We start from the raw sequence: 124,448 nt of genomic DNA on the forward strand, positions 1-124,448 counted from the left end.
TCGGCATTTCGAACCTCATACTCTAAACCCTTTGGTCGCGAGGCAAGCTGCATCCGAGCTGCATGGTGTCAGCCTCCTGCTGACATGACCGGCCGAAAACAAGGGTGAAAAACCACAACCAGCACCACCGTTCAACCCACATCTGTATCGATCATGTTGCGTCCCGATGTCGGCTTTCCATTGCCCGGGTTCGAGGGTAATTTTGTATAATTTATACCAATTTCGCTTATAATTTTCATTTCTGAACTTCACTTTTTTTCGTATCGACAATCGCTCGGCAGGATTGGCTGCGGTCAGTTCGTACACGGTTTCGCTTCGGCCTGGTCGTGTTTCGGATTCGCACCGATCTTTCGGCGGTCAGCGTGAACCGTCGGCCATGGAATCGGTTTGGCCGTGAGTTCAAAGGTACTGCCAGTGTGCGCCCACTTCGCCAGCGTCGGCCGGTGGAAAATGGACAGACTAATGCGTAATGGCTGCGGACAGTGCCACAGACACGTGAAGGTCTGTTTTCGCCTTTCGCCAATGGCCAATTGCATCTAGGCTTCATTCTGTGGCGTCGAAGCGATAGAGGGAACCACAGAAGGGAGTCGAACTGTGAGGAAAACACCACACACAACAAGAAGCGATCGCGATCGCGCAACTCTCAAACGTGTCATGTTTTTCTTTTTTTGAAACTCTTTTTGTTTTCAACAATTCTACGCAAACCTGGAAAATATTGCATCGATTGCTTTAGTTTTGAGTCTTCGCTTTGCGCACTTTTTCATTCCGGCAAAGATTGTTACTTTAAAATAAAAATAAAACCACATCGAGAAAGAAAATACCAAAACTCAATCAGCAGAGCCTGAGCAGAGTTCTTATTGTACGCATCTTCTTTACCAAACATCCATGGAAGTCACCCTGGTAAGAAGCGTCCCGATTAAGATCTGAACTGCTTACAAACCAACGGCTTGAAGACACAATTCGGTAACGATCGACTCATGTGCAGCTTGATGGCGATCGAGTGTTAATCGTAAATACATTTCGCAACGCGCCCATGTTTCGCCTGGTGGCCGCAGGGAACACCAACGGAACGCAGATGCTCAACACAAAGAAAAAAGTGTTTACATCGTAAGTTAAACGATCGAGCAGGATGCGAAAAGGATATTGGAACAGTACGTCTTCCGATGTGGCGTTTTTGATAAAGTGGAATGGATAATCGCGAACGAAGCGTTGAAAGCCCGCTGGAGATCTTTCCTTGTTTTTTTCGGGGCCATGATTATCATAGAGAGCTTATAATGGATAAATCACATTGACTGGGCCCATTATTGAATGTGATTTAATATCATGAAGACATCATGAAGAGGTTGCCCAAAAAATATCCAAATCTGGCGGAATTTCTTGATGTTGGAACAGAACAAAGACGTCTCTAGATCTGTACTTAATACTAATCGTTAACCAAAGGTATAACTATTCTGCTATCGCTCTAAGTCCTCTAGAGTCTGTAGTGCTAAACAAAAAGATTTTTTAATCTTTATATTGGGAAGGTCACAAACGTTAAGCGCACATGATTATTAAGTAAATCAATTACTAACATATTATATCTCTGGTTTGTTGCACAAAATTCAGAATTGTTACCGACGTTGAATATAATGAACGGTTATCTATACATGAAATGGCAATATTGAAATAGCAAACAGTCGCATTGTTCAATATTTGTTCATTCCCCCTCGTCTTAACCGTTTCGGTCATATTGCTTTAAATTTCATTTGTTGTGTACGTCTACAATCTTCACCCTAACGTGCTCTGTACGGCCATATGCAAAACGCCCCAATAAGCAAACCACAAAAGGTTCCCGCAAAAGGGAGAGGTTTTAGGGAAAACAAGCAAACCATGTTTTTGCAAAGAAAAAAAAATGAGAGAAATAAAGGGAAATGGTTCCCCACAATCGCCACATGTGACGGTTTCATGCATGCGAAAGAAAGAACAAAGCATTAGGGAAGCACATGACATTTGAATAAAAGTTACTAAACAGTCTGCTACTGGTACACTTGTTCGGACATTGATTGGTTTCATGTAAAAAGTATCCTTTTCGAAAACTATATATATTTACCTTGAGCACATAAGCCAACGCAATTGTAACGATGTCTCAATCTGTTTGGGTGTACTAATTAGATGTCTATTTTAACAAAATCAATGAAGGATGACTTTCCGCTAGACGTCTATTACATTTATCACGACGCTCGGCCTTCCCGCAGCCTGACAGCTCCTCGGCTACACATCTATTATGCATCATTTTCGCACAATTTTGCATAAAAAGCGTTTTCCATGCCTGCTACGTCCAGTCTGGGTCACCTCTTTTTCACCCGAAGGGCGGAAGTGAAGGTGTTGCATAGAAGTGTAATGATAGAATGCAAATAGTGCTTAGCAGACGTGGCACGTGGCCCCGATTGCACCACGAAGAGATAACCACAACCTGTCACTGAGCCTATCGACTATCGATCGATCGGTTTGCCGGTACTGTTCGCTGTTCGGCGGTTCCCTGACACGTCACGCACCGGTGCCAGTGTAGCCGATCACGAGAGCAGCAATTGTCGCCTGAAGGTGGACGATAATATTTGGACAATTATTGCTCCCCGGCTGGATGGCAAATTAAAAACCCCAAAATACCTGTAAGAAAACAAATACGAGTGAAAGGAAACCAGAACACACACTTTCCATTCTCGGTTCGATCTGATAAGGGCCGGAAAAATGGCAAAACCCATCTCCGATAATAGTACTAATAACAATAATCAACGAAGGCCGCGTTCACGGTGCGCTCGAGATTGTATCGTGCAATTTGCGAATTAACATTTAATTGATGAAAAAAGTGAAATTCACCTAACCGAAATGGAAGGGACACCGGGAGAAAGAATGAAACTGAGCACGCAACTAATAATCGGTGACGGTTTTGCTTCCCGTGTTACGCGGTGAAGATGGTTCGGTGGACTCGGCTTACCGACGGCAAAATATCGGCCCTGGTTCCACTTTTTTGCATACGGCGGGATACCTTTCACACACAGACATTGCTCGCAGGGACAACTGTTGGAGAGTAATTTCTTTCGACGGCCGGACTGGGATGAAATCGCACCCAGCGTCCGTTGGATGCAATTAGAACACGCGGAACGTGATCTGCTGTGCGAGGAGAGATAAAGATAAGAGACAGAGAGTGGGCGAAGGAGGCACAGGGGCCGAGAAAGGGGGATTTGTGGTCAGGATAATTGATGGGTAGGATTGATAAATGCTGAATGAGCTTTGGTTCGAGCGGTATCATATAATTTGCGAATAAAGGCCAGCAGAAGAAAATTTCCACTCCATCCATCCCCAGATGGTAGGACGAATTCGGCAAATGATGCGCGATGTTTACGAGTTTGAATTTATGAACGGAAATAAAATTTTGAAAGAATAATACCCACAAGACACGTCATCTCAACATCCTAATGACGATCAAAACTAATGACAAACTTGTTTTTTTTTGCGGACGTTGCAGTTGCATTTGGAGCCGCGGGAAGACACCCGGAATATCGCCGGGCAATCAAAATGTGCCGGCACTTAAGAAAAAGCCGTCTAGCGCCTCAATTCCCGAGAAATCAAGATCACCTATTAAAGCGTGATTTCATCCAGCGATTCAGGGAAGCAAAGTTGTGCGACGGCGTTAATCAAATAGAGTGAAGGAATCCGGGAACTTGGAAGACTTCGATCACCAACCGAGGCGTGGTAAGGTTTGATTTTTGCTTCTTCACTCCCAGTACGCCTTCGGTGCCGTTTCCTACGGAGGCATGCTACAAGACACATCGCACACGAAAGTATCAATTAGAAGTGTTTTATATTTCCGAGTTCGATAAAATCCTCCAACCTTTTCGCGTTTCCTTTGCGCTGGGTATACCCTAGGATGGAAGTCGTCCAATGTCGATGTTCAGTGCGTATTACACGACTTTTGCGTGTATATTTTTGGCGGTTTTGCAACAAGGAAGTTGACTCCCGGTCTCTCCTGGTGCCGAGGAAGAGGTACGGAAGACCCAAAACGTTGAACATCGCATCGCTAGAAATGCCCCCGGCCAGATCGGACCAAATCCCGGTGAGCCGTCGTTCTTTATGATGATGAATGAATCCAGCAATTAGGGAGAATGTGTTTCGGTTCCTACGCCCGTTTTACTGGCAGAATGTCGGGCATACATTCTGGAAGGCTTTCGGTATCTTTGGTGGACATACAATTCGGGGAAAATGAAAGTAGCATGAGCTCGCTGCCAAAGATTACCTTGTTTCGGTAAGCAAAACGCGCACAGCGCTGTACCTGGGACTTCCCGACGAGAGGCTTGCGTTTGTAGTAGCGTTTTGCATTTTGTCATGATCACTCGTTGCGGTGCGATGATCTTCCTGGAATCTTGTTGACGTCCGAAAAAACAACCGTGGGTCCAACATCCCTTGCGGGTATCTTCCATTTCCGGTGAACGATTTTTGCTCCCATAGAAACCTTGCTGACACGCGGTACACTCCGGGCTCCAGGCTGGTACACCGTAAGTGACAAGTGACCCCGCCAGTGGCCCCATCGCTGACTGGTTAAATGCGACACGTCGAAAATGACCCGTCCGCAATGGAGCCGACGGTTTGTGGAGAGACACCAACAAACACGCCGGGTGCCCTCCATAGCCCGTCTAATTGTAGTTCCGGGAACAAACGGAGGATGGAAATGGAACTCGCAGCCACCTTCGGGGGCAATTACGTGCGTATCTCACCTACCGACCGTCAGGCGATCGAGGTTGTGCTGTTTGTGTTTTGCGGCCATGTCTGTGGCCATGTGTCCTTTCCAGGCTCCAGAACGCAGCGGGCACCAAACATGCTGCACACGGAGACAAGTTTTACCGTTTTTTTTTGTCGATGGGCAGCTTAATATTCAAATGACAAACGACGACACGTCACGTCCCGCGGACATCCACGCGGTGCCATCTAATGGTCCGTTGAGGATACAGTGGGCCTTTTTTTCTCTCCGTGATGCCAATATCCGTTATAAGTAATTAGTTTGCTGCGAGCTGAAGTTAGCATCGTGAAGGTTGCATCGATTGCAACGACGTTGGTCAAATGGCCAGGCAGGTCGAGATGGGCACACGGGCTCTCCTTCAAGGAGACTGGCAGTTCGAAACGGGGGTAGACACTCACCATCCACAGTGTTTTTCCACCACTTTTTTCGTTCGAGCCTGTATGTGTGTGTGTGTGTGTGTGTGTGTGTGAGGGGGTTGTTGCTTTTTCTTCCTTTGCTTCTTGCACCTCTCGATCACTTGTGCACGGGTTGCTTTGAATGATAATTGTTATCGATAATTGGGCAGCAATTTCCACTTCACTTCTCTGTCAGTGTTTCTCATATTTTTCTGCCCGGTGTGTATGTATGTTTTGTTTCATTTTACAGAGTGTGTAAATGAGGTTTGTGTTTCTTCTCCTCCAGCTGGCAGCACCACCGCTCCCATCACTCCAGTAACGTTCTGCTACTAGTTGCAAGGTTCCCGCTTCTAACAGGTGCCACAGCCAGAGTCTACCATCGTACACACCAAAGTAAGTATTCCAATTGGTTGCTACGTTTAGCTACGAAGAGCTGTCAATAGCTCTCTCCACTGGGTACCAGAACGTGAAACATGAAAACTAGCTGCATCATTTTTTTCACCCTGAAGTTCCTTAGTTTTTCCACACATTTTTTGCTTTCTTTCCGTTCAACTCACTTCGGCTCTTGGGTGCGTATCGTTTGCTGCATTCCGCGCAGGGCAATTTCGAAAGATGCGTTTGCTGCCACACTTTGACGAGCTGTATGTCAAACGGGGGACGATTTTTCAAACCGGCGTCATAAATGGGAAAATAATTGTACGAAGGTTAAAAATAACACCGAACCGCTCATGCTGGGCTTTGGGAAATAGAAGACTTTGTGAAGGAGATGTGGAAGAGAAGAAAGATAAATAAATATAACGCGCACAGGTGGTTGCAAGGACTTCTTGCATGGGCGATCCTACGGACTAATAAGAATAGAAGTTAGGTGGTCTACATACATATTAGAGATAGAGTATGTTTGGCTCAATAGCTTTGGCAGAAAGCAGCCAATTCTTATGACAATTTTATGCAGATTGCGGTGAAGCAGAGAACAACGATAAGAAAGAGCCCCCGTTGTACATTTGGTGGGACTAAAAATAAAGCATTTATTATGAGTTGCTGTCACAAACTAATCCAATTGAAGCTCTTGAATAGTAACGGATGTAATACACCAACAGAACAGGTCCTTGCCAACTGTAGTAACTCGTCCGAAACATTAGAAGCTTGCTCGAGAAACCATAAAAAATAATCATTCCTAATCAATCTGATACCTTCCCACAAAGAATTGCCCTTAACCTAAAAAAATATGCCCTCTTTCTACACGAAATCCATACAATTTCCACCAGTCGCGAACGCTTCTTAGTAATGAAAGCAATAATTACCGATGGGAAACGTAATGCATGGCACAACCGATGCGATGGATGGAAAATTGTACAAATCAAACTTTACTGCATAATGCAATGGCACCCACGCAGGGATAAAGTGCCTCGATGATGCACCACGCGTACGGCACTCCAGGGAATGGCTTCATCCATTTGTGCGAACACCAATCGAACTCATTGGGAAAAATCGTACCGCCCGACAGACGAATGAAGAAATCTTGGCGCATAAGTTACATTTTTCCACCGTTGCATCATTTATTGTGGCCGTTGCTTCGCGAAACTATAAAGATGGAACCCTCCCGGACCGACCGACTGGCCGAACCCTAAAGTGACCACTCTGACATACGGCCAGCGCATCGGAGAGGAGACATAAATCCATCAAACGTGCTGGTAGGGGAAGGAAGGCTGGGAGAGAGGGACAAACGGGTGGCCTTGGTGGGTGCTCCCGCACCATAGCCATAGTTTCCGGTGTGTAATTTTTCCGCGCACTGCGTGATTTATTGAAACAGGTCCAGCGTCTAGGGCAGCAGAATGGAGTAGGTTTCGGTTTTGTTACCGAGGTTCGCTTACATTCTTTAGATTTCCCACCGTCTTGTGCGTTGTGTTTCCGAGCTCCACCATAACACAAAAACCATGGATCAAATGTTATGCATTTCGGGAAGCCTTAGACCACGGTTCCGCGGCTGAAAGGACTGGTGGCTGAGGTGGATATGTGGTACCCCTTATGCCCCGGTACGTCAGATGAGACAACGTTCCCGGGGTGGATAAAATGTGTTATTGATTTATGCATCAGATCGACCGGGGCCAAGCATGGCGTCGATCCAGCCGGAGAGTGGCTCGGTTGCCGGAACGGGGAACGAGGGCCCCGGATGCAATGGGTGGAAACAGAGTTATTTTTCATTCGTGTCGTAAAATTTGCATATTCATAAATTTTGCAACTCTCGCCCGCTAAAATAGATGGAGCATTCACGATGGGTCTGCCGTGCGTCCTGCCCTGGGTTCCCATTGCATTGGGAATGAAGGAGAAACGACCACGGCAGCAGTTACAATTCGAACGCGTCGGTACTGTGCAAAGCGTGGTGAGAAAATGGAAGGAAGTGCAGAGGAGTTTAGTTGTGATGTTTGCTTTCAGTATGGCGTACGATTGTTCAGCCTTTTGTGGATGTGATGCACTTTTTCTAATGGTAGCATACAAATGCGGTGGTCAGACAGCACGTGGAATATAAATTGTTGTTATTTATTTGATTTTTAATCTTGTATTAGCAGCAAAAGTAGAAGGAAGTTTTTTTTTTTAGAAAATATTAACGATTGTAATAAGGTTAAATTAATACAAAGAATAACAATTGATTATCTTTTTAAAGCTTAATAAATAATACATATACATCATTTAATAATATCATAGAAATGATAAATTTTACATTCATGTTTAAAGGCTCTGCAAGGCATAGTAAAATAACTAGCGTCAGTTCTTTTAAATTTCATGAACTAGATTGATTTCAATTTCTTCGTGGAATTTAAATGGCACCAAATCCTATTTCTTACTAGTGTACCGTAGCAGCATGCATTCTAGTACACGATCACAAATTAGGCAAACATGGCTTACCATCGTGCCAAACAGACAGCCAAGTAATCAAACAAACAAACACCACCACCAATACCACCCGGTTCTTATTGAATCATTAGCCCATTATCAAATCACCTCCAAATTACAGTGTTTTATTGAAAAGTACGGTAATTTGATCTTATTTTCACTTAATAATCGCGCCTAATTTGTAACACCCCCCCGTCCGTACCGTAAACCTCCCGGCTCCCGGTTCGTGGTGTGAAGTTCGGCCCATTCGGAAGTGAAAAATCCGGTGCCTGTATCGAAACCGAGTGCTTCCACTTGTCTTTCCCAAAGCGTGATCCGATGCCCCTATAATAGGACCAGCCAGCCAGCCAATTCATTCCACTAGCAAAAGCTGCTGCCCGATGTTCACCCGATTGTGTTACAGCCCGCAAGGAACGTATAATAGTTTGTTTGTAAGCAAACGCGTACAAACAACCTGTTCCACTGGCTGGTCGTGGTGGGTCACCGCGAATTTTGTCGTGAGCCAGCTACTTGGCTTTGAGCCCAAAATAATCATCATCATCAGCAGCGGCAGTCGGAGCGGCAACAGCATCAAGTGTTTCGACCCGTTAGCAATACCAACATGCGCCAGATCGTCAACGTCATTATTTTTATTATTTTATAATAACAATAATCATTATGATCATCAATATCATAAAGAGTCATTATGTACTTAGCACATATTTAAAGCACAATCGCAGGCTCTAGCATACCACTGCAAGGGCAAGGTGGAAAGAGGTTTCCACCACGATCGATAGTAGTTGTGGATCGATCGGATCGGTTCACACTGCACCTCGCTCAACACTCCACCCTTTATGCACAGCAGGATCGAACGCGTCAAAGACCTCTCACCCGGTACTGCGAAAACAAAACCTTGCACTCCCAGACACGCTCGATCTATCCGAAAATCGAACACCCTTTACCGCCAGGCGAAAGCCTCAATCGAGCGCTCGATCGTAGCCCTTTGATAAGGTCGCCATAAATCAAAGCTCACGGGTCCAACCCACTGGTGAGCGAAACCTAGTCTGCCTCGATGCCTCGCCAAAGGAAGCTTGTTCCGAAACCAGAAAACTCGCATCGCTCGCTACTCCTTTGGGGATGCAACCTTCCAGGACACCGGCCACCAGATTGATTGATTGATATTGATTCGAAGTTTTTAATGAAAAATTCTTCCTCAACCGGCGTGCAGTGTGCTGCGGCCAGCTTCCCTGAAAGGAATCCCCGACTAATATAGTGTTTTTCGTATAAAACTATAATATATTTTATTGATGGTCGAACCGTAAATCAGGCCGGACCTGTCAGAATTTCTAATTGCAATGCACGCCACGGATGATTCACGTCCACGGGCGGATGGTTTTCGGTTTCGCTGGGTGACAAGTCGGTCCAGGTGGAGAAGGAAGAAGGAGGGTATATTGGCAAATAACATTTGTCTTGTTTTGTGATTGATTTCTCAACAGTGATTGAATTTTACCGGGGATCTGTCCTTGCAATTCGGGGCTGAGAATCAAGAACCCATGAACTGAGTTATTCTCTTTGAGGTGTGGATGAGTCTATGGTAGGTAATGCGAAAAATGTGGAAGAATGCAATTTAATGAACAACTTATCTACGATCAACAAGGGACGAAAGTTTCGAGAACTCTCTTCGACCAAACAATCTACAGTGTTGAACACTTAAAATTTTAATTATCTCATCATTTGAGATAATCATTGATACGTAGACAAAACCATCCAATAATGATGATCGACATTGATTAGCTTCTGAAAAGAAGGTTTTAGAATCCGCAAGAAACACAGGATAATTATGTCTTGAGCATTACACCATTCACTAGCAAAAGGGCTAATCGTATTGCTTTCTATCTTTTAACTCATTTTTTCTTGTTGGAAAGTTGAACTTAATTTAATATACTGTGCAAAAAAGTTAAAATAACCCTTCACATTATTCACATCACATTTTTATATTGCGGTGCGAACTCTTAAATTATGAAGTAAGTTCCAACGAAAAAATGTGTCTCTGTGTCATGGCATTTTCATTACGACAGAATTTTCATCCGATGCTGGCCCATTCCATTCACCCTTGGTCTCCTTTATTCTCAAATAATGCATAAATAAAACGAGGAGACGCTTGTCAATCGAGTCAATTGGGTATGGAAACGTAATTATGAAAATCGCAATGAACCGTTCGCAGCGTGGAACGCTTGCAGTGAAACAGGTGTCCTCCACCATGTTGTGGAGGCAATTTGCAATTACATCTGTATTTTTCCATCCGTTTTTTTGTGCCTTTTTTCCTATCCACACTATGTTGCCATACTTGACTTTTAAACCTTTTTTTTTACTGTTCTGTGTCGCTTTTCCCGATTTACACAGTTCGACAGATTGGCGAACGGCAGCGAGGGCTGAAAGATGATTTGTGTGCAACAATGCAACTGTGCATCGTGTTTTATGTTTTGTTCGCACACGCATACGACAAACGCAGGCGTACGAAGCGCTCACCTGAGATGCATTTGCGTGCGTACCACACGGACGACACCGGTTTGTTGGTTGCCTTTTTCGATAATTTAATTTAATTTAACTGCATTAACTGCAATAAGAGCCACATTTACTGTGATTGCGCAATTAGCCGTGCATTATCAGGCACGCGCGGTGATGCATTTGCATGCCATCCTTCTCCCATTGCGGCAGAATGCCAACGCGAGGTTCTTGCTGTGTGAGTGTGTCTCGTGTTTAGTGAAATGGTTTATCATTTTATTGAGACTACTGAATTGAGCGCTGAAACGGTGATGGCACTTGTAAATAATGGAGGCCACCTTTGCACAGCTCTGCTAGCACGGGCTACATTTCAATTGTAGCAACGTTTGCCTCATCCCCGGCGATTCTTTCCGTGTTTCCTGTGCGGTGGTGCTATGAATAACTAAGTGGAACGGAATTAAACTGCGTCTTCGCGACGATCGTCTGGCGAACGCCATGCTTAATGCTGGAGCAATTATTAAACGACAAGGAAACTCTCACTCACTCATTCACGCACCCGTTGGCCCGTCTTGGGTGACTTGCTTGGCCAACCTCTCCGCCCTTGCCCGAAAGGGGTTTTGTTTTGCCTCCTACGGTACGGCATCGAAATTGATTTGTTCCGACACGTTTAGCGGTTGTTACTTTCTCGCCTCACTTCATCACGCTTTTCCCACCTGTACCCGCACCTTTGTACCGACAAATCAAAAGCGAGCAATTTAACGCTGGTTGGAATTCAATTAATTACAACACTTGTTCCTTCTGCGCTGGTGAGCTCTTCGTGGAAAGTACGTGGAATCGTGGTGGAGGCATTCTTAAAGAATTAATGATGTGCTTGCGAGAACAGTGAGAGTATTTATGCAATACTTCAATGCTTGAAAAGCGAAAGCACCCAACAAGATGACTAAATAAAGGTAATGATGATATCCACTATTTAAAAAAAAAAAACGAATCGAGAATTATCAATAAATGATGAGTAATATATATTGGAAAAATCAACATAAAGTCAAAATAAGTCGTTTTTAAACATTAATCTTTATCATTAATCATTAATATTGCTGTACATAAGATTTCAATAGGTATTGATAACAGCATCAATCCAATAATTAAATGTTTTTTTTATCAACCTAGTAGTACATACCAGCCGCCGTCAACTTTAGTCGCCACTGTCTAAAAGAACTTCGTGAAGAACGGATTATTCGGTTTCTTTCCCATATTAATCCTATCCTACTACAGCCTCGGAATGTTGAAAGATTGGTTTAAATGGGATTTAAATCCAATTTAACTCTATTAAATAGCGTGTTTTTAAACCATTTTCCATACCTTATAGGAACTTAAACGATCGACAGAGAATTGCGAAACCCCATTGCACAATTGAATGCAATTTAAAGAAATATATCAAACTCAATATATTACCATTTACAACGTCTCAAATGAATTCCGCGTGATTATATGATCATAATCTCAAAACTATCACCACTGGCACATTAGTGAAAGTGTTACAAAATGCTGCTTTTTATCGTTTATCCTCCATCGTACCGCATATTTCGTCCAACATTTGAACGCATTCTACTGCAGCTGCATTACTAAACCTCATTGCGTTTGCAGATTTCAAACTATCTTTCCGATTGGTAACAAAAAATCCCCTTACACATCTCGAGCCCTCCAGGTCCTTTCCTTTCCCCTCTATTGTTCTTATAGCCCCACAGACGGCCAAACATGCAAAACTCTTCCGAAACTCGTACATCACGGAAACAAGAAACGGCCAACGACGAGGACGGTTTCGTGCAATAGTCGACCTCATAAACCACTGCAGTACATGACCGACCACCCGCTCACTTGCTGGTGCACGACCCATTAGACAGGATATATTGTGTGCATGGCGTGGAATGCATACACGCTCCCCAATCCTCAAACTTCTGCACGGAACCGGTGTCCCCGGAAGGCGGTTTTGGCGAAGAAAAACGCGTGCATATGCATTTTCATGTTCGTCCTCCGCGGAAGGATGCAACGAAGACGAAGTTGATGGAAGGAATTGAAGCAAAACAGCGAGAAAGCGAGAGAAGGAAAGATGGTTTGCGTTTGCAGAATGCATAAATTCGTACGAACTCGTAATGCCGACGGTTTGAGGCGTTTGTGAGCCGTTTCGATTTTCTTGCCCTGCGGGCCAAATCCCAACGCCCTGCCCCATGCACAAGGCGCGCGATCCTTTTTAAGGCGAAGGATTTACGCTGTCTGTCCATTGCGGTCGGTTCGGCGCGTATCTGTCCATTTCACTGAAAGCTGCATACGTCAGAGGGGTTGAACGGGTGGCGGCCATGGGGGGGAAGGAGGCATTAAAAATACATAAATTTCGCCCCGTTGCCCGGGCTGTGCAGCTTGGTGCAGTTTTTCTTCCCGTCTGGTGGGACACGGGATGACGGCGATAGAGGCCGCGTCTTGTCAAGTCCGGGTTGGATCCATCCGTCCGTCCGTCCGTTTGGGACTGAGACTTTTCTTCGGTGTGATTCCGGTTTTTCTTACGGCACGGATACGTACGCTTTGATGGGGGCTTATCTGAGTGAGGCTTCGTTAGTGTGTGGTGACCCTAGGAGTTGCTCATGTCCAGTTGTGTTAGTTTTCAACGAGTTGTTTTGAGTTTTGTTAAATAATTGTGTGTTTTTGTTCTTTTATAATTGTTTTGTTAATTTACTCTTACAGGTATTTAAATTGTGCTTTAAAAACTGAAATTTACTTATGCAATTGGATGACTGGCTGTGTTACCTACATAACTTTAGTGCTTACGATCATAGAACTCTTTTTCAAGAATTGTGTAATACTCACCGTCCTCTCCGTCACTAAACGTAAAATATCCGCAGCTACTTTTCAATTCACCTACCCAGTTTGTCTCGATGGTACTTGATAAAATATTATGCACCATCCGTTCTGTCATGGTTTGGTGAGTTCTGGCAGTACCCCCGGTTGAGTGGAAAAAGCAAAGGCAACACCAACAACACCGACAAAAAAGAAGAACACGCAACTCTTTCCCCCCCTCCCGAGTGGCCCTGATGGTCTGGGTGGGTGGGAAGACAACGTGCTTCCAGGGGGTTCGTTGAGGTTTCGTAAAAACAGCACCGGAATATAAATCAAGCCGTTTGCGTCCGTTCGGGCAGGCCGTGGCCGTTTGGTTGAAAAATTCAAAAAGACATCGATCGCCCATGGAAGATGCCCTCCTTTTGCCGTTTGGGGTTTTGAAGTTGATGCAGTAAAACACACATGCATACAAAATTGAATGCTCGAACCTCGTCGTGAAAATCATCGAGAGCGGGATCATTCATAGCAATGCAGTGGAGTTGGTAGAACAAGAACGCACCCCGTTCGAGGGTTGTTACCACAGAGCCAAAGCCTTAATCCATCGACCAAGAAACGCTGACAACGCGGGTAAGTTATTCATCGCTTCCAAGACGGTGCGGTGTGTCTTCTTCGTGGTCGTGGTCGTGGTGGTTTTTGTCCCTTTTTTATGTCGAGGTACGAGTTCGATTTTAAAATGGCTGCTGCAGGCGAACAAACGAAAAACAACAACAGCTCAAAAGACTTCTCGAACTCTCCCACGCCATGCCGACCCCGTGAAGGCACAGCACGATGCATCCGTTCCCTGGCTCGAATTGGCCAACTGTGGTGGTGGTGATGGAAGCAATGAAACAAAAAAAAAGATATCGTAACGCAACGCAACGTGGCAAATGGCGGCAAATTCATCATGCTTCGAGCTGTTTCGGAGTTTGTTCGTGTTTTCTCGTGTGGAATATGGAATATCGGACCGAGTTGGGTCGCGTCGTCGTTATTCCTTCCACCTTCTGGTCGAGCTGTCTGCTGATGTATGCGAGCACGAGTGTTTCATCTTCTTCTCGAATGTTTGTTCGCTTTTCTGTATGTTTCAACCACCCAAAGCACGGTGTAGTTGCATCGGGCCCGGCTGGGTGCAGTTGTGATTGGTTGGAGGCTGCACGAATGCTCGTGGCGTGTGGGGGAGCATCGAGATGTCGATTCCGGCCGTGCGGGGGCCCGCTTTTTTTGCCCGCTTTAACTGCGTTTCTGGTCGCGTCGGTGGAGGCGATACTGGTGGTTATGTTCAGTTTGGTCGCTTTAAAATGGCGTGTTGAAGGAATTCGTGAGGTTTCCGCTTCGTTGTTGTCTTTTTGTGGGGTTTTTAAGGGGGATCAGCATGCTTTTTTTGCTATGGAAAAAGATCATTGTAAAATATATGTATTTTTAACTCTAGATTTGATGACAAGAAAAGCAATTACAGGTTTTCGAAGAGCTAATAGTTACATGTTAATTTACTTATGCTCTTGAAATAGAGTTGATGTTTATATTCAGAGTTACTTTACAAAAACTTCTTTTAAAGTTTAATATTCTAAATGGCTCATTAAATTCAAGAAGACGTGCGGTGCATATTTATCTTTTATTTGTAAAAATCACAATCACATATATTTTTAACCGAACTTCAGAACAAATCTTCACGCAATATTTTTAGCTCAACGGAAAGTTTTCTAGCCACAGTCCTTTATTTTAAATTTCAAATACAAAATCATTGTAATTCCCCTCACACGTCCACCTGTTTTGCCATTCTTTCCTGATGACCCTCATTAGTGCATCTATGTATAATTGAGCCAACTCATCGAACCGGGCAAGCATCCTACTCATCCGACCCGCACAGCGAAGGGAGCATAACAAAGACTTGTGACCTCTCAAATAATGAGAGACCTCGACAATTCACGGAGAATCACGATTTTCCACCCAACGCTTCGAAACCCTACCAGAGTCGTGCAAAATCCGCAAAGTTGGGATCATTAAAACTAATAAAAATTAAAATGCAATGCTAAAAATACTGACGGGGACAGCCAGAAGATGGGCAATGAGAGGGCAGCACGGCACCACCGTACCGCGCCAAGGTAGCAACGGAAACGGATAAATAATTTAAAATAAACCTATAATTGTGCAAGGTCGTTTGTACCACGCTCCGGTACCACGGACAGACAGCGATGCACTTGCACGAATTGCAGTATGCCTCGCCGTTGCATGCGAAAGTAGTAAAAGAGGGAGAAGCAGAGAGAAGAAAAACCGGGCCGAACGGGCGGCCAATGGGACAGGTCGTGTCTTGTGCGCTTGGTGATGATACCCGTGTCCACGTTTCTGTGATTGATTTGGCCAAACCGACGTGAAGGATCGGTACTCGTTGTCATGTGTCACGGATTAATGTACGAACCGTTCCATAATTGATGTGACGGCATCGTCTGCAGCTCTACTAATGGATGAAATGATGCGAAGAAACAAGTAATTCCATCCACTAATATCCACACATCAGACGATCATTATATTCCTGAATATCGCCACATTCATGTTACCGCACAGCGAAACTGCGCTCCACACAGGAATAAACCCCATAATCTTAGCCTCTAGCTACGATACGCTAAGCTGGCTATCGAAGCACAGTTCGCGCCATTTTTCATTATTTGACAGATTGCAAAAGTCTTCGGTCAGACCTTCAGACGAGCGTTCGAGCGGGGTGGGATTACTAAGAAAAACCAAAAACAAGGCAAGGAAAATCTCCCATTCCAGGAACACGCATCAGGATGCAAGAGAAATAATGCTTATTCTTATTCGGTGTCTAGTTGGGAAGACATTCGGTTTCATCTGCTGGCTTGTAAGATCGCACTTAATCATGCACTGTCGACCAACGCTCAATATCGGACAAGTTGCCGTGGTATCGCCGTACGCAGGCAGGAAAGCTCCACATTGCACTCTGGCTGTTTGGTTTTCTTCAGATGGCTCGAAGTTCCTCGAATTGGCGTGTGTTTTTTCCGACTCCACGCTTGCAAACGCACGAGATGTGTGTTTGGCGGTGAATTAATCGTTACCGGGTCTTTCGTATGCATTTGGGTCGCTGGAGCAGTGTTACATGTTCCTGGAGTTGTGTGCTTTTATTTTTTTCTTTTCTGTGTTCACCAAACTTACTGTGGAAAAGACAAAACTCCAAAACTTTGGGCAGCTTGGTCGTTCACTCCTTCCTCCCGTGCAATGGATCCTGGTCCTTTTTCCATGTAGTGGACGTGTGGTGAAGTTTTCGGGGCTGCTTTCAAGTGTTCTGCCGTTTGTAAGCTGAAAGCGTATCATTATCGTGTGCAGGCAGAAAAGAACCGGGGGCCCGGGCACGGAGGGTGATCATTTTTGGGGTAACTCCACACCACTCACACACGCACACCAGAGGCTGGGAAAAACGAACCCGATTTTCGTCCCGTTTGTGTTGTGGCGTAAAGGAGGTGCGGGACCCGGAACCCGGTGCCAAAGAGGGAAGACAGTAGACGATCATTCATTTTGCACTGACGTGTTGGTGGAGTGGAGTAGTTGCAATAAAAATGCATCCCCTGACAGACGGCCCGAGTGGTTGAGCAAACGATCGACATGCGAAGCAATGCTGCTTTTGGTCATCTGTCTCGCCAAGTGTTTGCGAAACAGTGTTGCATTAGAAGCACCATCTGAGGATGGCAACGGAACCCATCCAGAACGGCACAGACACACACACACACGCGCACGCATTTATGTTGACCTTGAGAGACGGAAGAGAAGAAAGCTATAATTTAATTGCAATTAATAATCGGTTAGCCAGTTATGAGGAACTGGTCCGGATTGGTGTTTTCTCCGTGTGCTGCCAGAAGGTGCAGCGATGGAAGCGACATGCACACTATGGAAATTGTGATCGATATGCCATTTTGTTTGCCGAGCTTCGTTTGCAATTTTAAACATTATAATTTTCACATGGTTTTTGGTTTTGTTTTTGTTTTGTTATTGTTTCTTAAAGAAAAGAAGTAAAGCACGAAATGCTAAAGGATATTGAATCCAGTTTTTTCCTTGATTTTTATTTAAAACCTTAACCGTAACCAATACTGGTCAAACTAATGAATGCTAACAAATCAATCGGAAAATTCTCGGGATTTATTTTTATAATTTTAACAATGTTCTCCTAATATTGGTTTTTTGTTTCTATTTATGTTTTACTTTAAACACAAAATCAGTTTTAAAAAGTCATTGTTTCGTACCCCGATATATTTACCACTAGTTTTATTTATTTAAGTACATTAAGATGAACTTTTCTGTTGTATGTCTAAAAAATAAATATGATTTAACAATTTTATTTGCCAAATAGCAAACAAACTTTCCACTGGTTTGCCTTAATGCTAAAATTCCAATAACCATGTCTTTTTTAACAGTTTTTGTTTGAGTCTTACAGCGTTGTGGAGCAAAACATCAATTAATAGTATTTCAGTCATTTAATGTACGCAATTCCTGGAACCAGTAACGGTTGAAGACTACCATTTTAATTAATTTAAAAAAAGTGTCAAGAGTTATGTTTTCAGAGCTTGAAGAGGATTTCCTGTACAATTTATTTTTCTTTGCCTTCCGATCTTATTCTCAATAAAAACAAGTTAAGATCCATTCTCCGGCACTTTTTCTCAACGATTCATCTTGTGTGCAACGAAGCTTCACGCTTTAAGAAGCAAAACCCAATATATTCTCACGCTTAGTTTATTTGTGTATGCAGTTCTTGGTTCAACTGTACGCATTTCCTTCAGAGTTCCTTCCCATCGCAACTATTTCTCTGTCTGTTGCTTCTTATTGTACCATTCCCTGCCCAGGTCTGATCTGCAAACCGATTGGCAAGCGAACGAGTTTCAGTTTCGTCCGTTTCGGACCCACAGCCAGACGAATGGCTGTATATATTCTTACTTAGCTTGTTCACACACTTACACTTCTGGGTGCGTTTTACGGCCGGAATTGTGAGTCAACAACAGATCGAACACTTTCCGGTTGGTTCTGTCCGTGCTGTCAATGGCTGACTGTGTGTGAACCAAGCGTGGTTTTTGGCGAGACGTGTCCATTCGTCCGACGTGCCGGTCAATGTCAGTTCTCCGTTGTTGTCGGTGCAACCCAACCGAACCTTTCGACCAATCAATCCCTGTGCATCATGGCCAGGACGGCAATGATACCTCGGGTGGTGCACCAGTTTGCCAGACAGCTTAAGTGTCTGCTCGCCCGGTGGTGAAACTTCCGATCGCCGATCGGGTGCAAAGCACCCCGAGCTGAAGGTCAAGCTGGAGTTGATGTCTTTGCTGCGGTGTTCGCCAAACTCCTGGCCAAACTCCTCGGGAGGAGAAAAGTCCATTGTAACGATCTCTCTTATCTAGTCCACTGTTGGCACAATGCCGCATCGCCGTGTCTCTCATTAGCGGTAAGCAAATAAAAAGTAATCCAATCCACCATTTAAACGGTCTGTAAACATTGTCACGCTCATACGCGACACAAAACCCATCAGTTGGCGTGTAATGGAAGGCCCCGGACAAACACTCGCTATGACAGTGAAATTATTATCCATCATTGATGAACTATAAATCCCCACTCCATCCAGCACTGGCCGGCACTCTTTCTACACTCCGCTCTACCCCAACCACCTGAGGAGTAACGACAACGTCAACACCCCGGTACAAGCGACTAATTCCGGGTTTTATCCGGATTTTACGCTTACCCTTTTTCACCCGCTTCCGATGTGTGTAAGTGACCGCCAAACGATGGCCGCTCATTGCTTAATCACAGCATGTTTGTTTACATCGATTTATCACCAACCGAAAGATAGATTATCATCGCTTAAGTGCCTTAATTTCACTTTAATCACCCGCTAATTTAATTGTCCAATTTATTGCCTTCGCTTCGGTGGCTTCGGGTGGTGGCTTGTCCCTTCGTCATGCCCGCCCTGTGCCCGTGCCACGTAACTAGCAGGTATGGTATGAGAATTATAATTTTTTCAACACGTGGTAAATTAAAGATGTAAATTGAATTTGCTACTTCCAGTTTCATCTGATTCTTTTGCTTGTCAATTAGTGTAGGTCATATTGAGAGCTCATTAGAACCATATTTTCTATAATATTATTTAAATAGAACCTTGTAATGACAGGTTCGAATATTAATAAATTAGTTCAACCATTTACATGTTTAGAATATGCCACAAAGAAATTTAATGAACTTCTTTACCTCACTTTTGCGAAAACGCTAATGATAAACAATTTTGTCCTTCGATAAAATAAATGACAGTCGACCATTGTGGTGTATCACAAAAGTTTGCTAGCGCCTGCTAGGTGTCGCTAGCAGTACAACTGCAGCCACGCCTACCTTTTTCTCGCGGGCATAAAACATGCATGACAGAGAAAACGACACATGTGCGAGCAGGACAGCACGTGTGCAATGGCTAAGAGGGAGCAGGAAAGACACTGAAGAAACGTACAGCATGAGACAATTCTCGACGTTCGAGCGAGCGAGCGAAATTTGGAGAGAGATTCCATTCCGTATGAGTGCAAGCAGGAAAGACAAACGGGTTAGAGTGAGCACTAAGAATTTTTACATGGCCCGAGTCCAAAACTTCGCTTTGGGTTAGAGTGAGCACTAAGAATTTTTACATGGCCCGAGTCCAAAACTTCTCTTTGGAATAATGAATACAGAGTCCATATTGAAATATTTCATCCAATTGATACGTTTCAGCGAAAAACGTGGAAATTGTAACTTATCAGAGAAGGGGGTAAGAATTTTCCTGCAACAAATATTATCTCATGCAGCTTTATAACTATTTATCATTTCTTTGACAATCAACGCGTTCTTATCATGTCAACACGTTAATGTCATTATTCGCTAGCTGAGGTCTAACCGAATAAAACGAATAGACGAATATGACAAAAGAAGAAAGCATCTGCACGTCGCCTAGAAATAGACCATACTGCGCCACCATACCGGAACCGAACTGGCCACAGTCGGTGGGTCACCGGGCTGACGAGGCGCGTGCGACGATACCGGCCAAAGCAAAAACCCACCGAGGGCAAATGAAATCGAAACTTTAATTTAATGTTAATGATACACTCCGGAAACGAGGGCAAAGAGGGAAGGGAGTCTTGCAGGGCGCTGAAGGGGACGCGGGACTTGCTCAGACAGTTTAAAATATATTAATTAGAGAAGCGCAAATAAATGTGATTATTGTGATTGTTGTGACTGCGATGGTTTGGGTTTTGGGTTAGAGACAAAGAATGGCGCACAGCGCACAAACAGATGGCGAGGGAGCTGTGGTTGTAGGTGTAGTTCATTCTTAGCGCACACAGGTGACGTGGAGTAGGGTTTTTCTTTTGGCCGCGCGTTTTTCTCCTACACGATCGGGATGGGTGAAATGACTGACCGACGAAACCGAACTTCAGTACAATGGAAAGACGCGTTCGTTTGCGTTTATGGTCGGTGGGTTTCGGTTGAAGATGATTACTCGTGTGGGGTCAGTTTTGGGTTTTTTTTTGTTGGTTTGTTTGTTTGTTTGTGTTTGAACGTTTGATGGTTTGATGACCTGTTTCTGGTGGTTTGTTTTGTTCGCTGTGCGAAAAGAAAAGGATTATTGTTTACTGGTTTTTCGTGGGCTTTACTTTTCCCACACCATTTAACTGTGAGAAGATGCGTTTGCTTGCTTATCATGGGAATCTTGTGGTAGCCGTTAACTTTCTTCAACAAAAATACACAATCAATGTCAATGATGGAGGAAAAAAAATGGAAAATAACGAGTTTCCACGAATTGTGCATCAGAAGCTTAAAAATTGTTTTAATCAAACAAATATTCAAAAGTTTTTCTAAGTTCAAAATATTACCTCAAATCAATCGATACTGCCATATTTTTTCTTACCATAAACCCACCATCTCATTGTATTAGTTCCAGTGAAACCTAAAAGTGCGCAAGTATGCACCCTGCGAGCAGTGCAATGCGCACTCATAAAGCGTCAAAGCCCGATGGGCCAGCGTCGCTTTATCACAGCGATACGATCACCGATCGCTTATCACAAGATGCCTGTTCATTGTTGTGTTTTGCTTCAGTTTTTCCTCCGCCTTATCCGTTTATTAATTGAACGGTCATGTAATTGGTATTGACGGCTAGCGTGCGCTCGGCTCAGGTGAGGTAACGCGTATAAATGGAGAAGCAAAGGGAACTGCTTTACTCTTCTATCTCGCAAACAGGGAGACTGATGACTGTGAGGAAGCATGATCGACCGATCGAACGACTCCATCTTGTAGCTCCTGCCCTTTCGACCCTGTTGGGGAGTGGCACAAAATGTGCTGGATTCCTCTCTGTGTGCCGGTAGTAGAGCAGGGCGGAAGGGAATCTCATCTCCACGATATCGGATTCTTGACTGCGAATAAACCGATAAGGTAACACTTTGTACTGGAGATCGAAGCATCGTATAAAATTCCTAGGAATTCGAACCGGATTTTGCAACAACTCTAATGATGGTTTACTCCTGTACCAGTAACAGGGGTGCATTTCCTTTAGTTTGGATGAGTAGTGTCTTGGTTTAAAATGAAATAAGAAAAGAGTTTTAATAAAGTTGGAAAGAACTTGAACAATTTTTACACAAAAACATTGTAAAAAATATATTTTATAATCAAACCATCCCTTGGAAATGCATTAATTACATATCATCGTGGAATTTTGTTCATACAAAGAGGTACTCAACATAATTTGTTCGAAGCTCTAGGTGTCTAAAATGTCTAGTTAAAACTTCAAGCCAAAAACCAACAAATTATGAAGGTGTAAACCAAAATGTATTTTCTTGGCCATTCCAGTAGATTTCGATTCGATTGATTTGATAGTTTAGACAAGAAGTTATAATTAGAAATTTTTAATTGTTGTACATCGACATTCTTGGAACGAAACCAAACTGGTAATTTTAAGACGCACATAAGACCTAATAGATCATGGAGTCAAGAATCTCATTAAATTGCTCTTACTTACACCATTTATTTTGAATTCAACAACATTATTCAACACCATTTATTTTGAATGCGCATACAGTACCAGCTTTAGGCGCCCTAATGGACACTTATTTGGAACATAAACATACAGCCATCATGAAATTAGCCACCGAACCACGAGAGCCCCTTGACGTTGGTACAAATCAACAAAGCAAACACCAACAACCGATGGCCAATAAATCAATCAAGTACTTCATAGCTCATAATCTGCAATTGTTGCGTTTGAAACACCCTTGAGAAAAATCAATCAAACACCACACGCACGCAGTTGACGCCTCGTCCATTCTCGCAAGGCACCAAGCTTCCTTTCGAGCAGCGACAAAAGCGCGCCCTGCTTTTTGTCCTGCTGGTGTCGAAAATCCTCTTGTGTGAAAAAGATTTGAACAATAGATGTGTGGGTTGAAGATTGCAGCAAAATGTGAGCATCTCGCTTCCTCCATCCCGGAGCAACAACCCAATCCCCTCGGAGTTCCCCCTGTTCGTGTGTACGGGCAGATCGGAACCCATGCCAGTACGACTGCAAAGAGAACGTTCTCCACCACGAACCGAACCGTTGTGCGTTCTGAAGATGTAATAGAACAATAAACCACTTAATATTTTTTGGAGAGCAGTTGGTCGAGTGGTTGGCCGTACCGTGGAAGACGTTTCCGGTTTTGTTTTTGTTTCGTGGTGCTGTTACTTTGTGTTCTCCTGCACAGCATTTTTATTTTTTTTGCTGTTCGTATGCTTTTGTGTTGCTGTTGAACATTTCATCCGATTCATTCTATTCACCGTTTACTTCCTATTCGAATTTTCTGCACCCGGTTGGCCGCCTCATGGCGTACTATCCGTTTAGCTATCCGGCCCCAACCATGGCCAGTAGCCAACATCGAGCTAATACCCACGCACACACACACACACACACATGTGAGACGAAAAAAGAAACGAGTAATGAAAAACGCGCCACCGTAAATGCTGCGCGGGATTGAAAATTCATCCGAAGCTAGACGAACCACCAGCCTTTGTGGTACGATCTATCGCACGGAGCCAACGGAAGGCAACTGCTCAGGTGGAATGCTACGAGCGTGGCGAGATGGGAAGTAATGGCAAATGGAATGCTGCCTGGTGGTGGTGGTGGTGGTGGTGGTGGTGGTGATGGTGAAAAAAGGCGAGCATTGTTTCCACCCCAAACGCAAGAGTTTTCCGCTCATTGGGGCTCCCACGGACCGGAGACGTTCTTTACGTTCTCCGTTTCCGCTGTCGAGCGCTCGAGAGAATGGTGTGCTGCAGTGCACCAACTCCAACTTGCTTCTATTCAAGTGGAATTCTCTGTAGAAAAAGGTGTGCATTTTTAGACTGATTTTTTTACTCTGCATCAGGCCTTATCAAAACATACTCTGTAGTCTTTTGTTTGAAAGTTCCACAACAATTTCTAAGAAATGTTAATTTTATACAATGTAATCAAAACAAAAATATCTGCTGGAATGCACAGGGTTGTTAATGTGTAGGTATAAATTTGGCATCCATGTTTAAAAACCATCTCTTAAGAACAAATAGGGCTTAAGATAGATTCTATGGTAAGTATCTAGTGACGCAATAATTGGCCTCTCTCGAATCCAGATCTCTGATTAAACGTAATATTCATGAGACGAAGGCTTGCTAGGCGCAAACCAAACCACAAATAACTATACAGTAGAAGCTAGAAACTCCAAGGTGGTTAAATGGTTAAGTCAGTATCGTAATCCTACAATTCCTCAATGGACTATTCAGACATTAACTCATAATAAACCGAGATACGAACAAAATATTAAAAAATAGACACAACAGCCCTAGAATATAAAGTAAATAAATAATAGATTTTAGTTACTCAAGGCTTTGGTCTCCATTTTCGGTAGCAGAATAGTAATGTATTGAAAGACTTCAATCTAACTTACAAGAGCTCATAATGCCACTAGCGAAAAGTTATCATATTTGATTGCTTGAAGTACGCTAGCTTTAAGAGAATTTCAACGGCCGTCTAACAACTTCTCACTCAAACACGTTTCTTTTTGCTTGAATATAACATCCTGTAAACGACACGACACATGAAAAAAAACATTCAAAACTCACGCAACATACACGGAAAGCGTTCGAATGGGATTATTTGATGTCTGATTCATTCTCCATTTGCTACAACTTCGCTTCTTTATCTTTCCAACTGTTCCATCAGAACTTTGTCCATCACACGGGACGGGAGTGTAAGAAAACAGTTCACAAAAAGAGGCATCAAACATCAAATTATACATCTCCTAACTGTCGACGGCGACGGCGACGAATCCGCCATTGGCCTCCGGAAGGGATTTCGTGCAGCTAATCGCTCGTTCTCTCACAGACGTCCTGAAAACGAACCATGTATGCATAACCATGCCATGGTGGATTCCGAAATGCGTCTGAATCTGGCCACCGCAGCACTTCCACTGGATTATGAATTTTAAATCCATTTTTTGTTCTTTTGTTCGAAACGGTCCAAAGTTTTGACGTTTCGCTGTGTTACTCGTGTTACTCGAAGGGATGTTGTGCTTTAAGCTGTTATCTTCGCTGTACATGCCGCTTCGTGTTAGTCATTGTTCCATCCTTTTGTACAGTTTCATTAACGATACAAAAACCCACAGGAAGTGGATTAGCACTTATATGGGGATAAAGTTTGGAGCTCAGCAAATGCATTAGACAAACTGCAAACTGGAAGACTGGAAAGATGATTGCAATACGTACGGCTGTCAAACGCTGTAAAGCAGACGCCTTAATTGCTTATCGAAACTTAAAAATGATTTCGTTGGTTGGAACTGTTTCCGAGCGATGTTGCCTTACGACCAATGTTCGGTCATTGTCCTATGGCAGGCAAGAAAAGGGAATGAATTTTCCTACGGAACTTTTCCCGTCCCGGTTTCTGCTGTTCCATCTGTTCCATCAACACCGAACCTTTTCTTTCACAACAGAATGCTGTGCGTATTTCGGTCGGTTTATTGTATCGGTATCGAAATTCCCGCATTCAAGCAACAATCCCCATGCTCCGCAATAGGTACACAATCAAAAACAAACAGCTCGCAGCACAACAATTTTGTACGCCTTTTCCAAAAAGCACGAAGAACATAACCAAACCGACATACGGACGAACGCAAAACTACAACAAAAAAACGCTCGAAATCAAATGTCACCAACGTCCGAAAGTGGAACCGGTTCGGAATACTCCCAGCAGTGGCAACGGCAAAAACAAAGTCGCTTTTGATATGTTCCGCAGTCGGTTTGATTGGATTGAACAATTTTCCGTCCGTTTGGTTGCCTACAGCAGCACCGCCACAAAGTGCACAGTGACGCGCGGATGCTGCAGATCGATGGCCGCGAAATCGTGAACTATGTGAAGCATTTCGACTATTTTGCATTAATAACTTTGTTACGGCGGCTGGAAGGTGTGCACGGTAACAGGGACGCGATGCCGGTTGCCGGTTGGAAACATTTTAACGGGCTGTGTTTTACGACTATGTTTGCACGCTTTGTGCGAGGAGTTGTGCACGGTTAATTGAATGATGAAAGTTATTAAATGCATTTAATGTTTTTAATGCACAGTATGGTATCGATTTTCATCCAAACTGTACGATTTGATCTATTGATATTACATTCAATAACATTCAATTACATTCAATAACTTTAAATGTTACACACAGCAGGCTGGGTGTATTCAAATTTTACGCAGATCAATCTTAACTTTGCTCGATTGACTACCGAACTATGACAAAATGAAGTTAAAAAAATATTGAACCGACACCACATAAGCTTATGCTTTTCATGAATCTTGCTAATTAACTCGCAACCTGATGGTTAAAATTTATATTTGATTATAGATTACAATTAAAAGCAAGAGTCCTTTTAATTTCACGACAAACTTCTTCATGTCCACCTGACCTGACCTAATGGAGAGAGTCGTACGATGTTATTCTAATGACATGATCTTCTATCTGACGTCGGGAAACTTCAATTTGGTTTGCAATATTTCTATCTTTCTTTTATGGCTAAAAGATGTTCCTTATTTCAGACTTCGACTAAATTATTCTAACCCTTGTATTGTTCGTACTGAGGAATGGTATTCGCAAAACGTTCCGAATTCTTATCCTAGTCTTTTCATTGATGAAAACAATTACACTTCAATTAATGTATAGTCAAAACAGCGTTAATACCCTTATACATCGTCCAATTATATGTCTTGTCTCAGACAAACTGAAGTATTTTCGTAACGAAAATACATAGCGCCTTGAGATTATTCCATCACCAGTGTGTTTGTTGCCGAGAGGGTTTATTAGTTTCTCTTACCAGTTTCATGGAACAGTACAACTTTCATATTTTCTGTTCCCAACCATTTAATTCATCTTAATAAAACAAATACTCGAAAAAGTAAATAAAAACCCCAACAATCGCTGCATCTTCCCATCATTCGCTCCTAGGTGGTATTATACGGACCTCTTGTCCCACCGGTACTACATCCCCCTAGCGACACGGCATGATAAAAAAAAACAAACTCCCGCTACACATTGAAACCCACAGTTCCGGTCACCACCGGCACTATAGCCGTACCCCCGCGGAGTTGTGTCGGGAGATTTCAATAAATTAATTTTATTTGAATCCATTTCTCAACCTGCTCAAACGACTGCCTCCATTCCCAGGGAACCGTGAACGCGACAGTTTGTTTTCCCTGTGCACGCCCCCAACTGTGGCGGTACGGCGAAATAAAAGGCAAAGGCCCACTGGTCGAAGAATTTCCCGTCCATCCGGTCGCTTGCGGTCGTTCACGCGGTTGCATCCCGCGCGGTGCACTTTTTCGGCATTGTGACTGGCGCCAGCCGGTGCATTGTGCAGTGAACGCCTCTTAGATTTCGTTGTGTGGTCCGGGTTAAGATTTATGGTTCACTTAAATTATTCAACATTTGATTAATGTGGACCGGAACGCAACCGGGACAAAAAGGTGGCCCCGATCGCGTAGCACGGAGCAGGCGCGTTAAATCTCGGACCGGAACTCCCGGAATCCCATATCCCGCTCCAACGTGCCCGCTTAATGACATTCTTGAACGGAACGGTTCGGGTTGGTTCCGATGCATTAAGGTATCGTGCACGCGGCGGGGAACCTTCGCTGGCTGGAATGTTACGGGCTTAATGGAGTTGAACGAAGAAGGTGGAGGTGAAATAAAAAGTTAATGCCTGCCGGTTCTAGGGTGGTGAATAAATCCCCAATCGTGTGTCATTTTTAAGGCACAAACGCGCGAAGGACACGGTCTGCAAGGTTAGTGTGCAAATAAACAACAAAATATGGAGGGAAAAGCATTCGCAGTTTGAGAAGAAATTCAAAGAAAAGACGACCTATTACGTACAGAAAAGCAACAAATGCGCATCGCTCAAATCCACAACAAACCTAAAGACTGGCAATGGCATACACCAGCACGAATAGTTGTAAATATCAATCCACACGCTTTTGGGAACTGCAAGAAAGAGAATCATTCGACGGGAAAAAACACTGCTCCCATACACACACACATCGGTACAAACACACTCTAGACCACAGTCTACAAAACAAAAGTCCGGATAATGATCAGTTGCCTTCCAAATTACTTCCGACTTCGGGAGGTACCGGGTCAAATTTGTAGACGCATCATTATAATAATTATATAACTACGATTATCATCTGATTTCGCCTGCCCGCGAACCTCCTGAGCCTGGCCGAGTCAGTGATGACGGGCGGTTGCCTTGTTCGCCTCGCCACCCGCCACCGATTACCACCGACGTTGGTCAGTGTTGGATCGGTGGACAACGTGTGTCGTGGCCCTAGACGCTGACCGGAACACACCTTTTCCCTTTTTCAGGGATGCGGGCGTGTACGGCTCGGGAAGAATCCCTCGGGTAGAATCTAGCCAATAGATGTCAGGCGCCCGAGCCCGATGTTCTTGGGTGAGGAGCTGGGAGCTCGGAGGGCCGAATTTGACAAAAAGAAGAGTGAAAAAATGTTGATCTTAACTTTGGTTCGTGCATGATCGGCGAGGTAATTGCGCTGTTCCCTATGACCCACTGAGAAATAGAAGATCCTGATGGGCTTGCGATATGATCCAGGTCAGACAGGATTACCGATTGCCGATTGAAAGGGAATTTGCTCCTATTACGTATTCATATGGTATTGGAATGAATGTATCAGGAAAGTGGTTTAAATTGCATACAGCAGCATACGGTTCTACTTTCTGTCGACTGTCGGAGTATTGAATTCTTCAGTTTAGAATAAAATTGAACTTACCGAATGTTGCGATTAGCATGCTTATCGAACCTTAATTCATCCATACCGGACTGTTGGATCGAGCTGATAGCAATTCCATCATTATTGTCACTCGACAGCAAGGACAGGTGCAAATGGCCTCATCATGCAGATCGGGGCACTTTGAGATGGATCGATAAATGGGTGCTTTTTTATTCGTTTTTCAACATCTAAAACATACGATTAGCTGAATTTTTAGACCGTATCGACCAGCCGAAAAGGTTTGCACCATTTGGCGGGAGCTTTATGGGTGTATTCAAAAACCATTAGCAAGCTAATTTCTTTTTAATTATTCCCGAACTCCGATCCACGAATATGGTGAGTTCATCCTTTGGACCGTGCAGTTTTGCAGGTTGAATGACAATGTATCAAGATGGCTTGCGTATTTTGTTGATAAGTCTATTTTTAACTGAGTGTGCGTGTGATTGTTGTCATATTCGGAAGCTGTTTTCATCCAATAAGCAAAGAAAAATAATTTAAACAATAACGTCCAACAGCCAATGCCCTTCATCCAAAGTAATTTTTGAGTAACTAAAGTAATTTTTGTAAAATTACTAAAGTAACTAAAGTAATTTTTGTAAGTTTCAATAGTCCTAATAGGTAACCGTTCAAATTGGTTTGTTACGAGCAGGATCGTCGCTTACTTCACAATAACGCTATATACGCTTGTTATTGTTATTAGACTCATAAACAATTTCAATTAATTGTTGTTTCAAAAGTGTTTTAGAGAGTATTTATTTCAATTGAAATTTGACTGAAAGTACTTAAAATATTTGTACAAATGCTCAATTAGGTCGACACCAAGGCGACAAAAATCCACGTGAATTTCTGCCCACACATGCGCGAGCGAACTTTCCATCGCATGCCCGTTCATTTGTCGTATAACACAGTCAAAACAACTAAATTGAGTAGGCTTTGATGCGAAAATGAACCAAAACGAACACAAATAACAACTGCTACGATCGATCCTACTATCACAACAAAGTAACTTGTACTGGTTCATAACATTTATTGGACTTCTCCTCAAGATCTTCGTTCCATGATTTGGGTCTTCAATTCACCTTCCTCAATTATTAGTGTCGGCTTTCGCCGGTTTCACAGTCACCATGTCAACACTTTGTCAAATCCGGTTACCAAGCAACATGACTGTCAACCGATCATGCCAATCGAGCCCAGCGTCCGAGATCGTGTGCGTGGTCGATTGTGCCCCGATCCGGCCCATCTTTAAATGCAAACTGACAATTTGACATGGTAATACCCAGCGGGACGTACATGTACGAAAACGAGAAAAAATAAAACCAAATATCCCGTACCGCCGAACACAGCAAACGGCCGGACGCAAAAGAGACTCCCCTAAAAAGGGCTTATCCAGATGCATATTCCAATTTCCGCGAAGTGAACGATTCGTTAAGTAGCCGTATCGGTTGCCGGTGCATCCCGTGTCGATTCTGACGGAACGAACGATTCACGATGCACTTCACGGGTATAATTCTTTTTGCCTCAATGCAATGGATTTTTTATTTTTTATTTTTTTGGTTTGACGAACTTCACTCGCGGCCACTTTCGCAAATGTCCATAATCTACGATGCTCACGATACGGCATGCGGCTCAAGCACAAAGGACATCTCGTCTAGGCAGTGGATCGCGCAACCTAGCCAGATCATCTGCACTAGTTGCAAGGTGCATTGGTAGGAAAATGCCACTCGTCAAGATATTTGCAAGTGAAACTGCAAATCAACTGCTCAGCATCGTTCAAATCAACACACACGCATCAAAGCAACGGCACCGAAACGAGGAAAAACCCCACCAACCATCCAAAGGAATGCCAACTGTGAACGGTGCTGTGCGGTGTGTGTGTGTGTGTCGCGCGACTCTCCGTGCGCGAATTACGCGACACAGTCCGACGGTCCTTTTTTCCCCCCTTATGGGTGGGGAGCTTTTCTTGCGGGTGTGCCTGCCTACCCTATTTTCGTGTACATACAGTTCAAAGCACACCGCCCCATCTGATCCCGGCCGGGATGTGGTAAGCGATGGACGGTAGCGAGCAGCGATAACTACTACGCCCGCGAAAAGCCACTTGTGCACGATTTGACGATTCAGCAATCAATCCATGGTCAGTGCGGAAAGCTGAAATAGGGCTGGAAAATGTGCCGACAAGCGAGAGAGACACGCACACACGATGTCAAAAGGGAACTTTTGATCATCGGACGAACGGAACCGGTGCAAGTGAAGGGGTCGCGTTCGGATCCGCTTTGGAATTTTCGTTCCGTTCGCATTGGGTGACTATTTGGACCGAGAAGAAACGCGGAACCCAGTGCATTCGCGCATGCAACCAGAACCGGGATCTGCATGCCGAAGGTAGCGTCGTGGGGAGGGTCGCACTGGAGGGACACCTTTTCGCGAGGCGTGAGATTGACGAAAGCGCTGACAGAAGCGTATCCGTTCGACGGGCGCAGTTGATGATGCTGTGCGCCGTTGTCATGGAGATTTCTTTGCTTTTATTTCGTTCGTGTTTTTGTGCGGACGGAAGGTTGAACAAGCGGCCGTTGACAGCAAGTGACAGTTTTCTATCGTTCTTGGACGCAGATCGTTGGGATTTGTGTTATTTATCCGCTTACGTGAATAGAAATCGGTGAAGAAGAGTATCTTATTATTATAAAAATAGTCAAACAGGGAAGACGACGACTCAACAACACAACCGATCTAAGTTCAAATCTTGATCAGATCTTAGAAACCCTCAATGCACTCGTTCTGACTATGCAAAGAGATAAGAGCAATTCTATTGTTCGATTTATAGGGTTGGGTACTGTTTTTTATACAAAGTTACTCTGAATTTATTTTAGAAGGCGTTAAAAGCTTAATAATACAATAAAATCTTAATTACCTGATATAAAATTATATAAATCATACAAAAATCGATCGATTGGTCTAATTATAGAAGTAAGAATTTACGTTTGGGCGATTGCATATGTCGTTCTCATCTCCGAAATCTATGACAACTTGAAGGATTTGTCGTTGTTTGTCTGTCGAAAACTCAAACCCAACCGTAGTGCATCGACATCAAACCATTCACATCATCGGTTGAACAAACTCCAACAAGCGAACGAGTGAGGATTATAAGCCTGTTTTATTTTTTTTTTTCGCTACTTTTCCGCTGCTGGCATGTGATGCCATTGCATTTTCGCTGCATCTGCACTGAAGTTGTGGCATCGTACGAGGCCACAGTTCGGGCGGCATTGTCATACGAATTGGTCAGCGGCACATGAACCATTCATTTGGTGCGGTGCGGTGCTTGCTGAACGAAAAGGGAAGCGAGAAAAGACTGGAGGAGAAACAAGGCGACCGAGAATGTGGCCCTGCGTGGACGTTCTTGGTGCATTCTTTTTTATTGTCGTTGTGCATCGGGCACGGTGAAGGTTACATGTACGACTGTTGTTCCCATCGTTCCGGCGGATCTGCGCGGTGCTCGCAACTGGCCGGGTTTGCACTTTCCTTCGGTAAATGGTGGGTTTCCCGTGGCACAATGGACCGAGCAACTTTATTTAGCTGCATTCCCGCCAGCGGAGCCGAACATCGATACACGCTGATTATAGCTTACATTGTAAAAATATGCGCGAGATATTTGTACGCGGGATAAAATTATAAGGAAAACATGGTCCACAGGAGCGGGTTATTTGAGAGGAGTGTTCTAAAATGTTTTTCGATAAATAATATCGAGGAATTGAAGTTTGTAGATTGCATCAATGGAGTAAGCGTCCATTTTCACTGACAACAGATGTCACTAGAGTTTTCCCCAAAAGAAATATCTCGAATCCATCAAAAATCTTTAAAAAACGCTTTAAAAGGTTCGCCAACAAATTTTCAACCCCACCGAAACCGGCTCTGGCTTTTGTCACCTTTTGTTCGCCATCGAGGTGGAAAATCTTTAATCAGATATCGGAAAACTTTTGCCCAGGAAACAACTCCTCCACATCCGATCATTCCGTGAGTTCGTTCCTACCCATTACGCATCGTCGTTTCGAGTTGCATTAACACCTCCAACCGACGGTTTCCTCCCATTTCTTGGCGAACTTTCATATCCCGGATTGGCCCGGTGCACCTTGACGCTGTGTTCAAAAGCCTTGAGCGTGGTGTGAGCAAATGCGCTCCGCAAGCGCTAAGACAACCTCGCACAGCTATCGACGAAGACAAAATCAGCTTAGAAGAAGAACCGAGGAAGAACAAAGCCACACTGGCAAGGACTTGCCTAACCGTACGGGTACGATGATGCCCGAGTCTCTACTGTCTTGTCTGCCGGAAATGGAAATATCTTCAGCGCACCAGCAACGCCCCAGCTGCAGGATAAAAGTGAAGCTAAATTTCGGACCAATTCCATAGCCGCATCGGCGGGTGGTGGGCATGGTGTCCGCTACCAGCGAAACATCCATCCCCCGTAACACCCCCGTCAGCATATCCCCTCGGGTTGTGTCCGGAATCGTAACGGAAACGCACGGAAAGGGGAAAATCTCGATGGCGAAGCGAACACGGAGCGCAAAAAAGTACTGGAAAAGAAGTAATTTACACATTTGATTACGGGCTAATGGGTTTTAAGTGCGCTTCCGGAAAGCTGGTGGTGCGCTCGGTGAAAACGGGAAGAACGGCAAACGGGTGAGGACTGCCAAGCGGTGCAGTGCAGGAACTTCTTTTCGGTGGTAATTGCTGGAAGAAGATGCTGTTTGATAGTGCGCCCGCGCTCAACTCTTCCAAGACCTTGGGAGTATGGTAGGGAGATTGCGGAGGATGGAAGTCTTCTAACCTCCCGAAACCGTAGACAGAGTTGGCCAATTGACTGTGTGTGTGTGTGTGTGTGTGTGGTATGCCACAAAGAACTTGATGGAATGGTTTAGGTTTTATGGTGCATTTTCAATCATTTTCCTGTGTAAGACTAGGTAAACTGAAAAAGGGCGCCTGGGGGAAAGGGAACCCCCGTCAATACCACAAAAATGTGTTGGAGATGGTGACAAATCATCTTCATTACCATAAGTTCTAATGAATAGGAGCAGTTTCTATTAATACAGGTGGTATGTACATATATTTTTCGTTACATAATTTTTCCTCTTCGTGGAATTGATTGTTATTTAGATAATTAATTGCTGCCTTTAACTGCCATGTTAATAGTTCTTAGTTACTAAATAACTAAGAATTGTTATAGAGAACCACATTATCAAAAATATTAAAATCATTTTAGTACTTGAAATATGTGAAATTCTATCCTGCTAGTTCAAGGTCAATAATAATCAGTGTCCAAACAGGAAAACGTGTGCTAAATATGAGTCCCTGGTATCCTCCCAGTGGAAAAGCCCTGATTACAAATGTAAATCGTATAATGGTCTAATCTTGACCAAGGATTATCTACAATCGTTTCCAACTCTTGGAAAGCGTCAAGGTCTCAAGCAAAATTTCAATAGCACGGAGCTCGTGTGGCTGTTGCTGGTTTGTTTCCGCCACACTGTTTGTTGTGGTAAGCTCTAACAGCATGCCGCATCACTACACGGGAATCGGGAAAATGAATATGTATGCATTACAAATTGTGCCAGATAATGGCGTCGGCGGTTGCTTTGACTACCCCGGCCTAAGCTGTGTTTGAATTTCCGAAAAACCAGCCTAACTCAGAACGTGTCGAAGAATAAACAGGCGCTGGGCAGCAACGGACCATTCTAGACGCTCTGTATCGCTGGCGCACACAGCATGCCGCTTGGCCCCGTTAGGTTAGGCCGCAGCTTGCAAAGACACCCAGACCCCATACATACCATACGGGTATGTTTTATGGAGTGGAAGGAACATAAAAAGTATATGCACGAGCAAATATTCCTTCAATTTGTGGACGATTCAAAATCAAACACCATATCCTGCGGTGCGCCAATCGGTTGATTGTGAAGGCTTCTCGTCGTTGGAAATAGTGACACGACAGTCACAATCGTTGTGGACACCCACCCACGCAACATCATCCCCGGGAACATAATCTCCGGAGCACAATCATTATTAGCTCATCCTCATCCCCTTTTATGCCCCTTGTATCGCCCGTTCTCTCTGCGTTCTGGCGGAGATGTGTATTTTTTAACGAATCTGTTCCTCACTGCTTCACAGCCTGCAAAGTAAGCACGAAGGGGTTTTTCTCCCAACGTGAGCCCGAGTACACGTGGCGATTCGAATGCAAAAACGGGAAAACCGTCAGCTAACGACTAACGAGCTACCAACACCATCACCACAGGCAGGCGTACAGTGTGGGCAGCGATGGGTAATGCGTTTCCAATGGCAACCGGGCAGAACAAGGACAATCGAAGGAAACGCCTACCGAATATTTTCTCCGCACGCTACAAGCACGCGTCCTGTGATCCGGCTAGCGCAAGCGACAACACTCGAGCGCAATCACAAACCCTATTCTATGTGCGTTCCCAACTCCTGCCGACCATCCCGCCTGCCCGAGGATGTCACACGGGCGTTGAAAGCTAATGTTTTTGCTGGGATGTTTGCGGCACTGCGGTGACGCAAGACGAGCCAGGGGACGGGACAAGAACGTGGTGCTATCGTTCGGTAGCATAATCTGTTGATTTAGTACAATAGCATTAATCAAACACGCACCACGACACCTGACGCTGGTCTGGCCCGGATGAATGTCTTCTTTGGCTGCGTAACGACGTACCACGGTTGCACGATTCTCGACGTGGGAGCAGGATTTGATTTTGGTTGGGAGTTTTTTTTTTATTCACGCTGACGACACACGGGCCTTGACGATGGAAATACTACTGGAAATGTTCTGATATAGAAAAAAATATTCATAGCAGGTGATTTTACGCAGCTTGCTTGCTATAATTTCTGAACAAATCTATCCCGTCTATATCTATGCGATATAACACAAATTTAAGTAGAACGTGGTCGAATTTTAGTGAATACATTCAAAAATATTGTTTCTCTCTTCTAAACATTCAAGAAATTCGTATTTAGTATATCAAGAAGTAGTATTTAGTACGCGTACGTAGTAGTAGTAGTAGTAGTAAGTATTCAAGAATATGAAGAAATAGTACTTAGAGCTCCAACATTTCCGACCAAAAGTAAAGATGAGTCTCCAATGAAGAAACATGTGAAAGAATGTGTCAAAGAATCATTGCGAATGACATCCATGCTTACTCAAATCATACTTTTATGAATGTTTTTTTTTTTGTTGGAGGTTTTGTAAACTACAATCCGCATCAGGTTTCATTGCACAACAGAACACACAGGTCATGAGTGACTTTTCTAACAAAGCGACTGATTCCAAAATAGCAGCATACGGTGCAATTCGGAACAGACTGCCCCGTGGCTCGAACGATCGATGAAGCACCCTTCAAAGATTATGATTTTTGCCATTTTACCCACTTCTGACAGCCATGTTTATTAGCCGCAAGATACAGGACACCAAAAAAATGCTGCACAACCAACATCCCGAAAGCACCACAGACAAAGGCAACATGAGCATATGGTGGTCAATTTTTGACCAGCGTTGCATGGAAGGAAACTTCAAGCAGAAGTAAAAGAGGCAGTCTTCCATCTTCGATCGTACGTTTACAAAAAAAAACCCACTCAAAACCTCCGGAGGGTTCGTGCGCGGTATTTTCTTTATCATTTTTTTCCCACCCCAACGCGGCCAAAAGTGCATTGGGTGCAAAAGCGTGCACCTACCAGCAACAAACCAGCAACGCAAAAGAGTCGGGTACGAATCCGCCATAGCCACCGAGGGCAAAACGGGCTACCACAACCTCCGAGGGGTTGCAAAATGGATCATTCGTTTTGTCTTGCCGTTGTCTGTACGAGCGGGCAGTTTTTTAACGTTTCTTTTTCTTTGCATACTTTTGAACCTATGGTTGCCCGCTTTATGGGCCCATATTTCAAAAAAGCGTATGTTTCCGTCATATTTTTCTGTGTGTCTCCCATTCTCACGTTCGCTTCGGGGGGTCGACCGTGTTTTGGCGCACAGTCGACGCCATTTGTTGGGCCGCCAAATGTGCTGGAAGATACGGCAGCAACGAATGCAACCGATCCGCGATCGTGCTTATCCGCCGTGGTGGAAGGTGTTTTGGGGGTTGCGTTTTATCTTGCATCTGTATCCTCCGGTATCCACCATCGTTGGGCTAGCGATGTGTACGATGCGTACGGGAGAAGGTTGGCCAACTCATTGGCAGAAGGTTTTATGGTTCTTCTGCTTTATGGACAGAGTTATCATATCTTTACATCAATGTTACGTGTGTTCCGAATGCTCTCACGTACTATGCGCTGCAACGAATACCCAATGGTTGGCCAATGAAGATGTTTCCCTTTTTTCTACTAAAGTTTCTCTTTGTTTCAATATTTAATTTGTTTCCTGTGATGGCGTTTTCATAAGTTTAATTCTGTACGTATCATTTTATAGTTAATGATATTTTGAAGAATTATTCAATGTTTCTACACATCCACAGACGGGAAGCTTGGTAAAACTAAAAAAGAGCTGCTGGAAAGGTCAACATATGAAATGGCATTAAAAATAAAGTGCAGATACAAGCAAAACGACACTCCTCTGCATCTTGGATGGAGAGTGTATAACAAATAAAACTCCATGGGAGAGTCACCCGGCACATTGAGCAGAGCTGTATTATTAAATATGGCGCATGAGCAACAATTTATATATACACATATATATGCAACCAAGACAGGGCTCAGAAGGTCGCGCCATTAGATGTTTCGTGCCAGTTCCACGGATCATTTTGCAGCTTGCTTTTAATCAATAGAAAGTTTATAAACACCTAAGAATTTAAAAATAAAAGTGAAACTTATAAAAAAATAAACCTGATCAGACAATTTAAATTTTTTAAATTAAAAACCTGACTTTTGTATTAGTAAAACCAAATGTGATTTGCAACTACATTTTAATAACTATATCAAAAAGCATTTTAGATACATTGGAGATAACCAACAAGATAATCAATAATTATCATTGCACTTGGTGAGATGGAGCATGAAACCATAGAGTTACGTGTTATCTACTTGTTAAATCATAATAGTTCTCTGTTTGAGTAATCAAGAGATAAATGATGGAACCAATGTAAATTAGAGTTGTAAAAAAAATCGCTCAAAGTAAAGAAGTTATCAATTCGCGACCAAAACCATTTAGAATTAGAACCAATTGAATGTCATTAAACTATTTTTAGAACTGCTCTATAATTACGAGTCATATGTCCAAAACACTTGTGGTTAAATAAAATAATGCGAATAAAATATCTCGACACATTTTCAACTAACCATTCCAAAATGAACATCTCGCTTATCATTCCAATATTAAACTGTCATTATTGTACAAGGGTAAACGAGCTTTGCTCTCTATTGTTGGATTGTTGTGTTGTCAAGCTTTCCACCTACACCTACGCAGGGCTTGAAAAGGATGGTAGTTTCTCACGAACGCACAATCCCTTAGCTTTAAAGTCTAATTCATTTAAATCGCCATTATAATAACCACGTGTGACATCTACTACATCTACTACATGAAGTTTGTCTGTTGACCGAATCAGTACAGTTTCGTTTGAAGTGAAGTTTACTAAGATCTTCAATAAAATCATTTAATGCGAATCTTAAACTGTAAGTCAAAAAATATGATTCTCAAACCTTGATAAGAAGAAAGCGGGAAGGGAAGTTTTAGTTAAATAATATTATATTTCTACATTTCTGGATAAATGCATAACTGAGGCTCTCATGTGCACTTCTTCCGTTACACAAATAATGTGAAGTGCATTTCTTAGATCGAATCGCAACGTGCTGTGCATGCGTTTTATGCTTATGTTCAGTTCATCCGCTAATGTACACACTTCACAGCAGCGATTTAATCCTCCAGCAGATGGATCAACGCTCGATGGACGCTCAAGAAGGTCTTAATCTTACAAAACCCCCAGCCGACCCCAGCCGTACGGGGAAAGCCGTTTTTGCAAATCGCGGAAAGCTCGTACATGCTCGAGACTCGCGCAAAAGGAGGCGCGGACGAGACGATCCGGTCCCAATGTGTTGCCCCAGGTACATATGTTTATACGTGTGTGTGTGTGAGTTTATGTGGCCGCACGCTCACGCAGATCTATAATTTGTGCCCATTTATATGGAAATTTTATTTCCATTGCGCGCTTACAAAGTTGGAAATCCAGTTTAACTCGTCCATAAGCTCCTTTCGGTCGGTTTTAAACCAGTGTGCCTTTTTTCCAATGTTTCGCCTCGGCTTACTTACCCGTTTTGTTGGCCCTTACGTGTGCCTTTGCATCATCCTAACAATCCAACCCATACTGCACCGCAGTACCACCAGCCGGGCATGAAGCGATGCACCTTCATAACCAACCAACACCCGGACAGACAGATCGATTTTTCATGTTTCAGAATAATTCACTCCATTGCTTCACGGTGCAAATTTTATGACAACTGCGGTGGCTCCAGTAATGCATTACATTTTATTATTCACTCGCCGAGCCGTTGATAGCACACGGATAAGCGCGATCGGATCGACACGCACCTTTGGCATCGCAGTCATCGATGGAGACGCATGGTGGCTTATGGAATGGTGGACGGTTTCTCCTCCCAATAATATCCGCCGCGTTCCTCCGGGCCGTGTTGTAATAGCGGGATGAATAAGGGAAAACATGAACAAGCAAAACAAAAGCAACCACACAACAAAAAATAACAACAAGGAAAAACACTATACTTACGCAGAACGCACCGTCACCGAACCGGGCGTCCATGGCAGGAAGGGAACAAATGCTTCACCAACGCAAATGTTTTCTCCCTTTCCCCGTCCGACACAACGCAGAATGGCCGCCCGGAGGGCGACCGTGTTTCAATTCCGTAATAGCGTATTAATTATTATACTTACGAGCAAGCTTAAAAGATTATTAAGACCCCGCTGGTCAGGTGGTGCGTGAGCAGTGGGAATTGAATTAAATTTGCTTATCGCCAGCTCGGGAAATGCAACACGGGGTATGCCGCTTTAGCGTGAGTCTGTGTGTGTTTGTTTGTGTGCGTTTTTTTCTTTTTATTTACGATTCATACATTAAAGCTGCGTTTTCAATTTCAGCACTCATTCTTCACGCTTTTAGTGGATAAGCTCCATTTATTTGTGGGCAAATAAAAATAAACGCAGCACATTTTCTTCTGCTTTGCCGTAACAATGCTACACGATGGTACTCGTAATCGTACCGTTAATAACATATTTATATTCGGACCGAACTGAGCAATTGGCCGAACTGGTTGGTAAATTAAAGCGTGAGCATTCCGATACGTTGCTGACTTTTACATGCCCTTCATCAGAATTAAATATTTATGCTAAGCGTGTCGGTCGGTGTGTGTTTTTGGCTTTATTGTGCATAACCCTTGCGGTTTTTGGTGCACTTTGTAAGCAATTAAATGTATAACCCTATTGCAATTTAATGGTTCTGCTCTTCAGTACTTGTATTGTTTGATTCTTCACAATTGTAAACATACTTAATGAAAAGAAAATGAACATAATAAACATTTTAAAATGTTTCAGATTCCAGCACGACGCAATGTTTCCTCCATTTTGTAGATTGTACAAGACAATTATTATTCTTTGAGACGTTTACTAGTATTTGAATTTAAAACGAAATTACATACATTTATATGAAGGATTATTTAAATTAAAAAAGGTAATCGGAGGGATTCTTTTTTGCAATCAATAAAGAATGCATTATAGACATGGTTAATTTATATTTTCAATTTAAATCAATACAAATATAAAACAAATAAAATACATAAATTCTTCGATGGGAATATCTTGGCAAGGGAAAAAAAACACTCCAAAAGCAGCATTTCCAACTCACGAAGACAACATGCTGCCAACGGAACAGTAATCACCGTCGTCTACCTTGCTGAAATGACGAAGGTCGCGTCCCTCCGCTTCGCATGATCGACATTAATCGGCTGATGTAATTAGGCTCGTAGCGCCGTCCCGGTTTTCACAAAAACAAAACACAACAAAAAACCCGATGAATGAACCACCAGTGAGCCATCGTAGTGTAGTTTCGTAGCCAGCTTCATTCGCATTGTCGGCATCGACAGATTAATTTTGAAACATGGACCACAAAGTAATATCCGTTGGACGACGCATCCCGAAACATGGCCGGTTGTTCGAACTTGATTAGAAACAAGATCCAATTCGTTTAAGTTCATAAATACTGTACTGCGAACATCAAGCGTAAAAGTTCTGCTAGCGTTTTACATGATGCGCATTTTTTTTGCTTTGTTTTTCTTTAACGTTGCCAGTGATTTGCTTTATTTTCGCTCTCAAAATGGCGCATGGTACAACGCACAGCGTGCACGGCGCAGGCACCGCTAACACAATCATAAAAAGGGTGACCAACAATTTTACATTATTCAATCCATCTTTTCAACTGGTGGAGACAGCGAAATGGGTAAAATGGGTCTGAAAGAAAAGGGGTTGTGACGAGAAAAAATCCATTTTTATTCCTTAAGCAATGTTTTAAACTGGTTGGTTCTTTTCCTTAGAATATTCTTTGCTTCCCTTACTAGAGTTCAAGAAACAGCTTTCCCAGTAAACATATTCGTGCCCGACCGGAGTGTCCTTTTAAGATGGCAATGTAAAGCCAACATGAATAAACATGAGCGCAATCCCTGGCTTACGGGGAACAACAAGAGTGGACGCGAATATGAAATCCTTCGGCCATCTTTTACCATCAGCTACCAACTAGCCAGCGTCAGCGCCCTGATGGCGTCACACACAACTACAACTGGTCTCTGATTCGACCCATTCGCAGAACACGCGGTCTCCGATGCTCGGAACGATTTCCATTTCACCAGAAAGCTAGACTGAATCTCGCTGACTCATGCATCCATCGGCAGGCGTGACGTGCGGCATTTCGCGTTTGTTGCTCGCTAGGAAAACTGATACAATCGCCACACGAATCGCCACACCTAGGGAAAAGCTTTCCCCAAACTCATTGCAAGGATTTCCCCAACTAAAAGGGACATGGTGCATGTGATCAAGCGCAAAAAGGTGGCCCTTTACTGAAGGGCGTGGCAGTTGGGAGCGTCGTCCTGGCAGTGAGTTTGTTGTTCTCGTGTCCGAGCTGGGATGTTCGGGGAACGGAATGAAACCTCAAAATGGAACATTTGCACGTTCAAGCCGTTAAATGAATGACTTTAATTTGTGAAATGGATTTCGCACGTATTTAAATAGTATTATTGCGAAGCAAAGTGAAATAAACACACAAACACCGTTTTATTGTATCTCTTATTGAAAGAGCAATATATTTATTATGATAATATTATATTATGATAAACTGAGTAACTTAAGACACTTCTTATCATTAATAAAACTAGTTTAATAATTGTTTGTTTCTTACTCCAAATTTAATTTTTTTTTCATTCCAGAGCTTCCAGGACTTTGACTTATTTTATTTGTTAATTAAATCGGAACCAATTTTGAATGACTGGACCATATTTTTTTATATTTGATTTATTATCAATCCATTTTTAGTAATACTAATAACAGAGCTCAGATAAACTGAGATTTTGCTTATTTGACAAGTCATCCTTTTTGACCTTGAGTTTGTTATTATAATAAACAAAACTAGCGATTAATTAAACTTGAATCTTGTTTTCGTTTTAACCGCATCAGTGATTTAATTTTACTCCAAACACCAATCAACAAATCGCACACACTTTAATGTGTCCCTAGAACGTCCTGCACGGTGGCCCGTTTTGCAACCCACTGGGCCACCATCTGTGACGTGTTTGTTTTGACCACAGCCCGGACCAAGCACGTTGCTAATTATGGTCCAATTAAAAGCAAGTCTACTGCTTCACTGCTACACAGTGCCCACCCCTTCCCGACGGTTAGTGCAAGTTTCCGGTTACCGGGAGTAAAAACATTGTCGCAATCATTGACGCGCGGATTGCAATTACGCGCTTTCCGTGGTCGAAATATGAATAATCACCACGGCCAACTCCGCGCCCAGGAGGCTTCGCGTAACACTCGACAGGGAGTGCAAAACTGGCAAAACTGGGAAACACACATTACTGCCCTCTAATGCCACCACGGTGGAATGATACATCGCGAAGCGTTCCAGCATCATCAATCATTCCCGTGGTACCCGTTGTCGATGGTGGCAGCAAAAACGATAAAGCTTTTCGTGGAGGGAGAACTTACGGTTTGAAAAATGCTTGTCTTCCTGCTGCTTGGAGACGATGGTCAATCCTTGCGGTAAAGGAACACTTTCCCAACACCTTGCTTTCTAAACGAAACGTGTTGTGAAAGAATACGTACTTGGTGATAATAAATTAGGAATGTTCTTCTGCTGACACGGTCGCACTGAAGCATTGCTGCCATTCGGACAAAAGAAAACTCAGACAGCTTTACCAATTGAAAGCACCAAGCGCCAGGTAAACGTCAACAAAAAGCCAACCTAACAAAATAATAACCAAAGAAAACAAAGGAGAAAACGCCGCAAACGCGTCATCTCAAAACATGACATCCAAATTACAGTCCACGGTCGACGGTTCCGCCGCAAAAGGCAACCGTCGCCCGGTTCTGTTTCATTTGCCGCAAAGAAGGTAAGGACGTCGGACGGCTCTCAGCCGGCTCAATGGGTCGACGATCGAATGGGTCATTCATAAAAATTAGAATGATTCCAACTGCGTCGCCGGCGGACCCAGATCGCCTGTTTGCTCGGACGGCCTTTCACGGGGGGTATCGGCCAACACCATCCCGAGGTCGATCCATTAATGAAACTTGAGCGAAATTCCCGCGTTTTCGTAGCCATTGCACGGTCGAGTCCGGCAGTGTGAGCGCGCGGGTGAGTCCATCCTACCCAAACCGTGTCGCGATCGTGCCTTCGCCGAGAGAACCACCGTCCATCATCATTAGGTGACGGTTCTTTGGATCGGGAGTGTTTCTTTTTCCTTTTCCCCCTCGGTGCACACGATGAGGAGGGAAATGAAATCGGAAATGCGGCACCGATCAAAACTAAAGACACAGCCACAGATCCATCACCCCGGTACAACCCCGGTTGAACCGAAAGGGCCAAGAGAATGGGAAGCAAAAACATAAAAAAAGGTATACAAACGGTTTTTGGGCTTTCGGCGCTAGTCCAGGAGGCGAACACACCTCGTGCTCCGTAAGTGAGACCGCGTAATGGGTGAGTAATTTGTTCGGGATGAGGGTTCGGCACCGAGGACTCGCCAACAAGTCAAAAATGGGAATGACCCGGCCACTGTCAATGGTTCCAACAACGGTTTTCGTCCTGATGAGTCGTTGGCTCGGTTGATGACGGCTAGAACAGGAGGCTTTGCACGAAAAAAAACCTTTTCCGGTTTGCTCCATTGGTTAAAGTTGAGTTCCATTAAGCGGAGGATGTCGATGACTGCAGTCGGATGCACTGAAAACATTGGCCATGCAGCATAGCCATTTTTGATAGCAGAAACTGAACCAACATGATCAAATCGTAACAACCGACCAACAACCGAGCGAGCGTAAAGAGAAGGTGAAGGTCAGCCGCGCAAAGGACGCAAGATGAAACACCCGAAAATGCATGTGACGCCAAACTTCTTGAGACACGGGTGTAAGCATAATAACAAGAAGGACAGGCAACAACAACATAAAAACATGATCGAAACAATCATCGCAACATGGCGAAATAAAACAGATAATACGTTTAATGATGCCTAATCACACGGTACAGAAGTTTCGACGGTTTTGACGATCCTGTCTAGGGTGGAAGGTAGCGATCATTCATGATACGGAAATCGAGGTAGAGCAGTAGTGAGGGAGAGCGATAGACAGAGAAGAAAAAACGAAACGGAAAGAACGATAGACACCAACAGGACAGGAGCGGGAATGCATCTTCTGCAGCCAGGTCGCTCCAAATCGAATTCGACCGATTGAACAACATTTTCCGACCCAATTTTCGATTGTTTTAATTGCCAATCATAATCGTCAGCCGTTGATTTCGGGGAATGCGATGAAGATTGACACTTTCGTTTCTACTGCTTCGATTGCTGCCAAATAATAAATTCCTGCCCTAGCATTGGACTGTTGCGTTCTAAATAAACAGTCGAACGGTGGCATTTTAAATGGGAGGTTTAATTTCCCTTGGTCTGGCTTAATGATAGGGTAATTAAGCAGATTAGACTAGGAAAATTGAAGATAAAGGAAAGAAAAACACGAAACCTGAGCAGTCAGAATTGATTTTTGGGTATTAAAATATTTGTTTGCTTCCTTTAGCGAGAAATTCGTTATGAATTGATTTAAATTCGCTACTAACCACTAGATGGCGCTGCACGAATGCAAAGGATTCGTAGGATGTTTTTTGGAGGTAAGAAGGAATAAAACACTTAATCTACCTTATCAATTTGCCCTTAACAAGGTACGAAGAATTCTATAAGTTCTAATCGATCATTTTTATTACACACGGTTTATTTTAATAATTAAATTAATTTGAAAAATTTAACCAAAACAAATGTCATTGACTATTCATCACAAATTACATTTTCTACTTGACTCCTTATCGACTTTTCGAAGACATACAGGTAATGCAACAAATAAATTGTCCAGTTAATTCACCCATATCACAGGATCACATCCCGTCGCTCGAAATCTGGCTCTGCTTCAAAGATTTCCACCCTTGCACACACAAATAATCCCTCAACAAGCTTAAATGCCCTTTTCACCTTTCCTGACCGAGGCCTCCGAATGGTTTATTGTCAAGCAGCGCGCTATAAAAACAAACAAACCGTAGAATGGAAACGCCACATTCAAGGGACGAACAGAAACATGGCTTCGAGTAGCCGCTGCTGGAAAACAGGAAACAGTAGCAAACATCACCGTATCTGAAGTGGGCCCAACGTTCATGGTTCGTGGTTGCTGTGAAAGCAGTCAAAAATAAGCTTCAATACAAGAAACACACACGCAGCCGGGCCACATGTACAGCGTATTATAATCTTTTCATCTTTTCCAGCGAGGCTCGAAAAACACTCTAATCCGCCCATTCAACGAGCGCCGTTCGGTGGTGTGTACGGTGGATGGAAGAGTATTTTACGCACCAATTGCCACCAATTCCTAGACGGATGCAGACGAAGGGAAAACCGGACGGAAGTAAGGGCCTTGCAGCAGCAGTAGCAGTACCATAACAAACATGATGGTGCGCTTGGAGAGGTCGTAGGCATTTGAAAATAGGAAAAAAAAGGTTCTATTCGATCGTGGACACCACAACTCGAACACATTTGAATGTCACACATTGCAAGGGCCCGTAGTGTCATGGTGAGCATCGATTCTACGAATGTACCGGCGTGAAGGCGTTATGCATCAGCAGCGGCTATTTATCGTGATAATGCCCTCACAAAGCAGCCTCATCAGTGTGTGAGGACCAGCACGACAATGTGAACAGTCTGGCCGGTGTCGTCTCACTGCGGACTATCAATTGAGAGCACTCACTCGTTGGGCCGTGTATCGTTCGCCCTATTTTCCATGTAAATACCTTTTTTCGGTCCATCGGGTGAAGCCGTTTCCATGGTGACGATACAAATGTGCGCTTCTCCAAATAGCATCACAACAAACAACAGCACGCAGAAGTTGACCGCATGCTGCGAATCGAGCATAATGGCTTCCACCGCCAACGGATTTTGGAAGCTGCATTTGTTTACCTTTGCGCTTTGGCTGCAAATGTTGTCTAGACGAACGGGGGCGGGCCGTTGTTCGAAATTCGTACATTCAAATGCAACTGAACGAAACGCTGCAGCTATTTTGGCATTCCCATGCCATACCGGCACAGTTGTTGTTTGCAGCAATACAGAACAATTCACACGATCCGGTAGCGCGAAACTGCCACAACCTTGAGACGAATGCCCCCGAATCAATGCACCCACGACGGAGGGAAAACAAAATTATGACACACAACTGTCATGACTCCTGGTCACGGCACCGCGTCAGTTATGACGGAGCGGCGGAGATGCTGTGGTTCATGCTAATGGCAGTGGATAAACCAGCAGCTTCAGGAGTTTCGTGCTATGATTAAGAGCATAAAGTGATTCCAATGCGTGATTGAATCCAATTGAGCTTAATTCATTCTTCCTCTTTGTGCGAGTTTTGTTTAGCGAATACATGACCGATATCTTCTTGCTTCTTGCCGATGCGTGATGCTTTCCCCGGGGGCAATGCCGTAGATTCGTTTTGAATGTACTGCGCGGAATTGTGTGTGAGGCGACCCGATCACTTCTGCCTCTGCTGCAACCCTTAAAATTAATTCATTTAAAAAGACATCGGACTGTGCGTTTCGTCCTCTCATTACGCTACCGCTAAGCGGAAAAGTAGCCATCATCGGTTTGATAGCATTATGTCTTACTTTCTGTTGATTTCTGTAACAATAATGGCGTATCGACGTGCGGGCCACTGCCCTGCATTACCATATAATGAATAACTCGGATGGGAAAACAGGTGAGCGTTTTGCTCTTTTTTGTCCCAAGAAATTTGCAAGAAAACAGCCTTTGCAGGTCAAATTATTACCTTGGAGATTCTCCATCTTCCATTTGCTGGATGATTTGTATAAAAGGAAATTGAAAGTCACAAACATAAATACAATCGAAAACATTTAACAAAAACCAAAATAAAGAAATATATTTCTAAGGCTGTTCAAAGGTATTCAATTCGTTCTTAAAAGACACTGATTATGCGCTTGACCTGACTGTAGCATCACAGAATGGTGGTTGAAAGAAATCAAATAACCGATTTTTTGCACATTTTACAACAGAATTCTGCGAAGTATCATCTGTTTAGCATAATGATAAACTCTTCCTCTTGCACATTTCATCTCAACCTGCGCAGAGAATCGTACGAAAGAACCTCAGCAACGAGAAAGACAGTATGTAGGTATATGTAAATGCACACGCAGGTTCACACACGCCGTGACGCACCATACGGCCTTCTGTTGCAGAGGACGTTTCGGTGCGGTGCCCTTCGTTCATTACAGACCTCTGCAACTCATCACTGTTCGCCCTGTCGAACATCGTGGAGTGCGTGGTACGCTGAAAATCAACTTGCAACAAAAAAACCGCTTCACTGTTTCGTGATCGCTAGAACACTTGTGTTACAGAATGTGCATCATTCTGCATACAAAATAGCATAGCGTTGCAACAGCGTCATGCTGCCCTTGCTTGCCATCTCCTTCATTCGTATACGGGTTGGTTTGCTCGCTCTCTCTCTCTCTCTCTTTGCAGCTTAATGAGAAAGTAATCGGGGAAAGGATCAGGGCGTAAAGGATCCATCCCATAGCGTGTAGGAAGCTTGCGAGGCAATGAAATGATACAAAGACACAAGTCACTCAAATCGATGTTACGCATTAGTGGATGAAAACGCAAACCGGGAAAAGCACGGAACGAATTACTATCCAGCTTGTGCTCATCTACATAAGTAATGAATACGTTTCCGATCAAGCGGTTCGTGCGTACGCGTACGATCATCAGCGTGCACGAGTACACATAACCTTCCGCCGGCACGCACTAAACCATTCCCGATCCAGATCCGGTAACGCTAACGAGTCCAAACTACCGGAACGAGTTCCTTTCGCGGTTTGCACTTGCTGGACGGAGCAGGTTCATACTTTTTTTCACCCTCCTTTACCCCTTCGAAACCTTTATTAGTGAGCTGGAAAGATTTTTCTTCATTTACTCTACCCATCATAACCCATCATCTTGCTAAAAGCGACCAGATCGAGCAATCCCTACATTGTGTGGTAATTGATTCGACCACGCAAGTCATATAAAACGTGTCACCGCGATAGTGACCGGCTTAACATTGTTGTAATGAGCATTGCTGTTTTTCATTTATCTTTCGCAAATGACCGCGCGCACCTTTCGTACACGCACCGCAAAGGGCCTGCTACGATCAGGACTATTTCACGATGACTTAATTTATTATTTACAGAAATTGTTGTACACGGGTCGGGATAGTGTTTGCTCTAATGGGGCGATATGTTTTGTTGTTGTTAATTTGGTCCTTTTTTTTTCGAAGTGACAATAAAATGATCGACATTACAACTTTATCAATAAAATGTGAGTGTGACTATCTTAGAATAAGTGTGATATGAACATCAGTGTTTCATCCGATCTTGATTAATTTCTGTTACGTTTTTCTTTTAGTTTTGTAACTAATTAAACTTTCTACAAGAGTATTCCAAATGAATCTTCGCTAGCAGTCGAGGATCTACTCTCAAAATATAAGTTCTGAAAAATTCTCGATTGTTTCGAGATTTATTTTTCTTTTTATTCATTAATTAAATCTCTTTATATTATTAAATCTTTGCAATAGCGATACAGATTCATGCAAAATCGCTATTTTGATCTTGAAAACATAATGCCTGCTTCGCTTAGCGTTAATCATTTAAACAATCAAATACTAAAAAAACCATCTGCAACCTATTAGGCTTAACATGAACGAGTGTAACATAATTTGTAACCGATCGTTAAAAGGTTGTATTATGCCCTGCAGCATCCCGAAACACCGAAACCCAATATTAAGCAGTTGTAGGGTGAACAACTCCTGCTCAACCCCCGGAATATGTGTCACTCGTGCACACAATGTACACGATTTGCAACTCTTCCACACCTTCTATTTCGCCGGGTGGATTTAGAATCTTTCTGCCTGGGCCAAATATCACAGCAGGATTTTTTTCCGGCCTGTTTTCCCCTTGTTTAGCACTCGCTGCTCTCGTGGCCTACATCTCAATACTCAACAGAAATTACATAATCGTACCGATCAAACGGCTAAGTACCGTCAAATTACTCACACAGTGTGTTGGTGCCGGCATGGAAGGATTGGTGAGTTGGTCAGGATCAGTACGGTACGGTGTTTGAGAACGAAATAGAAGGAATCGAATCGAAAAGTGTTTTTTTTTCTTCTCTGTCACACTCTCGTGCCGCTCTTGAATGCTGCTTAATTCAGCCATTTTCATCACCCCCTGAAGGGTGATGGGGACAATCGCAGCCACCAGAATGGCACGTGCTGTCGGGCCGGGCCGGGCCAGCTTGCTCTGACAATGCAATGCAGAGGTTTGGCAAGGAAACGTAAAGCATAATTGTAATTTGGACGCTATTATTCCCATTTTGTATGTGCGTGTGCAAGTGTGTAAGTGTGTATGCGTGTGTGTGTGTGTGTGTGTGTGTGGGTTCACAACACCACCAGTGACGGATCCGCACGTGATTATAGTGATTTGTCTATTAATAGCTGCATTGTTAGACGCTCAAAGACGATGTACCCGAGGGTTGGAAAGCGGACGATGTTGCAATTGGGAGGAAACATATGCTTTCCAGTGTATAAAGAAACCGTTTACAAGGAAGAGAAGCGGACACATTTCCAATTTCAAAGTAAAAAAGATTACAATGAAAAAATGGACACATGCGACAAAGACGAAAAACCCCTGCCTTAACAGCTAGCGCCACATTCTCATCGCGACATCAAACGCGATTAGTGCGCGGCCCCAAGAACGCAACGCCCAAGTCCGAGTGTAATTAATTCAATTAGCACGTTGACGCCGTGGATTCAAGGAAAACCCCCATCGATCCTTCCGAGTGGCCGCAAATGCCGTCGATGGTGCTGCGAAACTGTGTGCGCGAAATTCCCGCGCCACTTAGTGTAGAAAACGACGAAACACGACCCCGTTTGTTGGATGCGCCTTCGAGACCTTCGAGGATATTGAGCGTGCGAGAGTTGGCGGTTCCGGCGCATCCCGAAATGGGTACCCAAGACGCTCCGTGGCCGCATTATGCCGCACCTCGCCAGTGAAGACAAAGCACAATCTCTTAAACGATATAATACGATCAGAAATAATAAAACTTAATAGATGTTTATTGCCATCCTGTGCGAATCGGAGCCATGCACACGCACTGCATGGTTCTCTCGACATATTCGGAACTGGGACGGTCTGGGATTTTGCCCGTGTCGCCCCTGGATCAGCTCGAGGCCGGGGCGTGCATGATTTCTGATGGATCAACTTCACGCGAAATATGTGCCCGTCCGATCAGCGCGCTCCAGATGGCGGTTGGACAGATTTGACCTGAGAGCGCGCTAAAGTAAACAGGACACATTCGAAAAATGCCAACCGAAAACGACTGTGGTAAATGCGTGGATGGTAAGGCGCAAAACCAACGATCTCCGGGGCTGGATTTAAGTGAGTCCAACGCCCCTTAATTAAAGTGTCTAAACTTTAATCGAAAAGGTCACACGATCTCGTGCATTGATGGATGGAATGGAACGCATAACTTGTCATTCTCCTCTTTTGGGCAAGTGTTGTGCTGTCGGGAACAAACATAAGCCAACCAAGCATGCTTCTCGGTGAATTCGATCTAGCTATCATTGACACGACTACTCGAATAAATAATAACGAAAATGTTTTCGAGCAGTCAATAAACTCAACTCGTCACAACCGAAACCGACATTTCATTTATCTTCATGATGTAAATTGAACATTTCATTTAACCACTGTAAGTAGAGTTAAATTCGTTTCATTGAGATATTCCGTCGTAAAGTGCATACTGCACATTGATTCATTTAGTATTTTGTCTCGAAAATACAATCAGTTTCGTGTCAAGGACGTAGCCATTTGTTTTCCAAGCAACTCGTAATGGCACCACAGGATTATTGTTGAAACATCTTCTTTCTTTTGCACATAAATCGTTCACAAATCAAACAGATGATTACACGTTGCTGCATTGCTGTTAGCTTTCATCACTTCACTTCATTCGCACAATTATTGCGTTAAAACCATTTCTTAACAAGCCCTATAGACAATATACGAAGCTGCATCTTTACCAAGGATCCTTCAGGCGTCTTTCCGATCCTGTCTGCACAATTCAAAAGTCCTTGTTTTCTATTTTTTAAATGATTCAATTGCACAACCTCCCCATTCGCTCGTTTCTTACGCGGTTTTGTCCGTTTTTCTCTTCACTGCATTGTACGTCTCACAATGCGCAATGTGTTTCCTGTGTGTGTGTGTGCGGTGGTTTTTTTTCGCCGCAGCATCCCTTCGCCCTGAGCACTTCCATTGTGTGCTCCCTTTCGGCATGTAACGGAATACGAATGTGCATTATTCGATCGGGTTTTGGGCGAGGGATTGGGTATGCTGGGACGGGCAGAACCATGCTCGATAAAAAAAACCTCCTTGAAACGTTACTCTCTTTGTACGATGGGCGGAAAGACGTTGGCGGCCAGCAGATGAGGAGTAATGAAGAGAAATTGCGCAAACTGCACCCAGGAAACCGATGGACGTGAACGTGCGAGGGACGTGAACTTCCGGCTGAATGCACGGCTACGGAATCGACGGTCAGGTTGCTATAAAGGGAGTAGAAAATCTTCAAGGAAAGCCGATACCTAGTTTTGGTGAGGTAAAACAAGGAACTTGGGTTACTGTTGTACCATAGGCGCTTGAGATGAACGACGTCGCCGAGCTGTTTTAAGTTAGTTTAATAGTTTAATATAAATTTTCTTAAATTAAATCTTTAAAATTTGTATTAATTGGTAGTAAACGAAGCTTACATTCACAATCAATACTATTTTTCGTAAAGAAATAAAAAAACTCGATAAAAGATCAAGATGTTCATGCCATTCACGCTCCCATTGAAAATTTTCATATGATGATTTCAACTGGCATACACGCGCTTGATTCATTGTTGCACCAATGCTTTAACGTCTTAAAACTATAACGTTATCTCGATTCAATGAGACACAGAAGGGATTTTAACAAATAACAAACTTCTGCAGCGTCAGTGGCGTCACACAAAAACCTTTTGATCACGCTCTGAGCTCAGCCCACTGAAAGCAGAGCTGGGCGGTGAACTCAAACCTACTCGAGTTCGAACAAAACGCTGCAACAACTCCATAAACGTCCACAATTGCGTCCTATTTGCCAACACGGTTCGGGCGAGGGTGATCGGTATCAAAAAGGTTCGTTAAAGGTATAGAACGATGCTGAAATTAAATACCACCACCGGGGAACCCGGGAGTTCCGTGCCATTATGCAACGCAACCGATAGGACGCATCAGCTTCAAATTAAAGGAACTCAACGCTACCCAGCACCTAGACTACCGATCGCTCCCGGGTGAAAACAAAAAAAAACTGGTTGGATTCAAAAAAGGATTGCACGCTCGGTGTTTACCCACATCGGCAGAGTTGAAAGTCGGGCGACCCAAAGCAAACGCAAGATCGTGTCCATGTCTCTTTACCAAACGGTGTAACAATTCTTTTGCCACGTCTTCGCGGTACGCCGGTACCTTAAATGGACGGTCAGCGAATGAGAAAGACATTGAGAGAGAAAGAGAGAGAAAAATATAACAGAAAATAGCAACGCAAACAAACAACACAAAACCATTTCCTTACGAGCGGAAGGAAACAAAACAAATGGAGGCCGATATTAGCGGCCCGTTTTGTGATCGTGGTTGGTGCAGTCCGATCAATGTCATCCGCTAAGGTGGGTGTTTCGCTCGAAGCTAATAAAAAGTAGATCAAAATTTTCCGGCCACTTAACGCTTCGATGCAAAGGAGGTACCGGCAGGGAAACAAACATTGTTTTTACACATATTTTTGTTTCCTTTCCGAGTTGATCTAATTTGCAACTGCGGTAAGAGTGCAATCCGTTTGGAGTTGTTGCAAAAAGCAGTGCTATTTTGCCTAGTTTGGTACCGACAAACGCGTTGTGAATGACATTAAAACACATTCCTGTATATCTTCCATTTCACGTCCGTAATATCGCTTCATTTGACTTAAAATACAACTAGAATGTTACACAAAGTTTAAAATAGCAACCTGTTAAAAGCTCAAACATTTCGTAAATTTTTTCGTTTAATGGTTACTCTCTGCTCTTGTTTTTTTAAGCTTTCGCTCCGATTTTTTCAACACAATTTTGTTTTTGTAATATATTTTAAGAACTTTTTCTAATCAAACTATTTGCTTTTTCTACATAAAGAATAATATCAACTGACCATTTTCCAGCTTAATTTGTTTAAGAAAGATATAGTAACAAATTAATGGTTTATATTTTTGGTTTTGGCAACACTTTCTCTAATTAAGTCATTCCCACATGGTTTTAAAATTAGACGAACTACTTTTATATCTTTAATTACATCACAACCGTACAGTACTATCGATTAACCATTCTCATCCGTATTTCTTTCGCACAGAGTTCCCACGTCCCTCCTGGATTGTTGACCACCCGCCGAGACACTACCGACCGATCAAAAGAACAGCACAAAACAAACGTGACACCGTTAAGCCGACAACCCCAAAAACCGAAAAGACCATCCCGTACACCTCTAATCCTCTGTGACATCTTTCAGGAATTTCGGCACAGATTAGCGACACACCAATTGGTAAGCTCACCAACCACCGTTGTGTCCCACATGGTGTGGCATTGAAATCTTTTAATAATACATGCCGCTCATCAGCCTTCGATGATGGTGATTTGTACGGAGCTTTTCGTTACCACTCAACCACGGAACGGTGCATTTAATCTTGTTACCCCCCGTTGGTGTGGCAACAGTCACCCAGGGGGAAAAAAGTATGGCAACCACACGATTTGCATCCAGTCGGTAGACTCGCAACAAAGACACAATCACTTAGAGAAATGGTGGGAAAGTTCCTTCCCGGATCTCCGGCACACAAACAAACCGAGCGACAATTTTCCACCGCCCAGGTGGGAATGAGTTTTCCATTTCGCCATTTGCACATTTGGATTTCGATCGTGCCCGTGAGACGTGGGTTGATCGTATTTGTATCTACCGAACGTCGCAGAGGGGGTGCCATCATAATGCTCTTTTTGCCATTTTCCCTGAACTGTTTCCACTGGTTTTGCTCTTTGTCGTTTTCTTCGTTTCATTCTTTACCCCATTTTGTTGCATGAAATTGTGGCACCGCTTGCGCCAGGGGTTCATTTGGGCGGACCGTCACCGTCGTGCGGTTGGCGACATGCGGTGCATATGTGTGTTCCCGTACGCCCGTGTCCCTTGGTTGCTGTATGTGAGCAATTTATGTGACTGCTACCGTACTCCGAGGTCCATGGGTCCCTCCTTCCCATCCGTGACCACGACACACACACACACACGGAAGGTGAAAGGAGGAGTGTAGTGTACGGTAGCATGCAACCGAGCGATAAGGAGACCACAAAACCCGACCGGCTGTTAGCCGTTGCATCGCTGCACAGCGTGCCAACGGGTGTGCAGGGGCACTGCACCAACTGCAGCAACCAACACAAAAACGTACCACTGAAAAAAAAGAAACCTAAAGAACAGAAGGATACGCCGCCCAAACGTGCACGGGGAAGCATCACGGGGCCCCGACATGGCCGACATGTTTGCAGTCAGCCTGTGTATGTGCAGTTCGGTTCTGGAGCTGGGCTTTTGCTGGACGAAAGAAGAAATCTCAAGGGACCGCACGGTGTATCGGGGGCCGCCGTTGCATGCGGAGGGGCCCGCGCAGGCAGGGGATAATTACAGAGTACATGACATTTATTAACATTGAATTCCCGTTAACCCGAAAGACATCTGTACGAATCGACATTTTCCCCTTCGTGCGCACCCTCTCGCTCTCTCTCACCCGTTTTGCGTTTGGACACCGCACACAAAGATCCGTGGCGTAGTACCGGCGGAAGCTCGATCGGAAGGCAGGGCGACAACGTCGTAGCTCAGCAAACCGAGAACCACAATGACAAAAATTATCCAAACCCAACACACACACACACACACACACGGGCAAGCGTGCGGGCACTGCGATGCCCGAACAAGAGGCAAAAGAAACCGCGGCTTGTGAAATGAAACTGAAAATAAAGCAAACGCACACGAAAAACCCACCCTGCGCTTCGATGGGGCCGCTGGCTGAGCTAAGCCGAGGCCTCGGCCGCTGTCGAAACCATCAAAACATGAAGCAAAACTGTCATAATTACACCCTGTCGCGTGTTTGTATTTGCTGACGGAACACGGTGCGGTTGACTGATCGAAGCGGGAAGTAGCGTGAAGGAGAGGGGATGAGCGGGGAAGGGTTGGGAAGGGAGGGGGATGATCTCGCGATTGTAATATCAACCACCCTTTTGCCAGCTGGTTCCGGCTTCTCCGATTGTCGCTTCGGCAAAAGAAGAAGTGCAGTGACATCGACCACCATCCCCAGTGGGCAAGATGGTGGCCGCAACGGCATTGAAACGTGCGTGGATCGTTCGGATAGTGAGAGAGCGAGGCAGAACAGTTTCGCTCAGTAGACACGCACATGTTTTCTTTTCCATCCCAATGGTTACCTTCTGCAGTGTCTTCTCTCGTTGAGCTGTTGGAGCTTTCCTGCTACGAAGGGTGTATTGAGGATTTTGTTTATGTAAAAGAGTGACGATTGAGTTCAAGTTTGATAACTAGAAATTGTAAACAAATAGCATTTTTTTATGTTTTATATAAACAATACTCACCCCTTAGTTGAGTACAACTTCCGACAAAAAGCATTTTAAACAGTAAAACATACACGCAAGCTTAGTATTCTTTCACCAGCAGCAAAACAACAACCAACTCGGCAAACATGGTTCGATTTTCATCATAATCTCTACTACCGTTTGTTTGCCGTTTTGCTTTTCAATTTTAGCAAATATACAAATACACAATGCCCACAATCAACACTGCTGCATCCAGCACACATATACCACACTGTACCAGCGACGCTGCTTGATTAAGGTGTGATTCATTCAAGCACATAACCATTCGGCTCAATGCAGAAAATCCGAAAAAGATAAAGGAGAGATCTAGAAAACAATAGAAACAAAACAAGCGGGTTTGAAAGAACACTCCTAAGAAGAAAACCAGCGCGAGAGCAATACTTCGATTGATTATTTTTTATTTAATTCACTTGAAACTAGACACTTTGTTGCTAGCCTCACTCACAGCATTGAAACGTTTGTTATCTCCTTTCGTTTGTATGGTTCTGGCAGCTGTTCTGGTATAATACCTACGTGTAGTTTGCTACTAGTTCTCTGCTTTCCATTAGTTTTACTTACGTTTTCTCGTTGGTTTTTGGACACAGTTCCTTTGCTTTACATTTTCGAGATTCATTTTTACATGTTTTTTTAAATTGGTTTTCTTTCTCCTTTTCGGTGACTGCGACTGTGCATAGTGCATTATGTTTGTTTTGTTGCAATTTTCGTTCTGACGACAAAAAATATCATTCTTTCCTTTTTGTTTTGCATTGAAATACAAACCATTTCGTTCACGTTTGTAATTTTTTCCATTTTATTTCACTTCGTTTGCTGACGACCACTTTCACTACTACTGCCGCAGCCAGCACGCACTATATCACTACCTTAAAGTTACGCCATCAAGTTTTAGTTTGCTGTTTTTTGTGTTTTAAAATGTTTCATTTTCAATTAAATACTTTCATGTTGCATGCGCTCGCGCTACCGCCGGTGCAGCTTCGCCCTATCCACTCCGATCCGATATTATCCGCTCAATAGTGTTAGTCAATATTGTGTGTGTGTGTTTTTTCTTTAATTATTTATAGCATAGCTTTCGTGTATGTATAGGTGTCTCCTGCTAAAAAGGGACATGCGTTTAAATCTGCTATGTACAAAATTGGCTTACTAAAAAAAAACCTTTAAAAAACCAGTAGCACAGCTCAGTAGCAAGCCTTCCCGGATCATGTTTTGTGCTGTGTGTCTGTCTGTGCGTGATGAAATAAAAGCTTATCCCTCGTTTTGGCGGGTTTTTTTTAGGGGGGGAGTTTTGGTTTTTGCTTTCAAACGAAATAGTCTATCCGCGAGATCTCAGATCGATGCCCAAAAAGCATGATAGGCGTGCTGCGACACACCACTCTCAACCATTCGGTCGCTCGAATGCCTACAACTTGCTCGAATAAAATTACCATTATAAAAAGTGAGCCAACAGTTTGCTTTGCGCAGACGGATTTTGAAGTTTTTTTAGCCGAGATAGCACGCCCGTCGGGCACGTAAATTCGTTTGGTACACATTCGCCGACTCGACAAACGTTGCACCGGAGCGGCGCGAGGGAGCTCCAGACATTGTGCCATCTTCGGTGAGATGGGATCGCGTGTCCACGGGCACGATCTGAGGCAAAAGGTAAATTTTTGCTTCCTTCTTTTATTGACAAGCTTCCTACGGTTTAAAAAAAGCTTACAGCGATATTGAATGTGTGTGTGTGTGTTCTTTTTGGAGATTTTAAATATTAGCTCATCATTTGTTCTAAACCGTTTAGGTTCAAAATGGCGGCATAGGTTGTTCGGTTTTAGTACAATTCTTCTTGGTTGAGGATTGCTTTTCTGTTTTGTTCATCGAAAACTCTAATGCAAACTTTGTACCGAATTGCAATGTTGTGCGCAATGACTAACTCGTGGGCAAGAATGCAAAATGAAGGACTTAAGTAACCGACACTGTTTGATTTCGTACTAAATTTAGAGAAGACAACAAGTCACAAATCGATTATGGGAATTATTTGTTCTAATACATCCGAGACGATCGCCATCACGCCCAACCCGTACACGTACACTAAGGATACGTGGCATTTATTTTACGCTTAAGAAATATTGCACAGAACCTATTCCATTGTACCATTGAACATGTTGGACGACTTGATCCTTGTATTAGAACACCCGGCCGATTCCGAATCCGAACCCGGCTTGGTATACCGTAGCGAATTTAAAACACACTGGGCTTAAAAAAGCATTTGTCGCACCATTTCGGCGGGGGGGCGCGAAACTCGCTAATTAAAAGTAACGTATGTCAAAATATAAAACGGAACAAAAACCGCAAATATACAATATCTAGTTGTTTCCTTAAATCCGTCCGATACGAAATCGGCACCTCATCCGCAACAAGTATATTACTACACGAAAAAAATAGAATTAACACGCCCTGTCCCGCGTGGCGCACTAGAGCTTTTATTTTACTTTTTTCCCTATAAACGTCGTATAAAATGAACAGATCACGTGCCAGGATTAAAAACTTATTAGGATTAGCGCTCCCATTTCTCGCACACTTGCGCGATCTTCGCTTTCCAGCTACGAAATGTCTGGCGCGTCGCCATCTTTGAATTGGTTTTTAGTGTTTCATGTGTTTACGTTTAATTTTTCCTGCTCTGTTCTTTTTTACTACTTTCCTTCGGTTCATTGTTCTAAGGGTTTATGCCGGCAGTATAGGATCGCTACCTATGCCACCACACTTATCTAGGAGAGTTATGTCTTACCGTCTTATGCACTAGGGATGATTAAAATTATAATTTACATTCTCGTTATGTTAAACCGCTGGCCACACTCTGCAGGAAAGGGAATAAAACGAGAGGGAAAAGAATATTTTTAATTATTTTATCTAACAACAATTCCACAATCATGAGAAATGGTTTTGCCCGCAATTGCTGGGGCGTCCCCTTCGCACCTAACAAATATTTCGATTGCACTTACGTTAACAGCGACGGGTTCGTTTCCGGCTGATACCAGTACTGAGGTACGTAGCCACCCATCTGCGGTGCATGGGTCGGTTGCGGAGGTGCATGATTCGTCTGCGGTGCCATCTGCGGTGGTTTGTGGTCGGCCCAATGCGGTGGCGGTTTCTGCTCCCAGGGTGCTTGCGAGGGCGGACTAAGACCTGGAATGCGGCCAGTAGTGAGCGAATAGCGCTATTAGTCTTCAGCGTTCCACGAATTGGACTAGTGTGGGGGATTCCGGCGGGATTCTCCCCATTGACGGATGATGCTTGGCTACTTACCAGGTGATAGTTCCGAGACGGGTGTGCTAGACGGCGTTGGACTGTGTCCGGGAGGTAGGAAATGCGAAGGCGAACCACTGCTAGAGCCACCACCGGGTCCTTTTAAAAGAAATGCAACGGAACATTCATTAACCCAGAAATCTTTTCCCTATTCTTGCTTTGAATCAAAAATAACAGGTGTGAAAAATGTATTCATCTTACCTTGATGCATGTTCTGGTGCTGTGACGGACTGTGGCCTCCCTGGTTCGGTCCACCCAATGGAAGTCCACCTCCAACGCCTGGTGCTTGGGCAGCTTTCATCATCTTCTTGTACTTGGATCGTCGATTCTGAAACCAAATCTTAACCTGAAAATACATGACAAGGAAATAATTCAATTATTATTTATCTTTCCGCCAACTTTAGTTCAGCACTTAATTAATCGAAACAAAAATTATCGAAACAAATAACCATGCTGCTTAACTTGTTAGCACGGATGTTGCGATAAACACGGATGTTGCGTGTACATGCTGTCGCATGCTCATGTTGCACCGGAAAGTCGCACGATGCGTCAAACGCAAGAAGTCAGACGTCAGACGTTTCAAATGTTGTTGTTTAGAAAATTATAGAGACTTTGAAACATGAGAGTTTCTTTCGTCTCTGTGGAGACGTTTCAAATGGGTTAAACGGAAGGGTAAAATGAAATTTCCGACATAAACTAAATAATGAATAATAATTTTAATCTTTTGATAATAAAATACAGTTAAACGTCCCAAAAATGAGGAATTCGTATTTATGACTCGTACAGCCATCAGTTATTCCAACATTTCTAACAACTCTACCCGGTACGTATTAATTCCCATCCTTAAAAACACATTAGCTCGTTTTGTATCTATATTTTATACATACACTTGTATCGCATCATAAATTCATAAGAGGCGTTCATCGATACACACAGCTTAACCCGATTTGCATGTCACCCATGGTGTATCATAAAAACTCACCGTTTTGCCCTACAAAAGCGGAGATGGCGCAATATCATGTCCGTATCGCTTCATTAGAATCATTCTACACCCTAACCGTCTCTTCCCCCATTTCGCCCCTCCCGGACCACTACTCCTACTGCTGGTGAAAAGACATAAAATTCATCATGTTCCGCAAGCCCCATCCGATGCAGCGCTATTTTTCATCTCCATTTTTGCAACAAATTCTGACCCCGCAATACCACGACCGTGCCACTTAACGAGCTCTTTCACCGCTGCTACCGGGTTTTGATAAAATCGTCTACCAACAACATGGGGAGACACAGCAAACACGTGGAAGATAGGGTGCAAAAAACAAAACAACAACGACGAAACTACAGCAAACCGAAAGCTTATCGTACCGGCCCACCATACCATACGGCGACCGGATCGTCAGCCCTGTAGCTCATTTCGCATACCCCGGAAAATGGGGGAATGAATGCGAGGAAATGGACCGGCGGGGCGGGTGGGGTGGTCAATGGGTGAATAAATTTTCCATTTTAATTGAAATATTATTTAAATGAGCTGGCTGGACAACACATATCGCTAGTGGCCAGCGTCGATAACGTTTTGGCGCAACCTGGGCATGGACAAAATTATGTGAAGTAGGATGGAAAACGGCACTAGGTGGCATTTAGAATGCGGGAACGGTAGCCCAGTGGAGAACTGGAGCAGACACTCCAATTGATCAGTTAGGTTCAATCAATTGCGCACTTGTACGGTGCGGTACTGCCTGGAGGGCACTCACCATCCCAAATCCAACGGTAGGATGACTGACCTCCTCTGGTATCGAATGAAATTTGGTTTTTAGAGTGTTTAAATAAAAGTCTTCACAGCAACAGAAAACATGAACCACAATCACGTCTCGATGAAGCTACCGTTTGTTACCGCACATTGGACACACATTGCCACAACCAATAAGTGCGAACAAATCTCCAAAACACACACACACACACACCCTCAGTGCACAGATCGTCGTAAATCACTGCTGATTAAAGCTGATTAGAGCACGCCACCAACATGATATCCACCGCTCGGAGAACCCCAGAGACGCACTGCCATTCTCCCATGGGAGTTATTTAAATCAATTGAACCACAGCTTCACCGCTCGGAATCTCGAAGCGGCCTCACCGCAGTACGTTCGATGTTTGGCCCGCTGCGCTTAAATCAAAGACGATCTTCAGCGATGTCAGAATGGACGCTTAAAACGAAGCGCAGCGGATCAGTGTGATCTTGCGTTTCCGAACGAACCGGTACTGCCATCGCTGTTGAAGCGCGCCAACGCACCGACACGGTGCACAGCTGACACAGTTTTCCCCAACACAACCCCATCGCCCCAAAACCCTCCCCACACCGCATCAAGAGCGCCCCAAGATAGCTATAGGACAGTGCTGGAAGCTGTCCGGCCCAGCCGTCCCTGCATGACAAGTGCTATCCAAGCGCGGTACTGAATGCGGGCACACTCCGCGCACCGTGCTGGAACATAAATAAAAATTAAAACTGATAAACAGCGATTAATGAAATGTTTCCGCCCTCGGAGAGTACAGATGCGCCATGTGGAGCTGACGGCGTCACTAGATAGAGGAAGGGATTTTTTTTTCTGTACGCCCTGACGACCGATAGACGCGCTGTCTCGGAAGTGCTCGCTGCGAGTGTGATGGTACGGTTGCGCGATTGTTGGAGTTTGGAGTTGGTTTAATTAAGTTGCCATAGGTGTGGACGGAGAGGCCACGGAGTGGCAGTGCTTAGAAGAATGTATTTAAAACTGACGTTCCTATATGAGTCTGTCAGGAGCATTGGGAATATCTATTTTAAGACAAGAAATATATTCTTTTAAATTCTAACTCAGTGCTACTATAAGCTGGAACGTGCCTAGTGGGAAATTTCCCCAACTAGTGCCATCGTGCCACGCTACATTTGCCGTGCCAACGTTGGTTTCGGTACGATTGCTTAACCCACAGCCCCAAGCACCCTAACCATTGGTGGAAGGTGCCTGTCCATCAAGGATTCCAAAATCCGTCCGTCACGCCAAACAACAACCACGACAACGACAGACGACGACCTGTCCTTGAGGGCAAAACAAAACAAAAAAACGAACCCTCCCGCATCGGCTTCCTGCCACTAATTCATCATTTCGAAAGCAGCCCACAACCTTAAAGTTTCCTCACTGCTGCCTTTTTCGAAACCGTTGGAGTTCGTGAGTTCGTGAGGTACTGAGCGTCGGTAGAGCGAACCGGTGAGGGAAGGATCCTACATCGACGACCACAGAGCCTTTGGTTCAGAAGTTTCACCGCACCGTACTTGAAACGCCCTCGTGGACCGTACGGTTCCGAGACTTTTGACAGGTTCTGAGAGTACACTTTGCGTTTCGGGGAGATTACAATCAACAGTGACACACAGCGACGAGCTACAATAGAGCCAGCACGCAAACGTCACCGAACATTGCCGTCTTTGTGGCGCTATTTGAAGAGGACACCGCACCATCCTCCCAACACCCACCCACCGCTGTGGGTGGAAAAGAACTAGAAAAACGGTGAAACAGGACACGGATTCCTTCGGTGGTAAAATATTGGAAAAGTGTCCTAGGTGGTGAACCTTCCGAATGGGGAAAGGGGGGTGCCTAGCCTCAAACATCAATCATGCCAACCCGCACCAGCAACGAAGAACGAACTCCGATACATGTCACCGGATAACATGGCGCAGAAGCGATGGGGCTTCCGTGTCCGAGTGCCCATGCGCTATCCCAGTGAGAAAATGGGTGTTTCCCACAGCTATAGACAACGCCAAAAGAAAGGGGCGAAGAGAAGCTTGTTCAACTCACCACAAACTCATGTCCGTAATGATAAGAAGCTAGGCAAAAAAAGGGGCTTTATCATGTGAACCAACGATGGTGACCACCACCATCGGCCTCCATTCCCTACTGCAACATAGTTGAGGGTTTTTTTCGTCTTGCGAGCAGTTGCATTAAATATGCACCAGTCCGGTGTATGTGTACGGCCCGACGGGAAACAACATGTTGATCAATGTTTTACTGACGTTTTATGCTGATGCCCGTTTTGTTTCATTCATGCAAGCGACTGCTCAAAGCCCATGCCTAGAGTAACCGACTGCCGTTGGGAAGGGGGGGTGGAACTGGTGGAGTGGAAGGAAGCGCCTCCAACGTACCGAAACGCAACCTCCATCCCGGAGGTAAAAAGGGATGAACGGTTTTATTCACTCTCAGATTGGCCTCCAGCACAAAAAAGGCCCCAAAGTCTGGACTTTGTCGACTCGTCGAACCCCACTCCAAAGCACCTCCCTCGAACATCAAGCACAGCAACAACAACAAAAAAACCGAAAGACAACCAACGAGCACCATGTTCCTCCTGTACCAACATGTTGAGCTCATGTAGGGGTGTGTGTGTGTTTGTGAGTCTGTAGGTACTCATCTCCTACGTCGGCTTCTGTGCAAGCCCCAGGCATCTTCGCGGAACCATGGCCAGGACAGCCTCCAATTCCAGATCCATGGACATTTGGAGCCGCTTCGATCGAGAACCGCAGCGTTTGGTCCATCTTGCCTGTGGCGTCCATGTTTACATGGGAAGGATTCTCCATTTCGTCCATCCGGCCAGAATCGAAACAGCGTTGATCCGTCGGTATATGATAGGGAGCTCCCCAGTATCTCAACCGGAGTCTTACGGCAGAGCGAGAAAGACGGCGAAAAAGGGTCGAAAAACGGATTCTTTGCCCGGAGCATACTAGCATACACTAGCACATACGTACGTACACCGCTCACAGAGAACCGGGACCGGTGTGGAGCGTAAAGAAAATTTTGAATAATTGATGGGGTGCCATTACCACCTTATTTTATTTTTATTACCTACCAAACTCTTCCATCAAGGGGAGCCTTGCAGGATGGGAACTCTTTGAGGGTAAGGAAAGAAAAAAATAAAACATTCAACTCATGCACACACACGACATTGCGAATTACCCCAACGCTATGTGCAGTAGTTCCGCTGGGAGACTTTTATAGCTGCCCTACAACGGATTGGTTCATTCGGGAAGGGTTCCCTGTTGGGTAGATTCCATCATGCCACACCACTGCCCGTAAGCCTTAATCTCTGTGCAGATCGATCGATTAAGCGCTGCATGGCTTACGGGTGATCGTTAATGAGAGGGTGTAGTTAGCCATAGAGGTAAAAGGGATCCGAATGCCCTATCTATTTACGCTTAGCAGTGTAAATAAACCGTTTAGGCGGAAATCCATACGCCGCGTAGCGCGGTGATAATTAATTCCAGCAGGCACTGGAGTGCAATTTTACGGTGAGAAAAATGGGTTTTATGACTTGCAGGACATTCCAAGCACCGTCAGGCATGTAGATAATGTAGCACTAAGTAGGCTTTGAGGGAAGTGCTGCCGCACCAAGGTATTGGATAATTATTTCTATTCCTCGTAACGATATGTGCGGGAGTTTTGATTGAAAACCTTAAGACGGGATGATAAAGTTAACGACATGGTGAACCCACGACAGAGTTAATGAGATGATGTTTCCTTTCGATTTTGTTGAAAACTCCCTCTTTAAAGGATCTTTTCCATGAACATCTCGTCAGTTCTTGGCAAGTTATTTTCATATCCACATACGTAAAAAAAAACTGGTCGACGACTAGTCTTTTCTCGGAGCTAACGGGAACCGAATAACGCTTGGTGGAGCTCTCGCGCCTTCAGAGCCAACGACGATGTCGACCTAACCACCTGAGCGCACAGCTCCAACCAACCATAAAGCTAAGAACCATCCGATCAGATTCGACGGATGTTTTTTTTTTCTTTGCTTTATTCACTCTTGCTCCTATCTGCACCTCACCTACGGGACAAATCTGACAAACCCAAGCGTCGTCCGGAACTTGGCCCATGTAATATACCTTCCCACGAATCCACCACCGTCCAAACCTAGCCGCAAAGACGATTGGTAAGAACATATAAATTATAAATTGAAGTTTACATATCGGTGGGCAGTGTACCGTGGCGAAGGCGAAAGCCGCCCCGGCCAGCACTAGGAGAAGGTACGCACGTAAAAGGGTGCTCGCATCGAACCGTGACGCGCGATCCGAAGGCTTGCCAAGAAGATCGTTTCGATTTGGTGTGTGTGTTTGCCGGTGCGCGCGGTTTTTTACTATGAACTGAACTGAAGTTTATAAGGTGCTGACGGAAGGTACGATGTGACAGCGGTGGATGGCCACGGATGTTGGCTTTGATGCTAATGTTCCTGCGCATCAGTGTCAGCGGCCGGCGACAGGAAGAGGCTAGGTTGGGTGTAACCTAGTGCGCACCGCAGAGTTTAAGTGACATTGTTTTTGTGATTTGGTGTGCTCCAGTCGTTGGAAAACACGCCAAGGTCGACTGCATCCAACATGAGTGATGTACTTTATTCGTTAGGTTAGGATATTACATATTTGGGTAGCTTTTCACACCGACTCTTTTTAAAATTGTTCTCTTGCAAGGGAAAGCTGCGGGTTGTACATGGAATGAGAGCATTACTTTAATGAAAATCAATAAAACTGACCAATAACTATAAATCAAACATCCAAACTAGCCAGAGATCCGACGCGAAGATCAAAAATTTTAGCAGCCCCGTAAGCTCCGTTTTTCCCAACATGAAATAAGATCGATCGCACCAGATCGATCCGTCCCGCACCGCAATCAAACGAACAAGCGCGCCCGGAATGTAAACCACCGGCTCCGCAGAAAAAACCCTCGCAACTTCGCTTCGGTTCAACATCGATCTGCGATCGCGACGCACCGCTCACATCGCACATCGCGGTTTCGATAAAAGGGTCCGATAAACCGAGAGCTCCATAATTGGTAAAAAGCTCTCTCCCTGCAACCCACCCTATTGATCGAGCGTACCATGATCGTAAGCAGAAGTGCGTTAACGCGCGCGCGCGCGCTCGTCTTCGCTTGCTCGCGAGAACCGAGTCGCCAAGGTTGGCAAAAGCCGCCCCACGGAAGTTTGCCACCGCGTAGAAGAAGACCGAAAGCAGTAGCAAATGAAGCGAAGAACCAAAAGGAAAGAAAAAAAACAAGGTTAGATTTATGTCTCGATTGTTTTCCCGTCCCATCCCGATCACGGATAGCGCAAAACCGACATGGACATCGGACGGGAGTCTCCGTGACATCGTCCCCCGGTTACTGTCGCCATCGAAATAAGGTGGCGGTGATGAGTGAGAAACGAAAGGCGGGAGGATAAATAAAATGTATCAATTCGCATGATAAATTTTTCCCTATTGATTGTGTATTTCATCCCCTTGTGCTTTCTCCGCTCCCAGTGCTTCTGTTCGCGCTGGACGGAAAAAGAGAAAACACGTTTCCCAGAGTCGAGGGAGTTCATTCCCTCGGGAGAGACTGTCATGCGAAAAGGGGCAGCATCAGTATCAAGCAAGAGAGTATCAACAACAACAACAAAAACTCGAAAGAACACAGACACAGCGTTCGAGCTACCGAATCCGTGCCATGTCCAGAGGGCTCAGCACCAGCAGGACCAGTGACAGAACTTTACACCGGTCGTGTGACAGTCTAATAAAAATATCACACCAACCGGTTCGCTTTGTTGTTAGCCGTGCCCGATCCCTATTAGGCCGTTCGCCGAAGGATACGATCTGGTGGAAGACCAAACGGAATGGACGGACCCCATCGGACGGAAGATCGGAAAGTGTCGATCGAAATTGATCGCTTGTCAAAACAGTTGCTCAATCATATCGAGTCCCGTTCGGAATGATCGATGACAGGGGCACTGTGTTGGATGTCATCGCGTTCGGGATACAGGACCTCCAGTCGAACGATTTAATTCGAGCCTCTTTAATCTGATCTGAAGGCATGTGTTTTGAGCAATTTATTGCTGCTGTAACGTGTCCCGAGTGAGTTGCTACTTTGGTGCAGTTGGTATAGATGCTGATTAACGCAACCTAGCGTCGTCGGTTCAAATCCCCAACGAATAGAGTTAAGCCATTCATAATACACTTTTAAAGACACATATTTCCTCAAGAAATCGATCATCTCAAAACACATCTCTTGTGATCTACTTTTCACCTTCAGATATTGCCGTTGATTTGCAGTACCACTTCGTCTCGTGCTCTCGTCATTTATCAAAACTCTCCCCGACTCAGCTGACGACCTCACCGAATGATCTCTGTGTGACCATCTGTCGTTTTCGTTGGCCCCGGAGGAGTTATGCAGTTCGTGTGATCTTCCGGACCTTTGCGCGGTTGCGAATGACATACGCGCGTCATGTAGCCGGTTTGTTGATGCATTCGTCCGTCACTCGCGTTGCATCAAATGCACCGACACACTACCCTCCATTCCCGACTTCTCCCTTACTCTCCTCTGGCTCTCTCGCTTCGATCCACCAGTTCGATTCACCACTGCCTCCAACACTTGTGCGATCTCCATCATCAGCACGCTCAGTCAGTGTACCGCGGAGCTCTCTGTGCGACAGCTTTCGACGATTTTTGTTGATGGAGAAGATGAAGATGGGAGCAAAAAAAATCACCCAAGCACACACACAGACAAACGCACTTGGGGTTGCTGTTGTATCAACGGTGCATCGTGCACCAGCCGAGGCGCATATATAAAAATTGACTGATGTGCGGACAACGTGGAATACAAATGAGGGGCGGTTTTTGTACGCGCACACAACCCCGCCGCAAGTCACAAACAATCTTACACACTGAAGACAAGCGTTTGTGTGCTATGGGAGATTTTTTTTCCCCGTTCACCCTTGCGATTTTTTTCCCTCTTTTGGAAGGGAAAAACGCGTCAGTAACGTAAAGTTTGCTACATCGGGCTTTATTTGAGGCAACAGGTACGGCGCGGCAAATGTGTCGTCGGACACTCCGTGTCGCATTCGATTAACGTTCGAAGCTAACCTTTAACATGACTTCACTGGTCCCCTGAAAACAAAAAAAAAACAGTAAAACCAGACACACTGTACTTTCAGACAAAGTTTCCGCTTCATCCAGACACTGAGCTGGCGGAGTGTCTCTGCCCCGCTTCCGTCGATAGGTTTGAAATGTAGGTGAACAACTGTAGTACTGATTGCAGCGATCGAACTCGTCTAAGAGTCACTGTCAAACTCGACCGGATGTCTCGAGAATGCACTTGTGCACAGCGTCAATCAATTGTCCAAAAGTGGGGTGGAAAACAAACCCCTTTATGCTGGGATTTTCCTTCACAACTTAACGAAGCGTATCGAGGAAAAATTCTTTTTTGATCCGCTTTACATTCGTGACGTTTTTTTTCCCTCCAAAAATAAGAATTATTAAAAACGAATAAACTGAGGTAATGATTTAGATTGTTTCGTATTACTGTCACTATCACCGGTATGAAGTTCACCGCACACGGAAATATTGTGGAAAAGAAGTAAAAAAAACACACCCTTCATGCGGTGGGAATGCAAGTACCAGTTTTCTTCGCGAGACTCCTCACGGGAAAAACTCACCGGAGTGTCATCGTTACCGAACCCAGCGACAAGCGACATGCAACGGTGAAGATCACGTTTGCCACGCGGTTACGCTAGATCTGTCATGCGGAAAATATGCATTCATTATATGCAATTCGATCGAGACATCGGACCGTTTGGCTTCTGTATGTGTATGTGTGCACGCACACCCTACTACAGTGTGAAACGTAAGAAACGATGACGAATGCATTGTTGCATTCGATTTGTATCGCAAAGAAACGCAACAAAATTAAACATTTTTACAAACATCTCGACATCTTGACAGTAACTTCTTACCCGCAATGGAAAGGCAAGGAAAAATGCACTTTTCCTTTGCTCGCCTTTTCGAATCGCTTTTTTGTGGTTTGATGGTTGATGGAGTGCAACAACAAAAAAATAACCTATACACACACAATTTCAATTATTTAATTATTTTAATAAATTGTAACGACGTGGGAATGATGGGCATCATTGTGCGGTCATTCGTTTTGTGTTGCTTTTTTGCCTCTGCTCCCACCAGAGTGTGTGATCGAGTCGGGCAGAATCGATGATGCGCACAGCAAAAAGAAAACAGCAAATAGGCGCCTGCCTGAAGACATTTTATTGTCCATTTTAATTGCCCCAATTCTGTATTCGCCGTGAGTTCGCCGCTTCGCTAAGATCTGTTACAAACGCAAACGTACGCACTGCTGGAATGCCAACCAACATCTGCCATCGTCGGGTGCGGCAGGAATGCACTTTTACAATTTATTTAGCCTCGACCACATTTCCGTGTCTCATTATCCCAACGGCATTGGGGGAGATTTTTTTTTGGTTGCGTAAGATCCTCGCAAAAAATGATCAGCCAAATCGGTATGTTATCAGTATTGTGCTACAACTTTATCAACGAGAAGGTTTGAAAAAAGGTTGTTCCGTCGCTGGAACAAGATAAATAGTGAACTTCTTTTTTGTAAATAATTGTTTTTCTTCTGCAGCTTTATCGTCACTAATCGCAACAAACACGTCATTTTGGTGCATTTGCGGCAACTTGAGATTAGAGCCTGGGTGCTCTATGTGTTCTTGCTCTGCCAGTGCTTCGCGTGTGGTGATTTTTTATTCCCCAACCCTGTTGCTCGTTCCTAGAAACCTTGATCGTAACTATCGAATCGTGTACGAGCGGCCTACCGTGCCTACATATTAGAGACGTGTTTTTGCGCAACCCTACCCATCCCTGCCTTTTGCATCCCCCGCGCACTCCATCACTTCGCCGAGAGTTATGAAAGAAATCAATCATTTGCCATCAAGCGTCAAGCTTCAATCACGTCCTCGCCGTCGTCTTTTTCGCTGTTGTCGTTGTCGACAGCACCCGCCGGTGCTTGGTGTGCGCCCTTCTTCTACCGTGCAATGGAGGGGTAGTTTCAAGATCAGGCCACCCCGAACGATCGCAACCGTATGATAGCTGCACACGCGAACACAATTTGCTCACCCGCTGTCGATTTTTTGAAACGGGCGGCCTGCACCTGCACCTACGAGACCGGCCTGCATTGTGTGTCGGACCTCCCGGCGCACACATAAACACATTCCAAATCAGCATCCCAGCAACGACAGCAAACGTCTCCTGTTCACTTCCGGCTGTTGCAGTGTGTGCCACCAGCATCCCTTCCCACCTTGAAAGATCACTTCATTTTCGCGATCGCAGAGCACAACACCGCATTAATTATTCATTCGATGCGTAACGGAACGCGTTCGATCGGTTTGGTGTGTACTGCGCGCTGTACACAAGCGCTCGCTCGATGCTGCCTGACCTCCGCGGTACAATCGCAACAGTGATCACGATCTTTTGCCGCAGGATTTCATCATTAGGGTCGGTTACTTTCGGAACCAGCGTTGCCTGAGCTGCCTGTACATCGAAGCACTACGTACACCCCCGAAGGGTTCGGTTGCCAACGATAGTCACAGAAAATCACCGAAGAAAATCACATCATGTTTAGACCGGTAGCACCAGCGTGAGGCTCACAAGGCCGTAAACTGTAGTTATTTTGCTGGATACGGGGGATGCAAAAATTGTACCAAAAAGGGGTTGTTACTATGCAAATAAAGATGTTTTTACAATTTAGAAAAATATCTATACTATGTCACAAACATTTAACCGTTGAAACAATTTGAACGATTTCGAAACTGTTAAAATACCAGCAGATCGAGACCTCCCCAGATTATTATATTTAAAAATAAATAATCTAATCATAAGAACTCAGTCAATTCTAGGAACTGATGTAACGAACAGCTGCTCCACTTAAGTTTAAAGTCTATCATTTCAGGGATTTATGAGAAATTATGGGTACTCCTTATGATATTGTGAGAGACGCCAACGTAAATATACCTGGACATCAAGTCAACATCTAAAATCACCGATCAAGAAACAAAAATTCCGCCACCTACAAACTTCAATCTTTGCTTTAGTCATTCCACCGGTGGAATGCAGTGAGCCAATGGAAGTGTACGCGAGCGGGTGGTTTTTCCACCCCTTCGTTCCCTCCAAAACCACCCACCCGCACGATCCGTACGATCATCCCAAGATCGATGGGCCGATGATGATAGCAGAACGATCATTGTTGCATACCGGGAAATGAAACAATCTCGTTTCCCACATCGGCAACGGCGCTGCACAGGAACAAAACACCGGTGTGTCAGCGTTACCGCCTCTTTACTTTGTTTTAAGCGCACTTGCTTGGGAACATACCGCCGTGACGTCATCGGTCATTAGACAAAGACCCCCTCTTACCCCCTTCGTGTACCAAGCCCCGTTTGGTTGCGTCAAAACCCGAAGCGTGAAAGGTTAAGCCGAGAATGGAAGGACCCTCCGGCATATGTACGCACGCATGCGGTTTCCCTTACCGAATGGAATGCGTCTTAGTTGACATCTAATCAAAATCAGAGAACCAGTTCGCTTAGCAGCTGGTGTGCGTGCTTGGTGCGTCGCGCTGGCAGAGCCTAAAGCAACACCGAAGCAGCGGTGTAGAAAAATTTCCTGCATCGATTAATATTGATGAGTGATTGAATGATAATTGTAGATTTTTTTTCGCTTGCTTGCTCGCACTCGCTCCCTTACTTGTCCTCACACCTCCCGCGAAAGCTCTACACCTGAATGGTAGGGTAGTCGACAATTTCCATAGGCATGTTTTCCTGCGCCGTTCACTTGACTTTGAGAGAGTTTGTGCGAGCGGCTGTAAAGTTGGCGCTTGCGTTTCCATGGGAGTTTTCCATTCGAGCGGTGTGTGTGTGTGTGTGTGTGTGTGTTTGTGTAGGTCTGTGTGTTGCTGTGTGTGGCCTTGTGGGGGTCTCCTACCCACCGTCCATTGCAATCACAGACCCGGACAGGTGAGATACCGTAACGCTGGGGGGTGAACGACGTTCGCAAAAGACAAGATGCGCTGAAGGGCACGAGAGGCTCCATATCGGAAGGGCTGCCACGGAACGGAAGCGGTGCATGTGTGGCATGAGCCGTACCCGAACGCCCGGCCGGTGGTGATCGTAGTGGTCTAATGTTTTGGAAAGTTGATTTTTTTCCCCCGTGGCTAAACTCCTCCAGCAAGCGCCATACACCATTTACTTTGACAGTAACAGCTTTACAACGGTAGCACCTGTTTTGCATTTAAAGTGATACGCGACGACAACAAGATGCGGTATGATAGCAATGGACGAGCGGCATAAAAGAGCACCTTAAAGGGTGCACATTAAATATAAGATATGTTAAACGCCTTATCTAGAGTTAAGAATATCATCACGATCAGTTTGTTTCAAATAGATCGTCTATTTCTCATCTTTAGGCAAACGGCTCTTCACTCCCCAAGCTTTTTAAATAGCCCATTAGACATTCAATTACGCAAATGACCACAACGGCGGGGAGAGTAGCAGCACATTTGCACAATTCAAGCACACTTTTCTCACATTTAGATACGAGTGTCTAACACGATTAAGACCAATGAGCTCCCAGCTGACGGATGTAATTGCTTTCACTTAGCCGTGCCGAGTAACTCCAACGCCGGTGCACTGCATCCACGGAAGGAAGCTGCTGTCAGGTTGGATCGTAGCTTCCCGAACCGAACGCATGTAAATATGGTCCACAGTTGCATGATGCTTACCAGTCATTTCTTTCAGCTGCCAACACCTAGCTGCGAAAACTTGTTCCCGCCACTACGACCAGAGCGTTCCCCTAGCCCTGCAGTGGAGTGGTGGCCATTTTTTGTCCATTCATCTCGCTCATTAGAATGATGATTGTCGCTGATAAGCATCTTAACGCCGGAAATTAATGAATGAATCTTCTGCTCCGTACACACATGCGTACACACTCGCGAAACATTAACGACCCGTCCAGCTCCCCCGGGAAGAGGTATTTACTGAGGCGACTCAACATGTCACGGCGCTACATGGTTTTGCTTGCCCGGCTGGCTACTAATAAAACAGCCGAGACCGGGACTGGGCCAGATGCGTCGTTTGCTAACGCCAGAGATTCGCTTTGGAGCTTGGCACCGTGATGAAGAGCGAGATAATTTATAGCAATTAAGTTTTACGCGCTTAGGAAGAGCCTCGTTTCGTGAGCGTAAGGCATTCGGACGGTGTGCGTGCGTCTGCGTCCCTTGCCGCGTTGGATAGGTCTTGAAGCAGTTTTGCTGAAGATGGTGCTGGATGGAGGAAATGATGACGTTCGGAACATGGGCGAAGGTGAAGGTCAATCATGGTGCCTTCTCTCCAAACCGCATACACACTCACCAGCAAAGCCCTACGATCGGTAACCCTCGCGACGGAGCTTCGGTGCACGGGTCGTGTACTGTTCGACACCGCGCTAGATTGAGGAAGTGCACAACAATTGACGCGTGCTGTAACGCCCGTACCGGTAGAATCGCAATCATGTTCGTAAACCCTTCAACCCAACCATTGCCCTTTGTTACGGCGGATGCTGTCCGAACGTCTCACACATGCTTGTACACTACGCTCTCACCGGGGCGGTGCACCAGGCAATAGACGAGCACCTGACGCGTCTAATGCGGTGATCACCAGAATGACGTTGTTTTATTTTTTTATGTTACAGTACGCTTGTGTGCTTTGGGAGACTTACATTAACGTTCATCAACAGTTCAAAATGATTCAGAAAGCAATAGTATCGTAGAGCGCTTGCTATAATACTATGCGTTCTATGAGATGCATGAAGAACGGTAGCTTCATCTTTCATTTTTTTTTTCTTGCATTTGTATCCAATATTTGATGAAATTTTCCTTCTATCAGTTGTGAATGTAAATCTGTCCTTCAAATAAAGTGTTACGAGATTAGTTGCATGACATCTTACGCAACTATTCCCATTTGTTACACTATCACATACCACTCATAACCAACCTAACCACTATTGCTTGATAACGGGCAGCATAAAATCTGCCTTTTCGCCACACTGGTGTTATTACACCAACGCGCAAAAATGCTGCCCCAAAACTGATGCCGTTGATGATGTTGCTGATCGCCGGCCGTCTCACAGTCGGGCTCAATTGGATTCGGTGTTAGCAACGGGCCTCATCATTCGACCACAGCGTCGGGTGCATCACCGGTGCATACGGTCGCACCGACGGATCGGTGTGAAAATTGCAATAAAATCCGTGCTTGCGTTGCGCTCACGGTACGTGCAGCTTGCAACTGCAGCTTTGATGTGGTCCGAAAGCTCTTTCCCCCATCCGTCAATAGGCTTCCTCGAGCACGCTTCCCATAAAGCGGCATGGCGTTCGGTTCGGGATGAACCTTTGCTGGGTTTGCTTTCATCAATGTTTCATCGCGGTGCAACCTTCGATATAGGCGGGAAAGGATGTGTGCCCCGTTTTCTTAAAAAAAACCCCCCGCATATGCAGTTTTTTATCTGCCTAAACGAAGCCCTTTTGCTATCAACTTTACTCACACACATATACCCGTGGATACTTGGAGATTGGTAAAAAGTTCACACAGCGCATAGTTTTGGGGAGGATGCAGTTTTATTGTCTCCCTCTTTCGGGTTTGACGCAATGTCGTCCGCACTTGAAAGCTTTCCGCCCCACTATGGCCTTCCGTTCTTGCGACTCGCGTCATCATTCCCAAGCGTCCGCACAGTGGCATGAGGTGAACCCGCGAGCGCCTTTTCAGCAGAAACCGCGGATCGGCCCTTTGGCTGTTTGCCGAAGAATGTCCTGCCGGAATTCCATCGATGCCATATAAAAGCGGCAAACCAGGCCTCACTTGGGGCTTTCAATTCTTTTTTCTTTTCCCAGAGCACCTCAACAAACGCACAAAGGACACGGGAGCGAGCTCGCGGCCGAAGGCGAACCGGCAACAAGGAAAACGGAAACATTTCGTTCATCTTCTCAGTACAAAATCTTCTCCTTTTGCCGAGGAGGCTATTGTACGCGAAATCGTCGTATTTTTGTCCTTCCTTTCCATTTTTTGTTGTTTGTTTCATTTCTGTTGCTGTTTATTTTTTTGCTTGCTTCAGCTCTGGTGTAGAACAATTTCATTTCCCAATCATCCTTGTTGGCCGGTACCCACAACGAACCCTGTGCTGCCGATGTCGATCACCGAACGTACCGCAGGAATGACGGTGCGTTCTCGTTCCGTTGTCCGTTTCCCAGTGCGAATTGTTGCGTTTGTGAATGGAATTTTCTGCTACTGAAAAGAATGGAATGAAACCCCCTAAGACTTTTTTTGTCTTCTGATGCGCGATCTTGGGTTTGGAGTGACTAAGGGCGGAGGGGGGGTTAAAGGGTTCTTTAATTCCTGTGAGTAAATGTGCGATCAATTTTACCCACACGTACACAGTGGTGACAATCGCTGGCCAAACGGTTGCACACACTATCAATCTACAGGTTTTATGCATCCTTTTTCAAGTAACGTTACGAACTACTAAAACAAATCAACAATCAAAATACTTAAACATTGCTCTATAATTTCCAAAAGTGCCCAAATAATAGAACATTTTATCCACCAAATGCGGCAGTCTAAATAATTAATTTACCAACCTTTTTGAACAGTTAATCGTTTACTGTAGCTGGAGTATAGATGTGTTAAAATATTTCAAATATCTGCCTTATTTTATCTGAAGATAGTCTTTACTGTACACATTTCTGGACACATAATAAACTATTCAAATTCAAAAAGTACTACAGCAACATTAAACAGATCCATCCTACATTGGCACGTGCTGCCGTGACAGTTATGAAAGCACCTCCCGAAATATATTGTGAACACATTCCATTCCCTCATCCGTGTGAGTTTCTTCCTTTCCTGTCAATTTTTAATTGATGAACAAAAAATGTGTCTGCTAGTCAATTCAGTCCTGCGCGACCGAAGCTATTATTACCCCACACATAATGTACATATTTGGTGTATGATAAATTATTGATCGTTGGGCTGCCGAATGTCGTTGGAAAGGCAGCAGAACGCCCTAGCCCTCGGAAAGTCCTGCCATTGTACCTAGAATGACCGGTGTCTACATGCATTGATGCAACTATTCTTTGTGACTAATTTTCCCACCATTTCGTTCGCCGGTGGAAGTTATCGAAAGTGTTTTTCGGGTTGTGGGCCACGGGTGAACTAGTCACAATGGGAGGAAATGATAGGGCGACACATCAAAGCCCTTAATTCTCGCTTCCCTGCACACCGGCTGGAGGACAACGCGGCTGCAGGTTAATGCCGCAAGGAGACGCTAAAGAAACGAATCAAAGGGCACAACAACTACACGAAACAATAGAGTATGCTACAGGCCACAGTACCAGACGAAGCAATCGAGCGTGAGGAACCACTCAGATATAGCGAGTTCCCCCGGTAGGTGGAACCCATAACAAACGAGCATTGTTCAGTGTGGCGGGTGAAAAGTGTCGCTTGGAGCACAACAAAAAGGCACCACAAACGTTGACAACAATGTGAAGTTTGCCGTTGTCCAAATTTGCTGGTGAAAACACAACAATCGTTTGACAAAAGGTGGAAATACGGACCGTAAGGAAAAACTGGCTAACGATGATAAGGAAACACAATCGTACACGTGCGGTTCGATGGGAACGGAAGATGGTGCAGTTCGGAGGGCGTGCGGGTATGTTGGAGCAGACACATTTATGACATGTTCGGCCCAACGTAGTCTACACTTTGACCCGTGAAAAACATTCCCGAAAAACACCACCACCATTATTCAAAACTATCGAGCGAATAAATATGATCACTGTTTGTGTTTGAAGTTTTCGTTGTCCCTTTTTCGTGTTGTTTAGTTGCTCTCGTTGCACAATTCCAAATCCAAAACCCACGGACTACGTCACACAATAATTGTTAGCCATTTTTTTTACTGCTGCCCATGCTCGGTGCCACCTGTTCGAAATGGTTCACACTTGCTCCGATGTTTGGAAGTTGATGCGTTCGGGGTGGTTTCCTGCCGTTGTCAGTGTGTGTCGTCAAATGGTTAGACGTGGCGCTATGCATCAGCTCACCTTTCCTGTACCGGAGAGGTGAACATTAAAATGACATTTGTGATTTTTCGTCCCTCGGTGGTGATGATTTTCTGTTCATATTTTTATCATTGTTTTTCCACACACACACACACACACACACGCACATAGCAAGCGCGATTGTGTGCTGTGTTGCGTTAACGTTTCGAGCCGAAAATATGACAATCGTTAGCCTTCGTTCTGGGTCAGTTCCGAAGACGGCCAACGATGGTGGGTACAGAAAGTTACCGGGACGGACTACGGACTACTGTTTGTGGGTGGATGCGGTTGCACTATTGTATCGAAAACGAGCGTTTTCTTTTTCGAGCCGTGTTTCGGCTACAGTTTGTTAGAATGGTATTGTTTTTTTATGGTTAGCTGGTTTAAGCTTTGCCCATTTGAAGTTTATTCAATGCGCTAAATCGCAGAAGCGTGAATTCGGAAAAAAGATTCAAAAAGGTAAATGATTCTGACAAGAAGGACAAACCCCATTGTCAACTGTTAGTTAATTTGTTTTTTTTTCTGCTGTGCTGCCCTTTTATTTCATCCCAAACAATATTGAGTTTACTCCAATTGCCTTCATACTTCTGTATTCATACATCTTTATTAAAAGTTTGAAAAGACTAAAACACTTTTTATTTTAATTAATAACTAACCCCACACAGTCAAAAACATTTTTACATTAGACAAACTGCAACACTAGAACATTAACAAAAACACCCGCCAAACAGTACGGCAGAACAAGCTCAAGCGTTAAGATAACCGATCGCACCGAACGTACAGGACGAGCAGAAAAAATCGCCCGAAAGGCACAACACAAAACGGCGCGCGGGAAAACCGATGGGCGTCAACAGTTTCGGCAACAGCCAGAGCACCAGCCCGGCAACGAATTCTGGATTCGGCCCCCTTTTGGAGTTCAAGCCCAAAACATAAAAACACACATACACGCACGCACAAGATACAAAATAAAAATATCCCAAAAGCACACCCGACCCGAAGGCGGCATCCTGGCACTGATTGTGAGTTTTTGTGTGTGCCGAAGTTTTGGGAGCTCTGGCTGTATGAATGGAGCCCTACGGGTGTATGTGAAGCTTTGCCCTGTTTGGTGTCTAGTACCGACTGTTCCTTGATTTTCGTGAGGCACCACAAAACCAACCTCGCAGACATACAAATGCGCTTGCATAAATTAGAATTTCATAAACAGAAACTTTCCAGACAAACCGAATGATTCAACGTAAAAAAACGAAAATATCTCAGAACTCCCACCGACACACTCGGACGGATCTATCAAATCTGACGTTGGCATCACCCGGCGCCAGACGTGAGGGACTTCCCACAAAAGGCGAACGCCATCGGAACCGTACACTAGGCTAGGAAAAAGTGAATTAATTAAATTTGATTACCAGCGAAAAAAAGGGTACACGTACTACCGATGTTCTGGACCATTGGGTACACACAATTGTGGTTCTTGCAAGTGTCCGCAAGCAATAGAAACGCCCGCGCTACTCCCAATCTTAACTATCGTGGCGAAGCGCCAAGGAAAGGAGGGTGAACGCATGGAAGGCGCATCAGGATTTTGCACTCCCCAATATGGACTTTAATTTTCCTGAACTGGTGAAGGCGGTGTGGAAAAGGGTTCCAAGCAGGCAAGGCGTATCCCGGAATGTCAAACGTCAATTAGGTGCGTCCGTATCTTCTCATCGCAGGCATGTAAAATGGCCAGCCCTCTGCCCGGCGGCTTGCCTTGAAGACCAAAAAGACGGGACAGATTGTTTCACGTTGCGTGAAGACGTGCTGCCGCGTAAATTGTAAACCGCACCGGGACGTCCAATATGCCGACGAAAGAGACGCAGAAACCCAACACAACAGCCTTGTTAGTGTGATCGATCTAATTAAAGCATTCCCGGCAGTTGCGCGGCATCGTTCTCACACCGTTCGAGCGATAGTGCGTGGTGCTTTGGCTATGGATTGTTTTTGGATTACAATGTGTCGATGTTGATTGAGAAGCGTTCAAGATGGGGCCATTCTGTCCAGCAACGATAGAGACATCACTGAATATGTTTGTTTCCTTCTAGGTGCCTGTAACTAGCCTTAATGTGAAACCCTTCAGCTTCTACTTGGACAAATCCCCACTCAGACACACTTAACGGAGGGAAGGCTACAAGGTGCTTTTGGACTGACATAAACGGACACTTCTCGTGCTGACATGCTCTTAAAGATCATCTCCTGAGCTTTCCGATGGAGCACTCTTTGGCGTCACACCCATCGTGCGCTTCCATCTCCAAGCAAGTGATCTTAAATACAAACAAAAAAACACCAAGCCGATACATACAAAAGCTTGCAACATTAAAGCTTGAAAAAGTAGGAAGGAAAGTTGAAATGAAATTCACGAAATCTATCAACGATTACAACGAGCTGACGAGAGGATGATTCCCTCCGACCGTTCCCTTCCATATTGCGAACCGCGTCCGTTCCACCTAGAGCGATTGCAAGTGTTTTTCTTCTCAAAATCTCACAACTTCTCTCTCCGAGCTTGTTCACTCAGCTCTTTGGTGTTAAAATAATTCAATAATCCGACTGGTGGTCTGGTTATTGCAAACAGCACATTAAAACACTCATTAGCGACTGGTCCGTCGTAAAAGAGGAACTCTCGTACAAATTAAATACACTCACACGCAATCCAAAACAAATGAACCTCCTTTCTGCGAGTTGCTCAGCAGATGATTTACAGCATTTTGCTCGAATCGATTTGCACGGCCATAAACCATTCCGCGAGTCTCCGTTCGGTGTGTTGGGGGCTGTTAGCCCTAGTCGATGATCGATTTGGGGTAAACCTTTCTCATCTTCTCCTTGTCCTGCTCCTCTGTAGTTATTCTCATTAGCCACAGTGGCAGCACACGCTTCACAACGGTCCAAAGGATTATTGTTCTGATGCGATGATGTCTCCACCCGGTTTTTCGTCGCTTTTCTTACGATTCCTCACTGAAAAGACACGATTGCGTACTGCACCATCGACTGTGCACTTTCCCTTACTGGGCTGTGCGTTTTTTTTTTCTTAAAAAAGACGAAAATTTGTTTCCAAATCGAGAATAAGATCTCTCGTCCAGGCAAGACAGCACTCCACAACCATGACGATCCCCGAATGGCGAGGAGGCCAAACGCAGAGAATAAAAAAAAACAGCAACCCCCAGCGTTACAAAACTTTCCGATTCCCGGGGCCGTACCGGGGCCGCAACTTGCAAAAATGAGAAGATACGGTTTTAATTGTTTTTCATCAAAGGATGGTAACGCGCGTCTTCGAGTCTTCATTTGAAGCGCAAACGATGCCCAATGCTTACAAGCGTCCCTTAAGAACCGCGGGTATCGAATTGGGAATGCAATGGAACCACCTATCGCCCAGAAGAACCACACGAAACGAAACGAATCACCTCATTCCATTACTGCACACTCGGTACATTCTTTTCGGGGGTAAATAAAACCCTTTTCCTATCTTCCTTCCCACCTCCTGCCCACGCTTCTCTACCCAACAAGCGCACTGTGGGAACGGTCAGCAAACGGATTGGCGGACCACTGTGATGTAATCGCGACCACCGTCTCGCACACACCAAAATGATAGAATCGCGCACGATCACCGAAAGCCGGTGGTTAAACTGCTGCACACACTACTGTTGGGCGCACTTGCACTTCTCCGCATCTGTTTGTATTAATTCGCAATACATCATTTAGCTGAGGAGGTGATAATATTATTAAAGAAAAATCAATACATTTATTACTATTATTATCGAAACGGCACGTCCACACGGGACATCCCTCGCGGGTAGCACCCTGTCACACATCCCCTTGCATCCCCATTATTTGCAGCTTAAGGAAGTGAAAATGATTATTATTAATAATTTTAAAAGTGTATAATCAAATCCTTCACACACAACGAGAGAGAAAAGGAGGGAAACCGTTCACGGTGCTCTCAGCGCATATCCTCGGGGTGGTGGTGCAGAAGCAAGAACATTTCCAGACGCGGAATACGTCTGGATCTTCCAGACACACTTCCAAAATTTCAAAGAGAACTTCGGAACGAAACCTGGTACGGATCGTGGCGTTGTTCCAATACGACCAACGAGTAAGCTGATGAAGAGAATAACAACAGCATAAGAAGAGCTCATCGACCGGGTCCGATGGCGGGAGATTTCTTGGGTGAGAGGGTAAGTTGCCAACCTCCAGACCCTACCGCTTTGAAAGGCAGGCGTCATAATAGTGCAATGGAACGCTTGCAGTACCGATGCTGATTCTGCTGTTACATTGTGCAGCCGACGACAGCCGTAGGCCTCGCGTCGGATACGATCCGGCAGAAGGTGAGCCCGTAGACCGCACCGTAAAGGTATCGGCCAGGGACGCTGCTGCTGAGTTTGAGGTGGCTCAGCTCTTTATTGTTTTACGATACTTGTTACGTGCGGAGACCTTTCTCGAACTCCACCTTGGAGGTTATGAGTGACTCAAATGCGACTATGTGTGTTTCAAAAAACCTGGGCAGTAAACGAGAGAACCCACGAGACAAGCGTGAATGGTACTAAGTATTTAAATATCAACAAACTGTATAGTAGAATGATTTTGTTTCAACGCTTGGTTAGTACAGGCAGAAGAAAAAGACATGTTGTATATCAAACCTAACAACATCACATCAATGATCGTACATTTTCGATCAAATTAAGACTTAACGAAGCAACGCTATCGAAACGAAGCTTCGTACACGCAACACATAACCCCCATTGCCAGTTGTTGCTGTCCATGCAGTACCGATTCCAAGCGGGCGTCGACCGTTTCCGAAAATCGAGCAGATACATGCATCAGCCAAAAAAAAAAAAGCGAAGGCCCTACAGACGAATAAAACCGCCCCAAGTTTCGGAACCGACCGTGTTCTTCCATATTTCGAAATGCGTGCGAGCGTCTGTGTGTGTGAATAAATGTTGTGCCCCTTGTACCGCCCCAAGGAGAAAAGTCCTCCGCCCCGGCACCAAGACCAAAGACCGACCAAAGACAGATACCGGGTATCGAGAAAAGAAGCTGAGCCCTTTTCGCACAACGCGGTTCTTCATAATTCTTGGTTCTTTTGACTTCGTTTAACGACATGGCGAAGATCCCAAGTGAAAATGCCGCCAAAAAGGCAGCCGAGAAAGCGAAGCTGGAACGTTACAGTGGTTTAGGAAATTCTACGAAACATCTCGTGGTTTCTACACGATCTGTGGATCTCTGCAGTTTCGACCTTGAAGCTGCTGGATTAAATTTTGGATGAGCTTAGTAGAACATTTCGGAGGAGAACCAAACTGGTTGTAGATCGACATCATTGCATGAGTTTCGTCTAATTCTCGGCCTTTCTACGCTTAATCAAATGACGTCTGTAATAGAAATGTCATCGATTGACATTGCTGGAATTTCATAAATCATTGATGACTTATTGGTATAAACCTGTGCGTACACCGTACACAGCAGGCTCGCTAAATGTCATTTGTTATACTTGTAAATTAAATCAATCAGCTTGTAATGCAAACACATTCGCATCGCTACCGGATAATGATCAATAATTGTCTGGGGATTTACGGACATACCTGGACACAGGTTGAGGTGATCTTTCAGAATCATTCCATAGTAGCTAATTCCGTTCCACAGACAAAAAATGCCACCTTTTCCAACTCGATCGTAACACACCGAGAGCTTTTGTGCCCTCACACACTCACACACACACACCATGTGCCTCAACTCATCAACATCAAAACCCGGCGGTTTGCCACGCGGACCACCGTTCGAAGGTGTGTTTTGTAAGGTTCGGTACATAAAATTCCATAAATCATTGACAGATGAATTTCGTAAGATGGGTACGGTCTCCGCACAAGCGAATCTTCTTCTTTTCTCCTTGCCGATGGCCTTCATTTGTTTCAGCCTACCTTCCGCGCGTGCTCCCCACTCCACCATGACAGCTGGCAAATGGCCAACACGTCTCAGCTCGACTGCAAAACACCGTGCCCCATTGCTTTTGGGCCGTGCAGTGTGTATTTTTTCTTTAACTGCCAGGTCAAACTTTGCTGCGAGAACGCTGCAACGCGTGCGGCGTCCGAAAATGAGCAGATATTTCATGTGCATTATTTGTTTACCTTTAGACTGATGTTGATTGAACGAAGCGCCCCAGCGCCATGCGCACAGATGGGAGGCCGTCTTATTACCGTTTGTGTGTGTTTTTTTTACGCACATTTCTTTTTTTCTTGTTACAACAAACGAGCCATTTCACGTTTTTGCCATGGGTCAGGAGCATTACGTATGATGTTTGGTAGAAATGAAATAGGATGTTTCAAGTATACACAATTACGTATACAACATAAAAATCTTCTAACAGATCTCTACTGTACCAGAGCTGGTAAATCGACAATAAACCTTGTTAAGCTTCTGCAGCCACCAACAATTCTTCAGAATCCTATGGATACAAAAGCGAAGACTTTGTTATAAATAAAGTCCAATGAATGAACCAACAAGATATCTGCCGATCAAACAGAACAGCCCCTCCCGATCAGGAGTCAATTCCGTTTACAACCGAAGCACAATAGCATTACCCCGTCCAAGTGCCCACTTGTCCACTTGTCGTCCTCCAGGATGCTTTAGGTATTCGGATCATCAAAAGTTTCCAAGAATACAAGCACTCCAGCTCGAACCCGTTTGTTGCTTACTCATCGTAACCAACTTCGGATCAGCATAGCAAATGTTGATGGTTTCATCAACCAAAAACACCAACACCAATCAACCTGACGCATCGATCGATTCGCTTCATAACAAAACCCCGAAAAACAAAATCTTCAACAACGCACCCCAGTATCCTCCGAGATCCAGGATTCCCATCCAAACCTGCACAGGCTCGGAGTCGAGATAATGAAATTAAGCCTACTACATGATTATGATTGACATCCAAATCAAACCTCCTCAACACCCGGACTGGCTGCTCGCTGACTCTTCGGGAAGGCCGCAGTATGCCTTGGGAACACAAGACACCCAACGGACACGATTGATGCCGGCCTAACAACGATATGCTTCTCCTTCGCATCGTTCGGTTCCCATTTTTCGGGTCCGGTGTTATTCATGTGTTTCAAAAACGTTGAATAGATGAATGGGACACACTGGACACCGTGGTCGATGAAAAGCAGCACAACCACGCCGGTGCAACCCCGTGGCGAACATCTTGCCTTCCGCTCGCGTCAACCGAAGTGAGAAAAAGGAAATTTAATTAACGTACATTAAACAACAACCGGCAACAAAAAACGATGAGCTGGAGTTCTTCAATCTGCCCCCCAATCGTACTGCTGTTACTGTAACGTTCGCGATCAAGATCGCGGACTCTTCCCCATCAATGAGGCGAGTATTCGCTGTCCGAAGCTCATTTGTAACGGTCCCAATCTTTACGCGGAAAAGTTTTGTTTTCTACACCCAAAAACCAAAGTGACATGGAGAGGTCGTAGGTTTCGGGTTTGGTTGGACACCGAAACATCCCACTGCTCACAACGGGGGACTTTGAAAGAAAAACTCCCAGCCCCAGCAGTCCCGATTGACAGCTTCGATTGGTTGTGGTGTGTCTAATGCTTTTGTGGCAACCCGTTTTGTTTCGGAACATAACGGAAGGCCTAGTCTTCTGCCGATTTGCATCATCCACTGTGGCGTGTTGCTTTTGGGAAACAAAGCAAGAGACAATGAGAGTGGATCATTATTCAAGTCAATGATGTAATAGCGATGAGTTGAAGTGCTTCTGGTTTTCTAACCTCTTGCGATCATGGTTGAAGAAGAATTTTTTGGAACATTCATGTCTGATAGATTTCGGTGTCCAGGAGGAGATATTTCTGAAGAACACCGGGTAGATATTAATTGCATTTCCCTGCAACCTCAGAAATATGGACAACTATCTCTGGGCAACCATTGTAAAACCTGCCCCACTTACGCTTGAACATACTCGATCAACGATGCGTTTATAATTTGTGGTTAAATTGAATTCGTCCTACTAAGTATCCGGGCACTTCATCCAGTCAGCCAGAATGCGTTACTAACCTGTATCGAGTAGAAAGAAGCAGACAAAGAAGAATGTTTTAAAAATTGGTTCAATATCATGCCACTTATGGTGATCCGTAGCGAGCCAGTGGGCGATTAATATGCTAATGTAAAGTGTGTATATAAATGAGTTAATTAGACTGCCTACGAGCACGCCCGGCAAATCCGGATTGACCGGGCTTATATTTATAGATTGCCCCGGGAAGCGATCAGACACAGCCAAACCAGAGCGATCTCCCCTTCGTAACTCTTTGGCCGCAAGATGACGTACAGTACACATCGCAACACATATGTCAATTATTGTGTTCTAGTTTACGGACTATGCTAGCCATCTTTCGCTAGCATTTTGTCCCGACCATCATGCACCCGTCTGCTTCTCTAAACGGCACTTCCGGTACGTGCGTTCGTACACGCAGCCGGAGATGCAACCAGAACGCACCAGAACCCGACCCGGAGCCCGTAAATCATAACGGCTACGGGCTAATTAAATTTATTACAGCTCAATTGTTGACCCGAACGGTCGACGAAGTGGTACCGCCAGTAGTTGTGGGGTCAATCGAAGAGCTCCACTGCATCTACAGACCATTCACGTCCACACTTTCCATGGGATGACCTGCTGTGTGCGAGTTGTGGAACGCACTTTACTTGATCTTGCACGTCCGCGATCGATCCGGAGTAACCCTTTCTTCGTTTAATTTAACGTATTATGGCTCCTTTCAACCCACGGGCAAGCGGATGTATTAGCACCGTCCGGGCCTGATATGAGGGGTCGCATCGGAAAGGGTCACAGTAATTGAATACAATTGACTTTTATCGATTTATCGGACCGTGCGCTAAACGAGGGGGGATAATTTATTTGATACGATCCCTTTTTTCTTCCCCGTACGATTTGCATTCGAGCGGAAAAATGTTGATCAATCGATAAAAATGCGTTCGCGCAGATCTCTTGAAGGTGAATAGAGTTATCACAAGAGTTAAAGGTTGTTTCAAAAACCTTTCAAACCATTCGTCCCTCTTCCTAATACGGTTAAGTTTGGAGTAACAGCTTTGCAAACAAACGGACCACAAAGGTTCCCTAATGTGTTTTGTAGCGATTCCAGCACAAATGCTCCAAATTCTAGCCTCCATTTTTATTCTGTTCCATTCCAACGCTCGCCAAACGTGTGCCACAAAATATTTCGCCTCGTGGCGCCAGGAAGGATTTTAATGAGCTTAGTTCCGCTTGTATATATCCGCCGAAACCGTCAAAGGAGTCGGTCCTTCTGGAAAGGTATTCTTCCTTTCAATCCGGCGGCAGGTGGGTTCCCTCATAAAATCGGACTAATTTGTTTCGATTATCTTCTGTCCGCGGCTTGCCAACGTTCGGACATTTCGTTTCGGTTTCGTTTGACCGTCATCGGGGGCCGGGCGAAAAAAAGGGGTTCCATGTGCCTTTTTAAACACATCACACGAGTCTCTTCCGCGCGGGTTTTCGGGGCCATGTTTTCAACTGCCTGTTTCGGGATCGGTAACCGCTTCCCTGCTGTGCGTTGTTGATCCATTAGCTAACACATCGCGAAAGACGTTACCGACGCCTGTGAACCTGTGGAGGAGCCTTCTGTGGTGCCGTTGCATACGTTATTACCCCAGCGGGAGGTCACACGAGCCAGAAGGTTATTTTTGCTTCCTTTTTCTCGCTCAATCTCATTGGAACCGCATTGGCTGGTACAGGTAAATCAAATCATCGGCCCCTTTCGGTTCACGGTATAGTTCGGGCACAACAAAAAATGGGGAACCTTAGTCTGAGTGACCTGATGCTGATGCCGATCATTAAACGGAAGTCGTAAAAATAACAAGGATTATATTTTTCTCCTTTGTAACGCTGCTGTAGGTTTTTGCGGGAGTCCGTACGAACATAGTTTACATAGCGATACTTCAAAGCGTTATGCCAGCACCACAAAAGCTCGTACAATGTCCGTCCGGCACGATTTCGTGTGAACTTTCGCAATGATTCAGCACCCAGACCAGCATGAGAATTTTACCTTAAAGAAAGATTCTGACTGACACGTAAACGCAGGAAGAACATGAAGTAATCAGACCAACCTGCCGACTGGTACACTGCTTTTTTGCGAAATGCGAAAGAACTGACCGGCCTGTAACAGCGTCACAAAGGCGCTGTGTCATTCGAACTAGTGAACACCCGCTCAAACTGAACCGCTTTTGTAACCGCTTCTGATTAACGTCGAACGGGGAGACTTAAATGTCTGTATTGACGCGCTAGAATACCACCAGCAGTCGCTAGTGTCCTTCCCTTCCTTATCACGGAAGCTACACGCTCAAAACCCACCGCCGTCGATGAGTCTAATTACAGATTTAACCCTAAACCAATTAGGTTCTGTCCTACCGATGTTTCGGCACAGTAACATCATTAGCAACCCGTCGTGGCATCGTGTTCCAAGCGACCCACGAAGTTGACACCGGTTTCGTATACCGACCTGTCCAACAAGGACAGGGCGCCATACGAGACGAGTCCTGTTCACCGGGTTCACCAAGCACTCCCTGGTAAAACTCCCATCCTAATTAGTTGAAAAATTGTTCCAATTTCACCCCCAATCAAGCGGACTTTAAAGCGGTTGTGTACGGTCGTCGTAATATTTTCATATAAAAGCAGGGATAAAGAGGATCCATCCGACAGGAATTGAGTTGCGATGACTCAGCGCAACAGGTTTCCATTGTAGAAGGATTATGAAAACATATGCTCACGATTAAGTTACAGCCCAGTTACAGCAGGGCACCCTACCCGTTTTGGAAGAGTCTGCAACCTGATGAAGCATGGCTGTCTTCCGAATCGGAACGAGTGTTTTTTTCGGGAAGGGTACCATCCCCTTGCATAGCCACGGTGAGGGACGTCTGATGCGTTCGTAGTTTTATTGTAAACGCAGACGCTCCCGGACCCTTCCCTACCAACTCTGGACGACTCGAGACAGGATGAATTACAATCGATAAACCATCAACAAACTGAATTGATTGACTACTGCCAGCAGCACCAGCAGCCGAAGCCTTGATGTTTCGATGTCAAGAGAGTGACCATAAACCATGGAACCATGTTTGCAGCGATCGCGTCTCGCGTCATCTTAGTTTAAGGCTTTTTGGCGAAGTCTCGTCACTTGAACGTGAACGAAAGGGGGAATACACGCACTCAACGGTGACCGATGGTCGTCTATTGGGAACTATTGGTACTGGGGTCCTCAGGGTAGAGCAGTACAGGAAAAAAAAAGTTACTGCTCCGAAGGCTAAGAAAACGACGGCAACATCGAGGAGTACTGCGGAAGAAGAAGGAAAAAAAACGGCAACACACCACAATAATTGAAGCAATTATATTCGATGATAAATTGATTTTTCAACAGTTTCCGAACGACGCGAACTGTGCTGCGTCAAGTATGTGTATCCCGTCCTTGCCTACTTCGGCTTATCCGGATGCCACATTGTGTTGTCAGTGAGAGAAGCTGTCAGTTGCGCTTCGGTTCGGCCGGGCAATGCGCACGAACCAGGGATACCGATGGTCTGGCCGAACACAAGTCTGACTCACGGTTGTCTTGTACTGCCATTGACTTTGAGGCAGCATGTTAGGTCAGGTTGCCCGGTTGTGAAACGAGGCTTGAAAAAAAATCCACCTATCTTGACATATTGCAGATTTACACTGTATACACAGTCTGATGAGGTATTTGCTTAGTAAGGCGGAATGACTAAGCTAATCTTGCTGGCAATAGTAGAAAAAAGTGCTACCGTTTGGAATGGAAAATCCTATACTTCTAGGTATGAGTAAGTTCCTGGAAACAGTGACTAGAATGTCGCCTAATGCATCAATTCCAGTACACACAATTCTCAACGACATTTCAAATGTTTAGAATGTGAGTGATTGTCCGGAGAAATTCTTAGTAGATTAGTGTCCAACAAAAAAAAAAACATGGATGATTCAAACGAAACTTACATCATTGATTGACATCATTGACAAATAGATCTTCAATTTATGTAACGTAAACGGAATACTAAGAATAACTGCCTTACTTGACTCTCACCTAGCGCTAAATAATAAACAATTCATCTCAACAGCCCAATCAATTGATAGCTCCATTATACCATCCTTGTGCACACGTAGAAACAAGCGTGCACACTCACACACAATTAATCATGCACATTCCGCGCGCGTTGTAAAGTGTCACCAGAAAGTGTCTTGTACGCAGTTGTCATTCGCATTACCACACCTGCCAACCCGAAACGGAGTGCGGTCGGAGCACAAGGGTTAGTAGTAGTTGCTGCTAATTGAAACGATAATCGCCAGCCAACAATTACAAGCAATAAAGCAGCAGTAAAAAAATAATAAAACAAGACGAAAAAATACACCGCAGCGTACATATTATTCGGACAGGTGAGTGCGGGACCATTTTACGAGTTGTAACGAAGTGCCACACCTTCTCGCACGCTCCCATACCCAGTACAGGCCATGGTTCCGTGTTCGCCATACCAACAACGCACGGGACCAAATTAGTCTATATTTTGGGATGGATGAAAAAAAAAACACGCTCCGTTCCATACGCTTCGGATTGCAATTATTCTGCCGTCCCAATTGCAACCTGTTGTACGGCAACACAGATGAGCCTTATTGGCAATGAAGCAACGGACCGGAGGGACAATTTTCCGGTTGCAAATTGAATTATAATTTGCTTCCGAACAACTGGCCGGCGTGAATAATTTACTCACATTGACAATGGATGGCCACAGGCAAGCACTCGGCGAGGTGTTTCATTTGCGTACCCGATAGCTCCGAGGTCCGCCCGAAACGGCGCAATTTCCACCGGTCCCATCCACCGGTGGAAGAAAGTGTGCGATTTAACTTGGAAGCCAAAGGGGATTAGTTGGCTCGTTGAGCATGGGTCACCCCCCAAACGTGACATAAGTGCTAATTTGTCACCTTCCGCACAGGGCCCTGCGCGCCCCACGTTCGATGCCGGCGTGGACAAAAAAGGGCTTGTTTCCCATTAATCTTCGATCGGTGGCCCGATCCATTATTCGGTAGGTAAAAAGGCAAATGATAACTTCTAATGTCGACACTTCAACACCGATGTGGTCGACACCTAATCAATAGGGTTTAAAACCCCCAACAAGGGTGCCCATGTGTGTTCTTTTCTTCCTACATACCTTCCGCCGGTGTATACCAAGATCACAAACAATTGCTCCACAAGATCGATCCGCCCCGTTCAAAAGCGTTGACGAGCACGGCGATGCTTGAACGAGCGGTAATTGTAATGATCGTAATTGTAGGAACGTTTCTTTTTTATTGTTTGCTCGTCTAGTGGCACCCACATTTCAGCACCTCTAGGTGTTTGTATGTTTTGCGATATCATTACCCCGGATAGATTGGTCGGAGTTTTGGTAAAACTCTAGACGAAATGTGTTTCACAGCCCGAGAGCGAGAGAGTGATGATGTTGGAGTTTAACATGGAGTTGCCCACAATTATAGTCATATCTAATTATTGGTAGTGTTGAAAGGTTTGTAGCTCCTTCTCTACCTGCTAATAGTCAGTTCAGATATGATCGCCTGCTCTATTTGAATGAATTGTAATGACTGACGAGCTTAGTCCACTAGTGAAATTATTCAAGAAATATTACTTCTCTTGTTATTGCTCCTGCAACAAACAACCGAATATGTCACTTGTCCTAAACGACTTCCCAAAGCCACCCAGAAACTTATACCACAAAATGGCGATCCGCAATACAATGGAGCGATAAATAATATTGTCAACAAGCACAGCGCTTTTGATATCCAAGACGTACCATCGTTTGCATTCTCGTTCTCGTATTCAGAAAGGCAACAGTCGAGTCGCCGTGACACTGAGTGGGACGACCACTCGGAATCGATTCGATCCGATGAGATTCTCACCCTCCAGTCTGACGGGCTGTGTCACCGACACGCTGGGCAGGGTGGGGATTGTATCGACCATTAATTTAAATTAATTTAACCCCTTTTTGCTTCGTCGGATCGGAATCCGAACCGGGGTTGCGTAGGCGCTACATTGCAGCGCTCCTCCGCAAAAGGAAAGGAAATCCAGGGAGCCTCAGCAAACGTGACAACTGAGCAGACCGTACCCAAATCCAGCAAATAATGGTTGACGTGAACGCGGAGAAGGATGGAGAAATTAGAGCTCCCACCTTCGCTACTGAGGCGGATCGGATGGCCTACCGGACAATTGACGACGATGTTAGACAGCGCGGAATCATAAATTATCCACGAACGCACTGACACGATACGGCACATTTGTCATGCCTCTTCAGGGAAGGTTAATAGGGACGCTACTGGTACATTTACTAGAAGGCTAGCGAGTTCCGAAAAAAAGGAAACAGAAAGTCCTATCAATAAAAGAGGTGCGTTGGTCCTTACCTTTTTTTGTGTAATTCGACCTAGATACTGAAGGATAAGAGCGTTTTTGTGTAGCAAGTCAATGAAGAATGATAACAAAGTCGTTAAAAAGTCTATATATAGGGACAATGCAACATATTGTATTGGAGTTATTGGTTGGGAATTATTAATAAAATGAATTCTTCGTCTAGAATGCACCTGCATCGAAACGGACGTAACAACACTTGCAACAACCTATGTAAACGCTATGAGTCAAAGCAGTTTCTATTGTAACTTCCATGCAGCTCCATTGCATTACAGGAAACCCAAACTCACGAAACAATGCTTCCTTGTGATGATGATTATTCAAATTTCAAAACCATCTTCAATGTTTTGTTTTATTTTGCCCCTTTTTTTCGTTGGGTTGTATCTACCGTTGGTACTACTGCTGCCGACGATGATCATGTTGAGGAAGATGATGTGCCCATTTTTGTTCGCAGTTACCCCAAGCCATGGTTGCTCACTCACTCACTCTCTGACTCGTCCGTACAGACGCTCGTTTGTTATGCTTGCTTGTCTTATCGAAACTTCATTGGCACATAACTCGTTCCGTTCGCCGTGGAGCCTGCCTGAGACGCGGAAGACACTGTTTGTCCTGACAGTGTGTGGGTTGTCGAAGGGTGTGACGAGGGGCAAGATGTCAGACGTCGGTGGGGGGACCAGTTAGCGTCAGCGGGCGGACACGTCTTCTTTTGTTTTCAATTCGAATTTATTGATAGTGGGCGGGCAGGTTACGTTAATTCAATTTACTCTTACCACTACACACAGACGGGCACGAGAGCATGGATGGAAGCAGCCATAAGAGACACAAAAAAACAAGCCTTCGTACACAAAACACGAGAAAATCATTCTTTTCGTAGGTCCTAAATACTCGCTGGTGGTTCTCTTGTCTGTTCTGTCAAAAGCTCCAGGCATCAGAGGGAAAACAAACTACAAACAAGCCTAAAACGTTCCAATAATAGAGTTTTGGTAGGTTCAAACGACAGCGCTTGTTGCATCTCTGCTTGTTTTGGGGCCGAATAAGTTGCGGTAATAAAAAAAACGTGAAAGAATTCCACCTGTGACAGTGATTTTTGGAGTTGTTTCGAACCACACAAAAATAGTCTACTCCAAGGTGGAAAATTACCTTGATAACAAAGTTTTCCGGTTTCCTTTGTTTTCGTACACCCACTAGAATGGAAAATCGGTTTCATGTTGTATTATTCACCGCACGAAAGTCAGGACCCTGTGCCAATCGTTTGTTTGTGTCTGACGTTGTCCAAGACACCTTGGGAGTGAGATTGAAGAATTCCAAGCACACCATGGCGCACGGCCCGCTACAAGTCTCCATTCTGTCTGTCATTCGAAGTGAAACGACCAAACGATTGGGTCGATTGGTTTTTCAAAATCGATTGCCATACCTACGGGCGCTGCACCGGCACTCAACTGTACCGAGCTAAGGCTAAAAGGCAATCAATTCCATATTCCTCATCGGTAGGCCTTCCTTTGTTTGTTTGAACCACTGCATGAGATTCTCCGCCCCCCCATGCATGGGTGGTAGTTGATGGGTGCAAATGTTTTCACCCCGGAAACGAACCTACGGGCCATTTTGAACCTCTTCAGCCCAGAAGCGGCCATCAACTAGAGTTCCTTCATGCCTTTGCCGGACGTCCACGAAGTTGTCAGTCAAGCGGAGAGGTCACACCGAAGGGGTGAGGTCGTTGGGAAATCCAAGAAGTTTATTGGAATCGGTGCTTATCGGGGGCAAAACCTCCGCACGACCTTACACTCCACCCCCTCCACGACAGACAACCGGTTCCGGTATCTGACAAATAAAAATATTCCACAGTTGGGGTTTTTTCTATCCTTTTTTTCCGAAATACTACACCATTCCCAATGCTACAACATGCCGCGTTACGTTGTTCGGTATTAGGTTGATTGTTTTCCTTTGTACTTTTGTGTTTTTCGGTCAACCATTTTCCCCAAGGTAATCATGGGAAAGTTGCCGAATTTTGCCTGGTACGCCGGTCCGATTCGGAGGGTTGCCAAATAATATAATCACCCCGTCAGATAAGGCATCCTCTCTTCGAGCGCATTCCCACCCGGTTGTAGCGTGAAGGCAAAACTTTTGACGCTATGTGTTGCCGCTTGTCGCAAATTAGCCATTATTATGTCGATATCGATGTTTTTCGAGGGTGGTCGACCGACAGCGCTGGGCGCTGTGTGTTTCCGGTTCGGTAATTCGGCTAACAAATCTAATAAAGAAATTTGGCCACAAGCACCCCCGAAAAGCCCCTTCATAATTATGAATGGCGTTCAGAAATCAAAGCAACAGCAACACAAAAAAAAGCATGAGAAGACCAAGTGAATTAAAATCAAATTTCTGACACGATCGAACTGTACTTGAGGAAGGCCCGCGATATTGGACGTCTGGCCCAACGTTTGTCGAGTGAAACTAAGCCACCTGCCGATGGATGGCGCATGGCGCACGGTTAGATATTTGATATCGGAAAATCAGATGCGAGAAAAAATAATACTACATTGCCTACACTCACCTGTGTCTGCGTCAGCCCGAGGCTGGCGGCGAGCTCGGCTCGCTCCGGTAGCGCAAGGTACTGTGTTCGCTGAAATCTTCGGTTGAGCTGCTGTAGCTGCAGGGAGCTGTAGATGGTGCGCGGTTTTCGCATCTTCTTGCCCTTGCCGTTTACCCGCAGACCGGTGTCTTCTAATTTATCTAGCAGGAAATGCGCGTCACCGTCGGCGTTCGGCGCGGACGCGTTCACGTGCAGCGCGGTCGTCGGTGAGGGTGGTGGTGGCGGATACGGGGAAAAACCGGTAGTTGGAGAGAGAAGAGAAAACAGAAGATCGATTGCAGATGATGAAAATTGAAATACACTATCAACCGGCGGTGGCGAAAGTAGCAGGATAAGGATAACGAAGGACCATACCGGCGTCTGTGTCATGTACCCGGCTGCGTGACTGGCGGCGTGGCTCTCTATCTACCAGCCCCCGATGGCACAGAAACGAACCGATAATGATTTCATTAACACCACGTCCGGACACCACGGCTGTCGACTTGCCCATTGGAAGATACTTTCCTTACAGTGCGGAGCGAAGTGTGGACACGCGTGTGGCGCTATAGATGACGGGGATACTAACAATGTTTCGAGGAGGTTCCATTCCTCTTAACTATCGATCAAACAAGGTCCGTGTGCGAGTGGTATCCCGTCATGACCCCGATTAGAGTACCCGTGGTTGGATTATGCGTGTCAAAGAAAGTGCAAAACTTCATTTGCATTCCGTCCTGTTTTGTGTCTCACGATACGCGGCACAAATCGCTCCTGTGGCGCCCTTGTCTAACCAAACACCCGATACACCCGCAGGGCACAGAAAAATTGATTTAGAAAACTGAAAATCGCAAAGTTTGCTCCCCGATGGTAAAACTTTCCTGTGGGACCGACGAAATGATACCGAAACTTGTCAAATGCAACATTGTTGCAGTTTGTTTAGCTAACTGTTGTTGGACGAATGTAGCAGGGAATCTGTTTTTTGGCCATTCTTTTGCTTCTAAACAACCACCAAGGAAGTTTCCATCGTTTGTCTACAGATGTCGCTAGTGGTTTGCTGTTCTGACTTTTAGTAACACGAATAGTAAGTCCACAATGTTTTTTATCATTTTTACCCGACTTCAGCTGGAAAGCTAAAAAACATCAAACTTCTACATCGTTCCCTTTTGTCACTACACCAAAATGAATCTCACAACCGCTCTCCATCAACACTTACTCAAGAGCAGTGCGCTTTGAACAGTAAAACATAAGGTGTATATGTGCGTGTGTACATCCAGTATACATTAAACGCGTTTGCCGTATTTAATCAAAAATGTTAATTTATGTGTGCCAACATACTTTCTGCACAGCACCAAACCCCAACATACGGACCACAGGCGAAACGTTGTGCGGAAAGGGCCAGCCATTGCGTGTGAGCTTCATTCCATGCGAAACACCCAACCAACACGGTGGTGCCTGGTTTTGGGGCTGAAGTACAGAAGCACCTTCAGTGCGTTGGTGCGCTACTGTTGTCGTCGGCCACTTGGCTACGCTCATACATAAATGGAGCATATTGGTGGCGAACGGTTGCGCTTGTGCTCGGTGTGAAAAGAGCTCCTTGCTTTACCCGACCGGCCACCTTAATGCCTCTCTCCCGCGCAACAACACATTTAACACACGAGCACCACGCAAGATGCACTTTTGTATTGATAAAAGAAACCCGTTTTCAGCTGGGATTAAATTTAAATAACCATCCATACACCTCGCAAAACCCACTGCTCCTGCTATCGCAGCGGAGAACTGAGTTCGTGTACAGATTCACCAAATGGGATGGTGTAAAAATTTGAAACAAAAACTAGTAAGTAAAGAGCAAAAACACATATCACACTTCACAACAATGTTGGTTCCAGTCGAACGCACCCTTTCCGTGTGTGTGGATGTATGTGCTATCGCAAAAATTAACATCCCATCCATCTCCAACCGCACGCAGAACAGATTGCGTACCTGCTTCAATTGTAGCGGCGTGAATGACGACTGCTGCCAAAATCATGACACTGAGGTAAGCTACAACAGCCACAGCCAACAACAATAACAACAACAAAATCGCCGATCGTCTAAGGAAGTCCTCACGCAACGGGAGAATCGCAACTTTGCGAGGTTGCGAAAATGCTGCGAATAAATTATTCCGTCCTGCACGTCCTTTTACGTTCGACGTTCGACTGGGGGGTTACGCAGGTATGTACGCGACGCACTGTCTCTGATTCCCGCGCAGCTCAACTGCGAGCTCAGCCGCATCATGGGTGCTCAGATTGTCGCTTTTTCTGCACCAAAGCTGCCATCCATCCAAGAGGAATTCCAAGAGCTGACCTCCGTCAAAAGGGCCGTGCCGGTTTGGAGTCGGGTTTTTGGTGGTGCTTTTGTGCAGAAAAATTTCAATTCCATCACGTCACACGTTGAGTTGTGCAATTGCCTAGCTGGATGAATTGAGCATCGACCCAGGGGAACCTAACTGGAGGGATAACTCGGGAAGAGTCACGTTTGTCAATCGACTTTCTATAAGTGGTTTCCAATATTTTAGCGCTTCACAGACAGGTGCTTACACTAAATTTGTTAGAATTCAAAACTGAAATTGTTTTTAGGGTTTGAGCTCGGTTCCTCAGCCATAACTTAAACTTGCCCTTACAAGGAGTTCTCCCGTGTGAGATATGCTCACCAAGATCCCGCCAAACCATCTACGGAAATCATCTCTCGGGAAACAAAGTAAATGCGTTGCGATCGCTCCACGAGCCTTCCAAAGTTATGTTGGTGTCCCTGTCGCATAAATATCGGTCGGTCGGTAATTTTTCGCAGAAATCCTTGACTGCTCTCGGTGCCCTACTTTTACATAAATGGTCCCACAGCGTTCCTTCACAGTGTGATACGTAGCTGTGCGTGTGGTTGCTGTACACTGATCGATCGCGACCAATTCGTGGTTGGACATTTTTTTTTTTTTGACATTCGCAAGCACACGTGACTGCAAGTCAGTGACGAACCATGTTGAAAACGGAACTAAGACAAAACAGTAACCGCGAGATGTTCGGGACTGATGAAAATTGATCTGATTTCAATATTACAAGTTATTGGGTAAACTTCCAACCATTTTTGCTATTTTTCTAGTTTATGGTCCCAGGTCTAAAAATAGCTAGCGATATTACTCAAATGAGGAGTTATATCAGGACACCACACTTAACCCATCAATCCGATCAGGTACGACCAGTTTTCCGCGAGGACATTTCCGGGTCGTTTCTAGGCCCCCAAATACGGTTTCTCAATCGTGCCGAAAAAGGGATCTTCTCACCCTTTGCATCGATTTGCACACCGGTGATACAGTTTTGATGCGCCTCCTGTGCGTCTATTATTATTTAAATCGGTAACCTCTCCGTACGCACCTTTTCTTCCGACGGCCTACTTCGGATTCGGAGAACGTGCCATCAACCTTCTGCGGCGCCGAGATGGGATTGGCCGGAACATAGAATCGCGCACCGGAAACGCACATATGGAAACGGTTTCTATGCCGCGAAAGGTGCGTGAGATGCTTGGTAGCAGTACAACGGTACACACACACACACACACACACACAAATATGATTGGCAAAATAGAAATAAAGGGACACACAGCGCACAGCTGAAAGCATTCACATTCCGCCAGCAGCCGCCGCCATATCGAAACACATCGTAATAATGCTAACAAAAAAGTGGACCTTATGTCTAAGGTGCGCAGCTTTTTGCTGTTAGTCCCGGGCTGAGGTCGATTCCCGTGGGGTTTGTTTCTCGGGCACCGCCTACCGTTGTGGCAACGACAGTCAGGACAACCCTGGGCAACCACACCGGTACCAACCGGCACCGGAAACCGTATCCGTCGCTCACGTCGGTTTCAAATTTTGTGCGACGGAAGCGAGGGAGCGACCCAACCGAGCGGCTGCGTTGGACTGTGTTTTATTCATCGGAGCGACACTTTTTATTTCATTTCTCGATGCCGCGCTTTTTTATTTATTTGTTTCCCCCCCGCGCACACGGCTACACACGGAGGGCGGATGTACAATACTGGCAGTTCCGTGGCTACGGCACGACGACCCTTTCGTCCATTGATTCTTGCCCCGACGGTTCGTTTATTTTATTTTCCTTCCAATTTTATTGGAAACATATTTTATTTTTCGACCAAACGCCCTAAGGCTGGGCTGGCTGTTGTAGTTTTTTTGCAAAGGGCGCCAAGATTTTCCCTACCTAGTCCGAGGTCCCTGCTTTTTGTTTCTTCCCTTCCTGAGCAGCACGCGGTTGTGGGTCTAATTTAATTTGCACCTTTCGGCTTGTCGGGGAAGGAACAACCGAACGGACGAAGTTTGGCACGAGCTCGATTGATTTTGTGTGTTTGAATTGTTACTAAAGCGCCATTAGTTTGTGCTTTTCGGGCGGAATACCTTATTGCAAAAGTGTGCTTTAGTTTTGTTTTCTTGTAAAACGATATGCAACAATTGATCTTGTATGATTAGATTGGGCAGTTAGGCCAAGGGGATCGATCCTTTTAAACAAACAAAAAATTATTAAGATGATGCTAACGCTATTTACTGTTCTTCCCAAACGGCGTACCACCGCACGGTTGTAAATATCGTTAGGCACAATTTTACGCTCAATTCATTTCGGCTTAATTTACTGCCATCGAACAGATCAAACAACTGCATTAAAAATGCGTTATTTTCAGCCCGAAATTTTTTTGTGTTTAGCTTGCCGCTCGAACTGTTTGCAACCGACAACCGACGGACCTTTTCATTAGATGTTCGGTTGGTTTTTTGCTCTTTACACGCTTTTATTTTGTTTTTGCCAATGGAATACTCCATGTATGTCTCGCACCTTTCTTATAAAGCCGTACACCAGCTGGTGGTTTTTCACAACGACTTATTAATTTATGTGGCATGATAAATAAGCCCGCAGTGGGTTAAGTGCCATTTTCTTGTGTTCTTTTTGGTTTCTATTTAACACAATGTCTACAATGTAAATGAAACTCAAGCAAGATAGGTACACTACAAAAAAAAACTCTTTTTTTGTACAACCTTAATGCATGAAATGCATAATTGCATCAAACTGTTTCACTTCTTTACGTTTATAAAGAAAAGAAAATGCCATTTTTTGTATCATACTTTGAACATGTTAATTGCTTAGTTTGCTAACGTCTTTAAGTCCACGCTTGAAGTTCGATAAAACCACAACACATCAAGACACCGCATCCGGCTGGTCGATCCTTCACAACAGTGCTACATTTTGAGTGAAAAACTTACCATCTTTTGGTGGACTAGCGCAGGGTGGTGCGTAACTGCCTAAATGATACCCAGAGTACGAGTTCTGGTGCATCGGTGGAAACGGGTAGCCGAGGGCACCGCGTGGACTCGGAAAGCCCGAATCCTGACCGCCCTGTGCGCTAAAATGCTGATAACCGCTCCGGATGCCACCGTACCTAAAAACAGAAAATGGAAAACAGAAATCGAATCAGTTGTTGTGTTTTAGTTATTTGAAGCAATCAAATACCTCCAACAAATAATCGCTTCGAATCGCGCATCAACGGAAGATTGTTTTTAAATTCTTCATTTTTCCCTTGAAATTTGTGGCCTTCGATATTCGACAGATTTGTGGAAAATAGGCAACCTTAATGCACCCACAACAAACACTGCAGTGCGGAATTGAAATATAATATCCACCACCATAACTCAACAGCAAATCACAGCCCATCGACAACTTGGCGCAAAACGCCCCAAAGGCCAAAATAACACAAAATAACACTAAACTTAAAACCTTCAGAAAAAAAACTCAATTAGGCCTAATTTTTCCTCACAAAAAACCACATCAACCATCGATGTAAACGTACACGGGATGTAATTTTATGCACGTGGAACGTGTGCGCCGAAAATGCTACCGAGTCTGCTGTTGCCCATTGTGAAGCAGCTCCCCCCCAGCGGTGGAGAAGTTTCGTACCGGGGCGGCCGGATGGCGCCACCAAATGGAAGGTACGGAAATGGTGAGAAAAACGCAGCAACACACAAAAACCGTACCACCGTTCTTTTCCAACCTCACCCTAACCCTCCAACGAACCCAACCCACACTGGTCGATTTGTAACACACGCGCAGTGTATTTTATTCGGGTGCCGCCGGTGGGCTGTAGAAACGATTTGGATTGGATGGAAAACCTCGGGCGGCGCTTTTCCAGCATGGCGTCCATCAACGCGGAACGCTCCCACATGTTCAAACAAACGTCTCCGTCGTACTGGGTCTGTTGTCTAATACCGTAAGACCGATGTAATGGTGAAGAAGCCGAAATAGAGAACGAAGGAAGAATGGAAAGAAAGCAGTAAAGGGGAAGCAGATGAAGAAAACAACACGAACCGGAAAAGCGTTCGCGTAGCTGTAGGGTGGAAAAATTTTCGGGGGTGAAAATAAGAACAAGCGTAAATACCAGCCGAGGCGCGTAAGTGAAGCTGATGTGGTAGCCATTGGCTTGCTGGCCATACCAACGTATCTAGGTCCGATCCGGGTTGCTCCCCGGTATACAACGCTACCCAGTGTACTCGGGCTGAATGAATTAAACAATTTACGTATAATTCAATTTCGGTAGCGAACCTTTAATTTCGATCGACCCATTAGACGCGCTCGCCACCCGTTTGGAAGTTCCCCCCCTTTGGCAATTGACTGGAGGAGAGCCGGGTCATGAAAATTGTACCAGCTGCTGAAGAAATGTTTGAAAAACGGCGGTTTTTCATGGAGAGGCTTGTGAGAAGAGGTTTTTTATTTCCCATAATTTATATCATATCCGGTAGAGTTTAAAATCTCAAGTATAACTGATAGATTTTGTTTGTCTTACCATCTGTTCAACTTAAAAAATGAATCTCTATAGTTTGTCGGGCGTCTTGAGACATCCACGATTCATATTTACTCACTACCGCTGACATACAAAACATAGTCTAAATAGTCTCAGTTTTAATGTCTGAGCGGTATATGAGGTGTCGATCACATATGATCTCAACCCGGAGGTGTGCAGTTGCGTTCTCAAAACTACTGAAGTAGCTATTTGAACTGTTCATCCCTAAATATAATAATCATTACTTTGATGCAATCACCTCCACACCACCATCACTGAGCGTTCATTAAGAGATTATCATTTTGTTGCTGCCTTCACCTTCAACGACAATCACAGGAACTTTGCATAGATCGATAAAAACTCCACCAAACCACTAAATTTTAAGTCAAAGTTGTGGTGCATCACCTTACTGTCTACAAAATAATGAGATACACAGCAATTGACACAATACGATCGGCAATGGGACGTTAATTGTTCAAGATAAAAAGAGTTACGTCGGTGTGCCATAACTCCCTTTCGCTATAAAACAGAGCCATAAGACTGCTGCATGGAAGCCCTTCAATCGTATAACCCGTTAGGTAGTATCGCACTGCATACGCAAATACTGATGTCAAGCTCCTGTCAAGAAAGATCGTCTCATAAAAAAACTATGAAACCCCATCCCCAATCACCTGGCACACACTCAGCGGAGACTGTAACTGATTTGACTGTAAATAAATAAATCACAACCCCATTCACCTCATACCACTCGAAAGGTAATTAACGGAAATGGTTGCGATGTAATCGCTGTTCCGTTCCTAAAATTACACTGTTGTAAAACTCACTCAAACCAATGCTCATCGCAAACGGTGCGCCGTTCCGTTTCCTTTGATTGAACGAACATAAATCAATCCCGCGATTCGGTGGGCAATCGTTCGCCCGTCCAGAAGCGACCGATCTGGGAGGACAAATTAGCACAGACCTATTGGGCCATAAAGGTTGGTTTGTGTACGGCAAAAAAAAAACAAGCACTGTACCTCCTAGAGCCTCGGGGGCACGCGTGTATGTGCCATAAAACTTGACAAACTACATGACCCTACCGCAGCCATGCCATCCGCATCCAAACCTGGCGCAAAAGTTAATCATAAAAACATAACGTAAACAATTGCCTCAAAGTACTTTCCGCCCAGCACAGCACGTTGAAGTAGTAAAACAAACAACAACTTCTTCTGGCCCGGGCCAGGTCCTTTCGTCTGTGTTCGTACGCATATTTTGCTCCACATACATACATTTTTTTACGATGCAGACATTTCCGTCGATTTATGTGCGCTAGCTTTCAGCGTTTCGCCTACTACTAGAGCTACCACCATCTGGGCCCCGACAGGGATTCTCAAACATTAAATTGGTGGTCATAAAAACCTAGCCTCGGGAGAATGGGAAAGAAAACGGTGGCTGGAACGGGTGGAATGGATCGTAAAACCCTGAAGCCTACAAGTAAAAATAAAAACCGATATACCCAAATCGGGCACTCTGCTCGGAAAGCTCATCGTGTACCGTTTTCACGATCGCGCGTTGAATCAATAGACGTGATCGTTTATTTGCACCGTTCACTGAAATGTACTCCGCGGTAGGAACTAGAGATGGGTAACTGTTTTGTTATTTATTTCAGTTTTTTTCATCTGCCTGTAATAAAGCGTCCAAAAATGGCCACTCCGAAAGCATCCAGATGTCTCATTGCCCCATCATACCAGCGTTGACACACCGTGTCCGCTACAGTTATGCTCACATGCGGGTAGAAAGAGTTCGTTTTTTTCGTTTTGTATCGCATTTAATATGTGACCGACGAGTCAGTTTACGAATTGATGCCTCCTCAGACGCGTGCCTACCATACCCGAGCGTCATTAATCATTATCATTAGGCCGGTGCTAATTATCGCTGCACAAATAGCGATGCACCACCACATATTTTTGCACAAATATCTTCCCGTTTTGCTTAGCTTTTGTTGAGTTGTCTGCCTTTTCTCCAACTTTTTTTATTTACTTAAAATAAAACGAGTTATTATTTGGTCCACTGTCGCGTTTCATTATCGCTTGCTATCCAGAGAAATCTCTTAAACGGAATTCAATTGCATTTATCACTGTCAGATTGGATTAACATTTTGCAACCGCGGGTTTTGTGTTGCAATTTTTTGCACGCCCGCTAACCTTTCGCCTGGATCTTTAAATGTAAAGCAAAAACATCATTCTCATCGATTGATGGCACGCTTCATGCCATCGGCGGCTAATGATGATGATGATGATGATAAGGTGCTTCATCGATTGAGTGTTAATTGCCTTTACGGAAGCCGGCTACAATTAAACGGTCTAATGGAGCAATTCGGTATCGATTTTGTGTGTGTCCCAATAATACAGTTCGGCAAGGACGAAAAGGCAGCAAATGCGCATGAATGAGTGAAGTTTATTTTTGTTATCAGCGAAACTATTTATAACTCACTCAGCTCCGCCAAATGTATTCTATTCCCATAACAATTTCCCCATAGTTTATGCATGAATTTTATTTATCTGTTCGTCTGTAAGTCTTCAAAAGATGGTAATAATTAAAATCTTTGATTTTTTTTACTCTTTATGAAAATCAAAAAATGCATTTAGCACTTGGTAGTCCGAGTGAACAATTTACTTCAAATTTACGCCTTTCTACAAGGGTTATTGAGCAATACAACTCTTTCTGCAATAGTTCAATATCCTTTACGTGTACTTTGATGATAAAAGTGCGTCTTCAGTAAGCTGGCTCAAACATTTGTTATCATTGGAAGTTTGCGAAACATATAATACAAACATATAACTCCATATTTTTTATACAACAAACAACACTAACCCATGTTGCTGCAGCTCGACGAACGCCGATTTGCCGGGCGCGGTTGCCGTCGCACCGCCGTCGATGTACTTCGGCGTGTGCGGTGCGTCCGGCGCATCCATGCCGGACTGGGGTGTGCTCGGGGGGCCCTCGTAAGGGCTCCCCAGGTCCGTAAAGTTGAGCGTGTTGGCGCCGATCGAGGCCACTTTATCGAAATGAATTGTAAGGCCGTTGTTGTAAGCGTGGTCACCTATCGCACTCTCTATCTTGCCGCACCCGTACGGAAGCGACACGTCAACACCACTTCACCAAAAGGATCGGTTCGGCTAGTTCGCGCCCGCGTGCTGGCAGATCGCGAACAATTTTCTTTCCAATTTTTTGTGATTGCTTTTCCCTGGCACACTTGATGCCCTCACCGGGAGTCACTTTGGGCGAGAGACTTGGATCACACTTGCTTTTTCCCTTTCCTTCTTTTCTTCAACACACAACCCACCGACACGTCACACAATCACTATCGAAGCACAGCCACACAAAAATACACACGCAGAATTATTAAAATTAATCTTGCTTCCGGAAGCAAACACTTGCAGGATCGAGAACTTGATCCAAAGCACACACTTTTTCAGAAAATCACTCCCTTCTATTTGCTCTTCCTCGCTGCCAACTCTTATGGGCGCCGGCTAAACTAACTCCGGCGGACTTCCTCGATTCGATTCACTTGACGGTACAACACAATCATCTGCCCTGCATCAGACCACACTTTGCTTGTTTCTCCGACACACGTTCCTTGACTGATCCTTTCGGAGGCTATTCAGGGCTTCGGTTTGATGCGTCGAAAGCCTTTGTGACCTGCGTCGGTTGTGAGACGCACCCGGGATCCCTCGGTCTCCTTTACGTTTGTTGCGGGTTTCGGCTACAAAGAACACACCACTTTTACACACTAGCCCGCACGGTTGCCAAGGATATAGGTTCCTGAAGGCTTTATTACGACCAGCGACTACTTCGATCGCTCAATTGAACTTGAACATTATTTCCATCTATCTCACGCACTATTCCGTGATGATCTTGCAAGATGATCGACAAGGGTTATATGTTGAAGGAGCTTTCTTCCTTTCGATTGTTGTTCTCACACTAGCACGACATTAACGCCACAAGCAAAGGGTTGTTGAATAGATTTGTTTAATTCACTTAAAATTGCATCCAACTGGCGAGATTATGTAAACATTCATCGAATTGAATTGTTACCATCACATCCCAAAGCGTTAGTCTCATCTTAACGATAGTGAAAATTAATTTTCCTTCCCATTGCTTCCAGCCGCAACGATCAACATTGACCGGTGGTCGTGCATTTAATTCGCCACAATTTTGTTCTCGTTCGTTCAATCCCACCTACCGGCTCGGTACTGACACTGACACACACGGACCACTCCTGTTTTCGGGAACACTTGCACTAGTATCGTTGGTCTCCAAACCGCCGGGTTAAGGTACGCACACGGTGATCGATGATCACTGTACGCTTGATTCGAGACGATGAAAACATAAATCACTCACGCGAGTAAAAACAAAACGTAGACGTGTAATTAAATTTTAACTGCACGCCGAAACCACACCGATCAACCGGATACCGGAGTAGGCTGTCAAATCTCGGCGCACCTCACAAAATTTCCCGCGACGGTATTGAGAATATCACAAGCGACGAACGGACAGCACGACGACGACGACGGCGCGAACAACCGCGAGCAAGTGACAAAGCAACTTCCCGAGAAGCGCATCGTTGGCTGCACTAAGGGTTGCGTTTTCCGTTGCTCCGCCTCGTTCGCGGGGCGCAACACAAGGGCGAAAACGCACCCCAGTTGCTGGTGGGGTGAGCGAGATGACTAGAAACGTTACGGCCATTTTGTACCGATGCAACGCACACTTGGATGCGGGAAAGCGTACGGATAAAGGCGCTTCCAGGGTGCTGGCCTGTGTGTGCGTGGAACTGCTGACGCTCCGCATACAACCAACAGCTCGAACAGCGTTTGTTGCTGTTTCAACTCAGCAAACCAAAGCAAAGAGCGGGACAAAACATTCGCCAAGGGTTGTTGTTGTTGATTGGAACGAACCGGGGCTGGAGGGTTGCTCGTGGAAAACCTGTTCTGCACAAAAGCACCTCAAACGTGCTTCAACTTTGCAACCGATGCGAATGGAAAAGAAGCCCAGGAGAGTCTTGCTGATTTCGGTTTGCTTTTTTTGTGTCTATGTTGTATCTTTGTTTTTTTTTTTGTGCTTACCCCAAATGAAGCCCGTTGTTTTCACCTCACTATCTTTGCCAAAAGGGTGGTTTAATGCTCGGGAGGTGCAATAACAAACAGCATTTATGGAAACAAAAAAACACGGTTGATATACGTATGGTTCCGTAGGTCGAGATGGTACACTGTTTTATGGATTTATTTCGCGATTGGGATTAAACTTGTTCCTGCTGCCGGAAACATTCACACACGTGCCTCGCTTTCATTGACGTCCTCTGCGTAATGAACGATTGATGGGGATGATCCTGTGTTTTCATTATTGTCTTGTGCTATTCATACGTTCACGGTAGCATGGTTCGTTGATGTAGATGTTAACCTATCGTTCGGATTTCTTGCAACAAACTTTAACGTCTTAAATGTAAGTTTGTATGTTTTCAATGTTCATAAACACCACTTACTACCGAGAAGGAGGTGGAAAGTGAAAAAAACGTTGCTTTGCGTATCGTTTTGGTTCAAATAAAAATATTATCATTTTTTGCAAATTAATACTTTCATGCCTTAGCGGAAGCTTTGACAAGTACGTTTCAAATTAATTTAACCCTGAAGTTTCCTTCCATATAATTTTCTTCTGTAATAGTCTTCTGGCATTTCACTTTACCTTTTTAATGAATCCTCGTAACCTCAGCATTCCCAAAATGCTTTATATATTAATTTTCATTCAACCGAAAGTGTCATGAACAAAAACAATGTACCTCCTGAATGAATCATGAAACCTTTAAAGAATCCTCATTACTGTGTCTACGGAATGTTGCTATTTCCTTAGCGACATTGTCTGGTTGTCCTGTCCCTGTGTCTTACATTGCTCCCACATCACTGCCAACAATTACTACGAATAGCTGAAGGCCGATTCAACTGCATCATTCCTTAGGGACAAAGCAAACAAAGCAACTGCTTTAAAATAGTTTTATGGAATTTAGTAACCACTATACTTGACATCGAACACCCCTTCGAATATAATCGTTTGACAACGGCGAGTGACTTTTAGTAGTTTGACAAGGGAGTAACCTTTAATACTAAATTAGCTTTTTTAAGAACAAAACAAAACTCAAATAATTAACCGAAAAATATTCTTTTTCCTTCCGCGCTGATCCAGCCCAATTACAAGCTTTTGTTTGGTGGGTCTCAGCTTTAAACTCATAACACTACTTTTAAATACATTTGAATGAAAATTTATGGAGCTGGTTTGCTTATCATAAACTAATCGAAAATAACCATTCAGGTTTACTTACTTATTTAAAAATTAGATAAACAACCCAAATGAGTTTTTGTTGCTTTCGAGTTCAAAACCACGGCACACCAGTAATTCTATCCCGTATAACCATTTAGTGCATGTAATGTCATACTCCTTCCTTTTCACATGAAGGTCACATACAATCCCGGATGACGCACTTCCAATCACAATATAACCGAGTTCTTTTCTTTCCCCTTTATATTTTCCAATTTCTATCTCAGTTGTAACCTTGATTCTACATTTACTCACGGAATCAGTTCGTAGCATCACGATGATCTTTCTCATCACGCACGTAGGAATGGATTGAAATGGATGTTAGACACACACACACATACCTACCCATAGATGGTTGAGATACTGGGGAATAGTATTTGGATCTCGGCTCTACGCAGCGAAAACCATGAATGAACCCGGAAGGAATAATGACTACGTAACGTCTTCCCTTCCGATGCGCCCCGGTCGGTGAAGCACCCCCAAGAAGCGGTCACTCAGACACCGGGCACCGGGTCTCGCCCTCCTGCCCCCCGAAATGGAGCAATACAGCCAAGCAGAGAAGGAGGAGGCGGAAAAAAGCGCGATCAAGCTCAAACCCCTTTTTAACTGACCCGATCGATGTGGGCACTGCTCAATGCTTTGCGCTTACTGAAACATCCGCTGTACCAAAAACGCGTCTAGGGATCGTATGTCTTTCGAAGTTTCGTAGGTTCAAGGCAGGCGGATGAAACTCAGAAGATACAACCAAGAACGCTTTGACTTCATTTGGCTGATCACTCAAATTTACACGGTAAATTGATGTTTTCGCGATGAACATCAGAAATGTTCGCATTATATTTCGGTAACAGTTAAATAACTTATTGTTTGTTTTTATTACAAAATAATAATTAATTCATTCCTAAACTTAACACGAGATCCAAAGCAACCTAAGCCTAACCTTTAAAAAACCTTAACCAACCATAATAATGCTGGATTATCAACTGTGTCGCACAATTACAATACAATGTACAATTATTACATTATACAGTACCAACTTTATGCAATGGGAAATCTTCTTCTGATGGTAATTACATCGACTTTTTATTATGATTGAATTTAATTTGTATAAGAGTGTTTTTTCATCACTTCTTTCATCCATCTATCAATTTTCCATATGTATTAAATATATACGTTAGCAAAAGATAAACAGGACTCCTGATGCTAGCGAACAATATTTCTCATGGGGTAACAACATTGAAGGAAGTACACTAGAATCTTCAAGAAAACAATGGTAAAGAGAGACTTATTGAGACTTATCTTCGGAAACGAGAAGAAAATCCTACACGGGAAACGAAATATGGCGAGAATCAGAAGCCACAAAACAGAAACATTCAAAATGTCAAAAAAGCAAGAAAAGGAAGCAAGCAAATTCACCTCCCAAACGCGTTACTGATAATTATCCGTCCATAATCGTATAATAAATAGATGAACCATTATCGAATTTCTCAAACCAAATTTCCAACCAAACCCGTTTTTCTTTCTCACTTGGCTCCGTTACCACAAGTCCGATGTCTATTTTCGATGCTGCTATTCACGAATATCCAATCTCATTCAGCACGGTGTGGCCATTGCATCCGGGACACCTGCCGAGTATTTAACAGCACCACACGGCCTAGACAACGGCGTGAATCGTACTTTTCGCTGCAGGCGTACGAGCCCTCTACGAGTCAAAAATTATTGCACAGCATCATACCGTAAAATCAATTGTTTCATCGGTTCGGTTCGGATGTTAGTTGCGTTTCGGAGTGTAGAAGGGTGGACGAAGGGGTGTTCACATACTTCCCTTTGCTTGCTGGCTACTGGAACTGAAATCGTCCCGTACTCCATTCGTAAAACGATGGACCACACGAATGGACGATCGGTTAAAGCATTACCAATGGGGAGTCGCAACATTGGCGATCAAAAATATTGGTTCCAATGTAATGTTCTTTTTCTTTCGGTCGACCTTCTGTTCCTTAGATTATTTACGCAAAAGGGAAATTTCAAGTTCCGGTAATTCCAAGAAGGTGGGATCCATCTTTCACCAAACGAGACCGTTCGGGCTGCAATGATAATGATCAATAATATCAATAATTCAACACCATCGGCTGAGCATAGAAGTTTCGAAACAAAATGCTAACGATTTAGTAGCGGAACAATGGACACACAGAACAACGGAACAGCTTGCAAGAGACTACCAAACTATCCATTGGACTCTTGCATACTGTAGGACCTGAGACACAGATTTATTGGTAAACTTTTCCCATCACCGTACTTCACAAATCATACAAAATAAGATTCATTCATGCAGCACAACAAGGATTGTATTTGTATTTCGTTCATTTTACATATTCATGTCATTCTGATTGGTGGTGAAGATCGCTCCTCGACTTAGATTCAATTTCCAAATCCACTCTCGTTCGACCTGTAATTAGCAATCTTCTGCTCAAAGATCGGTTTCACACCCATACCGTCGAAATCGATCAAGCGAAGTTTCGGGAACTTGCTCACCAATTGTGAAATATCCATCGCTTCAACAGGATTTCCACTGAACGCAAAGCTTTCCAACCTCGATAACAGTCCCAGTTTACTAAACTCATCCCCCGTGAGTGAATTGTTCGACAAGTCTAAATGTCGCAGTGCCTTGTGTTCGTAAGCATTAATCGTACTTCCGAATGACTCGACGGCTGCCATCGATGCATTGAACACATTTAATCGTTGGAACTTCTCTGCGACCAACGCCACATCCACTTTAGCAAGTCTGTTCAGTGTCACATTGAGCTCATGCAATCGATTGAATCGGTAGATCGACTCCAGCGAGGTGAAGCTATTGTTCTGCACTGAAAATATTGTCATTCTATAGTAGTCCGATTCGGGTAGCTGTACCGTTGAAAGCTGATTATCGTCCGCTGTAAGATACTCCAAGTTAGGAGAGATTTTCAACGAGTTTAGACCGTTCGAGTCCAAATCCAAGTAGACCAGTGTACGTGCAATACTCATTGCATGCAAATCAAAGGTAACGAACTGATTGTGTGACAGGGACAGTTCCTGTAAATTTAACTGAGAAGCAAAAACGCGTTCATCCAGGGTAGTCAACTTGTTGTACGACAGAAAAATCTCCTTCAGTCTCGGCATATCCGCAAACAGGAACGGATCGATATGTTCGATCGAGTTATTGGATAGTTCCAGAACACTTAGCGAGTACAGCTGTCGGAATGTGCCATTCTTTAGGTTTTTGAGGTAATTGTCACTCAAGTACAACTCTTCCAACTTGTACAGTCCGTCAAATATTCCGACAGGAAGTTCAGCGAGCGAAGTGTTTCCTAAATCGAGCAAAGTCAATGCAGTCAGATTTTGGAACGCATTCACATCAAGCACTTTCAACGGGTTGCTCATCAGGAACAGCTGATGCAGAACGGGTATATTCTCGAACACTTCTATTGGAAGATTGGAAATGTTATTGGATGAAACGTCCAAATAGTCCAGATATGGCAGATGCTTAAACCAGGCCGGCTTTAGCGCAGAAAGGTTCGGATTTCCATCAATTGTAAGCGTTGTTAGCTTCCGATTCGCCCAGAAGAAATGATCCGACAAGGTGGTAAAGTTCATTTGTTTCAGGTACAGCTTGTTCAACTTTGTATTACCCGAGAGTATGTCCTTCAATTCTCCTTTGTACGGGCCAATGAACAGCTCGGTGAGATTCGTCAGTTTTCGGAAAGCATTTGCACTAATCGACTGTAAGGGGGTATCCTGAATGTCTACGGAAACCAATCCCGGTGCTCCCTCAAAGAAATGCTCATCGATGGATGTGATGTTGTTACCCAATAGAACTATGGTCTGTAACCTCGAAAGTGCCTGGAAATAGCTGCCATTATAGCTGATTTCAGTATAACTCCCTAAAAACTTAGTAAGGTTCTTCAAACCAACTAAGAATTCCGGATCTATCCCGATCATAGGATTTCTATTGAGCGATAACAATTCCAGATTTTTCAATGAACCGAATCTAACACTATCCGTACCAGTGTAATTCGTATCGTACATGTGCAGCATGGTAAGATTGGGCAAATGGTCGAAAAGATCGTCGGCCTTGTAAACTGGCATGTTGTTTTCATATGCCAACGTTGTAAGCGATACCAATCCTCGATAACAGTCCTGTTCCATCGTATGTATCATATTGCCATCCAGCATCAATGTGAGCAAATTTGACATTTGACTAAACTGTCCAGTCTTCAGCTTCTTGATACGGTTACGTTGAAGAGCAAGTTCGGTTAAGTTGGTGGTTTTATTGATAGCAGGTGGAACGTCCTCTAGGAGATTCGATTCCAGCCTTAATGTTTGTAGATTCTGTGCCCCTGCCAAGGCGGCCTCGTTCAATTCTTTGATAAAATTATGTGACAGATCAAGGTACTCGAGATTCGTCAGATTCAACACGCCTGCTTCGATACGCTCGATCTGGTTGCTATCAAGGTACAGTTCCAATAAACTATCCATCATACTAAAGGTGTCCAGTTTCACTTCTTTTATCTGGTTTTCTGATAGCAGGATGCACGTCAGATTGGTTTGTTTGCTGAAAAGCCCCACGGGTATGCTCTTAATGAAATTATCAACCAGTGAGAGAGTTTCTAATTGTGGCGCATCGTCCAGGAAGTGTTCATCGATGATTGTTATCTCATTCTTATCCATGTTGAGAGTCTGTAGATTATATGTACCCTCTAGAGCACCAGCTTTAAGATGTTTAATCGAATTGTCATACAAATACAGCTCCTTCAATGCACTGCAGTCCTTCAACAAACCTCCCTCGAAGGAAGTGAGCAAGTTGGTTTTCAGATGCAACTCTTCCAAGTGTCCCATGCCATCAAACGTACCGGGGTGTATCTCCTTTAGATAATTTCCTGTCAACCATATACGCTTGATTGCCGAATTGTTCGCAAACAATTGCACATTCAACTCACGCAACAGGTTATGTTCAAACGAGAACCGCTCAAGATTGCTCAGTCCCGCAATGAGAGCTGGATTTAGTGTGGTGATCGTGTTATTGTTCAAATTTATCAGCTCCAGATTGGGGTTGCCGGCGAATAATGTATCATCAAGATGTGAAATATAGTTCTGCTGTAGTTCCAGAGTCTCCAAGCTGCTCAGTGGTCTAAATACATCCGAAGTCAAGAATTTCAGATTGTTATTGCTCAAATCCAGTTGCCTCAGCTTAATTTCTAATTGGCCAAAGGCTTGCGAATCTATTGCCTCTAGACGATTATTTTGCAGATGCAACCCCTCCAAACTTAACAATCCGTTAAATGCATCGGCCTCTAAAATTCGTAACATGTTACCACTCAGGTCCAAATCTTGTAACGCCGTCATGTCCGAAAACATATTTTGCTCCAGTTGCGGTAAGTAGTTGTTTGCCAGTGACATTTTCTTCATTTTACTAAGTCCAGCAAAGACGCCTCTTGGGAACGATCGTATCAAGTTTCCGGAAAGATCCAACTGCAGCAGATCGTTTAATCCAAAAAATATCTGATGTTCGATCGTCGCGATATGATTGTTCGCCAGACGGAGGTCCTCTAAATGGAATGCCCCAATAAACATGCCATCGTATAGCTTCTCAATCCGGTTGTTGTCAAGGCAGAGATACTTTAGGTCATCTGCGTTCCGGAACGTTTTGGGTAACACCTCGTACAGGTCACAATTCGAGATGTTGAGCATTTGAACACCGCTATCCTTCGCAAACAGGGTCAACGGTATGACAGGAAGGGTTGAGTTCTCGAAATACACTTCATTGTAATAGTCAGAGTCAAATGCTATATGCAGAGCTACCGTATGCCCTGGCAATGCGTAATACAACCCACTGAATCGGCATGTCGGCGGTTCACATTTTAATGAAATTGGATATACGGTGCTGTACACCTTATGCAGTATCACAAGGAACAGTAGAATACTCCATATACTAGAAAAAATAGAACACAAGTTTCAGCAACTTTAACTCAACCACAAAGCACTGCCGGTGAAAACGTACCAACGTTCGAGTCCCATCTTCAACACTGGAATCCACCAACCAACAGCTGGCACACACGCGATTCAACTGAATGCAACGAGTCGTACGTTCGCAGATTTTATTTCGCAAATGTGCAGGTTTTTGCTGGGCCAACGGTCTATTTTGTTAAAGATTACTGGATTCGGTTCGACCTTCAAATGACCTACAGTTGGTGGTGCCAAATACCAATGACCAGTACAGCGAACCGACGGGTTTCGCCTTATCAACGGTTGTTTTATTATGTAATGGACGCCAAATGCATGGTTAGATTATGCAACACTTCGCAAATGTTTTGTTTTGGTTATCTTCGGAAAATTGCACCAATCTCGCATGATAATGTGAGTAAACAAGTTTTGCTTGCGGGAAACGATCGTCCGGTGTCGAAGGTCAAAGATAATATAATAATTATTACTCAGTAACTATACCATGGGACTTTCTATTGATAATTTCTTTATAAAGCATGCACTGAAAAAAGGTAGTTTAGAAAAATACAATATTACCATATTCATTAACCCACTCCTGACAACTAAAGATTTCGTCTGCTGCTTCACTTAAACAATTATAAAATTAAGGGTCTAGTAATTTACAAACTACTGCTTGGGAAATAGGCGTTTAAGCGTAAGTAAGTATACCATTACAATCCTTTATATTACCGTTCAAAATGTTGACTGGACAATAGTTGGCACTGCTGCCAGAATGATATACATTTTAGTGTTATGCATCTAATTGGTAAGGTTGTGGGGCGAACCATTATGTAACCACACGTGCTCCGGGCACCAAACCGGTCCTAATAAAGTATAATTAAAATATAGCAAGGTAATCTTGGGCAAGAGGAATAAAACAATACGTGATTTTGGTTTGTACCGAAATAGTCATCACCGTCAACCTTATGATAATATTTGCACCATATTCGTGACCCTGCCTCTGCCCGAATTTCATAAAGTCAAAAAATGTAAATGTATAAGCGCAGTGTTATTAAATTATTAGTCCGAAAACGAAAAACTGTTGTACCTTATAACCACTACTGTACTAACCTGCGACTAACGGGTAAACGAATTCGTTACATGACAAGCGTGGCTCGCGTTCTCATGTATCATGTAAAAGGTATGACACCATGTCAAATTTTAATTTTACATGACATCATGTAAAATCACTAAAAGCAATTTCGCCACATGCTTACAAGAGAGTACCAAACTATCCATTGGACTCTTGCATACTGTAGGACCTGAGACACAGATTTATTGGTAAACTTTTCCCACCACCGTACTTCACAAATCATACAAAATAAGATTCATTCATGCAGCACAACAAGGATTGTATTTGTATTTCGTTCATTTTACATATTCATGTCATTCTGATTGGTGGTGAAGATCGCTCCTCGACTTAGATTCAATTTCCAAATCCACTCTCGTTCGACCTGTAATTAGCAATCTTCTGCCCAAAGATCGGTTTCACACCCATACCGTCGAAATCGATCAAGCGAAGTTTCGGGAACTTGCTCACCAATTGTGAAATCTTAAACGCTTCAACAGGATTTCCACTGAATGCAAAGCTTTCCAACCTCGAAAACAATCCCAGTTTACTAAACTCATCCCCCGTGAGTGAATTGTTCGACAAGTCTAAATGTCGCAGTGCCTTGTGTTCGTAAGCATTAATCGTGCTTCCGAATGACTCGACGGCTGCCATCGATGCATTGAACACATTCAATCGTTGGAACTTCTCTGCGACCAACGCCACATCCACTTTAGCAAGTCTGTTCAGTGTCACATTGAGCTCATGCAATCGATTGAATCGGTAGATCGACTCCAGCGAGGTGAAGCTATTGTTCTGCACTGAAAATATTGTCATTCTATAGTAGTCCGAATCGGGTAGCTGTACCGTTGAAAGCTGATTATGGTCCGCTGTAAGATACTCCAAGTTAGGAGAGATTTTCAACGAGTTTAGACCGTTCGAGTCCAAATCCAAGTAGATCAGTGTACGTGCAATACTCATTGCATGCAAATCGAAGGTAACAAACTGATTGTGTGACAGGGCCAATTCCTGTAAATTTAACTGAGAAGCAAAAACGCGTTCATCCAGGGTAGTTAACTTGTTGTACGCCAGAAAAATTTCCTTTAGTCTCGGCATATCCGCAAACAGGAACGGATCGATATGTTCGATCGAGTTATTGGATAGTTCCAGAACACTTAGCGAGTAGAGCTGTCGGAATGTGCCATTCTTTAGGTTTTTGAGGTAATTGTCACTCAAGTACAACTCTTCCAACTTGTACAGTCCGTCAAATATTCCGATAGGAAGTTCAGCGAGCGAAGTGTTTCCTAAATCGAGCAAAGTCAATGCAGTCAGATTTTGGAACGCATTCACATCAAGCACTTTCAACGGGTTGCTCATCAGGAACAGCTGATGCAGAACGGGTATATTCTCGAACACTTCTATTGGAAGATTGGAAATGTTATTGGATGAAACGTCCAGATAATCCAGAATTGCTAGATGCTTAAACCAGACCGGCTTTAGCGTAGAGAGGTTCGGATTTCCACCTATTGTCAGGGTTGTTAGCTTCCGATTCGCCCTGAAGAAATGATCCGACAAGGTGGTAAAGTTCATTTGTTTCAGGTACAGCTTGTTCAACTTTGTATTACCCGAGAGTATGTCCTTCAATTCTCCTTTGTACGGGCCAATGAACAGCTCGGTGAGATTCGTCAGTTTTCGGAAAGCATTTGCACTAATCGACTGTAAGGGGGTATCCTGAATGTCTACGGAAACCAATCCCGGTACTCCCTCAAAGAAATGCTCATCGATGGATGTGATGTTGCTACCTTTCAGATTCACAATTTGTAAACTCGGAAGTGCCTGGAAATAGCTGCCATTATAGCTGATTTCAGTATAACTCAACACAAACCGATTGAGTTTCTTCAAACCAACTAAGAATTCCGGATCTATCCCGATCATAGGATTTCTATTGAGCGACAACAATTCCAGATTCTTCAATGAACCGAATCTAACACTATTCGTACCAGTATAATTCGTTTTGTCCATGTGCAGCACGGTAAGATTGGGTAAATCGTCGAAAAGATCGTCGGCTTTGTAAACTGGCATGTTGTTTTCATATGCCAGCGTTGTAAGCGATACCAATCCTCGATAACAGTCCTGTTCCATCGTATGTATCATATTGCCATCCAGCATCAATGTGAGCAAATTTGACATTTGACTAAACTGTCCAGTCTTCAGCTTCTTAATACGGTTACGTTGAAGAGCAAGTTCGGTTAAGTTTGTGGTTTTATTGATAGCAGGTGGAACGTCCTCTAGGAGATTCGATTCCAGCCTTAATGCTTCTAAATTGGGTACCCCTGCCAAGGCGGCCTCGTTCAATTCTTTGATAAAATTATGTGACAGATCAAGGTACTCGAGACTCGTCAAATTCAACACGCCTGCTTCGATACGCTCGATCTGGTTGCTATCAAGGTGCAGCGCCTTTAAACTATCCACGATACTAAAGGTGTCCGGTTTCACTTCTTTTATCTGGTTTTCTGATAGCAGGATGCACGTCAGTTTGGTTTGTTTGCTGAAAAGCCCCACGGGTATGCTCTTGATGAAATTATCAATCATTGTTAGGGTTTCTAATTGTGGCGCATCGTCCAGGAAGTGTTCATCGATGATTGTTATCTCATTCTTATCCATGTTGAGAGTCTCTAGATTATATGTACCCTCTAGCGCACCAGCTTTAAGATGTTTAATCGAATTGTCATTCAAATTGAGTACCCTTAATGCACTGCAGTCCTTCAACAAACCTCCCTCGAAGGAAGTGAGCAAGTTGGTTTTCAGATGCAACTCTTCCAACTGTCCCATGCCATCAAACGTACCGGGATGTATCTCCTTCAGATAATTTCCTGTCAACCATATACGCTTGATTGCCGAATTGTTCGCAAACATTTGCACATTCAACTCACGCAACAAGTTATGCTGAAACGCGAACCGCTCAAGATTGCTCAGTCCCGCAATGAGAGCTGGATTTAGAGTGGTGATCGTATTGTTGTCCAAATTTATCAGCTCCAGATTGGGGTTGCCGGCGAATAATGTATCATCAAGATGTGAAATATAGTTCTGATGTAGTTCCAGAGTCTCCAAGCTGCTCAGTGGTCTAAATACATCCGAAGTCAAGAATTTCAGATTGTTATTGCCCAAATCCAGTTGCCTCAGTATCATTAATTGATAGAAGGCTTGCGAATCTATTGCCTCTAGACGATTATTTTGCAGATGCAACCGCTCCAAGCTTAGCAGACCGTAGAATGTTTCGGCTTCTAAGACACGTAAAAGGTTACCACTCAAGTCCAGTTCTTCTAATGTTGTCAATTCCGAGAATATTTCTGTTTCGAGTTGCGGTAAGTAGTTGTTTGCCAGTGATATTTTCTTCATTTTACTAAGTCCAGCAAAGACGCCTCTTGGGAGCGATCGTATCAAGTTTCCGGCGACATCCAACTGCAGCAGATCGTTTAATCCAACAAACGTCTGTTGGTCAATTGTCGTGATATGATTGTTCGCCAGACGGAGGTCCTCTAAATGCAATGCCCCAATAAACATGGCATCGTATAGCTTTTCAATCCGGTTGTTGTCAAGGTAGAGATACTTTAGGTCATCTGCGTCCCGGAACGTTTTGGGTAACACCTCGTACAGGTCACAACTCGAGATGTGGAGCGTTTGAACATTGCTGTTTTTCGCAAACAGGGTCAACGGTATGACAGGAAGGATTGAGTTTTCGAAATACACATGATTGTAATAATCGTAGTCAAATGCTATAGTCAAAGTGTTCGTTTGCTCCGGAGACGCGAAATATAGCCCACTGAATCGGCATGTCGACGGTTCACATGTGAATGAAATTGGATGTACGGTGCTGTACACCTTATGCAGTATCACAAGGAACAGTAGAATACTCCATATACTAGAAAAAATAGAACACAAGTTTCAGCAACTTTAACTCAACCACAAAGCACTGCCGGTGAAAACGTACCAACGTTCGAGTCCCATCTTCAACACTGGAATCCACCAACCAACAGCTGGCACACACGCGATTCAACTGAATGCAACGAGTCGTACGTTCGCAGATTATATTTCGCAAATGTGCAGGTTTTTGCTGGGTCAACGGTCTATTTTGTTAAAGATTACTGGATTCGGTTCGACCTTCAAATGACCTACAGTTTGTGGTGCCAAATACCAATGACCAGTACAGCGAACCGACGGGTTTCGCCTTATCAACGGTTGTTTTATTATGTAATGGACGCTAAATGTATGGCGAGAGTAGGCAAAACATCCAAATGTATTGTTTTGATTATGTTCTGAAAGTTACATCAATCTCGCATGATAATGTGAGTAAACAAGTTTTACTTGCGGGAAACGATCATCCGGTGTCAAAAGTCACAGAACCAAATTTATTTTTGCATGGTAAAATATGTAAGGTTTTACAAAGTACACATTAAAAATGTTTTTTTCCCAATTGATTGTCCTGATTGTTTACGCCAGAAATGCTGCCTTCATTATTCAATTTCCAATCTTGCACCACGATAACCAAATCAATACGACATATTGCAAATGAAACAAACTTCCCTAAACTATATTATAACAAACATCAAAACAAAACAAATGCAGTTTGAGTAATATGGTCAGTTTATTGTCTTAAATGGTTCATCTGCGATTTTTCTCCTCACTCGCAGCAAATACCGTCAACATCCTTCGAACACACATCCGCTGCACTATCATATTCTTCACTCCGTGATTTGTACCAAAAACCAACATCAACCTCCGTTATTGACTCCTTTAAGCTGTTCAAAAAACCACACTTCCAAGTCGTGCCCTCCAAACCGATTGTTTTCAGATTCTTAAACGTCTGGATCAGGTCGGTCACCGAAAATGAATCGAACTTGTTGCCTCCAAACACAAAGTTCTCCAGATTTCGGAACATTGCGTAGCTACCTACATCCAGCGTCGTGACGTTGTTGTTTGAGATATCAAGATGCATAAGGGACGTGGGAGATTCGTTGCCACCGGTCTTAATGCGCTGCACGTAGCTGTTCGACGCATTCACTGTGTAGAGGGGCAGTATTTCGTTGCACAGCTTTCCCAGCTCCAGCTCCGCAAACCTGTTGTAGGACACGTCCAGTTCGGATAGCATTTTCAATTTGTAGAAAGACTCAAGACTGGTGAAACTATTGTTAACTGCCGATATGGTCGTGAGTGTACTGAATTGTGCCGACTCAATCAGTTGCACCTCGATCGAGGACAGTTGGTTTCCGTCGATGTATAGCTTCTCGAGCGTTGATGATACCTTCAGCGAGATAAGAGCATTGTTTTCCAGCGACAGGATGAGCAGCCGATTGGCAAACGCCATCACACTCTCATCAAACGAGGAGAACTTGTTGCTCGAAAGATCGAGTGCTTCAAGCGGTAGTCCGGCAAACAGCTGGGGATTCAAGGTGCTGAGCTTGTTGTGGGCCAGATGCACTACTTTCAGCTTCTCCATACCATCAAACACAGCCGGGTCCAGGTTCTCGAATAGATTGTTATCCAACGAAATAGTATGCAGGGAGTAGAGACGATGGAAAACACCCTTCGATAGCGTTTTCAGCTGATTTTTGCTCAGATCAAGCTCGTTCAGCGCGTACAGGTTATCGAAAATTCCCACTGGTAGGGTGGACAGATTCGCATCAGCAATTCTCAAGCTTTCCAAACTGTACGTCTTCGCGAACAAACCTTCCGGTAGCGACTTCAACGGATTTTCCGACACGTCCAACTTCACTAGTGATCCCAAAGGATCGAAAACCCCCGTCTCGAGACTAGAGAGGCTATTGTTCAGCAGGACGAGCTCAACCAGATACGGTACATCCACGAAGAAATCTTTTGGAAGCTTCACAAACTGCTTATTGTCGGAGATAGATAGCTTTTCGAGCGGTAGCGCAAAACGGAAGAACTGATCTGGTAGACTGCTAAACGTACTTCCCTGTATGAACAATTCAGTAAGCTTCGTTTTGTTGGCTAGCAATGTGTCTGGTACGATCACGTTGTTACACGAAAGAGAGATCGTTTGCAAACGTTTCAGTCCCACTAAACCACTCAAATCATCGATATTGAGAAGGTTATCGTTGATGTAAATTTCTTTAAGCAATTCATTGTTACTCAGACCCTGCGTATCAACACTGGTCAACCGGTTCTCCGAAATATCCAACTTCTCCAATTCCGAAAGAGATGCAAACGGTGCGTTACTTATCCTAGGAAGACTAATATTCTTCAGCGATAGATTTTCAAGGTTTACCAAGCCTTGGAACGTTGTAGTTGTCAAAATGCCCAATGCATTGTCATTTAAAGTAAGTTTTTCCAGTTTTCTCAAAACAGAAAAAGCACGTTCCAATGCTCCCGTTAGACGATTTCCCGATAAATTCAAAGTTTTCAGCTTAGTATTTTTGGCAAACGTAGCTTTCGATATGCTTTGCAGTTGGTTATTTTCCACAAATAGTTCCTCCAACTTTGTAAATTTCTCCAACTGAAGAGAACTTATTTCATTATCCGCCAGGTAAAGCTCTTTCACTGGTATGTTCCGCGGCATAGCAGTAGATTTAATCTTATTCTTCTCCAACGTCATCGTTTTTAGCTTTGGAAGCTTGGTTACAGCATGTGGAATTTCTGTCAGTTGGTTGTTTTCAAGGTTCAGTTTTCTTATTTGATTCGTATTGGCGAACGCATTCTCCGGCAGGCTGCGGATACGATTCTTCGATAGGTCCAGCACATCAAGCTGAGGAAGATTTGCCAAGCTGGTCGAGATATTTTTCAGCCGATTGTCACTGAGATCTAGCTCAACTAGCCGTAAGAGTGGCTGGAACGTGTCCGGGTCTAGCTCGGTCAGTTTATTGCCCTCCAGGGATAGTAAACGCATGAACTGCTGGTTAGCAAAAAGATTTTTCGGTAGGGTCTCCAGTCCACATTTGTCCATCGACAACAGTGCCAATGGAGACTTCTTGAGAAACTCTTCGTCGATCGATTGTATCGGATTATCATCCAGATGGACTTCTCTTAGCTGCATAGCGCCATCTAAACTATCACCACGTAGCACACTGATGAGATTATGCTTAAGGTAAAGCTTTTTCAATAGTCTTAAACCACGGAACAAACCACCTTCAAGCATCATGATCCCGTTGTTGTCCAAATTTAACTCCTCGAGCTCCCTCAACGATTCGAATGTACCGGGAAAAATGTGACTTATTTGATTGTTCTTTAGTAGCAATGTATCTACTTTCTGAAGATTTCTAAACAGTGCGGCATCGAGCGACTGCAGCTCATTGTTCTCCATATACAGGTCTCCCAACCTATCCAAACCCTTGAACTGATCGGGATGCAGTTGACTTAGCGAATTATTGTTCATTATCAGTTTCTGAAGCGAAACAGTTTGTTGGAACAGATCCTTTGGAAGCTCTTTGATTCGATTCTCACTCAAATCCAAAATAAGCAGCACCGTTTGCGAGACGAGCGCCTCTGGCGCTAGGGTAGTCAGCTTATTTGATTCCAAATAGAGAAAATTTAACTCGATTAACGGTTTGAAAGCTTCCGGATCAATTGTACTAATGCGGTTATTATTCAGTTTAAGCTTGCTAAGCTTGGGCATTCCCACAAAGCTGTCCTTCGAAATCTTCTCGATGTAGTTTAAGTCCAAGTACAGCTCATCTAGCAATGAGAGATCCTCAAACACTCTATCCGGCAACTCCGCGATACGATTCTGAAAAAGATGCAGATCCGTCATTTGGCTCAACCCTGCAAACAACTTTCGTGGCAGCACTTCAATGTTGTTGTGTCCCATACGAATCACTTTCAAATTCTCCAGCCCTGCAAACGTGAACTCTTCCACCTCCGCGATACGGTTATTTCCGACGTAGATGCGCTCGAGATTCGTGGCATTACGGAACATGTGATTGAACAGCTTCGGAATACGGTTGTCGTGCAGCAGCAGAAATCGTAACACAGATGCCTCACCGAACGTGTCAGGATCGACGCGTTGTATGTCTACCCCAATCATCATCAACGTTTTCAATTTACCCCCGTAGTCTGCGAACAGGGACGGTGGAACAATCGAGATACGCGATCCATCGAAACTCACGACAATAGTATCGCTTTCCACAGTGAAGTTAAACTTGTACGAGTGTATGTCCTCTTTCAAACTCCGCTCATCCACCACAAACGTGCAATCGTCGTATCTACAGCTAAACACCTTTTCACCTCTTGTGCTGGCAACCAGAAGAAATACAGCCAAAACTGCTAACATGCTGTAAAAAATCACAACAAAACATTCTTATCATTCACCACCCTATAATCGTTCGTTATATAACACTACCTTCCCCTGAAGCTCCCCATCCTATCAGCAAGTTGTTAGTATCAACCTTCCAAACACCGACACTTGTTCGGCTCGCCGCCGAAACAGAACTGAACCATCGTCCAACATCACCAGTGCCATAAATATACAAGAATCACGCTTATGACCTTGAACCGGTATCAGTTTTGTTGGTGCCGTTTTTTTTAAAGCAATACTGATCACGATTAACAACAGGTTTCGTTCGCGTGGTTTTTGTTCCACACATTCCGGTGCGGTCAAGTACCATCCATCATTTATGGGTTTGTTTTGGCTGAGACGATGATTCTTAACCTGTTTCGATAAGCAAAACACAACTTAAAGCCCACCAGTTCATCAGTTACTGTTACCCTTTGACATTTGTCCAAACGAGTTGCGTTTACGTGCGTAGACTAAGAGTTCCGTTAACGTTGTATATCCATACAGAACCAAAAAGAAATTCAACCTTTCCTACAGACCATTTACTGCATAACCACGATCGCTTCTTCTATATTCTTCTTTTCTCGTAATTTAATCAAAACATAATCGAAAAGCTGTCGCTGCTGGTTTGTGATCTATTTTTTCTTCGTAAGGTCATCCACACTACACATCATTAACGAGACGAAACCACAGAAAAGCTGCAATGTTATCAATTTTTTTATTGAGTCTAATGTTTCATCTCCTCTATCTATTTCTTTTCTTTAATAATCGCTTTTTTCACTCGCAGCAAATACCGTCAACATCCTTCGAACACACATCCGCTGCACTATCATATTCTTCACTCCGTGATTTGTACCAAAAACCAACATCAACCTCCGTTATTGACTCCTTTAAGCTGTTCAAAAAACCACACTTCCAAGTCGTGCCCTCCAAACCGATTGTTTTCAGATTCTTAAACGTCTGGATCAGGTCGGTCACCGAAAATGAATCGAACTTGTTGCCTCCAAACACAAAGTTCTCCAGATTTCGGAACATTGCGTAGCTACCTACATCCAGCGTCGTGACGTTGTTGTTTGAGATATCAAGATGCATAAGGGACGTGGGAGATTCGTTGCCACCGGTCTTAATGCGCTGCACGTAGCTGTTCGACGCATTCACTGTGTAGAGGGGCAGTATTTCGTTGCACAGCTTTCCCAGCTCCAGCTCCGCAAACCTGTTGTAGGACACGTCCAGTTCGGATAGCATTTTCAATTTGTAGAAAGACTCAAGACTGGTGAAACTATTGTTAACTGCCGATATGGTCGTGAGTGTACTGAATTGTGCCGACTCAATCAGTTGCACCTCGATCGAGGACAGTTGGTTTCCGTCGATGTATAGCTT

At 44.3% G+C, this 124,448-nt stretch overlaps 3 protein-coding genes across 3 annotated transcripts; all 3 read right to left on the reverse strand.

Annotated features, from left to right (window-relative positions):
* Positions 1-58,946: 58,946 nt before the first annotated feature.
* On the reverse strand, positions 58,947-104,444 carry LOC128712143 (homeotic protein distal-less). Its single transcript, XM_053807038.1, has 7 exons — positions 104,218-104,444; positions 99,803-99,978; positions 94,501-94,679; positions 59,717-59,870; positions 59,525-59,620; positions 59,221-59,404; positions 58,947-59,075 (listed from the first exon to the last, which is right to left on the reverse strand). Exons 1-7 carry the CDS (start codon positions 104,325-104,327, stop codon positions 59,057-59,059), a joined length of 918 nt encoding a protein of 305 aa, XP_053663013.1. The 5' UTR covers positions 104,328-104,444; the 3' UTR covers positions 58,947-59,056.
* Positions 104,445-110,136: 5,692 nt separating this feature from the next.
* On the reverse strand, positions 110,137-113,769 carry LOC128713209 (protein artichoke-like). Its single transcript, XM_053808069.1, has 2 exons — positions 113,753-113,769; positions 110,137-113,683 (listed from the first exon to the last, which is right to left on the reverse strand). Exons 1-2 carry the CDS (start codon positions 113,767-113,769, stop codon positions 110,137-110,139), a joined length of 3,564 nt encoding a protein of 1,187 aa, XP_053664044.1.
* A 1,390-nt stretch (positions 113,770-115,159) lies between these two features.
* On the reverse strand, positions 115,160-123,065 carry LOC128713210 (uncharacterized). The gene is made up of 2 exons (XM_053808071.1): positions 119,542-123,065; positions 115,160-118,703 (listed from the first exon to the last, which is right to left on the reverse strand). Exons 1-2 carry the CDS (start codon positions 123,063-123,065, stop codon positions 115,160-115,162), a joined length of 7,068 nt encoding a protein of 2,355 aa, XP_053664046.1.
* Between the last annotated feature and the right edge of the window lie 1,383 nt (positions 123,066-124,448).

The sequence above is a fragment of the Anopheles marshallii genome, chromosome 3 (genome assembly GCF_943734725.1).
Source record: "Anopheles marshallii chromosome 3, idAnoMarsDA_429_01, whole genome shotgun sequence".
Lineage (NCBI taxonomy): Eukaryota > Metazoa > Arthropoda > Insecta > Diptera > Culicidae > Anopheles > Anopheles marshallii.

Bases quoted from the DNA above. Each gene is read 5' to 3' on its own strand.
- LOC128712143 (XM_053807038.1), bottom strand. From the start codon at position 104,327: ATGGATGCGCCGGACGCACCGCACACGCCGAAGTACATCGACGGCGGT. The intron at 99,979-104,217 runs GTTTGTTGTATA...TTCTGTTTTTAG, and splicing joins CAGCAACATGGGTTAGTGTT to GTACGGTGGCATCCGGAGCG. The intron at 59,405-59,524 runs GTAAGTAGCCAA...GCCGCATTCCAG, and splicing joins CGTCTCGGAACTATCACCTG to GTCTTAGTCCGCCCTCGCAA.
- LOC128713210 (XM_053808071.1), bottom strand. From the start codon at position 123,065: ATGTTAGCAGTTTTGGCTGTATTTCTTCTGGTTGCCAGCACAAGAGGT. The intron at 118,704-119,541 runs GTACAAATCACG...TATTTTTTCTAG, and splicing joins GAGGTTGATGTTGGTTTTTG to TATATGGAGTATTCTACTGT.